This window comes from Electrophorus electricus, chromosome 2 (assembly GCF_013358815.1).
Source record: "Electrophorus electricus isolate fEleEle1 chromosome 2, fEleEle1.pri, whole genome shotgun sequence".
In the NCBI taxonomy this organism is placed as follows: domain Eukaryota; kingdom Metazoa; phylum Chordata; class Actinopteri; order Gymnotiformes; family Gymnotidae; genus Electrophorus; species Electrophorus electricus.
Window position 1 is genome coordinate 14230882 of NC_049536.1, and position 144179 is coordinate 14375060.

A 144179-nucleotide genomic window follows, 5' to 3' on the forward strand; every position below is an offset into this window, starting at 1 on the left:
CACTCATGGAGACTGGAGCATAGTCATCTTCCCATGACTCCCGAAGTTAATGATCATCTCCTTGGTCTTTGTGGTATTGAGTGACAGGTTGGTCTCTGAGCACCAGCTCACCAAGTTCTGCACATCCACTCCATAGGCTGATTCATCACCACTGGAGATCAAGCCAGTCACCATTGTGTCATCTGCAAACTTGATGATGGAGTTAGTGGTGAATGCAGGAGCACAATCCTGTGTGAAGAGAAAGTAGAGAATGAGACTCAGTACACATCTTTGTGGTGTGCCAGTACTCAGTGTAATAGTGGAAAACAGGTTGGGGCCATTCTCTCTGAAGATCTCATAGATCTTCAACACATTGTCTGTAAATGTTTTAAACATTTTTTTCAGGTTTTACCTGGCAGCACTATATGCTGTGGGGTCCATAGTTTTAAAAACATCATTGCCTGCTTTTAAAAGTTTTGTGCCTCTTTGGACATTCTTGGTTTCTGGTTTGGAATCTTTATTTTTTTGTCCACAGTGACATTATCTGCACAGCTATTGATGCAAAGAGCACCATGACTGTGTATTACTCTAGGTCTACCTAATCTCGGTTTGTATAGTCAAAGCAGTCCTGGAGCTGTGAAGTGGCTCCACTAGGCCATATTTTGACTGTCTATTGCAGGTTTCGTCTTATGGATGAGAGGTCTTTAACTGTATCAGGATCAGAGACAGATGATCAGACTGTCTCACATGAGTCCTTGATGTTTGAGTCAGAGTGTGTGTGCATCTAGTAGGGCACAAGACTTGCTGATGAAATTTATGTAGCACAGATCATAAATCAACCTTGCTAAAATCTCATGAACGCACCGTTAGGTGGGCATCTTTTTGTTTATTGATGGCAGAGTGCAACTGTTCTAGCGCTAGCTTTCAACCTGACCCAGTCTTTCAGCTTTCTCTTTTGTAACGTATAAAGGATTTTATCCCTTTCTCTTGGAGGAAGCTGCCCAGATACTTGTGCAGTCTCTTATAATCTCAAAGATAGACTACTGCAACTCACTACTTGCAGATCTTCCTCTAAGAGCCATCAGACCTCTACAACTTGTCCAGAATGCCACAGCATGACTGGTCTTTAATTTTCCGAAGTTCACACGTCACTCCGCTGCTGCATTCCCATAACTGGCTTCCAGTAGCTGATTTAATACCTTGATGCTCACCTACAAATCAAAAAATGGACCAGCCCCTCCTTTCATCATGTCAATGGTCAAAGCTCGTACCAGTATTTCGAACCGCAAGTATGGCTCGGCTTGAAACACCATGCTTCAAGTCTCATAGAAGTCAAGCATCAAGATTATTCTCCGTCCTGGCTCTCAGGTGTTGGAATGAACTTCATCTGGCTGTCCAAACAGCAGATTCCCTTGCAGTTTGCAGACTGAAGACCCATCTATTTGTGGAATATTTAAATGACTATTGATTCTGTACCTATGACTGAAACTCTAGTACTTATTGTAGGGTATTGTTTGTTATTGCACTTCTCATTGTCTGAGGTAGACCTTATACGTGTTTTGCATCTCAAAGACATCAGTATTGATCCCTGTATTTCAAAAGTATTCTAGTTCAATGGTATCTTGAACTCTAACCTACTCTACTGGCTAGGACATTCTATGAGTAAATGACAAAGCACTTTTAAAAGTCACTCTGGATAAGAGCGTCTGCCAAATGCTGTAAATGTAAATTTGCAGAGTAACATACATAACCATGGTAATAAAAAAGGCCTGTATTTAAGCAGTAGATATTCCAAGTCTGGTGAACAATATCTCTCTGCGGTGTGGTTAGTGCACCAGGCATTGATGTGGATACAGAGCCCACCACCCTTGCTCTTACCAGGGTCCTCTTTGGTTTGTATGGTGTAGCGAATGGCTCATTACCTCCACAGCTGAGTTGGGACTCAGTGCATTGAGTCATGTCTCTGTGTAAATCAGTGTGCAACAGTCCCTCAGAACATCTGTGTATTGAGCCAGTCTTACTTCATCCATCTTGTTATTAATTGACCAGACATTTGTGAGAAAAACTCTTGGTAAGGAAGATCAGTGCGGAGCACTTCATAGCCTGGTGCAGCCTCCATGCTTTTGTTTTGTCTTGCATAGCCACCTATGTCTTCTGGCCAGCATGGTGATCCATGGAAGGAGCCAGTGTTCTGTCTAGCTCTTTCAGGATGCTCTTGAAATTGTTGAAGTTGCAGAAACCTTGTAGTTCACAGCTTTGTCCAATGTTAAGTAGTTCTTCTCAACTATATATTCACACGCAATTCACACTGACAGCTACACAGTGTTAGGAAAGTAAGGATGAGTAAGCAGCATAAATAGTATCTGTTTGGAGAGCACAGAGCTGCTTTGTCTGGACACACCTCCACAATCTTGCAACATCCTAAATGTCATAATCAATGTTCAATCTCCATACAGGTACCTTCAGCAAGCTCCTCCAGTCCTAAAAGAGAGAAGAATGGCCTGTCCCTCTGCTACAGGATTCAGGTAAATGTACACTTCATTGGTAATAGGACTGATGAGGAAGGACCAGGATACAAAAATGAGGGGGATTTACTGAAATCCTAGGGCAGAAAGGAAATTAAACAGGATAGCCAGGACAAAAGAATAAGTCAAAAAGAAACTAGAAAATAAAATACCACAACTAGAAATTAACAACAGAGGGGAAATATGAAGGGAACAAAAGCCAAACATAATAAAACTAAAAGCAGACCACAGTCCAGAGAACAAGTGATATACCAGCAAACAAGCAAACAAACGAACAAACGAACAAACGAACACGCACGCACCCACCCACGCAAGATTGTGGCCAACAGAAGGGTATAAATACACTAATTGGATACACCTGGGGCAGATTACACAAGGGCAGGGTAATAAAAAATTACACACAAGTGGGAGGTTAAGAGAGGAGCAGTCAAAACCACTGTGAGCAGAATTTTAAAAATCAAAGGTGTAAACACATTCATTTCTCAGGTGACAGAAAGATGTTGTTCGTTGCAGAAATATCCTTGTACTGAAATTAAGGACTTCAGATGCATGTTAGTATACAAAGAATGAGAGACTTTCATACTTAAAACATTAAAAATATTCCATCAAAGTCTATCATTAACATATGACTTTCAGGACTTTTCACTAAAATTACGAATGATTTTACAAAATATGTGCAAAGATAAGCAATGTTTATTGTGGCCAAATCCATACTCATTATTATTAACACAATCCACAGTAACCGTTCATGTTGAGAATGAAACAAAAACACTAAAGACATGAAGGGATGCAAAAATAAATAAATAAGTAAATATGGAGAAGATCGCGAGACAGAGGGAATGCTACAAAATACAGTGTTACAAAACGAAGCGGTAAATACCGAGCACCGTGCTTTAGACACAGATGTAAGTACAAAGACAGGTATCACAGCACAGCTGCAACTAATAAGGGTGGAGATAAATCAAACAAGACACAGGAAGGAGAAAAAAACAAAAACAAAAGCACATGGTGACATCGCCATGTGAACAAAACAAAGCAATGAAAACAGAAGCACATGGTGCTAAGTGCCATGAGAACTGCAATGCCAGAGGGTTAACTGTGACAGAAGGACCACCCCCCCACCCCTGCCATTTGTGGCTCCCAAAGTGGAAAAAATAAACAACCAAACTTGAAAAAAAAAACCCAGAAACAAGAACGTGAAACAGGAGCAGGAGCAAGGGCCAAGACAAGGGGAAGGGCTGGAGGATGAAGATGGACTAGGGATTGGACAGAAGACTGGACCGGAGATCGGACAAGGAAGAGAACAATAGGCTGAACTGGACACTGCACAGGGTATTAACAACAGAAGGGGCAGGGACCGGGACAGCATAACTGAGAACTGGGCAAGAGACTGGAAAGGGGATCGAACAAGATTCTGGATGACTGGGTGGACCCGGACTGGGCAGAAAAATGGACCAGGGACTAGAGGACAGTAGACACAGGAACAGACCGTTCACAGGCATAGGCACAGACATGGAGGCAGACGCAGAGACTGAGAGGAGTACAATGACATGAACATCACTGCCGCATTATATAACATTATAGTGTAACTCTCCTTCTGGGTTTCAGCACTGACACTTCACTTGGTTCTGGCAGTCTCATGTAAGGGTGTTTCTGGACTTTAACCTATTTGCGGTAGCTAAGGATAAAGTATCAGTAGACAAATAAAGCACTTTTGTCATTCGCTCTGGATAAGAGCATCTGTTAATTGCCACAAATGTAAACGTAAAAGGGGATGAAACAAATACAATGTGAGAAGAAAACTATGGGCTAGACAGGAACAGTAGAACACAGAACTGTATGGGCAGCCAGGCATAGAAGTGTAGAGGGAAAGGAGCCATGAAGCTGAAAGGATAAAAGACTAAGGCTGACAGCGGGTCAGGCACCGGGATGGCTGGTAGGTAAGGCCTTGGGGCAGCTGGCGAGTCAGGAGGCATGTTTATTCAATAATAAGCAGTTGGAGATGTTAACGCTTCGTCTAGCAATGATACAAATAAAGCAGTTAGGTTTGCGCGTGAGGGGCAGAATGTTGGAAACCAAGCACAAGCTACAAACATTGATAGGTGGGTTGAAGCATGAGAATGGAAATTGCTAGTGGATATAAGAAAAACCACAAGGTTCCACAGTGTAACGCGTTAACCATGCTGAGCCCAGACATGGTGGTGTGCTCTGAAGGTTAACTGATAGAATTAATTACTCCATAAAATAAACTATTGGAGGGCACAGAATGAGGATGCTTTTGAAAAGAAGAAGCTGAATTCTGCAAACTTGGTTGCTGAGCTGAGACAGGTGTATATATATATATATATATATATGAATAAGTATGTTCATATACTTATATATATATAATAAATATATATATAATAAGTATATATATATATATATATATATATATATATATATATATATATATATATATATATATATATATATATATATATATATATATATATATATATATATATATATGCTCTTAGCATTACTATCTCCCCTTCCTCCTCATATGTCACACACTGTGTGTGTATTCACACACTGCAAGAAGTGAAATTATCTGCTGCTATCCAATTTAGCAGTACCATTTCACTTATTCACTTATTCAGTTGCTAAAATTACTAAAAATAATTTAGAATTATGTCATGATGTTCAAGATTCAAGATTTAACTTGAAATATTATGAAACATTATTTTTGAAGAGCAATGGGGCTCTTACACTAAATGAATAAGGATACGAATGTGGAAGTTAGAATATATACACATTCAGAGTGTGACCAGATTTGACCAGATTTATGAAGAGAGGAAAATAAGTTCATATTTGTTTAGTTGTGCCAGCAGCCTTTAATTCCATTCACATGTTGTTATTTATTTATTCTTAATTTCTTCACTTCATCTACAGAGTATTTTCAGATGTTCCCAGATATTGACTTTGACCGTGATTATGACACACCTGTTCAGGGCTTGACCTCCATTCCGACACATTTTGGCAACCTGCATGTGAGGCTCAAGGTTCACCCAGCCCACTACCTGAGGCAGCTCCAGCTGGATCTGAAGGTTATGATCACTTACCTCACAGATACCTCTGGAAAGCTCCAGAGTTACATGGAAAAATTTTGCCTCAACAACTATTTCTGAGAGTCTGACCTAGCAGCAATATGTTAAGTTTCAGAAATGCTTAAGGTATAGGAAACACACACACACACCACAGGCTGAGGTCTTGCTGTGACGGGGCTTTTTAGAAAACCCTAATACTACATATGTGTGTAACTGTCACATTCTTTTTTGGTAGGGGTAGGGGGAGTGTTAGCCCCTTCTCTTCTTCCTTATATACCATTACTTTAAAATGCATTTATATACCTTACAAATCTTTCATATGCATTTATTTTACATAAACGCGCAGGCACGTCTAAATTGTGACTTTATTAATGGCATTTGCTTTAGAAATTACATTCTCAAGTAACTTCTGATATTTTAGGTTTTGAAATATCTGAGAGCTTATATATGAACTATTCTCTTATTTGCCATTCGCGGCTGTTTTGAACTGAATACGTGTTTAATCGGGGATTTTTTTGAAGGGTCTCTACTTCCTCTGATGTTTATGTCTTCACAATACAAATGAAGTTCAACTTTTTAAACGCATTTTAATACAATAATTTAACAGAACACTAGTGTGGCTTTGTAGTCCCTGCTCGTTTATAAATTAAAAAGATTGATGAAGACAAAACAGTTTCATACTTTCTGGCTGAGAAAGACAGCATTTTCTCTTATTAAATAATACAATTAGTTCTCATTTCTCTCATTATTTTTCGACAAACAGAAATATCAGTGGGAAATAACTCATATGATGTTCGCGTATGTTAATGAAATGAATTTGCATAAACGCAGAAATAAGCGGAAAAAGCTCATGGTGTTCATTTGGTGTGTTAACTCATGGTGTTCATTTGGTGTGTTAACTCATGGTGTTCACCGTGGGTGTTCACTGTGGATGTTAATTCACCAGTGAATTCCACTGTGGTATGAAGACTGTTTAATTTTTATCCGTACTCACATTAATTGTTATTGGTAGTAGTTATAGATTTTAATTATCTAATATAAACTACAACGTGCCATTAGAGACTTATGTATAAGCGGTATATCTGAACTTCGTTAACGACAACCTGCCGTTACACAAATCCACTAGTATTCTCACCTGAATAAATCAAATCACAAATTTACTATTATGTGCAGCCAGCCAAATGTTTAACATTAAACACATACTCGAATATTATAACCCATTTGAATATTCCTTTGTCGAAGAGTCGTTCCGCACTGTGCACTTAACGTTCCTGCTAAAAGGTTTGTGGAACAGAAGGACCCCAGGTGATATGCTTCGTAACAGTTAGGTTACTTTAATAGTGTTTAAAAATCTCCTGTTATCACTGGATTGACAAAAGACCCAAATGCCTGGTTCATAAGTCGTATTCAGATCATTTGTGAGTTAGCAGCACAGGCAACGCTCTGATGACTCTGATGTCCTGTGTAGGATATGGCATTTAGTCAGCAAGCGCTGAACTGCTGATCTCATTGGCAGACTTTTATATGAGGAATCGGATACTCGGGTGCCCTTATTTGTGTTTGTATGATTTTTTAAGCAATAGATGACTATCGATTTTTACTATCAACTCATGATCCACCGCGAAAAGCGAATGATCTGTAAAGTATGTTTGTGAGGTTGCAATGGGATGCGGTTCAGTGCAGATTTGATGATTAGACCGTTACATTACGACGGCGTTTTACGGCCACTATTAAAAATTAAAATTGTAGATTTCGAGAATAAAGTCATAATATTTCGAGATACAAAGTCTTACAGTATTGGCAATTCGAAAATAAAATAGTAATATTTCAAGAATAAAGTCATATTTCCCGAATAAAATCGTAATATTTCGAGAATAAAGTAATAATATTTCGATAATAAAGTCGTACAATTACGACATTAAAGTGGCATTAGTACCAGGAAGTTGTGAGAATATAGAACTCCAAACAAATAAGACCATGGCCAAGTCATGGGATGCCCAGAGGACGCTCAAACCTGATGTTCTGCATGCCGCAGATTTATGGTGCAGAGGACAAATTCAAGTTTTTGGAACCCACTGCCCTGTAGGGTTAACCATTTCCTGCTCCAAAACACACCCTAGCCCAAGAGACTGATAATTAGCTAATGAGAAGAAGCAGGAATGCTCGAAACTGCAGGCCAGTGGGTCCTCAGAGCCGAGGTCACTTTCTTAGTGTCCTAAATAAAAGAAAAATAAATGACGTGCCTATATGCATTGGAGACCTGACAAAATAAGCATTTCAATAACTTCACATATATGGTGTCTATTTATAGGCAAAGGCTAGGTACGAATATCACATATACACAATATTTAATACTAAATTTCAAGGCAAAAATAACGGTAAATGAAAACAACAAAAGCAAGCCGTGTGCCAATTCATGGGTCTGTGTTTCTCAAAACTGACAGCCTCCCCTACAAATATCGAAGTATTGCGACTTTGTTCTTGTAAATTTACGACTTTATTCTCGAAATGGTATGACTATTTCCGAAATCTACTATTTGTATTTTTAACAGTGAAACAATAAACAAGATTTTTCGGGGAAAATAACTATTGTTCTGTGTATCATGTTTGCAATATAACACAGTATATCACAGTACACAACTCATTGCACTCATTATAAAGGACTTAAGTATGATATAAAACCGTATATAAAACAGATTATTTTATACAACAGAAGACAGACTCCCTTAATCACCGGTTCCGAGCTACGTTCAAAAAATAATTATGGTAGCCTACTGCTTCCCTCCAGACGTAAAAGAGCATATTACTTAATAACTATAGTGAAGCACGTTACTGCGCTGCTGAGCTTTGTGGGATCCTCATTATCGTGACGCGAAGAACAGGAAACATTTAAGGATGAGTAAGTTTATTTGTATTGTGTTAGAAGTTAGAATATTTTTATTGGACTTCAGATTGGTGAAATTTGGTTTCACTTAATCCGTTTTTGTTAAAAGGATGTTTTTGTGTGTGCGAGGCTTAGGCATATGTGCAGCCGACGCTCCATTGTTAATACGAAAACCTTACTTTCCGCTGATACTGATTCCGCCGTGATTTTTTAAATGAAAGTGTCCGTCCATTTAATGTTTTGCTTTTGAGTTCTTACGGCTTGCCCTTACAAAAAGAAAAGTGAGTCCTGGGTCCTGTTTTTGTAACTGCGACCTGTCAGCAGAGGGCATAATAATACCATTTTTAAATTAACATTCACTTCCTTTAGTTCACTGGTTAGGCACAGGCGAACGTTTGGCGCGTAACTAGATCACTGAGACAAAAAGCTACCTACTTGCTATAATGTGCCTTTTAAAAGTATACCAAACCGCAACATGCCAGTAATGATGGATTAAAATGGTCATGTATTTACACTAAAATAAGAAATGGGTTACTTACGTCAGTCACTTCTGGAAACGTATGAAATGCCGCACGTCGTATGTTTATTACCCATGTAGGTCCTCGTCTTTAGTTTTTGTTCTGTGAATGGGAGCAGATCACACAGTCATGTGGCACGTCTTCGTTTTTTCCAGAGAAGGCTGTTTCGAAACCAGAAATGTTTTCTCAGTTTTGTGATTCATGATGGCTCCTGGAAGATGAAAAAGAAATTCTGGCCAGTGGTACAGAGGTTTTGACAGAGGCCTGAGAGAAGATGTTAACACTGCTACTGCTAAATAAATAATTAACAGTGTGGAGTACTTATAGAAGAGAAAGAGATGCTCTTATGTGGTTTTAAAGAGTTACTAATTGTTTTTTAAAAAGACACACCCCCTGGCAAATTAAATGTAATGTGTAAAGTACATTTTTCATTAGTACGTGATTTATTTTTCTTTTTTCCCATCCCATCTCCTCTGTTGACATTATTTTTGCCATGTTTATAATAGAATGTGTGTGTGGTGGTGCCACTGCCGACTAGAGGCAAATATTCAACATGCACACTCATACAATAATACAAGCACATAGGTCAACACATATGTACATATACACTGACACATACATATAAATATGTATATAAGCCCCCTGTTCCAACAACTTGTTTGTTTCAAATAAAGTAGTTCAACGTTCATCTCTGTGAGTGGAGCATGTCTTCATACAAATACTTAGATTTCAGATAGCAAAAGTTAATATGTTTTACCTTTCCAATCCTTCATGTGCCTTTCTTTCAAACACACACACACACACACACACACACACACACACACACACACACACACACACAAACTTACATTCTTTACACATGGCTCAGCCTTCTACTTTGGCAGGCAAAAGTAGAACCTGGTGGAAATGTAAGCTTACTGGAAGTGCATCCAGCTAATACCAGATCCAAACCCTGCTCAGTCCAGCCATTCCACTCCAAACAGTAAACTCCATATAACATTATATCTTTTTAAAGGACAAGATATATGAAAGACAAGATATATGAAAGCAAATCCAAAACACATGCAGAGAGGAGAATCCTGCATCAAGGTTAGTGTCAATGCCTGATCTGACTTCAATACAAGGATAATTCAGTGATGAAAGAATAGTCTCAGTCTCAGTAGAAAAGGAGCATACATGGAAGAAAAGGAATGAGTGCCAAGTATGATATGCACCATGTGATCCAACTAAAGCCCTTTTGAACATCAAGTGTAACTTCCTATGAGTGCCACAGGATGTCAGTAAAGGCTTACTCTGCTTTTAATTACCTTGCTGTTGTCTTCTAATTCATTGATATATTGTCACTCTTTGGTTGGACCATGAAGGGAACAAGGTGGCCCATTCTAATTAACTGGAGTTCTGTGGCTGGGAGGGGCTTCTGAAAAGGTGCTACTCAAACTGACGTTTCCAGATTTGGTGTGGAAATGTCACAGTGCTTTCCTGGGTCCAGGGACTTGCTCACCTGGGTGACTTTAAGAGGAACATAAATGAAGGACCCCTGTGTCCCCTGGGTTCCTTCACACACCACACCCTACACCATGTCTCTCTAAAGAACTGGCCCATCCTGTGTCCCCCAGGTTCCGTCAGACACCCCATACCAGGTCTCTCTATAGAACTGGTCCATCCTGCTGCTATTGTTCTTCTTTGAGCAACCATTGTCCAACACTGGAGCCAGACTGTGAGGGACCAGGTCAAACTTCCTGAAGTGTGAAGGGTGTGGTGATTCGCAACTCTCTCACTCTCTCTCTCATTTTTTATTTTCTCTCACTCACTCTCTTTCTCTCTCACTTCCTCTCCAGCGTTCATATATTTATCCTGCACATTTCTTCAGTTCTTACACATCAAAAGCTTACAGTATTTAAATGTATCACCTCTGTATAGTGTATGCTTCTGTGTTTGCTATAATGTATATGAAAAGTACATTTAATAACACTAATAATACCTTTATTTAGGTAACACTTTCTGTACATGAAAATGCATATCAAAGTGTTTCAGAGTGCTTCAGAACTAAACGCATCTCAAACGGTAAAAAATAAAATAATATGATGTAAAATAATGGGAAAATAAATAAAACAACAAAAAAGAAATAAAATAAAAATGAAAACAGGGAAATAAATAAAATGTAATATCAAAATGTCAGTGCTAAGTAAAGAATAAATAAATATGTCTTTAGTATCCCTATAAAACTAGAAATGGTAACCGGCCGATGAATATTAATAGGTAATGAGTTCCAAATCTATGGTACACAATAGCAAAAAGACAAATTAAACCAAAGAATTGGAACTCAAAAAATAAAAGTTCATTTGGGTTTTTTTGTATTTGATTGTTGTTCTATTTCATAAACCTGCACTTCACAATACTAAAACCAGATTTGGGGCCTTTCAGTCACTCCAAAAATATGATTATTTATTAATGTTGTGCTACCCCATTAAGAGCTTCTAATAAAACAGGCAATCAGTGTAGTTATGTTCAGTGTTTCCTCTTTTTCATACACACAATCAGAGGATTGTGTCAGGGAATTGACTAAGAGACAGGGTGCAGTTGCAAACAATATATTTAAATCAAGTATATCAAGTATATTTAATAAGAACATATACAACCTCAAAGTCATAAAACAGGTGAGTGTTCAGGCGAACTATGTCCAATAGATCAGAGACAAAAATAAAAGGCAAGAGAACAAACCTTTCAAAAGTTCAGGAATGGAACTGAAACACAGTAGGTAGACAGCGAGTCAACACCCTTTAGAAAACCACCACCAATAAAGTGGAAATAGCCTTTCAACTCAGATAAATTTGTAAGAATGTCAATAGCAAGGTGTGACCAGCATCTGGAGGGTATGGGCAGAGAAAAGGTTTACCTGCAGGAGCTTGGTGTGGGGTTTTGGATTTGGTACATTCCATAGAGGGTCTCTCTTTACATACTGGCAACCAGCACTTCTTGGTTAGCACCAGGAACACTCCTGGATGACCAGAACCTGTGGAGGTGTGCACTCAGGACAAGAGGTCAGGCTGGTGTTGCTCCAGTGCATATGACATACAGCAGGTCTCTTGGAGGAAGACTTGGACTGCTCAAAATATGGGGGCAGCATAAGGGCGTTACAAAACAGTTTCATCTCTCAGTTGAATATCCATTTTATGGAGACAGGGCATCTACCTTAGTGTTCTTTGAATCAGTATATGTCACCAAAAAACTGGAATGGGAAGAAGAAATCCCATCTTTGTCTTGATGTGCTCAAGAATTTTAGGGTCAGTGAGGTTCTTCTAAGGATAACTTGATAACACTTCCTGACTCCCAATATCATAGTTTCTTCCTACTAGTAAAAGCCTACAGGAAAATATGCCTGGATAAAAATTTAAGGAGGTTACTTTACTGCTGCAAGAGGATGACTTACATCCATCAAACTCCACCATGATTTTTGTTTGTTTGTTTGTTTGGTTTTTTTTGGAAGGGCCTGAGTATTTGAGAAACTGTTTGAAACATTCCTTGCTGATATGATTACATCACATAAGTGCCATATCATTACACCAGCAGCTGCAGCAGCCTAAACTCTGGATAGAAGGCAAGGTTATGTCCAAGAATTCATGTTATTAACACCAAACTCGGACCTTACTATCTGCAGATTGACATTCATCAGACAGGCAACATTTTTCATATTTTAAAAGGGCAGCTTCAGTGAGCCTTTGTCCACTATAACCTCAGATTCCTGACTGCTAGGACTGGAACCCACTGTCTTCTGCTGTTGTAGACCATCTACCTCAAGGTTTGCCATGATTGTACATTTTGAGATGCTTTTCTGCTCACCACGCTTGTAAAGGGTGATTATTGAAGTGACTGTAGCCTGTCAGCTCAAACCAGTCTGGACATTCTTCTCTGTCCTCTCTCATTAACAATACGCTTCTGCCTTCATGGAGCTGCTACTCAGTGGATGTTTTTAGTTTTTTTACCGTAATGTAAAAGCTCTAGAGTCTGAGGAGATCATCAGTTTCTGAAATTCTTATTCTAACCAGTCTGACAGCAACCTCCATGCCAAGGTCAAAGTCACTCGGATCAGATTATTTCCCTATTCGAATCTTTGATGTGAACAGTAACTGAAGCTCTTGACCTGCATAGTTTTATGCATTGTAATGTTGCCATAAAAATAATTGGCTGACTGAATAATTACATGAATGAATGACCTTAAAATAAAATGAAAATAAAATCATGTGTAGTCCAGAACCCTCATACACATAAATCAAATATTCATTTCCAGAGAGACCTTCTACTAAATGTAACAAACTGCTTTAAGATGGAAAGGCCTACTCTCTAAGGGCTATCTATGACTGACACCTTAATCTAGAAGTACAGTAACTGAAACATTATTTCTTGAAACTCAGATCATTTACATAAAAGTCTAAGCTTTCATTTTTTTCTGGGATAAAAGTAACATTTATATATATATATATATATATATATATATATATATATATATATATATATATATATTACTGTAGATTAAATAAAACTGTTTCAGATTCTATTTTAATTAAGATTGCAGTTTTAGTCATAAAAAGAAATTCAGTACTTCAGTACCACTTTGAAATAAGACTTGCCTCATAAAAGGTTCACAAATTGTTTATAATTTGTTTAATAATGGTTAATAGGTATGGTATTCGGTTATAAACACCTTAGCAATAACTAATAAGCAGTAATGACACATAAATTAAACATGCAACCATAACCTGTTGACCTATAAGATGTGCAATTATTAATTTCATATGATGATGTAGGGCACATTAATACCCTGTTTATTAACAAATAAGTTAGAAACCCTCTGGTAATTCAAAAAAATACCTAAATATTACAGTTATACTGCTGACTGGTGGAAAAGACAAAGCAAGATAAGTAACCAGCAAGATCTGAGCTTTAACAGTAAAGATAAATGTGAGCTCACTATCTTGAAAGCAACAAGTCACTGTTACTTTTTTATTTATGTATCAAAATGTCAAATGTCTAATGATTTTAAGGGTATGATATGATTATGATAGAATGTATAAATTAATTTTAAACTATTCATAACTTTTTTATAATGGGAGTGTTACTGTAAAGTTTGTAAAAGACAATCTTTATATCACTCGCATATGAAACGATTGAATTATTCTTACAGACAAGCGCTCCAGTATTACATAAAGGACCATCCTGAGATTCTCTTTGAAGCTGCTCTCCTTTGGGCTCACTTAACACTAACATTAATTGCATGGGACAGTGTTCCACTTTCGAGTTTAAAATGATTTCAACTTACAGTTCACTAAAAGAGGAATCTCTCAGGCCATCTCTGCGATATAAATTCAGCTTTTCCCAAATTACGTTTAATGAGTAAAAGTCATGCCGTTGTTGTCATATCGGGCACTTATCAAATAGTTTATTGCAAACAATTTGCTGAAGCTTCACTTTCTCTCCTGGAAGTGAGCAAAAAGCCTGCTATGATGATTTTAGTTGCTTCTTGCTGTCCATTAGTGCAATTAGGTGTACCTTAAGTTCTTAAGAGCTCCTCTCTGAGTTCCTTTCATATCTAAACCATAAGGTTGTCCAACTCATTTTACACATTAGTCAAAATATGTTTGGCAACTGTCCACCAATAATCAACAACTACTCTATTTCTTTTTTTCAGACTGGAGAAATGTCAGGGTCATATTCTTGCTTTATGTAGTTCTGATTGACTTGTCTGTGAGAAAAATATATAAATACATAAACCACTGTGTCTACAGAATTTCAAACCTCAATAGCCACATCCTACCTTTAAGACTTTGTCATCTGGTCAATGCATATATTCACTACTGTATGTTGTGGAGTGACTACAGGTAAACACAGAGGCTGTAGAGATGGTTACCTTCCCAGCTTTTCTTACTGCCAGGCCTAAGAGATAATATAGTGTCCTAAACTCATAAAATCTGTTTAGTATGAAGTGTACACTTTCCACAGGGCAGTTAAATGGAAATATGCTTCACCATGTGCAAATATTGAATTAAATAATCTGAATCTAAATCAAATATATCATCTGAATTCTGTACTGTATTCTGTCAGCGTACATCCATATTTTCAGAATTCATCAAATCACCAAGACTATGTGCATCTGATCCTGAAAAAGAACCACCACACACACACGTAACTCACCCACATGAAAACATCGCACATAGATACACAAAGTCACGTGTGAGATCACACACAGTAACAGTGAGGTTTTTTACTTGCTTGTACACTGGTCGCCCACAGATATGCTCATGGGTATATTACAAATGTCTACTGACATTGGTAGAGCACACACACATGAGCAGAGTGCAAGCACCCACACATACTAATATTTAGCTTCTGCTTCAAAGCAAGTAGGGACCATACAGGGTCAGGCTGAAGATATATATCTGAGCTGGATGCTGTTCTAGAAATCTGGAGGCTTTTCCTCATATTTCAAATATACAGAGAGAGAGAAAGATACATAGGGAAATAAAGAAAGGGAGAAAGAGAGAGAGAGAGAGAGAGAGAGAGAGAGAGAGAGAGAGAGAGAGAGAGAGAGAGAGAGAGAGAGAGAGAGAGAGAGAGAGAGAGGTGGGTAATGATCAAAAGAACAGGAATTTCTTCCCAATTGCTGACTGATGTCCTGTGAGATCAAAAAAGAAAATCAAATGCAATATTAGTATTGATTCTTAATGCATGTATCCATGTATATGTATTATCTTGATTTAACATTTACAGCATTTTAGCTGACACCTTTATCCAAAGTGATTTACAATATACACAATACCATCTGTACTATGGTATTATATTTGATCATTTCAATTTCTGCTTTAGTCCGTTGGGGAAGCTTTGAATGCAGGTGCAGATAAATTACTCTATACAGTACTGAGAATACAGAGCTGTTGAGTCACTAACAATTCATTCATGTACATTTTAAGCATTTGGCAGGCACTGTAATCTTACATTTATTAGCCTTATTGTATCTACACTCCCTAGGAACTGAACCCACAACTTTGGTGTTGCCAGCATGTAACTTTACCAAGTACAGGAACACTGAACTGCACAACTACACTTATGTTAGTGACTGGCCTCTGAAACTCTTATCTTATTAGAGCATTTTACAAGTGAATAATTGATATGCTCAGAAACTGACCACTGATGAAAGGAAAGAGGCTGGCTAACACAAACTGTGCAACATGATGGGTGTTTCTGATTAAGTGGCTGGTAAGTGTATATATTGAGTGTTATTCATGCACTGTTTTTGATTGATCTGGCTGGTTCCTTGCATGTTTTTAGGACTGAGTGTAGGCCCCTTATAGCTTTAACATACTAGCATGTACTCATCGCTTGATTAAATTGTTCCTAATGAGAAATATTTAATATCAAATTGTCTAGTTGTATCTATCCAACAGCGGCCATACCAAAATCACATTAAACCTCTGCCTGTTTTTGTTGCTGTTGTTATTGTTGTTGTTTGTGGGGGTTTTTTTGTTTTGTTTTGGGGTTTTTTGTTTTTGGCCAGACAGCTCCATGCAGGGGGTAGGAAATAAAGCTTAAGGAACAGCCAGGTATTTTAGACAGTGATGCTTACATAAATAAAGAGGAGTCATTATACCCCACAGAGGTTTACATAAAAGTAAGTGATAATCAATGAAGCCTTATTCCTATATTCCGGTGCAAGTCTCAGTTTGAGTCTGCCTAGACAGATGGAATTATTTTCTGATGCTTCTCTATTGATAGTTGTAGGAGCAGAGAGCAATACACCAAAGTGAAAATGCATTCAAATATTCATCAGAAACAGCAAGTATTGTGCTGAGCCTCCATTTGTCAAGCCAAGCTTAATGATCAACAATTTTCTTTAGAGCAGGAGGTCTCAGAGACACCACTTTGTGTTGCAAATTAATGAACTCTGCAGAAGCTGATGTCTGTTGTGATTCAGCATCAGGAATACGCTGCATACATTACAATTACATTTACAGCATTTAGCTGATGCTTTTATCCAAAGCGCCTTACAATTATGACTGAGAATAACGTGAGCAACTGAGGGTTAAAGGCCTTGCTCAGGAGCCCAACAGCGGCAACTTGCCCTGTGTACCACTGCATACACCAATCTGGCAGCAGATAACTGTGTGGCATTACCTTTAACAAGGCCAGCAACACTGGAAACAAGGTTTTGTTTTCCAAGCTGAGGTGCCCTCTAGAGCTGGGAGTGCAACCTTTGTTAACCTGCATTAGGTCTTGATGCCTTGGAAGGATGGCAAAGTGGACAGTGCACTTTGCAGTAACAGCCATTTCATCCCCCTGGCTGCCTACATGGATGGAGGCTTAGCATTCTCAACTGAGTGTGATGAGTTATGCTGGTCCGAGGCAGTGTTGACCTTCTTCCTACATGCCATATACTAATGGAAGCTCTGCACTGGGAACCAGATAAAGCATTGTGAAATAAATTAAAGACTGAAGTTGTTTTAAACAATCCGCAAGTTTTTTGTCTACATAAACCTAATTAACTTTTAGTGTAAAAATAAAACAATTTTATTTATAAACCCAGTAGGACGGGTTTGAAATGTACTATTCCAGAAAGAAGATGAAGAAATAACAACATGTTGTTGTGTGTGCACTTTCTTAGACTATCCTCTGGTTAGTTAAAGTAGACATTTTATTTTTTCATTTGCCTTAGATTCAGTTAAGTTCAAGACTTCTTTTCTAGACTTACATTTTGGTATTTAGCAGATGCTGTTATGCAAGGTGACTTATAATTCTGACTGAATACATCACCCTCCACATTCCCTCGATGACTTAATTGATGAGCTTGACAACCTCTTGAGTCAATTTGCCATTGAAGGATGCACACTCTTTCTCCTCTGTTACTTCAACCTTCCATCATACAAGCGACACTCCTCTGGCATCCTGCTACTGTTGTCATTTGACCTTATCCTCAATCAGGCTCCTATGACTTAAAGAGCAGGCAATGTTCTGGACCTGATTTTCACCTAGATCACCAAAGCACCAGACATTGCAGGTACCCCTCCAACTCTCAGACCATCACTTTCTATCCTTCTCTCTCTCCCTCCCTACTCTTCACCATGTGTTTTTCTCCTGCTGACACAATCTATCTTCCATCACTCCCTCCTCCTTTGCTTCCACTATATTATCCATTCTTCTTCAACCTGACTCTCTTTCTTCTCTCTCCCTGCATACAATTGCTAATACTTTTTGTCTACATTCTGCTTGTCAATTAATCTTCTGTGCCCTCTCTCCTCCAGACCTGCAAGATGTGCCCTGCATGCCCCTTGGCTAACAGAAACAGTGTTGCCACAGGAGAGAACTAAGAACTGCAGAGAGTTGGTGGAGGAAAACTCATCTAGATTCAAACCTCAGATCATACCAGTCTCTCCTTTCTAAGTTTTCAATAGAAGTAAAATCTGCAATAGTTATTCTACTACAAAGGAAAATTTGAATCATCAGCATCTGAACTACACAAATTCTTCAGTATTATTTTTCTTCTCTCCTTAGCCCTCCCCCTGCTCCCTCATCTCTTACTCCTGAGGAATTCATCTTCTACATTTAAGAGAAGGTTGCAGCAAACCAATAGTCCTTTTCTTCTGTTCCCAATATTCCCACTGGTCTTACCCCTACGTCCAACTCTCTGGCCTCTTTTCTCCTCTCTCCTCAGACAAAATTCTTCAACTTCTGACTTCCAATCTGATCACATGCCCAGTGGATCCTATGACTTCCACTCTGTTCCAGACAATTTCAAGAGATCGCTTCCATTCATCTTTGCCATCATCAACAACTCATTATCCTCTGGACATATACCTACTAAGTTCAAGACCGCGAGTGTGGTACAAATCCTAATGAATGCACACTTAACAGCTCCAACATAAGCAATTACAGACTGGTATCACTTCTCTGTTTCCTCTCAAAAGTTCTTGAATGAGCAATCTACAATCAATCATTTATTTTCTTTACCCAGAACCAGATCCATGATCCTCATCAGTCTGGTGACATACTGGCACATTCAACAGAAACATTCATAGCAGTGACAGAGAAACTAAATGCTTACAACTTCTCAACTGTCTTGATTCTTCTGGACCTTTTGGAAGCCTTTGACACAGTAAACCAAATCTCCTCTCTTCAGCCTTGGCGTTCTCTCTTCAGCATAACTGGCTCCACATGGAAATGGTTCCCGTCCTATCCGGAGTTCCTAACAGGTAACATCCTCTTAATTCACATGCAATCCATGTAGATTCTCCAATGGTGTCCCCCATGGCTTAGTGCTAGGCCCTCTTCTCTTCTTTTTGTATACTCACTGTCTTGGTGATAAAATATCTTCTCATGGCTTCTCCTACCACTGCTATGCTGATGACACCCCAATAATGATTTCCTTCACACCTTCTGATACTCAGGTTTCCAGGTGTATCTCAGCATGCTGACTGTCATTGCATTTATGGGTGACAGCCTATCACTTGAAGCTCAACCCCAGGAAATCAGATCATCTATGCATCCCTGCAACTCTTGATCCATGCCATGACATCACAGTTTTTTTTTAGGGAACATCCTGGTATTGGCATTTGATGCTGCCCATAGCCTGGGCAGAACTTTGGACAACCAGTTGTCGTTCATAACTCATGTTTCAAGCTGGTCTGGCAGGTTTCTCCTTTGTAACATACAAAGGATTCAGCCCTTTCTCTCACAGGAAGCTACCCAGGTGCTTGTGCAGTCTCTTGTCATCTCAAAGCTAAACATTTGCAACTAACTACTTGCTGGTCTTCCTCTGTGGGCCATCAGACCTCTACAACTGATCCGGAATGCAGCAGCATGACTAGTCTTCAATCTTCCAAAGTTCACTCATCACTTCACTGTTGGGTTCCCATCACTGGCTTCCAGTAGCTCCCTGATGCCCAGCTACAAAGCCAAAAATGGACCAGCCCCTCCTTACATGAAGACAATGGTCGAAGCCCAAGCCATACCTGGAGTACTTCAAACCTCAAGTATGGCTTGGCTTGAAACACCATGTCTTAAGTCTCATGGAAAACAAGCTTTGAGACTATTCTCTGTCCTGGTTCCCAGATGATGGAATGAACTTCCACTGGCTGTCTGGACAGAAGAGTCCCTTGCAGTCTTCATACTTAGACTGAAGACTTATCTATTTGTGGTATATTTAAATGACCATTGATCCTGCATCTATGAAATGTAACTGAATTTCTGTCACGTTAGCACTTATTTTTGGTATTATTTGTTATTGCACTTATTGTCTGATATAGAGCTTATGCTTATTTTACACTTCTTCTAAATATCAGCATTGATGTCTAAAATGTAAATATAAAATGTAAATGTAAATGTGTGTGTGTGTGTGTGTGTGTGTGTGTGTGTGTGTGTGTGTGTATGCGTGTGTGTGTGTATGCGTGTGTGTGTGTGTGTGTGTGTGTGTGTGTGTGTTTGAAGTCAAATTGACTTTGAAATTCAAAGACCTCACCCAATCGAATGGGTTTGATATCTGGACATAGTGTAGCCGATCAGGAAATTACATTTCTTTGGAAGTGACTTCCTGGATTGTGTCTAAATGTGGTGAATTTCCTGGGATTATAGATGCTATATTGCTCCAGGATGTACCATATGAGTGATAATACAATAATACAATGTGTTCTTGAAATCTTTGATAGGGATCTGAAAGTCTTGTTGGCCATATGAAGTCTAGCAAAAGTCATGTGAAGAACATGACATGCTAATCTAAAGTAAAAGTGTGAGTAAAAGTACATGTCTCAGACTTATTCTCCTAGCTCTGTTTCCAATGCCCTCCATGCAGCTTCTAAGTATGAACAATCTACTCACTGAGGTGTGACCAACGCTATTGTGAGTGTGAAACCAACACTAGATTACTGATGCAAGGGCTAAATGAGGGAGAGAGAGAAAGACAGACAGAGGGAAAGAGTCACAAAGAGCGTGTGTGTACACACAAGAAAAAAAGAGAAGGAAGAGAGGACAATGCTGAAAGAGCAAAGGAGCGACATACAGGCGATATGTGTGTATGCAACATATAGACACAGAAAGAGAGAGAGAGGCAGAGCCAGTGTGTGTGGGAGAGAGAGAGAGAGAGAGAGAGAGAGAGGGAGGGAGGGAGGGAGGGAGGCACAGCCAGTGGGAGAGGGAGGGTGGGACGTAAAAAGCGCAGGACTGAAGCTCAGTTTCTCTCCCACAGGCACAGGGAGGCAGTTCTCTCCTGCAGCTGCGCACTGGACTGTGTTTATAGTGGACTCCCTAAATCCTCTCCTTCTAGGCTGGGAAAGGGTGAGTGACACATGTTGTTTTTGATCTCTGACACTTGTACAGAAGATCTAGTCATCAGGCAAGGCACGACACACAGGGGGATTTAGAAAAAGGCACAGAGAGAGAGAGAGAGAAACTCACAGTGCAGCCAACCTATATGCTCCTCTTCTCAGTATGATCAGGCAGGGTTAAATCTGCAGATAGGGGCAGGTACAGCCCATGCTGTGCAAGTACGTGTTTGTGGCTGTTAACTGCTGTCCAAGGACATCTCTATGAGATTCACGCATACTGCAGCTCATGCACCTTAATGATAGAACCCAGATAAAGATGTGTGCGTATGTGTATTAAGGCATCATATGCTTTAGCCAGAAATATTCTGCTCTACTGGTAACCATGGTGAAGGTGGCCAGTGTAGAAAGTCTGGCTCTGCAACAGAGCATTTGAAATAATCAGGTGATCTAGACGCTTCGAGTGAATGGCCAATAAAACCATTAATGTGACAGTTCATTAAGCACATTTTCACAGGCAGGAATAATTTACTCGCTTGCTGCAGTGTTTTACCGTGTTTTTCTGTGTGTGTGTGTGTGTGTGTGTGTGTGTGTGTGTGTAAGAGAGAGAGCAAGAGAGAGACAGACAGACAGACAGAGAGAGAGCGTGTGTGTGTGTGCACAAGCGCTCCAGAATAGCAAACACAGCGTGACTGGCTGATACAGCTTAGCTAAAGACTGCAGGGACGTTGTACACAAACCCAGTCACCCAATCAGCTGTCACCAATCAACAGGTTGCGCTGGGCCGTCGCAGTCCAGGTATTGACGTCAGTCAGTCGAGGATGTTCTGACAGGCATGATTGGTATCAGATCTGGCGGTGAGCCTGCGTGGGGTCCATGTAGGCACTGGTCTGTCTGTGTGATGTGACACTTCAGAGGCTAACATGAAATAAACAACATTTGCCTGTCAGTCAGTGACTGAAAGCAGCTTGTAGTACAGTTTGCTTCCTTGAATTACACAAATATGGAAATGGATAGAATGGAATGGAGAGAAAGTAGAGCCATGATCAGAGCTGAAGGGAGGCTGAGCATTGGTATCAGTAGAATTCAGTGCACTATTGTGGTACAAAGGGTTGATATGTTGGAGAAACAGAGAGACCTAGAGTAACAAGGAGCATCACAGAATCATGAAAGTATGCTTATACTTTTTGGAATCTTGCTGGCATTGATGTTTCAAGGGTTACTGTTTATCAAGTCAACTTGAGAAATGAGGTTTCAACACTACTTGCAACATACCTTGGTACCACGGCTTAAAAACACACAGAGATGTCACAGGCTTTGATTTTTGAACTACTTCTTGCAGGAGTATAAACACTGGCTGGAGCCAAACATTTTGCCAGAAAGGAAACTCATTTTTATGGTTATTTTTCCGTGGGAGGGCTAAATATTCTACTATGCCTGCATTTATGAGTTAGGGCCTGCACAAGTAGAGGCACTCACTGGACATAAATCAGCCTATTAGTATGTCATTGATTTCACACACCTCCATTCACTTACAGGGTCCTGTTAGACATAAAGTGGTGTTGTGACAAGTCAATCAATCAGCATGAGATACGCCTCAGTGCTAGAAAGTCATTTTAAACCTATAGTGGAGACCCCCTCTCCAGAACCCTCTGTCAGACTCCGTCACGTCTCCATCTCTTCTAATTGGTCTTTGTCAAAGGTTTTCCCTTTTTTATCCCTTCCATCACTGATCACCCCAAAGCTCATCAATCACTGGGGGCCAAGTCAATAATCACTGATTGATCCTCACTGTTTGGCTAACTCATTGCATTCAAAATGTAATTCAGTCCAGATGGCAAAGGCCTAAATATGCATGCTAGCAGTCTAACTGTGACCTTATGACTCGCCCTTGCAAGAGTAGGACACATCAAGCACTAAAGCCGCTGTGACAGAGATTAACATTATTTATTGTAAGAAAGAAAAACATTAGTCTAAGAAAAGTAGTGCATATTATAAACAGATGACAATTGTATGAAAGTAAGACACAAGAGAAATGTGAATTCTGTAAAAAGGAGTCTCAAGACACAAAGTGAAGGATTACAGTATAGAAGAAATTCACTTCTCTTGATCTGTTTCTTTAACACTCAAAGCACTGATTGTCTCTTACTTTCTTTCTCTCCGTGTCCTGTCAAGTAGACTCTTTTTGAATCTAGTAATCTTTTTCACTTGAGAGAGCGCATTTCATTACAGTGAGCAATCAAACTAAATGGCACTGAGAAAGAAAGACAGAAAGAGATGGAGGGAGAAGGAGAGGTAGAAATAGAGTGTGAAAGAGAAACAAGTCAATTTTACTTTAACTCATTTTATATTCCAAATTATTCCAATTCCAAAAATTCCAATTATTCCAAAAATTTATAAATATTTATTGCTACCTTTCTTGCCCACCACATAATGTAAGTTTTGCAAAAGTGCTTGATACTTCATGTTGGATTTTGAGGAATGATGAACACTGAACTATAGGAAGGTCAGGGGCTACGTGATGTTGGATTTAGAGTAATGATGAACACTGAATTATGGGGATAGTCAGGTGCTGACTCGATTCATGGGCCCCCTGCAGACATAACACACATACAGTATGCTGTATGAGTTCAACATGCTTTAAGAGCAGAAATGTCTATCCCCATCTTTTACCATCTATTACTGAATTACCTCAAAAACATTTGCTTATACTTTGTTGTTTGACTAAATGCTTAACAGCGTTAGTTGTGTTATTATTTTTTTAAAATATTCCTCACTCACTCGTCTCCGGGTGGTCTCTTTTTTCTTCAAGCTCAGGTCCTCTACTAGAGATCTGGGTGCTTGGGTGTCTTGCATATTATCTTAGATTTTCCTAGGACTGCACTCTTCAGGAGGGAGATCTCAGATGTTGTTCCAGGGATCTGCTAGAGCCACTCTCCCAGTTTGAGGATCACAGCCCCAAGTGCTCCGATTACTATTGGAGCCACTGTTGCCTTCACCTTCCACATCTTTTCCAGCTGATCTCTCAGCGCTTGGTATTTCCCGAGCTTTTTGTGTTCCTTGTTCCTGATGTTGCTATAGCTTGGGATTGCTACATCTATCATTATGGCCCTCTTCTGCTGTTTATCCATAACTACTATGTCTGGTTGGTTAGCCATTCCATTTTGACTGTCTGTATCTGCAAGTCCCACGGGATCTTATCTTGGTCATTCTCTACCAACTTCGGGGTGTGTCCCACTTTGACCTTGAAACTTCCAGCCCATACCCGGCACAGATGTTTCCGTATACTATGCTAGTCAGTTGGTTATGGCATTCCATGTGTGCTCTGCCTGCTAGCATCTTGCATCTCACTGTTATGTGCTGGATTGTCTCAGTGGCATCTTTGCACAGCCAGCATGTGGGCTCTTACCTGGTGTGGTAAATCCCAGCTGCTATTGATCTAGTGTTCAGAGCTTGTTCCTGTGCTGTCTTTCAATCCAGACTTTTCCAGCCATTGGTCAGTCACTTCCACTATTTACTGGTGGTACATACCATGCAGGGGTTTATCCTCCCATGATGGTTTCTATTTCTCCTCATTCCCATCCTCCTCAGTTTCTGCTGTCTGAGGTATTCACTAAGCACTTCATTACTTGGGGCCATCTTCCTGGTGTATTCCAGGATCTTGGTTGTTTCATCCTGGATAGTGGCTTTGATGCTCAGTAGTCTTTGGCCCCCTCCTTTATGTTAATGTACAGTGTCAGACTGCTGGATTAGGAATATATAGGATGATGGCTGGCTGGATATTTTTTTAATGGCAGACCATTACCACTACCATATCAGTCTCTCTGTCTCTCTAGCAGGTATGAGTGCATTAGCCACAGCAGTGTTGCTTGACTTTTTACATGTGCTGATGTGATGTCACTGCTGGGTCAAAAGAGTTCTTCCACCCAAACATATCCAGCTTACGAATAGAAACTGAGCACTAACGGTTGTTAAGAGCATGTGTATATATATCAACTTATCCTCATCAACATAAACAGAGGGAAAGATAGAAACAAAGTCAAAGAGAGCAATATAGGGAATACATTTGGAAATGTTTGTATAAAGATTCTCAAATTTGTCCATCTGACATTTAGCTTTGAACTGGTGTTGAGGTTCAGTGTTGTCAGATGAACACAGTGATCAGTGATCAGAAATTTGTACATTTAGACAGGCCCTTGTAAAAGGTTATTTTTGTGATGAGGAGGAGGCAGATTATACATCCATGTCGATACAGGCACAGGAGTCAAGGCTAACCATACTGACGAATCAGTGAGGCCACCAAGGGAGTTGGAGAGCGAGACAAAAGAAAAGAACAAAGGGGCCTAGAGGAGAAGTGAGGTTTAAAATGGCTGCACCTCTGTTTGCAAATTGAGCACAATCCAACGTTGTTCCTAGTGGGAGGGTTCAGTTTATCCCAGTTTAAAGAACAAATCAGTCATGTGTTTTTAAGACATGGTGGTGAGAGGGATGGAGAGGGGGAGAGAAAAGGAAAGGGGGTGGAAACAGAGAAAAGAGAGAGAGAGAGAGAGAAAAAGGATGTGGGTTGGGAGAGTTGGAAGGCTGGTCATAGCACCCAGGTTTCTGTCTAGGTTCTGAGAGAAATTCCATGGGTGCTCCACTCACTTCACTGAGGCAACAGTGTATTGCTTTGGAGCCCTAAATTACCCCATCACTCCAAGAAAGCTCCCGAATTATATACATCCCCCACCCAACCAACAAATGCACACAGACACTCCCCCATTCATACTCTTAAAGAGCGCCCTATATCTAGAGCTTCAATAGAGCATGGAACCATGTCACAATAGCAAGCAAAAGACGGTATGTGGCAGAGATCTCACTGCAAAGTTTAACATTAAATGCAACCACCACCACCCCCCCCAAAAAAAACACACCACCACACACACACACACATACACACACACACACAGAAAGATCAACTGTATTCTTCAAAACAAGGCAATAGGATAAATTTTAGATTCACTACACATAATCCATTTTCATTCCCTTAACTGGTTTTAACTTACAGGTACACCAAGTTACACAGATTTATTAATTAGTTAACACTGGTTTAAATTTGTTTTGATTACTTTAAAGTTCTGTTACCTTTTACAAATGGCTGTATAAATTGCTACAAGTTGGTATTAGGAAACGATTGTGGAAAAAAGTTGATATGTCAGTGTATTTTGTGTATCTGTCTTTTAGATCACTTTGAGACCCGATGTGCCTGGTGGGTTTCAGAATGGAGGACACAATGTGACCTGCAGACTCAGCCAGTAAAAGGCAGGCAGCATGCTTCTTCTGCACACGACACTGCTGCTTTGCTCCGCTCCCTTGTTCTTCAGCTCTGCTAACGCTGGGCCATTCAGCAGTTTCATGCCCAAGCCCACAGCAAAATCAAAGGGACTGTCAGACACACCAGGTAAATCCTACTGGAGCTGGATACCAGCAATGAAATTGCCCCTTCCACCTCTGACACTGCCCTGGAGCTCGTCAGCAGGAGCCAGGGAGGCCAAGATTACCGCATCCATGGCACAATCGACAACAGAGAGCCCACCGAGCAGCTCAGATATCACCACACAACATCACATAGTGTCTGTGGAGGCAATTACTAGCCCCACCCACCAGTTCAGCCCAACCCAGCCTGAAGACACTCCAACCACCAATGCTCATTTAGGCACTATGCATCCACAAAGGGGAAAAATACCACCCACAGATGAGGTGCTCAGGGGAGAGCCACAGACAGAGAGACCTAAACCTTTGCAGGAGCACGACCCGAACTACGACCTCGAGTTCTGGCCTGCCAACAAAGGAAGACCCACAGAGAGATTTTCATCCACAGCACTGCCTCTGAGCTCCATGCAAAAAATACCAACTGCCTCTACACAGCTAATCCAGAGGAGCAGCACACTGTCTATCAAAGTGCAAAACGCAGAGGCCAAGAGCACCACAAATGACACACCCACTGGCTCCCCAGTGTCACTGTCGCCAGTGCCCAGACTCATGACTACGCCAGCAAACGCAACGCAGCCAGTGACCATGCCACAACAGCCGGCTATTCCCACTTTAGTGACCAACGAAGGCAGAATACAGTCGCAGTCTGACCTTGGCGTTGGTCCGGAGGGTTCTGTCGGCACCAAAACTGAGTCTCCAACCACAGTCACTGCCTCATATCATGCCCTTGGGCCTGGAGACACCAACAGGGCTACCAGCACATCTCCTCGCCTACTACTGACTACAAGCATGATGGAGGGAGAAGGATTACCAGGTGTTCCAAATTTAACTCACATTCCCTTAACCACAATCTCATCATTAGGAGGTAAGCCAGTATAATCCAGCTCTGCTTGGGTTCTTATCGAGATACAGCCCCAGTGATTGACCACAGAGTCAATACAGTAATGACCCATGAAATTGTCTGTGGGCTACTGATGGAAGAATATATTGATTTCTGTTGGCTCTGAAATATGACAGTGTTTTTGTTATGGCTTATTAGTGATCTTACTGTTACTTTAAAGGACAATTTTCTTTTCAATTTTCTAGATTATTATTCTATGTTTGAAAATCTGTTGAATTACAATCATTCCTCTGTGCAGTTCCACTCAATGTTCATGACTATGTTCTGTCTGTAGTAAAGTGCACTCAACATCACCATGCATTGAGATGGCACCATGTAGATTATCATTCTCATCTGAAGCTGAGGGTCTGTACTGGTTAGAATTTCATAATTAGTTCTACCTGAAATCATGTGGGACCCATAAATAGATTTTTAAGTAAATGTAAAAAGTATTCCTCATCTTCATAGGCCCATGCAAAGCACATGTCATTTATGAGCTGTTTTGCCCCTCCCCTTTTACTCTACATACCATGTTTGAATACATAATTAATGCAAGAACACCCCTCCTACCAATCAAAGACACACAACTATACATGCCAATGTCAAAAGAGTAAGACACACATACCCCTTATATCTCAGACAGCCTTACAGGATACAGGCTCACAGTGTCAGTTTCATATCATCAATTTCCAAGCAACTGCAACAATCAGGTCTCACGTCACCTCGTGATGGTGTGAATGTATCTGAGACGACACTATTAACATTAACAAGTGTTCATGCTGGAAGGTACAGCACATTCTAGAAGTCATGTCAGCAACAGTAGCGGTGACCTGTGCATGGAATGACAATCATACCAGCACCTGTTTTTCACCTATTTCAGGTGACAGTAGTGAAGGCAGTGGTCGTCCTTCTCTATGAGTATGTGTACTATACATAGAAGTGTGAATGATCACAATAGGTCTTTGGTTTGCCTGACAGGCAATGTATTAAGGAAGCAACCAGCTAGGAGGTTTTACAGAGACTGAATCGTCCAATCACCTGTTTGTCCCTGCTTTCTCCTGTGGATCTCAGCAAAGGATTGTTATCAGTGTTCACATGGAGGTTCAGTCATACAGCAATGAATCCTGGAGGATGATCTGGTTCCCCCTGCAGCCTGTTCACAGATGCTGAACATGATCCTCTTGCCATTTAGACCCTCTTCTCCACTCACTCTCTTTATTTCTCATTCTTTCTCTCCCTTTCCCTCGCTCATTCTCTCTCGTGCCTTTATTCTCAGTCACTCTCAGTAATATCCCCTGCTTGTTGTTTAGTTAGTTTTCTTCTGTCTTTAGCTGCAATCTGCTTCGGCCCATGGTTTTGGTCTCCTTTTGGTGAATTCATTTGAATTCACAGTCTGTTCGGTGATTTTCTTCATTTCATTTCTTTTTCATCAGGCCAACCCTCTCTCTCTGCCTAATGCTATTTAATTCTCCTTCAAGAATTGGACCATGTCCAGGAAAGACTGTGTGTGTATGTGTGGGTGTATGTGTGTGTGTATAAGTGTCAGAAATTACTGTAGGCTGAGTGAGAAAGAGAAGAGCTGTTTTTTTTTCTTTTTCTGTTCTCATTAGTGTGTCTGTATGCGTACGCACGCACACAAACACAAACAAACAACACTGAAACATTGATTGACTTAATGGACTATGCAAACACTGAAAATGAGGAGCATGCAAAGTCTCAAATCATAATGCAAGAGATGTGCATTTACAACACAAAAGCAGTGATACAGCGCATTCAGCGGATGCATCTAGAACCCCCAAATAAGTAAGTGTGTGTGTGTGTCTGCAAATTACCGACTGCTGCTTGAGTCACCTTGTTCTTTGAAGGTGCAAACAGCAGCACATTGAACAGTGGCACTCCTCACTGACGCTGTGTTGGGAAAGGTCAATTACTGATGGAGGAGGAGAAGGGAGGAGCAGGCAGGGGTAAAATGGGGGTTGGAGGCGCAGGAGAGCGAGGGTCAGGAAGGGGGAGGTGTAAAAGAAGCAGACGTGATGAGGGCTGGGCAGAGGAGACAGAAGGTTATGCTGTCAGAAAGATGCCAGGGAAATGGCTCTGTTCAAATGCCCCTCCTGAGTTCTGGATCCAGTGCACTTGTATTTTAAAGAATACGGAGCCAAAAAAATAATTGAGGAAACTCACAATAACATTACTGATGACCACATCCTTTCTCTGCAGATAATCGTCTGACTGTAAGGCTAACTGGATTTTACAAACTTTTTACATTCCTTCACTGTCGATGATCAAATATCACCTGCCTGCTTTGAAGTTATCAGAATTGTTTTCTAGCAAGCTGATATGCTGGATGTAAGAAGCATTTAACAATGTGGGAGTTAGGGATACAGAGTGAATACCACAACGTTGTCATGACAACATGTGCTCAGTAGCGCATTATTCAGAGACTGAGGCTGACGACAGAGATAAGATATGCACATTATTCTTCCTTTCTTTGACTTTTCTTCCACGCTCTTCTGCATCTACACACACACACACACACACACACACACACACACACTGTAACCCGTGTAACTGCAATACTCTAATGCTCAGATTAGGATTACAGCGCTCCAGCCACGGAAAGAAGGGAAAGAGGGATGGCAGCGAATACACGGCAGCGTATTCACAGACGGAAGGCAGGGAAAGGGGTTGATGGAGAGAGAGAGAGAGGTCGGGGGAGGGGAGAAATGAATGGAGTGGGAATGACAAATGACCTCGCGAATCCCATCGCTCATTATCTAAATGGCCCTCTGCAGCTTATGGAGCTCCACCACACACAGGAAGACAACGCCTCGTATGACGGATTTCAGAGTCCTCCGTGCCATAAGAAGCTCGTAATTCTGATTTGGAAGTGACCTCAAGTTACCTAACTGGCAAACCCTGCACTGGTGTGTTACACGTTAAAGGAAATCTAGGTGCCTTACATCACACTAGTGTGATTCAGGCATAATACAATCACCAGCCAATTTATTAGGACCACCTACCTTGAGTCTACAGTCACTGACTAATTAGCATATCCATCCATCTTATAAGTACATTTTATATCTTTGTACAATTACGAACTGTAACTTATTTTGCATGTTATCATGCACAACTGTCCACCCACCCTCTACTCCTTTTATTCATTGGTTAGTCTCTAGGTCTATTACTGACTGGATATACCGCTAGGGTGGCAGACACCCAACACCAGATAAAACCAGTGAGTCGGCGGTGACAGTGGCAAGGTAGAGTGTGCTGTGCAGGCATGAGTGTGTGATGTTATAACCACCCTAACAGCAGCGCTGCTGGAGGCTTTACATGTGCCTGAGTTGCTGCTGAGCTGAGGGCAATGTTGCATCCTAAAATACCATGAGAACGAGGTAGGGTGATGCCCCGATCAATTAAAGTACACACATTATGATGCAGAATTTGCACTGGTCATTGACATCCTGGAGATACATCACAAGTCATACACTCAGATTTAATAGTTTACCACATACAATTTTTTCCTTAAGATCACTGCTTTCTGCATTACACTAGGTAATGGGTATAATTAAAATCAGTTACATTAGTCAAATATTTAACACAGACCCAAAGGGGAGAGTTCATGTTTTTGTGTCTGTCCTGGAATTGACCTTTTGCTTGAACGATGGCTATAATTTACATATAAAGAGTTTTATATGCAAAATTGTCCAAATTAAAGTAATATATTGAAATCAGATATGAACATAGGGGAGGTCAAGCACACCATCCTTTGTAACAAACCCATTCTCTCACACTGCAGTGCGAGCACAGCCAGAAATACGCACAGATGAGCCTTTTACCATCCACTTTTGTTCGACCATTCACTTCCTGTTACGAAATTTGAGCCATTGTGAGATATTCAGGAAAATGTGTTTTGCATCCATAATACTCAATATACAATATGTAAGACCTGACATGAAATGGTGGTGATAGCCATTGTATGCATGTTATTTTGGAACATGCCCTATATCCCGTTTCAAGGTTTTAGTGCAGAGATAAAGCCTTCCAAAGGCTAGCAGTGTTTGACAGGTTAGTTGCTGCATCATGGAATGAGCAAGGGAAAAACAGGGATTCATCTGCACTTGCTCGCTCGCTCGCACGCACGCATTTTCTCAGGCTTCTCCTCTCATTAGCTATCTGCCTTGGTGCAGGTGGTTACTTATGTAAATGATAGCAAATGCAGGAAGTAGAGCCTCAGCAAAGGAGAGAGCTTGATGGACCTGAGCAGATGTGTTCCGCTATTCACAGTCCATGTCAAAAATATGCTTGCACACAGAAAACCTGGCATGCATCATGACTTTATAGATGAATGGGAATGTGGTGGCTTTTTGGTGGTGTTCGTGTGTGTGTGTGTGTGTGTGTGTGTGTGTGTGTGTGTGTGTGTGTTGTATATTGCCCAGAGGAATGTGTGCATAGTGCTAAAAATAAGCCCATTATCTGTATACACTCACCAAATCATGATCTTCACATTATAGTTTACAGTATGACCAAATCATTTTACATGCTACCTGACACATTAAGCAACAGTGTGCCTATAAATTAACTGATTCAGCAATACTCTCAAGAGAATAATTTCTACTGAGGTCAGTAAGCAGCAGGGATCATGTCATGATTGTATCAGCTGTCTTGTCAGTGTGGTCACTGTGAATGAACTTGGAGCCATTTTCACTTTCCCTACAACCAAGAACTGAAGAAACCTATTCAGAAGCAATGATCCCATCTTATTTTAAAACCAAATCATGGGGGGGGGGGGGGGGGGGCAAAATGTATAAATAACATAATGAAGTTGAGAACTGATTAAAACTGGCTAAAGTCTTTGAATGTGTGAGCCAAAGTTGGAGCAGTTGCCATTTGGACCCTTTTTAAGGGGGAGAGAATGAACAAACAGTTGTGTCAGGGTGTACGTACACCTGTATTGTCAGGAGGATGTAGTATCATAGATATAATGTTTTCCTGTTAGAATGCAGAAAGACTCACAGAAACACAAACACCTAAACAGTGGCAGGAACCCTCGGTAGACATGTTTAAGTGCATTAAAGAGATTACCTTGACAGAACTTGTTTAGAAAACACCCACCGCCCCACCCCTTTTGCTCTATCTCATTATCTCACCTACCAGGCCCAATCCGTTTTAGCTTTACACACAGACAGACATTGCCGGGTGCAACAACTTGAGTCATGTATCCTCTGTGTTCCATGCAGGAACAGAAGAAGAAAACGATGATACGACTGCCGAGGAACCCACAGCCCTTACAGCAAAGGAGAGAGACAGTATAAAGAACATCCCCCCGAGCATGACAACATTGGGAACTACAGGTCAGCCAGTCTATTAAACTGAACATTTACACAGTCAACAAAGCAAATCTAAATGGCTATAGCTCGTCTATTGTAAAGTTCAGGCTGTGAATCGTCTGTTTGAAGAAACAATTAAATATTATAAAATGTAGCTACTGAAAAATATTTGCAAAAGCTGCACTGTATTAGGCTTGAAATATCATAATCACATCTTATACCTAAATACCGAACACTTAGTTATTATTTAACTCAGTTATTATTCCCAACTTTGTTAAGGACACTTTTTGTCAGAACATCACCACTGCTATATAACAAACACTCAACTCTACACACGCATTTATTTCCTTGTGGCATCACAAAGCTGCACCAATCATGACATTCTTTGGTATTTTGAGGGTAAACAATATCAACATCATATCCAATACATGAGTATTTTATATTATCAGGTTTTAAATACATCACATTTTAAATACTAAAGGCCACATTACACAGCATTGTACAATGAAGCTAGATAGCTCGGTTAGCATGCTGTTTTAGTTAAAGGAATACCTCACTGTTTTTCAATCTAATATTTATCCACTGTGTCATGCTAACCAATGAATCTAACTTTATGCTGTACCATCTAGAGCTCTCCAAATTGTATACCACTTTATTCATATCTAATTGTTATTGTCCACGGTCAAGTTACACTGACTGGCCTTTTGGTTTGTATATTTTTTTCTACACTCATGTCTTGTTACCTAGATCCATCTGACAAAGGTAAAAATCACTCTGCACCACTTCTACCTGTAATCTGCCTCTGCGATGTGGCTGACTGAATCCAATTTCGCCATTCCTTACCTAACTGTAATTGCTTCCAAAAGGAGCAGAGGCAAATATTGGGTGAGGGCTTCTTTTTGCACATCCAAGTTTCCTTAAATAACAAGCAAAGAATTACTCTAAGCACCAAGCTGAAAGGGCAGGAACGTGCAATGCAAGATTTGCTCAATGACAGAAAAGCATGAAGCACTAAGGCAGATGTGCGTGGTTTTGAAAGGCCACCTCTTGAGATGGAGCTCAGATCCAGTGACTGTAGTGGTACCTAACCCACTTTCTCACCGAGTATTCAGTAGACTAACCTCAATTCCATTAATAGACAGTCAAATGTGCCACATTTGGAATGGACTTAAGTTTTGTGGCTGTGTATGTGTTATGTGTTGCATAAAGTGTCAGAAATAGGCACAATCTTTTCTAACAAAAAGCCCTAAAAATAGTTGCAGTAGTGTCTTTTGGGTACACTACTAAGGAACCTAAGCAAGCATTATGTGTGTCCACACATTGATCTTGGTACACTAGTTATCTTGAGGGAAAGACTATGTTTGGTATTTGATGGTAGGCTGTCTCCTTCAGTGGCTCCTCTGAGCTAACAGAGCATATGCCTCCTCAATATGTATGAAGCTGCCATGCCGTCCACTCATCCTTATGGAGAGGAGGAAATTGAAAGAGAAGCTGCGCAGATAAAAACTTGACAAGCCCTTGCCTGGTGGGTAGGCACAGCAGTGTATGCCTCAGAGAGCAGAGAACTGCTGTCAGTATCACACCGGTGAGGCTGGACGACTGTTTCGTCTCCCTGTGAACCACTGATTAGTGTATGTGAGGGATTAGGTTCCTTCATTAACAATATTCTTATACAACCTAATGAAAATAAGAGCATTTGTCTTTGTAATCACCTGCCATTTATCATTTAGTTATCATTAAAATACAGCTACTCCAAGCTGAAATGAAAGCTTCCAAACCAAATTAAGCTCTTTATGAAACCTACTAAAATAGGCCAGTTAGAATGTTCATCAAAAGTATAAGGTTTGGTCAAGAACTGAGGCTATAAGAGAGTAAAAAAAGAACCCGTTACCTGGTATGAAACCCAACCTGTAATAGTTTTATGATTGTCAAACCAGAGCACCAGAACAGAACTGCAGGTCACCTCAGATCACCATGCTAGTAATTGCTAGTCAGCTGTGGGCATAGCACTGAGACTGTGTAAAAACAGAACAATATTACATTTAGGTAATGCTTTAGCTCCAATGCTGTGTTGACAGGGAGCAGACAGACCTGTAGGCAATGCTTTCGATATAAATTGCATCTAAACTTCTAAATCAAGCTCCTAAGCTTCATTCCAAGTCCAGCTCAGACTGAACATATAAAAAAAAAAGTGGGTTTAGCTCTACAACTGTGGAGTATGGAGAGCATGTTTTATTTCATAATGGAACCATTGCCTTTTAACCAGTCAAATGACCAGACACATAGAATGCTGGGATTTATGACTGAGTCATTTCATCTCCTTGGCAGGGTGTGTGGCAGGTGCACAGCTAATCCAACTGGATCCAGTCAACTTCACAGAGAAATTGTATTCAATCCAGAAAACACTGCGGAACTCCTGAGTGAACTGAATTTGTGCAGAACTCCCAATTGAATTTTTCCAGACTCTGCACCTAACACCTACCAAGAATCCGCATTTTAACCCATACCACAGCTGTTTTCTCCTCAACCACATTAAAAATGTACACTAAACGTAATCAAATAGGACGCATAGACCTACCAAGGCCAACATTAGAGAGTAAAGGCCACGTAATCCGCTGTGTATAAGGGGAGACATCCCCCACTGTTAACTTCCTGTCCACTCCCCTGTCACATCCTGTCCCAAACCGCACTGTATAGTCTCCTAATAATAACATGGGAGGGAAGGAAAACAGTTCCAAGGTATTTTGTTCTCATCTGTGTGGTGACAGTTAGTCAAACTGGTGGGTGACCAGGCCACACTCCATATAATTCACAGCCATATCCAAATAAACATGGGACAGAGGCAGGGAAGTCTGACTGACAGGCTTTAGGCTTGATGTCTGGCCTGAGCACAGAGGCTCGTCATAGTTTCCACACCTCTGAGTCTGGAGGCCATCGGAAGGCAAAGGTAAACACGGAGAGGAGCCATAACAATCCCTCTTATCAGTGGCAGGTCTGTGTGCCACCCACATCCTGTTAGTGCCTACCATTTGTTCTCAGTCCTCATTGATAACTGACATGGTGCCCTGAGTTTTAATTACTTCAGGCCTGTTAAGTAGTCATGCAGAACGAGGCAAGGCCAGTAATTATTGCGCACCAAGACAACAAAACAAAACAGCTCTCTGTATCGTGTTGTAGGATTATGATTGCCACTAGTTTAAGTTAGGCTGACTTGGTAATACGGAAGGCATAGATGTAATCAGTTATCAAATAGAGAACCATTTTCAGATAATTGTCTTTATTGTTTTTCAGATTGTAGTAGTAGCCATATTATCTGGGTAAGACAATCATTTCCAGTTGCATCCATTTAATTCCAAATCAGCACAGTGAAATAATGCTACTCCCACACAAGGAGACTGATTTAATCTTGCATGCCTACCATAAAACAACACATCAAATACAAAACACATCTCTCAGGCAGCTTCAGTAAGGACATCTCACGGGATAGAGAAGCAAGCACTTGCAATATTCTTAAAATTTACAGACCAAATAAAATGTTGGCAAAATGACTCCCATGGGCTCCGTGGTAGAGCTGAGGTTAAAGAATCTGCAGAATCAATCAAATTGTCTGAAATTCTACATTTAGTATGCCATGCTGCATATTAGATTATGAAACTAGCAGATTAAAGGGTTGCGTGGTAACCTGTATTTAACGTACTGCTAAAATGGCTAACCAGTCATTTTGAAATGAAATGTGTAGCATAATTACTCGGCCTCTTTTCGGGGTAAAGATCAGGCTTGATCTCATTTGAAAGCCCCAGATGGGGGCTAGGATCGATTCAAATTTGGCCTGCCAAGGTGCTTTCATGTCCAGCCAGTAATACTCCAAATTGAGGGGGTTATATTCTCATGTATCGGCCTCACTTGGTGCTAGAAAGTCAGCCCTATTGGAAATAGCCAGAGAAGTGTTACTTGTGCTTAAAGATTGGCCAGCCTGGGCACTTCCATTCCTGGGCAGTAGATGTCCAAGGTTGGCTGCAGATGGCATTTAATAGCATCATGCATTTCTGTCCACACAAACACACAGTGATTAACCACAGAGAGGGCAAGAGTTAATCATCTCTCCTCCTAGCATGATACAAGCCTCACACATTCTAAACAGATGCCACTTTTTACCACTGACCAAACCCACTAGTTATTTTGGGGGAAAGTGGTGGTCATCTGTAAGGAAGGCTAAAACTAGTGCAGAAATAACAAACCCACCTCTAGGAGGGACTCATTTCTCTGTGGAAGTTTCCCCTTTTAAAAGAGGGAACATCATAAAGAAAACATTAAATTTGGCTCTGGGTGTAGCAGGAAACAGTTAACTAATGAATATTTTTTTAAATAAAAATATTGTTAAATGAGATATGGTATTACTGGTGCAGAACAATTCCAGCCATTCTCCATTTTAAATCTGATTTATAATAATCAAAATGCTGTGCTGTCATTGGTTTGTCTCTGTACTGTTTTTTTCATGTTTTTTACTCTGTATTCCTTACCAGTGTTTGTCCTAAAACACAATAAGGCACCTGTCCTTTAAGTCAGCAAAAAAGCATCTGATTGGACAGTAGGGTAGCTAACTTGTTATAGATCTGCTCTTCTGTGTAAAGGAGGCAGTGGTGTCAGCCTTTGTGGGGGACAACAGCCTGCTCCCAGCACATATACTGGTGTGGAAAAGAGTATTATCCATTTAAGAAAACAAATGCAGCAAAATGGATTCTTGTGCCTAGCGTTTTTACAACTTGGAGTTGAATAGCAAAGTAAAGTGAGCAGGAGTAGATCTTACCCAACAGCAGGCTCATCAGATGAGGTAAACAGTCCCAACTATAAGCTTCTTTTAATTATGTTCATCTAAGGATTTATTTCTGGACTAAAAGTAACTCTATGAGGGCATATTTTCGGCACACTGGAACAAGCAGCTGAAAGCATTTAACACAGAGACAGGAGAGCCTGTGCTCAGGCTGGCCTGAGCCGTAATATATGTAATAGCGCTCAGCGACTGAGCCAAGCCACCAAATCCAAAACTACAACCTCTGCTTAGGCCATCCTGTGACACAAATCATACAATCACAATTACATTGATATGGAAAGAGCAGATGTTATGTCTCCGTCCATCAGTCTAAGTGATTGTGGTCTCTGTCCACAGCCTTGGTCTCTCTAGACTTTGCTCTTTGTACTACCTCATCTCTCACTGTAAACAGGCCTTTGAGGCATTTAGGACATGATAAAGACATTAGATAGCAACACATACCCTCAGTGCCTCACCTTGAATCTCAGCAAACCTCCTATTCTGATGTGGACCACTGATTCAACACTGCCCTCCAATGGTATATTATACTCTGACTCAAAGCACATTACTAATAAACAGGTTTCCTAGGTAGTGAAGATTTTATCACACTTAGCAAAGTAAAGGAATCTATTCTGAGATATATATATATATATATATATATATATATATATATATATATATATATATATATATATATATATATATATATGTATGTATGTATGTATGTATGTATGTATGTATGTATGTATGTATGTATGTATGTATGTATGTATGTGTGTGTGTGTTTTTTATAATAACAGAAAATGAAGGGTCATTTTCAGTTTGGTCCTTCTAAAATATGTCTAAAATATTTATTTGCAAGTGATTCTGCACCTTTGAGGTCCAAAAGACTATTGTGAATTCTCAATCTATGAGTCATGGCTCTTGCAGCGGTACTGTTATGACCAGTTCGTCTGATACTGAGGAACTGTTTACCAAATGCAGACAAATCCGTTTCAATCCCTGCCACATTTTTCAGTCACATCACATGAGTTCTATTGGAAAAAATTAGTCTGATATGAGAAGTGGCAGCAACATATCCAACATGTCCTTTCTTATTTACTTGACTAACTCTAAGCTCTCTTTCTGTTCCAGTGGTGCTTGCCACAGTGTCTGAAGACTGGATGGCAAATATGACCCAAGTCTCTGCTCTCCCAGACTGCAACATGGAACATTCTGGAGTCTGCAACTTCAGTGGACCTTGGGCCCCCACATACCCTACTGACTACAGCAACGGTGACAATATAAGCTTCACCTTCAGTAATCAGTCGCAGGCCCCCGTCTTGTTTCCTTCCCTGCCCATGTTTGTCTCACTCTATTCTGACTGGAACAGGGCCATGGCAGCCTGGGGTTTGGCATGGGAGGCACATGTTTACGGCCTGGGCACTGTGTTCTGTCTGATCTCTCTGGCATCTGCCCTTAACCTTCTGTGTTTGCCTCTGTGCTGCCCTTCAGGCTGTGGCTATTTCGCTCTAGTCAGCCTCTTCCTGCTAGGTGCTGGCTGCAGCAGAGCTTTTGCACTGCTCTACGATGCTTATGGCCACCAGGACCGCATTGCCTCCACCGAGGCGATGCTGCTGTTATACGAGGCCCCGTTTCCCTGCATGACTGCAGCCTTCGGACTGGTTTTCCTCCTCCTGTCCATGCGCTCCCGCATGCAGCTGTCTTACTCCGCCTTCCAGAGGCCCTGCTGCCTGGTTTGCCTGGTCCTGCTGCATTTTGCCACTGCCTTCGGACCGGTCACGCTGCTTCAGGTTGATCAGCAGGGGGCGCCGCTCTGCCTCTTCCTCTCGCTGATCTCCAGAGGTGTCTTTGTGGCTCTAGCAACTTTCTTATCTATTGCATACTTTGTGTTCTACTGCTACGTGCGTGCTGACTCCAAGCACATTTACCATCTGAACAACACCTCACCAACTCCAGCCGAGCGCTACAACCGCTGTCCCTTCGCTGAGAGTCAGGACTGGGACCGAGCTGCTGCTGTAGTGTTCCTCTCCGCTATCTTTTCTCTGGCCTGTGCTGGACTCCAGCTCTATGCCATGCTACATGCGGTGGGTCTCACTGGAGGAGCTGAGGTATTCCAGCCCTGGCCATGGTGGGCCTTCCAGCTGAGCTGCCGTGTGTGCGAGGCCTGTGTCTGCCTCACATTGGCTTTGGTGGTATCACAACCCATTTACTGTTCTGACCACCTCCCACAACCCGGCAGCTGCTGGATGGAACTCTTGGCTGCCAAATCACCCATCATTCCTGGGAGCTACCAGTGGTCCCTGAATCAGCAGGAGAAGCTGGCAATCTGTGACCCAATCGGACATGGCGAGACAGAATGCCTGCCACTTTACACACTGGTAGATGAGCATATGGGCAGCCTGAACGGACTGGACCTCTTGTACCATAGTAACCGGGCCCTTGCATACCGGGACCTGGACCTGCCTGATGCCCTTCCAAATACTAGCGCTCCCTCAGTAGGCTCCTCCTGCACCAGCGACTCCACAGCGGACCTGCGGCCCCCGTCGCCCATCAACCTGCGCCGCAGCATTGACGAGGCACTCTTCAGCGAAGCCCTTTTCCCAATGAGCCTTTTCAGCCCTATGAGACCCTTCACCTCCAGTGACCACTCCCTGGAGGGCAGGGACACAGGTTCCAGCAGTGCCCAGACCCTCAGAGACAGCCAGCCTTCTGATCCAGGCCTGTACCGGACTTCCTCTTGCGTGGAGATGCTACCTGACACCCCTCTCCCTGCTGAGACCTCACAGGATACATCTTCGCTGGGCTTCCCTGCCTCCCCGTCTCCATCTGCGTCTTCCTCTTTCTGTTCATCTCCAGAGCGCTGGAGAGGCAGTTCAAGCTCTTGTTCCCTCTACAGGTCATCTCTGGCAGGCTCTTCTCTGGTGCTGTGCTCTAGCCCAGAGGGACACAACCCTCCTCCACCTCCTCCTCCTCTCCTCAGTGGGAGCTCTGGATGCAGTCACACAACTGGCCCTCAAGCCAGCCAGCAAAGACAATACAGAACTCAAAGCTCCCAGGAAACGCTAGAGCAGCAGACGGAGTTTGATCACTCCGTGCAGGAGGAGTTCATCAGTGTGTGCAGACAGATAGATGCTCTTAGTGTCTGCAGTGAGACTATTGACCTCTAAGGAAACCCTTCCATGTCCATATATAGAGCACTAACGGTATGATGGCAATTAACTGAATGAAGAAAAGTGAAAGAATATGAGTAAGAGTCTGTATGAGCAAGTAGATTATCATCAGTAAGGTGCTAAATCTGACATTGTGTGCTCCACATCATGGCCTAAAAATGAATGCCGTCTAGAGAGATGAAAACATGCCAAATGTTTGATATGTATGAATTTATCTATAAGGGGATAAGCTACCTTTATGATGCTATTCCATTATGAATAACTAAGTGCCATCACCTGTCAAAAGCTATGAAAGGTTTTTGTAGAACGTTTCTCAAGCTTATTATTGGACATGAAAATTTGTAAGGCTTTTATGAATTCTCAAGTAAATTAAGTGGTGTTTGTACAGGTTTGGACAATATATGACTATAAATTTAATATGAATACTACTGTAAGTGAATTAAGACTACTGACTACCCTACTGTAATAATGCAATTATAGATTTTAAAATGAAAGCACTACAGAAAAATTGTCAAGTATATTTAAGATTTGAATAACCGTATGCTTAGAAATGCCTTTCCAGCTTTAGGCCTACTATTGTACAGTTTATTCAGTTTATTATCCTGAGGCAAACACCTGTGACCAAATGTGGTATGGTTTCAGTTTTAGAGGGCCAAACCTGGCCCCAGAGTATTAAGGGACATGCCACTGCCAATACAGCACCCTCTGCTGGTAGCTTTAGGTAAAACTCACATTTTGCAGCTTTTCTGTAATGTCCGGTTGACTAAGCACTTAAGTGACTGCCATCCATCTCTCAATTAAAACATTTGATATAAACTAGTTAATTTATTTATCTGTGGAGTTTCAAACCATTGCTTCCATGAATTTTAAAATAAAGGCAAATAACTTTTGGTACATCTTGTAGAGCACGTTTTGAGCAATCCTGTACCACAATGTAACTGGTTTTACTAGAAATCCTTTCAGGTGTAAAATAAAAAGACTAAATGGAAAATTTAGATTTCCACTTGAATTTAAACAATACAAGAAAAAAAGGATGGTAATTAACTGCTTCAATTTATTTATTCAAGAACGGCATAAGCAAACTGATTTGGAAATACTACAGTAAACGCATCTGACTTCAGGCGTAAGGGAAGGGTGCTACCAGTGGGCAAGTTCTTCCAGTAACTGAAGGATACTGAATTTGTCTTTGTACATCATGGTGTAAATCCTACCACCATCTTATCACTGTTTACTTGCGAATGGTTGTGTAAACAGATGGTGATTTACAATGTTCTACGAACAGAGTCAGAGACCTCCAACATTAACCAACAAAGTCCACTTAAATAGGCAAGCCCATGGTAACACGTCACAGTTGTCAAATATATCAATTCTATAGTTAAATCCCAAAAAAGGTTCCAATTAGAAAGATTCAGATTCCAGACAGCCCTACATAATACAACAAGCTTGTGGTGCTTTTTGGGTCAAGTCTTCTGATTTGGGTATTCTTCTTCATTCCTGCTTTGAGGCATGTCACTAGTTTCACCAATAGGCAAAGCTTTAGGAGAGAGACGCAGCAGAAACATACAAAGATTTCATCTGGGGCTCTAACTGAAAATGTTCTCCACTGATTATTTATTTTGCCCTTATTAAATGTTGAGGTAGCGCACCCCCCTCCCCCGAGAAAAATTTAAAAAAAAAATGAACTTGTCAGTACATAAACAGTAAAAAAGTAAGCCATTAAGACAGGCAAGTTATGGCTTTAAAAAAAATCATGCATAATAATAAAAAAACAAAAAACCCTTCTTGCAAATTTGGCACCCAATGCACATTTTATGCATTTACCCAAAAGCAACCAATTAATTTGAGTAGTTCGTATTGCAGAGGACATTCGCTGAACAGCCACTGCTCAGTAGCTGACTGCTCAAGATCAGTTCCCTCCTTTGGTTCACATTAGTCAAGTGAAATGCTAAGGGGTGTCAACAACAGGAAATGGTCTTGATTAACGTTTGGTGATATTTGAGACACCAAGACTACCATATTCACAGTTGCCAGGAGCTCTTACTGGTAGAGAAAGGGGTGCAGCAGATTCTTCACATGGTCCAAATGGTGGGACACTATTAACTGTGCAGGCATTCAGCTAATCAAAAGAAAATGTAACGTACCATTCATACTGATCCTAGAAAAAAAAAAAAAAAAAAAGGTTCTCTTTTAAAGTAACAAACTGGTCAACGACACAAAAGATTGGCTTTAGAGTTTTACAGCATTGATTGATTTGTTTGTTTTTGGAGCTCTTCGCACAGGCAGTGTGGTTGGAAATATTGGCATTGAATCCTTCAAGATGTGCCTGCTGATTGGCGGGTGCGCAGCAGCAGGAAGAGAGACAGATGACATCACAGCTGAGGCACAAAACTGACTTCGCTCCAAACACGCTAGTGCATTCCCATACCCCTCCTGCGTACATGCGCACACACACCTGCGCCCACACACACACACACAAGCATGCATGCACGCACGCCACAGGATGAGGTCTTACTGTGACAGGCCTTTTTGGTAAACCCTGATACTCCATGCGAGTGCAATGGTCACATACTTTGTGTTTGCTGTTCGTTTTTGTTGGATAGGGGCACAGGGTGTGTTAGCGCTCTCCCCTTCTTCCTCTCCTTTCTCTGTCAGAACGACAGTGCAGGATGGAAGGATGGAATCAGACTGGCAAACAGGGCATTTGAGCGGAGGTGTCCGTTAGGTTGAAGGGATTTGGTCACTGCCGAGATCAGAACATCAGGCCTCCCGATGTCCACGCTGGAACCCCTCCTTCAGTACAGCCGTTTCTCGTACCTAGGAAAATACAGTTTGCCAGATGTCTTGGTTGATTTGGCCTACAGAGCTGTACTGTATGGTCAACAAGATCAATAACATGCTTCATTCTCAATCCAGAAACCTCTTCTGTTTGCTTTTTTGTTTTTGTTGTTTTTGTTTTTGAGGAAAGCAACATGCCAACTCTTGTATAACAATTTATGAATTTAGCAATCACACTTGAGCCTTCCTTTCTAAAGAATACTTCATTACACAGAGCTGAATCGTACTACATGCACAGTAAAAAGCCTATGTAGTAAAAAACTACACAGCCTGACATAGGAAAGAGATCAAATACTACGATACTGCACACTGTAAAAGCAAATGGAGTATAAACCTTTCAGTTCAACAACAGATTTGGAATTAAAATATTCAGTGAAAGAACATTATAAAATGTGCATCAAGTTAATATGCAAACACACACCATTTATACATAGACATTATTTTGCAGGTATATGCAGATTTAGATTATATTTTTCTACAAGTTTAAAGAACCATTATATAGCAACCATAACTAAGAAACAGCACAGGACACAGCTTGAATAATACTGATAATTGATCATTTATAACTTATCAGTTAATACATTCATAAATGTTAATACTGGTTTGCTGACTTTATAATCTATATAAAACATACAGTATAGTGCAGTGGCATCCCTGTTCACTTACGAGTGAAGCCCATGCACTCCTCCCTCCACTTGGGCTGACATGGTCCTCTTCTCAAACTTCAGCTCTCCTGAGTACATCATAGAACTAAACGCACACACACACACACACACACACACACACACACACACACACACACACACACACACACACACACACACACACACACACACACACACACACACACACACACACACACACACACACACACACACACACACACACACACACACACAATAAAGGTGCCCTTACAGATCATGGCAGGAATACACCAGGTGGGTTATGAACAACTGCTCCTCAGTCAACCCCCCCCCCATGTGTCAAATTTGGAGTGATCCACTGCTGGCAGCACTCACCGGAGCACAGAGAGGCTTTTGGCTCCAATGTCCTGGCAGCCATGTTGGATTCCAGCAATGAGATAGGGCAAAAACTTATGGATGGAGCCCTTGTCCTGCACTGAGCCCGACACTCCCTGAGCCACCTTCACCTTGTCACCCTCACTGTCAACCAGCCAATCAGCACAGAGCCAGAAAAGGGGGAACAAGAAGATAAAAATTGTTCTCTCTAGGCCTTTGGTAAAATGAATGCACCATGGGAATGGTTGGCATGCATCATGTATGCACTATTGGAACGTTTTACATACACACCTACCTAAAGTAGCGTTTCTGACTGCTAGTGCTCTTCTCCATAGCATCCAGAGAGCCCATGCCCCTGTACTTCTTCAGCCGCACACCATCAGAGAAGTAGTACTCTCCAGGTGCCTCTGTGGTTGCTGCCAGTAACGACCCCATCATGACTACATAGACAAAAGGGTCAAAGGTCATCAAATGGTGGGGCATGCAACTTTACAATTCTGGAATTAGCACAAAAGTAAAATGAATCTTGCACTAAATTTTTGGCCCACATACAGTAGTGGGTATATCTACTAGCAAAGCAAACGGTGCGAGAGTGGGCCTTTAAACAGCACGGTGCAAACCTGTGGACGCTCCCAGTGACAAAGCCTTCACAATGTGGCCTACGGTCTGTATGCCTCCATCCGCGATGACGGGCACTCCGAACCTGCGGGCATACTCCGCCACCTTATACACCGCAGTGCCCTGGGGACGCCCACATGCCATGACTGCAAGCACAGAGGAAGTCAGTCACAGATCCATCACATGCAAGGAGACCATGCCCGTAAAATTTTATTAGGAAAGTACATCTTAAGCACCCATTCTTGACAAAGCTAAAACAGTTTCTGGGACTTCAAAATTACAGCATCGTGTGGGTGCGGTATGTAACAGTAAGGGGTATGAATGCAGTGTCGCGTGATTGCGGTGGGTAACGCTCAGCGAGGAGCGGAGACGCAGCATGCAACTGTGGTGTGCAACGCTCGGTGAGGAGTACGAACGCAGCATCGTGCGTGTGCGGCGTGAAAATGCGTCATCCCGACCTTCCTGAGTGATGCAGATGGAGCCGCAGCCCATGCCTACTCTCAGAGCGTCCACTCCAGCATCGATTAGGTTCTTTGCTTGGGCTGCCGTCACCACTACACCCGCACACAGACACACGCGCGCCAGCACGCACAGGTGCGCGCACCCCAACAAACATTTTGAAATAAGCAATCATGGCATTAGCAGGACCAATTATATGAACAGAAGCTAGAACAAAGAGACCCACCATTCCCTCCCACTGCCTGCAGATCAGGGTATTTCTGTTTGATGTAGTGGATCATGTTGATTTGATATACAGAGTTGCCTTGTGAGGAATCCTAGGAAAACAAAGCATGACAAATTTTCCAAACTGACCTCTGTAGGAGAAATAAGATGCACCCAATAGCACCAAGCACCAAACAAAACCACCAGTTCTATAAATAGCTCTCACAGAACCAAAGTCGTTACATAGCGTTATCTTCTTGAGGCAGACAATTTGACGTATGAAGAGAACGTGACGTATTCACAAGCTGGACATGTGAGTGTGTGAGTGAGGAGGGCAAAAGCCGATATGTCTGTAAAGCGTCCGCGAGTTTGATAAAGGCACTATATAAATTGTGACTACTACTACTACTACTACTACTACTACTGAAATTAATAATCAGACTATATAACAGGTGGCCCAAGACTGGGGGTCACTCCTGAACATTATAATTATCAGTTAGAAACCGAACGCAGATAAGTAGGGTTTTCTACGCAAGCTCAGTTCTGTAGCTCACCAGAACCACCATATCCACGCCGGCCTGCATGAGCAGGTCCAGCCGGTACTTGTCGTCCTCGCGGGTGCCGATGGCGGCACCACACAGCAGCTGCTTGCGGGAGTCTTTGGAGGCCAGGGGGTAATCTCGGTTTTTCTTAAGGTCAGTGCGGGCGATAATTGCCACCAGCTCGTCACTGTCATTGACTATGGGGAGTTTACCTAAGAGAAAACAGACACACGTGCGGCACTTCATGCATGTTAGGCGCATGCCTGTTGCTGCTATAGCAGCTCCAGTTCCATATTTGTCCACATTTGGTAAGTGCCCTGAGATTCTACTTCTGAAAGTCATAACCAGGACCTTGAGTCCCTCACCCTTCTTGCTGCGCTGCAGAATATCATTGGCCTCTTTAAGCGTGACACCTTCAGGAGTTACCACCAAGTCTCTTCTTTTCGTCATAACCTATAGGTTGGATACAAGTAGGCTTTCATTATGCTGCTCTCATAAATAAGCATACAGTGCCCCATCTCTCAATCTTACATGTTTGAGTACTTCGCCCAGAGTTTACCACCTAATTTGGCTCGCTGGCTAATACCCAAGACCTCAAAGACTCTTTCAGCAAGCATACATGTTCGAGCAGGCCTATATGAAGCCATGCGTGGCAGTGGGTCCCTTTGAGATTGCTCTGGGAGGCTACAATGAGTGCACAGGCACAGATACACACCTCCTCCAGGGTTTTGCCGTGGTCCTTTTCGGAGAGGAAGTCGATGTCTCGGGACGTGACGATGCCCACCAGCTTGCTGCCCATCTTGCCTGTCTCGGTGATGGGGATCCCAGAGAAGCCATGCCGCACCTTGGCCTCAAACACGTCTCCGACTGTGTGTTGTGGGCTCATCACAAGGGGGTCTGTGATGAAGCCCTGCTCGAACCTCTGCACATGCACGCACCCGCTTACATCAAAGGACATGCTAGAACCACTTCACAGAAAGGCAGGCATGTAGCTTAAAAGATGAATAAACAGACAAATGCACACTGCAATCAAATCAACATGCTGACCCATTCACACCCAGCTTTATCAAGATCAAATGCAGCACAATTTGGGACAATACTACATTCATACAGATGATCAACAACATTTGCACCGAGTTACTGAACAGCAGCAGCAAAAAAAAATAATGTTGGCCTTACATAAATATCAGGAAGTTGGAAAATATGAAATATTGCCCAACCCAGCAAATGTGTTACACGTACCAAAGCTACTTTGCTTACTTACTTGACAACACAACAGTTAAGTCAGTCACATTACCTTCACTTTGCGAACCTCATTGGCTTGAAACTCTGGGGTGCAGTTATGGTGAATGATGCCGATCCCACCCATAAGCTAGATAACAAATACAGGAGTTGTTGTAAATTGACAGATGTTCAATCCAATAACGTGAAGTCCTTTAAGAAGAAGGTGGAACTTACTGCCATAGCGATGGCCATTGAGGACTCTGTAACAGTATCCATAGGAGAGGAGATCAGTGGTGTCTTCAGTGTGATTTTTTTGGTAAGGGCTGAAGTCAGATCCTACAAAGTAAGTGTAATGAGCTTTAGGCTTCATGAATTACCCTATGGTATATAAATCACAGGAACAAAAATATTAGTCCAGGCCCAATACATTGGCTTCTGGATGAAATGAAATTTATATTTATGTCAAAAGGATCTCAGCATTTTCAGTCAGCATTTACATAAAAAGTGTATTTACACTGTAATAACACTTTAACCAACCTAAATTTAAAGAAAATGATAAAATATTTCCTATCGCCCACCACAACAAAGGATCTGTATTCCAAGTGCAAAACACCTGCTATAGGCATATTTTCTTAAGGGTGTTTAAGCAACCACAAGAGGGCAGTACTGAATGTTAACACCACGTTCTCTCTAAGCAAGCTGGAAGTATGCTGATCAAGGGCAAAACTTGATAAAACTTGATAGCAATCATAACGCCACCTCCTTTGAGAATATCTTTACACAAGAGAGAAAATGAGTGGGTGAGCTTGCTGACTACACTGTATGGACATAAGTACAGCCATGAAATAAATAATAGACCATGTTGTTTTGGCATACATGACAGCAGCAGATGGCAGACAGATGCCGAGATGCTCAGGAAATATTCCTCAGCAAATCTTCAACCTTAGATGATCAGACACCTGTTTAGTTTTTTTCAGCAGAAGAGTCTCAATTTTACACTCTCAATTTTAGTTCACAATAACAGTCTGCTTCCAATGAAAAAAAAAAAGCATCGGTTGCTGACCTTCAGAGAGGCAGTGTTGTAGGCATGAGAAATGTTCCCATCACTCTGATAACTCAAAAAAACAATTTTCAACATTCCTCCCGTAACTACCTGCTTGCAGCATGTTCATCCAGAGTTCTCAAAACAGCAATCTCCACCCCAATGGAGAACAGCAAGAGTTCAAAGCAGGGGGGGGGGGGGGTTCTCCCTTGTTCAAAATCTCTCTCATAGTGCACACTATTCAACTTTCAATGGTAAGCCCGTCATAAGCCTAATTAGCTAATTAATATATGGCCGCCACCATGTTTTGACAGTTATGACATCACGGAGTACTCCGATAGATGATCACCAACCAGCATCAGATGCCACAACCAGGAATTATTATGACTAATGTTAGCTAGTCGCGTTGTTCATGTTAACATTCCAGCATGCTGGCTTGTAATGTGGTATGCTCATGACAATGGACAATCCTCATGACCGAGGAGGACTTGCAATGCCAACGGGTATAAAACAAACAGGAAAGATCAGCTGCATTTCAGACACTGCACCAAATCAAACCTTATTACAACCATTGTTAGTTATTGGTCATAAACAGTTGCTAAGCACAAAGTGGACTAATATTTGGACTAATATATTGTGCTCAAAAGCAGCCACCATAGAGAGCACTCAATCTATGCCTCCTTCAGAGATTTCCAATGACGTACTTCTCTCAAATGATGTATGGATAACACCAGGATGACGAACACAATGACGGCGGTCCAGCAAGACTGTTTGCCAATGTTGCATCAGTTAAAATAAAAGGACATGGCAATCAATTTAAATTTTCAAATTAAAAGCATTTAAAACCCTCAATAAAATCTATTTTTTGCAAAAAAGGCAAATGCCCAGTACAGTTACAGTCTGACAATGTTTTTCCAGAACATCTGGTGAATAATAGATAATAGTATAAAACTGATTATACCCTACTATTTCCAGATAGATTTCCAGATAGCAGAAAGTGAAGATCAGCAGCATTATCATCAGCATAAATGCAATTTAAAATGGTTGCATTTATGCTGTTCCAATCTTTGGTAACTATACAAAATTTGGTTTTAATAAACCTCCATGATTCTAAAAAAAAACAAAAAACTGAACTTGTGGTTGATGGCCACAGGATTAGTAGTTTGCTAAAGAAGCAGATTGACAGATGTGCAATGACCCTTCTGACAGGAAGGCAGCAAAGAGAAAATATTTGCACAAATTCAAATTGGATAATGAAACTTGATAGAAGCCAGGTAAAGTTACTGACCAAATGGTGGAAACTTTCAACTGAACCTTTTCAAAGACAAGAGGACACCATTTTCATATTGGCTGAGCTGCTGACTAAATCACAAAAATGGAAGTACAGAACACTGGGATAAATAGACAGTATGAGTACAAATGCAGGGTACCCCCTGTCACTAGCTGTCTGGCTAAATGAGGGACTAACACTCAGAACTACAAACACAGCTTCTATTGAAAAATAAATAAAGTTAGTGTGTGCAGGCTTTTTTCCTGCATAGAATGATGCAGCCACCTCATCAAATTGTGGATTCAAATCCTGGCTCTGCCATATAGCCACTGTTGGTCCCTTGAGCAAGGCCCTTAACCCTCTCAGCTCCAGGGGCGCAGGATCCCAGGTTGATCCCAGCTCACAAAGAAGCTGGGATATGCAAAGAAGCATTTAATTGTACTCTGTGTGTGTGTGTGTATAGATTTGTCTCTATATCCAGCATTGCACTCATTCACAAGGCCTCAAACTGCTTTGAAGATGGACCAGGATGGTGTACTGAGGTAGGCTAATGGAGGCATTGACTAAATATAAAATCAGTAAACTGCTTCCTCTACAACATGTCTTTGCTTCATTTACTCAACAAGACAGTAAATGCTAGGCTATATTTATGTTCAATTATGCTGCGCTAGGGACCCTGTGAACTGCAAACAAAAACAATATTTTATATTTCAATTTGTTGTTTAACTGTGTAAATTAATGCATTATTTTTATGTTGTATTTAATGTTGAACAGGGCACTTTTTTGAACAAATATGCTTTAACAATGGTCATTTATTTCAATTATATAATTAGCAGAACTAAAATAGGCTTGCGTTGTAAGTGTTTGCTTGAAACAGCTGAAGGGACAGTACACATACATGCGTGTGCCCATGATCGGGATGGTACACATATGTGTGCGCCCATGATGGCGATGGTACACATATGCGTGTGCCCATGATCAGGATGCCACAACCTCTGCTTTATTGTGAGCCATGAAAAACCCTGGTGTGTGAGTGAGTGTGAGTACGCACGCACATGCGTGAAGGTTCGGTAGTACAGATCTCAATCCCATTGAGAACCTGTGGTCCATCCTCAAAAAGAGGGTGGACATACAAACACAGAAACTGAGATCAACTCCAAGAACTGTTTAGGCAAGAATGGGCTCAGTCAAAATCTTGACTGATATCCAGCATGCCAAGGCAAACTGCAAAAGTCTTTAAAAAGAAGGGTGAACACTCTAAATATTAAAGTCTTTGCTTAAACTGGATGTACATCAATAAATAGTTTAAAAAAAAAACAAAAAACGTATGAAATGCTTATAATTGTTCTACACTATACCATCTAAACATCTGACAAAAAAAAAACAAAAACCTGTCTCAAAACAGCCATGACTGTAGGTCCATAGACAAACAGCTTTCGAAACCACAGGAAGTGCACACTGAGCTAATTATGCACATGGACAAAACACAGACGGCTGTTTAATTAGGAACAGCCATAAAAAAAAGGAAGCAAGCAGTTTAGAGGAGGAGAGGGACGACGACTCACCACTTCATCCGAGGTGAAGTCAATGAAGCCAGGCAAAATCAGGAAGTCACTGGAAAAGACACAAAGACAGAGTAAGAAAAATTGAAATAAATCCCATTCACATAAGTTACAAACCTAAAAAGCTTGCATTTTTTAACCCTTTCCTCTCCCAGGGTGGGACCACTAATAAAATGCTGTACTTGTGCATCTTCATAACCAGCAGCTGATTCAAAAGTTGCGTTGAAAAAGTGGGAAGGAAATGGAGGCGCGTGTGTCCTTTCCGTTTCGCGCCTGTGTTGAGGCATTTGTACACGTTCTCAGTACACACGGTTCCATACAGGAAGAAGTTAGCTAAAGTAATAGTACATCAAACTGCATAAAATGGCATGCACCAATTATGTTCATTCTTCACTTGCTAGGAATGGTGAGCACAGCATCAAAATTTACCAGCATTTGACAGGACTGGTCACCCTTGAACTGGAATATCCATTTCATACAAGAACGACTCACCAGTCCCAAGCTGAATCACAGAAGCACTCTCAGAGTTCTAGGTTATATGGCAAATACAGCAATATTACAAATGTCACAATTAATGTGAAATAGGCAAGTCATCGCAACCCCGTGTTTAGTGTTACAGCGATGCGTCAACACAAAACATTTCCAGAGAATGAACCCACTGGCATGCCATCTATCAAAGTTCTTGAATATCATACATAAGATAATAAAATATGATGGGTCAACCAAGGACACAATAATACACACCATAAAAAGAACCCACATGATGCAACTGCTGTGATATCCTGCCCTCATCCTGAAATCCAACGAAATGCATTTGCCTGGGAAGCACACGCAGATGGGCAAGTAGCAACCCAGGGTCTTATTGTGTGACTGAGCCAACTGAATCAAGCGTGGCTCTCAAGAAAAGCATAAGACAACCAGAACAGGAATGAGGCCATATGTGAACAGCCATATCCTGGGGCTTCACTTAAAACAGGTCTGAACTGTGTGTCTACAAAGTAAAATATTTGGCGGGACATTGGGCATATTTTTACGGAAACTTTGACTGGCACATGGAGCCATACCCAACATTTATAGAGTGACAAGACATGTTTGGGTAAAATGTAAGGGATTACAGCAAAGTGTACAAGTTACTGTCCTCTCACATAACAGCCCAGATTAAATAATAAATATGCAGCTCCATAATTACTGCATATAGGCCATTTACTCACGAAAAACATTTGAGCCTAAAAAGTATTTTTGTCCGATGAGTTTCTTGATTTGTGTAGAACAGCCAATTAGCTTGTTTCCATGTACTCATATTTATTGCAGCAGATTACTATCTATAGCCTTCAAATTTGTTAGTAGTTATGGATAATTACAGAAATATTACAGAATTACAGAAATTACAGGATAATTACAGAAAATTTCAAATTCACATATTTATTTAAAAAAAAATTAAAAAGGCTAGAATGGATGCTGCATTTTCTATGGCACAATGGATATTTTGGCTTTAAAAGACTACAAACAACTGCATAAGGCATGAGCGTGACAGATTTTTAAAAATAATTTCTTGACAACTAATGAGCCGATTTAGATATCCAATAGCCATTCTCTTGGAATAATGTTTGGACTTGGACCTGGGTTTAAAGAGACAGCATGTGAAACCAGCCAATACCTGTCCACTTGGGTCTTAATGACCTTCACATTCCTGGCAGCTGGTTGTTTCCAAGTATTAGCGGCTAGGACTGGGAGATACCAGCAGTTCCGCTTGTCATAATTAAACTGATATCAGCACTTAGGATTTCTTTATACGGTGGATGAACAGGCCATCATCAAAAGTTCTATTTATGGCAACAATTAGTCTCCCAAATGGAATTAGAGGAACCTGCAGACATATTGCAATAACCCCTGCAGGTGACAGTCACTATGCCTTCAAACAGTTTATAACCTACATAGTGCATAGGAGACAACAATGACGTGCGCCCTCAGCATGAAGTGCGTCAGCGGGCTTCTAAAAGGCAGATGACATTGTCTGGATGCATCAAGTGGGAGACTACTATGCTAACTAGAAAGCCTGTGTTGGAGTGCAGGGTTTCCCCTCACCTGTCATAATTACACTCTTGTCTTTGCAAATGTTCACTTTTTTGCATCACCTTTTTCCAAGTCTGCTTCAGTACATTTGTAGAACACTACTGACTGCTGAAGCTACATGCTGCCGCTCAAACTTGGGTTTGCTGACTGTGTCAACATTGAGGCTACCAAACACTGTTTCTTGAATGAATCTCCAGCAAGTACATAAACCTCACATTCTGCAAAATACCCTTTTAGGCCTTTCGCGCTGACACCGTCGCTACTACCACACAATAATGAACGGGGCACTCCATATTAAGTATTTCTTGGGTAATCTGAATTGTATGTTTATGGGCAGTAACAGGGCAGGACATGAAGGTCATTCACCTGCACACATTTTCAAGATGATTGTGATCTGAATTCTTTTGGGTGTATACCTTTTCCGGTCATATGTGCACACAAACTTTCATTCTGGAATTAAAAGTTTTATAAATAAGGCCCCTGAATCTGCTTAGGTCAGACGTGGCTTTGGGCACAGACACACAAGACCAACCCTCCGCAGCCTGCTGAAATCTGCAGGAATGCGCAGTATAAAAACGCAGCAGACCATGGTGAGCAGGTTATGTAAACAATACGGACCGACGGCGAGGAGGAAGGGAGGGAAAACTGAGTGTGCTCTGTCCACAGACAGCCAGCTAAGCGTGGTTTGGCGGATGAGTGCAAGACGACAGTAAGGACTGAAAAGGAGCAGAGGCGTGCTTCTGTCTGGCGCGGGTGACGGGGCCCTTGCCCGCCCACCAGTCTCTCCTCCTTAACTAGTGGTTGGCCACCTGAGGCTTGAACTGAAAGCCTGTATTCCCACAGAGAAAAAGGGACGGGCATGTCTTTGCCCACGCATGCTGACCACACACTCAAACTGCGACACATGCTATGGATGTCAAGAAAAGGCCATTTAACACTGTCTGCTTTTAAGAGCACCTCTGGATCCCTCAGACATGCCACGACAACATACACTCTTGCTAATTTTAGCGAACGGCAGCTCAAAGTGATGTCCTCGGGCCTGAATGGAAGAAAATACAGAGTGCCAAAACAGACACCATCTCAGTCGTGGCAGCAGGTCCAGGAGAAAGGACCACACACACACACACACACACACACACACACACACACACACACACACGTGAAACCACTGCTGTTTAACAAAATGTCCTAAAGCCAGGATGTGCATGAGCAACAGCTTAAAAAGATGTAGCAGTTGCCTGCATATCATGAAGGAAGCATGTGCTGGCCTTCACCCTGACACACTGGTTTAAACAGAAGATATAGCATATGGAAACTAGCAGCTGGTTACAATAAATTACAAGTCGGGCAACAGAACTTTTAAATAAATAAATAGGTAAGTAAATAAATAAGCACAAGACCCACACAAAGGCAGTCATCACAACTCTGTGTTTAGTGTTACAGCAATGCTTCAACAAAGAATATTTCCAGAGAATGAACCCACGGGGATCTGTCATCTATCAAAGTAAGCAGAAACTAAGCACAGACTCCCAAAGGACCCTGTATGATTAGAGTGGAGCATGACAAAATCCTCAGCCAGTCACTCATTTGCTGTTTTTGCACCCTCACACTCCCAAATCCTTTTCATCAGCCAAAAAAAAAAAAAAAAAGAAAAAAAAAACCCCAGAAAATATGTTTACATTAGCTAGGGTGAATCTTGCAGTTGACAAATGTTCAGGTAGCACTGAGTATAATTTTTTTTTTTTAATCTAAAATCTTTCAGCACATTAATAAAAATTAAAATAAAAAAGATGACATAAAATAAAAAGATATGTAGCAAAAACACCTAAACAAAGACAGATGTAGCACTTCATGCAGAATTCCAAGCACAAAACTAAACTACATGCATACACACTCCAATGGCAAAAACCTATCACACCTTGCAGAACATTTGCTAACTATTCACAAAAGAACAAAAACTACTGATTAACAAAAGCATCACAATAAAATACATCACAGGAAATCTGAAAAGTTAAAAATGGAACCAACTAGAAAATGAAAAACTAGAATAGCTTTGCTTCCCCTCTCATCCCGTTAAAATGTGACGCTAACTTATGCTGACTTCGAGCCCTGCTATATAGCTGCATAAACTGCACCCGTATGAAACAATAAGCATGGTTACTCATCATCCACTAATGCCCAGCTGATAAACACAGACAAAACAAGGCAGTATGATCTTTTAGCTGTGAGGTGACAACTACAGTCGTTTGTTTGTGAACTCAAATCAATAAGCACCTGGTCAAGTATAAGTGTGACACTGTACAAGTGTGTGAACATGTGTTTATGTATAAAAGAACTGAAGAGCTCAGATGAAAAGTTGAGGAACAGCAGCTACCTAGCCCATTCTCTTCTTCATTACTCTCACATGACCAAGCTTAAGGAGTCGTGAGGCCCACCCTGCTTCTGCGCATGCACTTCATCAAGAACCAAGCCAAACGCATCAGCTTGGGCATTTTGTTATTCATTCATCTGTTCTTACACTGCCAACACTGTTAAAAGGCCTATCACTCACTGACTGACTGCTCAGTGTTTTTCTGCAATGCAGTACTTCTATATGACCACAGACACCACAGATCATCAATAATAATGTTATACTTAGAAGAACTGGAGACTGCTGCCTGATAAGTTACAGTTCCTTCAAATCCAGACTCCAGACAAATCCAGACAAACTCAAACTTGGATGCATTGTAAAATGCACTAGTTCTATCAGCAGGTCTTAAAGGATTAAATAAAGGGTTATTTTTAAAAACACACAATGGGGAACTCAAGCATAGGGCTGCCTTCAAACTTCAGTCTTGTTCTCCTGGTTAAGGCCACTACCAAAAGAAACTCAGATGTGTGTTATATAATAATCTGATGCACAGCCCATCCAAAATAAACCAATTTCAAGGCAAGTTTACTAAGTTTATGTTCAAGATCTGTGGACCTATCATAGAGATATTAGTTTTGCTTTCAGTAATAGCATACTTGTACATTTCATAGTTATTAAAGGAAAATCATAAAGATTACAGTAAAATAACTATGTGAAAGGTTCTGTAGGTGGTGAGATAGAAAAAAGGTATGAAACTAATGTACAACAGAGTGACAACCAATAATGTATTATAACTATTCCCATCAATAGTGACAAAACCACATTTCACAGTGCTAAAATGACTGTTCATTACCAGGCATTTGGGACAACAGCATTTTAGAAGTCAGTGAAAGCTGTGAGAAAAATATATTCAGCAAAGCTAGAACAGTATAAAATAGCTAGAATATACAATTATCAGAATGGTCAAAGACTGGAAAATGGAAAATCTTGGAAAAGCAAAAAGGCTTCACCCATTTGCAAATAGCTTTGTCCATGGCATGACTTCATGGAAATGAGACTGGCAAATGTACACTTGTCCAGTTGTAGCTTTTATATTAGATAAATGCCGTAAATGTGAATTATGATTAAAAGGAATAAGCCAATACAAAAATTGCTTCTTCGTTAAAGATCTCAAATTTCAAGCTAAATTGAGGGGATCGCCATTCTTAAGGGGAGAATCATTTGATTCCTCTGATCCCATTTAGGAAGGCGACTCAGTCAAATGAAGTGCCATTTTACTCACTTGTAAGTCATACCGTCCCCTTTAGAGCACAGCTCTTCCGCTGTGAGTCCGTCTTGGACAGACGGCAGGTCTGATGTGCTGAAAACGTAACGTTGTACCCCATTACGCACGCCGAAGCGCAACCAAAACTGGACATCCTTTAAATGCAAACGGCACTTACTTGTAGGTGAGCCCATCTCCAACCGAAAACAGCTGCTGGGCCGACATTCCGTCCTCCGGAACATAACCCGTCCCGCCGCTTATCAGGTAATCTGCCATGCTAATTTAAAACAAAGCACAGCAACAATTAAATGCAGCTGTTTTGATCGAGATCCAGATTCCAAACGAAAGCCCTTTGGCTCCCTAACAGAATAATGAATGTTTATGCCATGACCCACTGTTAATCTATTTCTACACATATCATCCTACAGTTCCCTTCATATAGCTACAGAACACAGACAAGCCAACGGAATGATCTCTCAAACACTTTTAGCCTTCGACTCCCGCAACATTTAAAAATGGAACGGAGACAAACAGCTATGTTATTAACGCAGACCCGTCCTGCATCTATTAGCCCCGTGACTTACATTTGGTAAATACTGGGAAACTCAGCCAGCTTACCCGGGTACCTTGGCTGTGCTGGAAATTGACAAACGACGACATGCGTATCAGGTTAAGCCCGATCTACGATTTCAGGTCATACATCCTCCCAAAATATGAAAAGCACAATACCCCACAAAAGCCCCAATGTAAATCTGAATCTGAACATTTTTAAATTACTGAGAATGGTAGGGTAGCTAGCGTAGTTGGCTTCCTAATTCTGGTGAGGAAAACAAAGCACCTCGGACGCATGAGGTTGAAAGATAAACGTCCACACAAATGATCGCCTGGGAACGACCACAGCCTAAATGTTCAGCTCGCGTCAAATTTCAGTCCCTAAATTTATGCATCAAATTGTATGTTCTGCTTTTGTTTGGTAGCTATCATCTGCAAGTTAATGTAATTAGCTAGCTAACCACGCATGAGAGATGTGCTTCACACACACACTAAAATGGGAAGAATGGTTTCCGTTTTTTTCTTAGCTAGCTAGCTAGCATAGCCAACTATACGCGATTGACTATGGTTAGGTACAGTTCGGTCCATCATGCTACGTGGTCTGTTATTACTTGCTACAAGACCGCTTAATGTCATATTCCACAATGTGAGTGTGATAGCAAACTTCAAACCTCTCAGGATGAGCAGTGTCCTTACACGTTTCTCTGGACCGAAGCCGTCTGGTGAGGGTCGGCGAGTAAATATAGATAGCGCTAGCTAGCTAACGTAAGAGTTCAACTAGGCTAACACAACACTACCCGAACTAGCAAGCATCCGATTTTAATCCCCCCCCTGTTGACTTTGTTCTTCTAGTTTAATATTGCACTGTGAAATCTTTTGGTTACTCTTTGCTACTGTTTCATCTTATGCAGACAGGCAATTATCCGACAGAGAAAGCGTCACATCCTCCTCCCTCACTCCAGGAGTGTAGCATCCACGTGGTGACCGAATGGTTTTAACCCTTGTCGGTCAGCTGATGTAACTGTTACTACAGATACTTTGAGTTACATTTTTATCCGGTATCACCCTAAACGTTTTCTATAGGTCTGCATCCATTGCAGAGACCCTATTTCAGTTGTTATAAATTCAGAATCGCCAAAGTGCTTCCTATTCCACCTGGTACAGTGCTTGAGCACATTCCCATTTTTATCACATTAGACCAAAGTCTATACATTACTCGGTGTCCTGCTGTAGTGAAATTGCTTTTATGTTAATCAACGGTGATTTTGAACCGTCCAAGCCTTATTGTGCACATTTCGTGAAATTTTAAAGAACGGATGTCAAGCACCAATAACTATAGAGCACTAATATCAATAACATGAAAACCAATTAACAATATCTATACACGGATTTGTTAAGGTCAGCTATATTTTTTCAGGCTGCAGTAAAAAATAGCTCACGATATGAAAAGTAGACGCGAGATTCTCGCTCGTCAGACCAGTGATGACTCCGCACAAAAGTTAACCGCAGCATCTTCTAGTAAAACTTCTTTAACTACAAAGTGCATAACCAAAACTAGATTTTTTAAAATAGCATTTTATTTTCTATATGCAAAGCCCTGTTAAGAAAACAAAATGTGTTTTATTCAATAAGCTTGTTAGCTGTCTGTATGTGGGTGGAAAACAGGACTCGTCGAGTTTATTTGCCGATAATCAGATCAAATTATTAGTCGGTGTTAATCAGCTTCTTTTTATTATGATTTGTTCTTGGCAGAAGCCGTAGCTTTGTAGTTTTCGGAAGAATGATTTCTCAGTACGAACGTCCCTCGACCCTTCTCCTATCCTATTATGTGTGAATTGTTCACGACCCGAGAGACTCGCTGACCGAACGCAGAGTCCTGAAAAATATCTAAGACCTCTTGGCGAGTCCAAATAATGTAGTGCGAAAAGTGTTGCGACCAGTTTACGACTGGTAGTGACTGCGATGTAGAGCTACATGAAATGACAACGGAATTGGGGGGGGGGACCTGGGGTAGTCGTTGTACATCGTTCACATATATGCGAAATATAGGAGGCCGACGGAGGAGCTGAGAGAGAGAGAGAGAGAGAGAGAGAGAGAGAGAGAGAGAGAGAGAGAGAGAGAGAGAGAGAGAGAGAGAGAGAATGCCAAAAATGTAACGATATTACTTTACAGAGAAAATCCATCTTGTGCTGCTAAATGCCGTAAATGTGCATAGTATCGCATCATTCTCCGTGTCATTTCTCGCGTCTTTCGTCACAAAACGTAGTTTGGAGGTTAGGCAAACTCGTCGGATGGTGAAACATGTTGTAGTGTGTTATCCCGTATGGCCGATGCCATGTATTGTGCAAAGCACTTCAGCATGCGATTACAAGACAGCGAGTTGTGTAATGTGAACAGTACCCCGATCTGGTTACTCTGGAAGCTCTAGTTAATCGAGTGCTTCAGTAGCATCTGTATATTGGAGTCAGGTGGGCTAGATTAGGGTTAGAACTCTGAAGGACGGTAAAATCTCCAGGACTGGACTTGAGCTATTTCCCTCAAATGCATTTAAGACAGCTAACTGGAGCCATTTGTCTGAAGGATAGTTTTTGTAATAACAGCTAAGTTTAATTTTCTGTAAATAGCCAGCTAGCTAGAATACCAGCTAGAAAAATACATTTGGCATTAATATAAAAGAAGTAGGCCAGGTATCTAAATCTCATGTTGCTTCTCATTGTTTAATTTAAAATCAGTCATTATCTCTGCTATGAATTTACTACATTGAGACAACATTTAAATTCCAGGTCTTAATTTTCATACTTTCATGTCCGAAGCCCTAGTAGGCAAAAAAGGCCTAATAGACTGGAGACTCAGTACAAAAAACATAGAGGAGTCCAATCTTAAAACAGCTGCACAGCCCAGAACTGCTCTGAAAGTGTTGACTCTGCCTGCCCATTTCCCAGCATGCGCAATCAATCCTGCAAGGTGAGACAGAATGCACTTGTCTTGTCTTGTACATGTAGGTCCATATATTTATGCGTTGCAGACTGCTCTTGCACATGGATCTACATTGTTCCCTTGACATTTGGACATGCCCAGGCCCTCTCCTGCCTTGGCCTACCTGTGGGGATAGCCTGTTGTGCACATCCCAAAAATTGCTCAGTGGCTTCTGAAAGGTCAATTCTGTGGTCTCAGCATTTTAAACCACTGACTAACAAGTGGAAAAATTAAGAGACCACTCCAAAATTTTATCTCCACATGTACAACAGCCATTCCATTCCAGTGTCTGTTGATTTCCAGCATTAGCACCCCTTATGCTACTTGATATGATATACAGTGTATGTATATATATATATATAAACTGATCAGGTGATCACCTGAATCAAATTTTATTTAATGGGTAACATGAAAGGTCTTTTTTAATTTTCCCCAGTTAGTTTTCTTCAAATAAATGCTCTAAATAACAATGTTTTTTATTTGAATTTTGGACAGTGTTGTCAGTAGTTTATGTAATAAAACAAAAATGTTAATTTTACACAAACACTTAAATAGTAAAACCAGAGAACCTGATCATTTTACAGTGCTCTTGATTATTTCCAGAGATGTATACACAAATTTTTCTTATCTGTTCTGTGATGATAATGTACAAACTGGCTACCAAGAGGAATATTTTGAATCACTAGTGATCACTTAATCTCAACAAGTCATGGGAATTTACCAGCAAAAGATTTCACTTGAAGGTCACTTACCCTCAGAATTTACTGGAAAAAAAGACTTCAGCCTTGAGGATCATTTACGCACATTGTATGTAAAACCATGTCCAAGGCAAAGTGGAAGGAGCTGCTAAATATAGAAAAACCTAACCGCTTGTGCAGTGATATAACTAGATATATTCCATTGGCTTTGTAGCCCACAACCCTTGACCTTTACCTGTTTGGTGGAAAGCCTGCCTGTATGCGGGTGGCCGTGTAGCGCTGGGCAACAGTCTTGTGCCAGTGCCAGCTTCCATGAGAGACTCCGCAAAGGTGATGATCCAGTGTATGTGCAAAAGACAGCTCCGTGTTGTCCTCTAATCCAGCTGTGTGAGCTGCCTGACCAAGGTCCCCTCCTGGAACCACCAAAGCCTTCTCCACATGAGTCATGTTCTGGGAGCGCACCCTTCTGCAATCCAGCCTCTCTGCACCTGTGCCTCTCTGTGCCTGCCTGGTCTCAATGCAGTGCAAATGCAAATAAAAAATGATCTGAATCTTATTCAAATCAGTGCTGTGGAAGATTCAAAATTCAGACTTGGGAAGTTCAACATTTATCCGTCACCCATTTCTCTCATGTGCAGAGAGAGGAGGCTACACAGATGAACACTAGCAACGGGTTCTCACGGGAAGCCTTCTGAGGATCTCTGCTCTGCACACCTGTTCACACAGATATGAGAGAGTTGCTGTGGAGATAGTCCCACCTCCGGGTCCCTCAAGCTGGGAGCAGAAGGCTAGGACAGTGAGATAGAGCAAGCACACTATCTCTCTCTCTCTCTCGCTTGCTCTCCCTCTCTGGCTCAGTTGTTTATGTGTTTGTCAGGCTCACACGTCACTCTCTCAAAGAGGATTGGAGAATTATTGTAAAGTGGAGGGAACCTAGAAATGGCACTGATACACTGTCACAATGTCCCCTATGTGTGTGTGTATGTTTATGTGCATGATGTGCCTGAAATCATGCCAAGCTTAGAATTCCTCTTAAAGTGCAGTAGCTTATGTCCACTTTTAAAAGTAGCAAGCAAAACATCAGTAAAATGTTCACAAATAGAGATGGTACTATGCTTGCTCCATCTCCACAGACTCCACCTGAATAGGCTCATCTGCAGGTGCCAGAGAACTGAAGTGGCTTAAGCACCTTGGCCATGGAAAATCCTCTTTAAATGTACAGAGGCTCTTACTGCCCTGCAGCTTGGTAAACAGTAATAAGAGCATTTGGACCTACTGCAACTGGACATTGAGAACAATTAAACTGTGTTTAGGGGAGAACTAAAAAGAGTTTGATTCATTGCTGTTGGTAAGCTTTACTTTTATATGCTTCATGTGGTTACAGTGAAGATGAGTCTCATGTGGAAAGCCTTTTTCTCTAAATGGCAACTGTCAGACCCAGCCACATGGCATGGATGTGCTCAGCTACTGAGTTAGTTTGGGTGGTCGTTATGTGTGGTAGTGTGCTTTGTCAGGTGACTACTGAACCAGATTTTTACAGCTAAATTAAAGCATTGCTGTTAGCCCTGCACATGCTTCTTAACTAATTAAATTTTTCCTGCACTGTTAGATTAAAAAGTTTTAATATACCATGTCTGACCTAATTACTAAATGTAAGAATTCAGTGTTTTTCCTTATTTGCAGAATGTTTTAATGGATTAAAATATATATGTTTACAGACAAATTTAACAGTGTTATGATGCAATTATTATAAGTATCAACATAATATGATAATATACCTATGAAGCAAGTGATACAGTAATACCCAGTAGATGCATAGAGTCTGCCAATGTGAAAAATGACTTTTGGTAAGTACCAAGAAAGTGAGAACTGGCTGTGACATTCAATAGAATGAAAAGCTGAAAGTGAAACTAATGTTTCGATAAAACGATGCCTGGGTTTCTGTTTACTAAAATATTATTTTCTTGCACAAATAATTATTGTAAAATGAACAATTTGCCTTTTAAAATTTTAATAATGAAAATGAGACTTCCGAGGCCATTTAGTTAAATGTTCAAAGTGTGTGACTTAACGGTTATTTTTTCAGGTTTTGGTTTGTTGTTCTCGCTTTCTCTGCATTTTCGCTGGACTACTACAAGAGAGATAAATGGAGAATTTAAACGATCATCTTTCACATGCAATAAGAAATGCTATTACTTTGCAAACTACCTCGTGTCTGCGCAGATATAGCATCGGTGGTGGAGGAATGAAGCTCTTTCCTTTTTTTTTGCAGTACATCATGTTTTCTCTCTGGTTGCCATCTTCTGTGGCATATTGCTTCATTCATTTGATCTATAGAGGGCACGAAACATTTTACAGTTTACCTGATCAAGTCATTAGTACTTAAGGACAGATGACAAATTGGCTGCTTTTTAGCGTTACCCTAAAAGTAATTAGATTAAATGCTTCTAATAGCCAATGTCTGAAAACCTTTATGTTAAGACAATACCATTAATTTTTCTCCTCTTTATTTTTTCTTTTTAAATGGCTTTTCTACTTTTTGAATGTAAAATTTGAATCACAATTATGTACACACAGTTATTAATCAAAGGTTACATGCTGGCTAAATATGGCCATTAACTGCAATATTATAACGAATAGTGCCGCGGAAATTCCCATGATTCAACAATTGATGTCATATTCCCATCCCACTTAAAATCCAGGAACTACACTGGACAGATTTTACGTTGTGCTGAATTCTGAACATCGCAGTAACCCACTTATATATTTGGGAAGGTAAGAATCTTACGTTTTATTGAACGATTTTTGTTGGTACGTGTTTTTATATTCCGTTCAAATGATGTCCTTCCGGGATTTTTGTTTCTGACTTTTAGGTAGCCTAGCTCTGCGCCGTGATCATGCCTGTGGTCTACCTGCTGGAGTGGTACTTTATTGGGACAGCACTTTCGATTTTAGCGGCGATCTACGGTATAGTTGATTCTGTTGGGGGTTTGATGTACACCAAGGCAGAGAACCAGTGGACATCAAGCGACTGCACTGCGATGGATGTCTCTGTGCCTCGGATCAGGAATAAGGCTACAAAGCACATTGGACTTAAATGAACGTTTCGGTTTGAGTTTTGGGTATAACTCTTCTGAGCTATGTGTAGCCTACGGCTTAAATATAGCCTTGCACTGGATGAACTATGTATACGACAAGAAATCCTTATGGAACTGTTACCACGTATGATTTAAAGACAAACTTGCAGAAAAGCAACAGTAGCCTGTTGACAGACTACATGTTGTTTATCAGATAGCAGCTTTTTAATTTGTGGAATTGGCCAGTTTCTGAGTTTTGTTATACCATGGACCACACTAATCTGTTAAAGATGATTCTTGCTCACATTTGTTTATGTCTCTTATTCATGTTAGTAAGATAAAGAAATATTACGCTACATTGCTGACATTTCAGTAAAATGTTTTCTTTTTTGTAGATTTTTGTAAATATAACAAATTACACACTGTAATAAATGTACACTGGTGTGTCTGTGTGTCTATGCTCAGAACATTGCCTCATTTAGATCATCTTACTATACAATATAAACATCGAAATCACTACGTTTATACCAGACCTAAGGTCTTATAGCCAGACAAGACCATGGAAAAGCATACTGTGTGAGTCTGACTCTCTGAATCTCAGGCTATTCTGCTTTTGGCCTAAAGTAGGTCTCAGCCAAGATGAACCGGCTTGACAAGTTCAACATCCAGGGCCTGATCACCGGAAACGTGTAATGCTTTACATTTCTAGCATTTCACAGACAATTTTATCCAAAGTGACTTTTCTGATTACTAGTTCAGTACCTTAACTGCTAAGCTACCTCTGCTCCTGACAGTGGTTAAACATACTCTTGGCTGGTGTATGTTTACTAACATATTATGTAATATTTAACATACTCTTTAGATTAAATCAAGAATGCGTTGACAAAAGTATAATTACTGGTATAATTAATTATTTGGTTTACATTTTTTTAATCACATTTGTTACCTCTCCTTTTCTTATTTGTCAAGTTTCAAGTTTCAAGTTTGGTTTATTTGTCACATACATAGTCATACACAGTACAACACGCAGTGAAATGGTGGAGAGTGCTCTGTCCAAACTGAGGAAGAGAACCAGGGGTGCATAGAGAAAAAAATATATATACAGATAAATATATATATACAGATAAATATATATAATATTGTCAATATTGTCAATAATGTATTTTCTTTAGATTTGAAGTAATCATCTTTAATCTGAATCTGAAAGGGCTTATATATTAAAAGTCAAGATTCCTTTTACCTCTGTTTAGCCGGCAACCTCCTACTAGAGTTGATGTTTCAGGGCAGGTGAATATTTTTCTAGCACTAGGGACCAGCATGGTCAAGTGTTATGAAAACATTAACATTCATTTGAAGGGATTCCTGAACTGATTTATTCTGTCTGAAGCATTCTGTTTCTCAGACACTTTGTGTATTCACACATTGTTATTTATAAAGTGGGAATGAGATCTGAGCAAGAGTGGGCCTGTCTGTGATCAGAAACCGAATAGCAATGAACAAAGCAGATGAATGAGTTTGCCTGACAAGCTGTAAATGATACTTGATGTTGCAAAAACTGTATTGTGTTATCCACCACTACTTCAGAGAAAGAGAGCGCGAGAAGGTCATGGCAAGGATTCCCATGATGCCTTGTGCCTGCCTGCATACTGTAATTAGTTTAAATTTAACATCTTAAATGCTAGTTACAAATGTTATGTGTATGTGTTTAATTCATTCAGTCTAGCATGTGTATTTCTGTTTAGTCTATTAACATACTTAGAAATTGTGTCTACTATCTCTATGTTGTGTGTTCTTTTTGGTTAACTTCAATTTCTTCTTTTTGTCAGTTCTGTTCTGCTTGCATACTATGTATGAGCTCTAGAATAAAGGAGCCCTTGTCAAGTACTCTTCTTCTATACTATGCTAGAAAAGGAATAAAGACACAAAACTAGTTCTAGTTTCACAGCCCATCAAATAATTCAGGAGTGGATGATGAAGAAGATACAACTTGAAAGGGGTATCCCAAAGTATAGTATATCTGCTCCCTGCCTGATGTGGGTAGTCAGATGAGAGCGAATGGTTGGCTGGGGAAGTCGGCAACGAGAGCAGCACCACGAGGCTCATCAGTGGAACCTGGCTTGCTCCATGAAAAAAGATGATGATGATGATGGCAGAGACAGCACGAATCCACCTACCATTCTACAATGGTGAAGGCACTTGGGAGCCATACTCTGCACAAACAAGACTGCATGGAGATCAGAGAAGCATGCTGGAAGAGAGGACACTGTGCCAGTCAATGCAACAAAGCTGAGCCAGTTTAGAAAAAGAGCTGCTCAGTGAGGAGCAAACAGCCTCCAGAATGAACAACCATTTACATTTTAGCTGACATTTTTATCCAAAGCAACTTACAATTATAACTAAATACACCTTGAGCAATTGAGGGTTAAGGGCCTTGCTCAGGGGCCCAACAGTGACAACTTTGCAGTGGTGGGACTTGAACTGACAACCTTCCAATTACTAGTAAAGTACCTTAACCACTGAGCTACCACTGCCACTCTCAGCGTCAACTCCACAGCTAGGAAGATCAGCTGCTACTGCAGACTTTGCAATGAGTGCAGCTTGGGCAGAAAGCAGATCACAGCAACATGCTGCTCACCAGATGTTTAAGAAGCAAAAAGTCAGGATAAATTGAGAGGGAGAAGGCAGCTTCTGGTCAAGGTGGAAGCCTGGGGCCACCTGCTGCCAAGGAGCGGGCAGTGAGCACCCCGCAGGACAACGTCTGTGGAGAGGCCGCAGCATGAGCGGTGCATGTCCGTGCACATCAGGTAATGTGTGGGGTTTATGTGGAGTGCTGACCCTTGAGGGGAGGCTATGTGGCGTCTGCCACTCACCAACAGAGATAGACAAAGATGGTTTTGTGCCTCCCTGAATAATTAATTAGATCAATTTAAATGTCTTAAATTTGAACATTTCTTAAATGTTAGTTAAACATATTATGAGTGTATGTAAGTTTAGTCTGGTCTAGCTTGTCGTTTACTGTTTATTAGCATGCTGAAAATGTGCTAATAATCTTCATGTTGTGTGATCCTTTCCCTGATTTCCCCCTTTTAGTCAGTATTTCTCAGCTTGTTTTCTGTTTGTGTGCCCTGAAGTAAAGGAGCTATTCTCAAGCAGAAGTGTCTTCTGATTCTTCTTCTGTGACAATGCTACATTATGCATATAAAATCAGTGCATATAGAAGTGGTGAGTTATTATAGGCACAAGTTATGTGTTGGGACCAAGCGGCTGGTGTGAGTATATATAAAACTTGTTTATGCACACACTGAGGGAACTAAGGTTCCATATGAGGTCAAAAACATGTTCATACTTTAATGTAAAGGCTATGTTTTAAGAAGATCATTGGGGATATTTGTCACACATGATTGAATATGAAATCCAAACCTATGATAGTCATTAGGCTCAGCGAGAACCACGGAAAGGAGACCCAGTATCCATCTCAAATTTGGGGACGTGGCAAGTCGTACCCAATCAGATATTATACGACGAACACTCGCAAAGCTAAAAAGATGTAAACGGTCTATTAATCGATGTCTACTTTTGGGTTTTGATTGGCCGCATTAAAAAGATTGACCAATCAAAACTTAGTACGTAAAGTTTGTGTTGCAATGAACTTCCGATGTTGGTTGCAGAAGTGAACCAATGAGCGAATTGAAACACTCTGTTTGGGCTATGATTGGATCCCTGACTTTTTTTTAACCCCTATATAGGAGTCAGGGGCTTCTGTGGTCGGGTATCCTTTTAAATGCCCACGTAGGTGGTTAGCTATATACTGTCGCTCGGTTTACTTCGTGAGTAATTAACCTAACTATCCTTAGCTACAGTTACAGTGTAATATGATTTTGGTATTTGAAGAACAAATTGTTAGCTAGTTTTTATTAACTAGATAGCTACCTACCCTATCAAATGTTAAAATATCCGTTTAACTAACGGTATGCTAGCTAGCTGTTCTTACTCTTAGCTATTGCATTAGCGTTCTTGCTAGCTAACACTACATATCTGATCAGGCACATTTAGAGAATGTCTTTTCTTTAGCTACTCGTCCTGTCCTTCATTCTGCATGTTTTTCTTTTGAAAAATATTACATGTTCAGAGACTGTAGGCGCCTGTCTAGTTAATTTACTAGCTATCTAGCGTTAGCGAATCTAGCTAAGTTACCATATATTTTAGATTGAAGCCAGTTTGGTTATTAGATATGTAGATAATCCACTGTCCTGCTCTCGTTTGTTAGACATTTAGCCAGTGGTGCCTGGCTAGCTATCTTAGCTGTTTCTATTAGATTGTGGACTGCCGTTTTATATTTGGTAACTTTGACCTCTCTGTAAACACTTGAAAACATGCAGAACATTGTAGACATGATGGGCATAACCTTTGGGAGGTCGTGATGTATACTGCTGCAAGTTAGCTGAGGCTCTTGTAATTACTGTCAAATTTGTTTTGCAAGCGATGTATGTAAACTGTTAGAAAACCGTTAAGCTACTTACTTACCCTTTTATTACAAATGGCATGTTACCATTACATAGAACTTGGGTGCTGCGCTCTACTGAATATTGAAAACTTATTTATTTTATCCCATTTTACACAATTATTACTCAAGACACTAGCTAGTTAAGTAGACTGCTATGCCCTTTTTGGGAAATGTGAGGTTACAAATGAAATTAAGCCTAATGGTATTTAAACCTGACAGTAAAAAACGTTTAAATACCATCAGGTTTAAAAATTACCTTGATTCAAAATGGATGGGGTAAAGTAGGTACCAGTTTTGATACCTGTTTTTCAACCACAGCTGGGCTGTTTCACTCACCACAAATCTAGATACCTGTCACTAGAAAATTACATTAAGTGTATGAATTTATGGAGTTGAGACCTTGGTGGTCAGACTGTCCAGAGCTAAGTTAGCAATTAGTTCATCACTGCACAGATACCCATGGAAGACTGTTTGTCATTTTATCTATGGTTAAACCTATATGTCTGCTTGCTGAATTTTGTCATGCCACAGAGCTCCGGTGTCAAAGATGGAGATCCGCCCTCTGCTGATGTGTTTTGCACTGTGTGTGGTCTACGGCTCCAGCAAGCCCACAGAGAAGAAGGAGCGTGTGCACCACGATATGCCACTCAGCAGCAAGGAGCACAATGACGCTGAGAACTTTGACTACGACCATGGTGCCTTCCTTGGCGAGGAGACGGCAAAGTCCTTCGATGACCTGACCCCGGAGGAGAGCAAGGACAGGCTTGGGTGAGGACTGTCAAGGTAGCCGATCGCCTGTGAGAAGCTGCGATCATCTTTCTGTGAGATAGAATCTGAATAAATCTGGGCTTAGGTGAGAGGGAGCTTGTTCCTCTGCACAGCATGTCACCATCTTCCTCTTTCCATTCCTCAGCAAAATCGTGGATAAGATAGATGACAATCAGGATGGCTTTGTCACAGAGACAGAGCTAAAGGTGTGGATTAAAAAAGCTCAGAAGAAGTACATCTATGACAACGTGGAGAGGCAGTGGAAGGATTTTGACATGAATAATAATGGCGTGATCTCCTGGGATGAGTACAAAAATGTCACATATGGGTCCTACCTAGGTGTGTTTAAGAATGTGTAGCATTTTATTATTAAGAATGTTATAGCATTGTAATAATTGTAGAATGTTATTGCTGTCCAACTGTGAGTGGGCACACAATCATTTTTGAATAGTGTTTGGCTAAAGTAAGTGCCATTTTAGTGGATGCGAATTATATGTGCCCTATTAGATGATCCTGAGCCAGATGATGGCTACAACTACAAGCAGATGATGACCAGAGATGAGCGCCGCTTCAAGATGGCGGACAGAAACGAAGACCATATTGCAGATAAGGAGGAGTTTACTGCCTTCCTTCACCCGGAGGAATATGAACACATGAAGGAAATTGTAGTGCTGGTAGGTTTAACAAAATCTTTCAGAGTCTTTGAATGTATTGGTTTTATTATATAAGGTTCTAAATCAAAAAGTTTCTTTGAGGTAATTGGAATGCAGAAGAGTAGCTCTTAATCTAAGGGTGGTTGGAGTGCTAAAATATCTTCATTTGTGTTTTCCTGATGTCACTTTCACCAGTGTCTGTCTTACCTTTGTTCCTATTAGGAGACCATAGAGGACATTGATAAAAATGGGGATGGTTTTATTGACCTGGATGAATATATTGGTAAGTGGTGAGACAAGATTAACTAAATAATAAAACAGGCAACTTTATTGTCTGGGATGGTCAAAACTGCATTAAAACCAGGAGCAAATTTCTAGGAATCCAGATTTCACCCCAATACATTTCATTGACATTGAAAAACAGGAAGGTAAAAGCAGGAATGTTTTAAGATGGGAGCCCAGTTTTAGTCACAGCTTTGTGTTTGTGTCTGAATGACAGGTGACATGTACAACCATGAAGATGAGATGGACGAACCAGAATGGGTAGCTACAGAGCGTGAGCAGTTCTCCGAATTCCGAGACAAAAATAAGGACGGGAAGATGGACAAAGAGGAGACAATGGACTGGATACTGCCCTCAGACTATGACCATGCAGAGGCTGAGGCTAAGCACTTGTTCTATGAGTCAGATGCCAACAAGGTGGGTTAGGACAGGTGCAGTAAGAAGTTCATCAGGGTTAAGTAAAAAGATTGAAGACTTAAACTTAAACCTGAAAAACAGTGATCTAGTAATTAAACAGTAGAGGTGGTTTGTCAAAGGTCCAGCCATATTTTTAAATAAGGAACATGGAAAAACTGTTCTAAGCTCTCTTCCTAAATCCATTTCTATTCATTTAGTTTCTTGAAGCACAAGAAAAAAACTTGTTGCTATGCTTTACAGAAGCATGTTTCCTTTTAATGTGTTGGGTTTGGTAACTATAATTTAATTAATGCTATCCTTTCTTTCAGGATGGCAAACTGACCAAAGAGGAAATACTCAACAAGTATGACTTGTTTGTGGGAAGTCAAGCAACTGACTTTGGAGAAGCATTAGTACGACATGACGAATTTTAATTTTTCTAGTTCAATAGCTAAGAACTTTTTTAAAACCTGATACAGTAAGTAATATAATTTATTTTATATGCCATAATTTTTGACACTAAAGTATCAGAGAGTAATGGACTCTGCTTTGTTTTACACTCACAGTTCTACTTCCTTTTACATTGTTTTGTTTTGTACTGTTTGGGGTTTTTTTGGATTTTTGAGGGATCTTTTGCTTTAATCTTTGATTCATTGCCTCACATTCCAAAAATTCCATTGTATTAGTATTACAAAGATGAGTGCTTTAGAATTTAATGTGTATTGATTTAAACTGGCTTAAATATAAAAATCAGTTCACTGCAACTGTTTGCTGTTGTGTTTTGAAAACAGCCTGTTAATATTTTGGATCAGTGTAATATAGTGCAGTATACCCTGTGCTAATACACATATTAGGATTTCTATAAAATCTGCATTTCTGTAGCTGAGGTTGCACCAGGTGTGCTGCTTCAAAGAAACTTGAGTTGAATCCAAAGATGATTTTGTTCAGATGGACTCAAGGCTACCATCGAGCTGAGGTCATCCTCCCTGTCTTGCTTGAAGAATGCAAAGTCCTCCATCCACACACACACGCACGCACACACGCACCATCTGATTGGCCAAGGGGCCATGAGGATGGGCTGCTGCTTTCATATTCATTGCTGCTTGTCTTATTCTTGCCCTGATGAGTGTAGTTGCAACACTTTGACTTCACTTTTTGCATTCTATTATGGCCATGCATTTAGGGGTTTTATGTGTCATGTGTATAGTCATTAAGGGCTTTTTAATTTTGTTTGTTTTGCTTTGATCTGACAATGTATGAGCACCTAAATATTTCAAATTGTCAATTTCTCATTAAAAATAAATGAGTACACTGACTCATTTTTGATTGTTTAACTTTACTGTCTTCTATCATCTGCCTTTTACAGTCATTCATAACAGAAATATAATGTTATTTGTTTTTCTGCTGGCTTTGCCTTTCATCTTAGGGCAGTGATTTCTATGAAATGCAAATTGCAATGTGGTCAGTCTGACTGGAGAACCAAAATAAACACACGGCAGTGTTTTGTTTTTGTTTTGGGTTTGGTTTTGTTTTTTGCATTTGATAAAACCTACTCCCTGTTTCTCTAATGGTGGTCCTGTCAATCATGTCAAGGACTAGCCCTAATGTTTAAGGAAGAAAAATTACCTAATCACACTGTCCTGTGGTGGGTTTATGTCCCTCTGAAATATGAAAACAGCTGGAGTTTTATAGAGGGAAATAAATTCTGAATAAGATTTTGTATTAGATGTACTTATTGCCAGGTTCTTCTCTTGTCTTGTTTTGAACACACCTTTTAGCTGGTTTCAACCATGCATCAGAAAAGGAACGATGTCTGTGTTTATTGACCATTGTGTTCTTTAAAAAAAATAAAAAATTTTAATTGATTTTCAGCATTTCGTACGTATTTAGACTACATGGTTTGTGTATGTGGAAGGCCTAAATGTATGCTTGGTTTTATTCAGGACAAAAGTAACTACTCAGTAGTTCATTAAACTTAATGACATAACTGACGTTTGGCGCCAATTTTCTATAAATATTTATTTTCCGGCCTGAGTTTGTAAGTGGGAATTGTCAGTAAATTAGATTGTTAATGCAACAGTTTGCTTTGATGTTTCCGCTTGGCTCCTACGAAAAGGAAGCATGAGAAATCTGTAGGACCTGGACCTCAATAGCTTTGGATTGAATGATTATTACTATAGTGTTTATTTATCTAGGCAGGGACAAAGCAGAGTTCACTTTGTATTTAAAACGTAAAGAATTTAGAGTTTGGCTCTGCGTACATGGGACTCACTCACCGTCTGCGGCAGCCTACTGAATGAGGTGTGAGCTCAGTGTAAGACGCAACTTCGCCAACCTCCCGTTGCCACATCTATGTTCAGTGTGGTGGATAACACACAGCCATTGGCTCATTATCAAAAATAACCTTGACGTTAACCTGATGCCATTTATTTTGCTATGATTATTAACTTTATACTCCTAAGGAATAAATGACACCATATAGCTAATGGTTTTGATAATATATTTTTATTATTGGAATTGACTTTTACAGAGATCCATAAATAAGAGGGTAGCTAGCTATCAGTGATCACAAAAAAAGGTCAGGAGGTCAGTGCCTCTGTCCTAGAAGCAGAAGCTCCATTGAGCACCAGGAAGGGGAATCATATTAAATGCCATCATTAACTTATTCTTATAACAATTTTTTATTTCTTTACATAATAAAAAACATTTGTGATTAAATTAGATCCATGAACCAACTGTTTTTAATGGTAACCATAAATAGTCCACTTGTTGATATTAAAAAGCCTACTTTTTTATCGGAAATACTAGTTTTTGAAGTGATTCTGTTGGAGAAAAAATTCCCAACACACACACACACACACACACCACACCACACCACACCACACCTTGGTGTCTATAATATGCTTCATGTTGACATTAATTGATATATATATAATGTCTTAATACAGAATCAAGTATTTGTTATATGGAAAATATCTGAATGCATATTATAAACTTATTTTGTTATCCTGTGTCAAAAGGTCAGCAAATTAATTCTACCTGAAAACTACATAGGCCTAGGCTATTATATAAGGGGTAGCTCCTAACTATTAACGTTATTTGATGAGGAAGGTTGTATTCATTTTCCTTTATGAAAGCAAAGGGAAAACTGAAAAACGTGTACATGTTAAAAAGGAAGCAGTCAGTCAGGATCCATTAATTTATTTGTCTGGATTAACTACACAAGCAAACGTATCAAGTTCGTCTGATTCGTAGTAAGGCCGCCACCTAGAGGAATTAGTGGCTGTGTCTTGGAGTACTACAAAGTATATGGTGCAAAATTGTGAATTTTTTCTTATATTTAAGAACATTTATTGTATATCAGATTTTATGAAAATCTACTTTTGGGAGCGAGTCTGTGGAAGAGTAAACAGCCAACAGCAAATTTTGTATAGTTAATTTGAATAACTCGTTCCTACACTTGGTTTCCACACGGATAGTTTTGTTGAGCACACAGGTAACCCTGTGTGTGTTTGAGATGGCGGTCAGAACGGAGACCACAAGGGCCGAATGAGTATCGCCTATATGTCCATCAACCTTTAAGGAATACAAGCCCATAGTATTGTTTTTACCAATATAAATTCTTTAGGGAGACAGAGCAAAGATATGGATGGTGGGAAACCCTCCTTACCTCTGGTGTATCAGGCCGTGCAGGCACTTTACCACGATCCGGACCCTGCCGGCAAGGAGCGAGCGTCGGTGTGGCTCGGAGAACTGCAGAGATCGGTAGGTAAACGCAGTAGGGTATGGCTGCGAAAATGGGCCTGCACCTCGGCAGCAATTTTAATTCATTTCACCACAGCATTGCATCCGCAACGCCAAAACTGGCATTGCCAAAGCAGTGGCTCAAGATTGTTAGCTAGCTAGCTAGCTAACTAAGCTAGCTAGCTATGTAAAACCCAATTCTATTGTGACTGAAGGTGCCGAAGGTACATGTGGCTTACTGGTGTAAATAAGTGTCACGTATTGTTCACTGGAAACGGATGGATTCAAAGTAAACTGCGTCGAGCAACGTAAACACTTAACTTGGGGCAATGCACTGTCTTAGCAGCTATAGGCGAGTGTTGTTTGGCTAATAAGTACGCTAGCTAGCGACAGCACACTTGTACTATACTGCTGGGCTTGTTGGTCCGACCAGCTACTAGCCTGTAAGCAGTTTCGCTCAGTAAGCATGCAATAGCGACAGAGTGAAACTCGGTAGTGTTTAGTCGTCAAATACTTTTGGGGCGCGTCCGTTCAAGCGATATTACTGACATGTCATTTTGATAACGTCGAAGGGACTTGTGGTGGGCCATGGCATTTTCAAATATTTAGTGTCTACTTTAAAAAAAAAAGGCCTCAAGTAAGTTGCTTAAGATCGCCCTCAGTGAATGACACGGCTAATGCGGTTTCCGCATCGTAGTTAGTTGTCAAATTACTTCGCTTAAATATGATTTTCTTGTCATCTTTGAATACTGTGAGTATGAAGGGCAGCGATCTGCTATGCAAGTTTATTGTGTATTAGATGTGCGAGTTAGCAGAAGTAAAAAGCAGCCCAAGTTAAATTAAGCAAAAATTATGCTTGCAGTAATCAAGGCACGTAATTCTGCATGTTCTTCGATACACTGTAATGGTGGCTTTGTTTGTAATGAAATCCATAATCATCTCAATTCATCCTGCACTTCAAAACGAATGACAGTTATATTATGATTGTCAAAAATATAAAATAATCGATTTATATGTTCTCAGTTTTTAATTTTAAAGTTATTCGTGCTCATAAAAAGTAAGTAGAAGGGCTGGCGAAACTACGCGTTTCGATGACTGGTAATGATTTGAAAGTCGATTTGAAAGTCAATTAGAAAGAACGAGCTGATCACATCAAGTACCCTGTTTTAACTGTCAGGCAACTTGCAAAACAAAATCATGTAGATTACATGTCCCTCTAGATGTATTTATCTCCATGTGATGCAACAGGCCTTTTGTTTCAGTTTCTGTGAAATGCAAATTTCAGCGTGTTCTGTCTGACTAAAGAACCAGTATGTCACAATTACACAGGACATGTTTTCTGCATGTGATAAAGCCTACTCCCTGTTTCTCTAATGGTCGTTCTCAAAACTTACGTCAAGTAATCTGCATCTTGAGGAGTGATGATGACCCATTCTCACCTTCCTGGGGACATTTCTTTGTGTTTGGAGAGGAACAAATCTGAATAACATTTTGTAGAGTAGCTGCCAATGTCCTCCCTTGTCTCACTGTTTTGGCCGTATCCCCCCAGTTTTCAATGGTGCACAGGGAAAATGAATAATGTCTCTTGCTGTCTGGACTGTTCATTAGGTTGGTCTCATCTTCTTTGCTTCCTCTCCCTCATGCAGATGCATGCATGGGAGATCTCAGATCAGCTCCTGCAGCTGAAGCAGGACGTGGAGTCATGTTACTTTGCGGCTCAGACCATGAAGATGAAGATCCAGACATCATTCTATGAGCTTCCACAGGAGACGCACATCGCACTGCGCGACTCTCTCCTCTCACACATCCAGAATCTCAAAGATTTATCACCAATTATAGTCACACAGGTAATAATGGTGGTACTGGCCAGGGGTTTCCCCTCCTTCATCCAGAAGATGAAGAGATCAAAGGCCCCACTGACATGGCATAAAATATAAAATGCTTGTATGATATTAAACCTCAGTGTTATGTTTAGGGTCCAGCAACATTTGAATGAAACAAGATAGAATATTATAAAGCACTGTGTGAATATACTCATCACACCTGTTTACAAAGTATTCTGTTGTGGTCCTGTTATTCTAATGAGCCTGCTTGATTGACATCCTTCTGCCCTAAGATCCTGCCTGCTACTCGACTCAATCAGAATTAAATATAATGGTACAAGAGGGGTGAATCAGCACTGTTTAGCCCTGCGTGTACTGAGCAACCAATGCTGATTTGGAGAATTATCACAGTAGGCTGTTCTTGCTAGATTAGCTTTCACTTCCAAGGCTGTTCATACTAGAAGTGACATGTATGATAAAAATGAATGATGGGCAGGTCAAATGACATCAGTCTTGTGACATGCTTTATTCCTGATTAGGATTGCCCAGTTTCCTCAGAAAGGAGAGGTTTTAGTGAAATACACGTGTGTGTGTGTGTGTGTGTGTGTGTGTGTGTGTGTGTGTGTGTGTGTGTGTATTATATATTTATATATATATATATATATTTATTACACACACTTTATACCCACAAGAACAGAATTGACCTAATTGGAAAGCAATTATGGAGTTAGGTTCACAGTGGTCTTAGATTCACTGGAAGAGCTACTTCACATTTAGAGTAATGAAAGCCTGGGTTTTGGTGTATGTCTTGTATTGGCTGATTTGTGATGGAAGTTACCTTTCTGATCCATCACTTTCCATCACTTACTTAGTAGTGACTATGTGCCCATTTTAGCAACAAAGCAGCAAAATGTTAGTTCCTCTTCTGCTACTTCCTCTCAGACTTAGTGTTCCCTTTCTCCCAGCTTGCCCTGGCAATCGCTGATCTTGCCCTTCAGATGGCCTCATGGAAGGGCTGTGTCCACACACTCATAGAAAAGTAAGATTCCTCTCTTTGTTAATCTTAAAAAAAACTTGCAAAGTGGTGGATTGTCATTTTCACAGTTTGACGTGTTTGAGCAGACAAAACATAGAAGATAGAAGGATGTGGTTATGATGATGTGCGGTTTGTGGCTGGCTTTCCTAATTTACATTCCAAAATTATCCAATACCGCTCCCTGTTTCACCCTCCTCCAGGTATAGTAACGACGTGACCTCAATGCCTTTCCTGATCGAGATCCTCACTGTGCTCCCAGAGGAGGTGCACAGCCGCTCTCTGAGGATCGGTTCGAATCGGCGGACGGAGATCATAGAGGACCTGGCCTTCTACTCTACCACTGTGGTCACGCTGCTAGTGAGTCTGTCTTTCTCTCTCTCTCTCTCTCTCTCTCATATATATATATATATATATATATATATATATATATATATATATATATATATATATTCCTGTTCTGCAATGTTATGTTAAACTTAAAGTCAAGAGTGGCAGATGGATGCAATTTCACCTCCTCAGCCACTTGAGTTAGACATGACACTTAGTTATAAGTCATTTAAATACCTACTAGTTATTACTTTTTATAATTATTTTCGGTGCTTTTTCAGTGCAGGGGTAGAGGCGGAGTCAGCAAAGAATTACTTAATTCGTTTGTAGTTCTGGAGATTAAGAAGGCTTTTGGAAAATACAAAAAAAGTTTGTTCTTAAAGTTGTTCGTAACTCACTAAGATGAATTGTTATTGGGAAAACACCCAATTGGTAGCCATCAATAAGCGTTAAAAAGAACTGCATGTGTTTATGATGCTATTGCTTGTTTTTTTGCCCTTTGCATTTTTTGTAATAATTATCCATGGTTTATGTGCATTTTAAAACCCATAGAGATTGAGATTGAAATCCTTAAAGCTTCTGAGTTTTTGCCAAGGCTGTAACAAATAGGAGTTATGTCCATCACTATGTAAAGTTTTCGGTGGGTGTGTGAGCGATTGATGCACCCTTCAAAACAAGTAAACTCTGAGTTAGGACCCAGTCATCAGATTTATATTGTTATTATTATTATTATTATTATTATTGATAGTGTTTCGCATTTCCTAGTCCCTCAGGTTCAGATTTTCAGGCACTGCTTTGAATCAGGCATGATGAAACAGACCATCGGTTGTTTCAAACCTTTCGGTTTGTGAACCCAGGAAGCAGACACAGCTGTGCCTTGACCTTTTCCATTTTCCCCAACCAGATGACATGTGTGGAGAAGTCAGGGAGTGACGAGAAGATGCTGATTAAGGTGTTCCGCTGCCTGGGCAGCTGGTTTAACCTGGGCGTTCTTGATAGCAACTTCATGGCCAACAATCAGCTGCTCATGGTGCTCTTCCAAGTGCTGGTGAGTTCTGCTTCCTGTACCTGCAGCCAGAATTATTAGGACATTGCCTGAAAATGGTGGTAATATGCATGTGCTAATCTCTCTGTCTGTCCATCCGTGCCCATATTTTAACCTAATTTTTAGTTGTGGAGGGAACGGGGGGGGGGGGGGGGAGGGGGGGGGGGGGGGGGGGGGGGGGGGGGGGGGGGAGGGGGGGGGGGGGGGGGGGGGGGGGGGGGGGGGGGGGGGGGGGGGGGGGGGGGGGGGGCAGCAGAATGGCATGCTAAGGAACATGGGGGAACATTCTGTGCGTACATATTGTTTGAAAACTAAGTAACACATGTAAACCAGGGTCAGGTGAATGTTTAAGCCTATGATTTTCTGGATGTGCACATGAGCACCAGATACAGTTTCCACAACATGGCACTCCCATCATGGCATTTTTTATTTGCTTGTGAACAGACAAGCAACTCTGGCAGAAATTATAGCCAGGTTCAATGCAGGAGGCATATCCTGCAGGTCAGTGCAGCAATCTTTAGCTTCCATGGCATATGGGAGCAGAAGATCCACCAGAGTGCCTCTGTTAACACTGGACACAGTGCCTCACCTGAGTTTGTGAAGTTGCTAACTGGACCCTAGAAGACTGGCAAACATGTGGCGTGGTCTGATGAGTCACGGTACCAATTGTTTCAGTCTGATGGTAGGGTTTGTGTATGGGACAGAACCCATGAAGCCATGGATCCGAGATGTTAACAATGTACTGTGCAGGCTGGTGGTGATTCCATACTGGTGTGGGATGTGTTCTCCTGGCATGGGTTAGGTCCACTTGTCTGCCCAAACACATCATTGATGTGTTTGCAGCCGTTTATGGACTTGTACCCACATAATGATGGGATATTCCAGTAGGTTAATGCACCCTGCCATCAGACCCAAGTTGTCCAGAATTGGTTCGAGGAGCATCCTGGAGAGTTCTGACGAATGGTGTGGCATGCATGTTTCGCTTGACAAGAGGCCAATCTAGATTTATTGGATGTGGTGGAAAGGGCCATTTGCACCCGAGATCTTGCAACTACTAATACCACGAAGCTGTGGGTGGCTATCCAGACCGCATGGCTTAACAATCTTCCAGATGTCTTCCGTCCACTTGTGGAATCAAGGCCACATCGATTTGCTGCACTTCGCTGGATTAGAGGGGGTCCTACACTATACTAGTTCCTGTCCCATGACTTTTGGCACTCCAGTGAAATGTAAATACATAAATATACACAGTGTGCTCTGAGTAAGAGCATCATAAAAATGTAAAATGCAAATTATTTCTTTTTGGCCATGGTCTTTATAATGCGTGCCCAAGTTTGACTCATCTTGTATGCTCATAGTAGTTGCTGAGCAATAAAGAAGCAAGCTGTGGCAAGTGGTGAATTGAAACGGTCTTGTTGAGCCAGGGCACAAAGGCTGGCAACAGGCTCACTCCTATTAGCAGGTAGACGTTATACTGGGCCTATAATAAGGAATGGATTCGATTGGTCCACCTTATTCCTCCTCATCAACATGACAACGAAGAGAAAATAAGTCTTTAAAATTTCCTAGTCACTAATCCTATCCTAATCTCCCCTGTGATTTTGGCAGCAAATAAGAAAAAAAAGTGACTTGAGTTTCTTTCTGACTTAAACTTTTGCAAAAAATCTTGCAGCTGAATGAGTCCCAGCACTACTCATGCGTGTCTGCACTGTTTCTCCAGAAAAGGTGGCCATGCATGCAAATTTGTCATTTTACCAACAGAGAGCAGAAGTTACCTTACCTGTTGGGTTTCTAGCTCATTCCATTCTGGCATTCTCTCTTGTGCTTTAAGGCACACGGCCTCCTGGAGAAAGAAGTGTGGCTTACATATGCTAGGATCATTTATTTATTTTTCATGTTCTAGGATCATTTTTTTTCTTTTTCGTGTTCTAACTGATACAGATACAGCTGGGCGTTGGTCCTAGATCAGCATATATGCATTGCCCGGGCAGCATAAACACATTCCTTAAGACATTCTATCATCCTACTGTTCTGCAACAGATTGCAGTCTTTTGACCGATTAAGTAGCATCTTTTCTTCTCTGACGGCAGCAAAGGGACGAGACCCCCACAAACCTGCACGAGGCCGCGTCTGACTGCGTGTGCTCTGCGCTCTATGCCATCGAGAACGTGGACACGCACATGCCACTGGCCATCCAGCTCTTCCAGGGCGTGCTGACGCTCGAGGCGGCCTACCACATGGCCGTGGCCCGCGAGGACCTCGATAAGTAAGTCAACGGGCACACTGCTGCCCCCTGCTGGGCTTTTCCAACTTCATTCACAGCCACATCATTCTTGTATGCCTGGGACATGTGCTGTGTTTTTGTTGATGTAACTAAAAACATTTGTGTAATCTCCCCACCCCCCGTCCAGGGTGCTGAACTACTGCCGGATCTTCACTGAGCTGTGTGAGACATTTATGGAGATTACAGTACGGACGCCTGGGCAAGGTTTGGGAGACCTACGCATCCTGGAGCTGCTGCTAATTTGTGCTGGTCATCCCCAGTATGAGGTTAGTATTCTGCCCGCCTCTCTTTCACTCACGCCTGCACACGCAGGCATTAACTGTTCTGTTTATGACCTGCCATGCAAAAACAGGCCAGACATACAAACGGTCACAGCAGTGAGACTCTTTCTCTGCTTGATGTCATTGTCTTTTCTCTAATTTTGCAAATAAGGTGGTGGAGATCTCCTTCAACTTCTGGTACCGGCTGGGCGAGCACCTGTTCAAGATGAGCGACCCAGGACTGCATAACGTCTTCAGGCCGTACATCCAGAGACTGCTGCACAGCCTGGCGCGTCACTGCCAGCTTGACCCTGACCACGTGAGCCACACTCCCCCTTACACCGGTGGTCATGAAAACACAGGGTTTCGGGAGCAGGCTTTTCTAAGCCCGTTACTGCACAATCTCGCTGTGCCTGCTGCAATCACATCAGGGCAAAACCCTCTACCATACCAGTATCGTCCACTATCATGTCAGTGTTCCTGCTGTGTTGAAAATGGTCCACCTCTCAGAAATGGCCAGTCTGTAGTATTGGTCAGAAAGTGACCAGTTATGAATGGGGTAGAGTGTGACTAATAAATATTCATACCAGTCGCTATGTCTAGATGTACACCAGGGATTTTCAATTTTTTTTAATCAAAGACAAGAGTCTCAGGTGAAGCTGTCTTGTTACCTTTTTAGTTTATATTAGGAGAGTATGGTGCTCTGGTTCAGGGTGGGACATCATTAATTGTGTATATATTCCAACATTACAGGAGGGAATCCCAGAAGACACGGACGACTTTGGGGAATTTAGGATGAGGGTCTCCGACCTCGTTAAGGATGTGATCTTTCTCGTGGGCTCGGCAGAATGTTTCTCCCAGGTGTGGACTTTTCTAATGAAAGTTGCCATATTCTGTAACCAAGTCATTCTTGTAAGCAGTAGTCTTCTCTAAATGGTGACATTTGAGGATATCAGCTGATAGAAACTCGCAGCCCATTGGAAACGCTGAAAGCATTGCAGGGTATTCCTAATGTAGCTCATTCATTTAGATGATTTTTAAATGAAAAATTTTAATGTGTGTGTCTCTGCCAGTTGTACTCAACTCTGAAAGAGGGGAACCCACCCTGGGAAGTGACCGAGGCTGTACTCTTCATCATGGCCTCCATCGCCAAGAGTGTAGATCCGTGAGTGAGATTTTCGGCGTGGACACGTTAATACATGCAATTATATTAGTCAAATACAATTACAGGAATATTCTCATTGTAGGGCTATCCACATAAGTGTTGGTATATAAATAATAATGCTTCAATTTTGTCATTAATTTTTTTTATAACTTTCTAACTTTAGAATTTTCGTGTGTGTGTGTGCGTGTGTGTGTGTGTGTGTGTGTGTGTAGTGAGAATAACCCCACCCTCACAGAAGTACTAGAGCAGGTGGTGCTTCTTCCCCAGACGGTGCACCTCGCAGTGCGCTACACCAGCATTGAGCTCGTGGGAGAGATGAGTGAACTGGTGGACCGCCACCCGCGCTTCTTGGGTGAGCACCACTGCCATACCAGCCTGCAGCAGAGTTGGCCTTAGCTTAAAGGTCACCCGGGTCGGTCGTTAAAGTCAGCTCCACAGGTTAGGACAGGCATGTCACAAAAGGTTGATGCTTAGAAGAAAGGGAGAATTGGAGATACCGAGGTTGGTTTGGTGTTACTGTCGAATTTGTGTGGGATAAGATTTTCAGATATGATTTTCTTTCTTTTTTAAAATGTTATTTTACCTCTTGTTTATGTAATTAACTATTTTGTTTTTTTTAAATCATAATCTTAATTCAAAGATAAATCTTGATTCTGAAATGTTAACATCTATCTTAAAACAAAACAACATAAAAAAAAAGAGAAATCATGATCAGCTATGTTAATGAATGCTGCTTGTAGCATTATTGTTTCACGTGTGTGTGTGTGTGTGTGTGTGTGTGTGCGTATGCGTGCGCGTGCGTCTATGCGTGTGTGTGCGGCCACTCAGATCCCGTGCTGCACTACCTCATGAAGGGACTGCGGGAGAAGCCACTGGCGTCGGTGGCTGCTAAGGCCATCCACAACATCTGCTCCGTTTGCAGGGATCACATGGCGCAGCACTTCCAGGGCCTGCTCGACATCGCCCGCTCCCTCGACTCCTTCGCCCTGTCCACCGATGCCGCCATCGGCCTGCTCAAAGGTACCGTCAGCAGAATCTCCCCCCGAGACCCGGGACTGACCTGGCTTAACACAGCGGTAGTCTTAACACAGCAGAGACTCTGAAGTGGCTTTGACTGGTCCCTGGAGTTTTTACACCTCACCTGTCACTGCTGGTTTCAAAGGGCATTCCACGCCATGTCAAGAGATTGGCTGTAGTCTCCACATCTCCACAGCGTGTCTAATGGGGCGGATGGTGACTGTGGTTTTGCATAGTATGAAGACTTCATTTGGTTATGATAATGACGGTTACCCGATGAAGGCTATTTGGATGCGCTTATGTTTTTTTTGCATAGTCTGGGCATGTTAAAGTGGCATCTGTGCGTCTGTGTTGGATGAGGAGCTTTACTTTTTGCCTGCCATGTCCTGTCCATGGGGACTGTGGATAACGTAGTTTACTGGGCTTCATTCAGGCACTGCTCTGGTTCTGGCTCGTCTCCCGCTGGAGAAGATAGCCGAGTGTCTGAGTGACCTGTGCTCCGTCCAAGTCATGGCTCTGGAGAAGGTCTGTGTTCGTATCTTATGTCTTTTCTTTGTGTACGTGCTAAAAAGAGAAACATTTGTCCTTATTTGACTGTTGGATATTGTTAAATGAATTACCAGTATTCTAGTTTGTTTATGTGCGTGCATGTTTCGTGTGTATGCATGCATGTATGTGTGTGTGCGCATATTCTTTTTTTGCAGCTGCTGTCTCAGGACTCCAGTAATGGAAAATCGTCAGATCCCACAGTGTGGCTGGACAGATTAGCAGTCATCTTCAGGTCAGGCTGCACCCCCCCACCTCTGGCTAACCTGTGTGTGGTTTCACTTCCTATATCAGTCATGCCATTCGAGAGCTAGTTTTATCATTTGGATGGGCAAACATGTCTACAGGTTAATCTTAACTCGTCTCGTACCCTTCACCTTTTACCTGCTCCCTGTAGACACACAAATCCCATTGTAGAAAACGGGCAGACCCACCCCTGTCAAAAAGTCATCCAGCAGGTAAAGCCCTCTACCTTCTCCCTGGTCTTTGCTTGTGGTTGTTACAGTCTTCACTGCATCGTGTCCTGCCTGTGCAGTTCCATTGTTTGGTGTAATTTGGCCATTGTGGGTGTGTCCCCAGATCTGGCCCGTGCTGTCGGAGACGTTGAATGCCCACCAGGCAGATAACCGCATCGTGGAGCGCTGCTGCCGCTGCCTGAGGTTCGCTGTGCGCTGCGTGGGCAAGGGCTCGGCCTCCCTGCTGCAGCCACTCGTCACACAGGTGCGTGCGTGTGGACCTGTGCCTGCCTGCATGTGTAGGGGGTGCGGATTGGGGCGTGGCCTGGACGGGTGTGTGTGGCTGTGTGTGGCGGCTACCTGTGTCTGGCTGTGTGGCTGCCTGTGTGCGTGTGTCTGTGTAGGGGAGATATGGGTGCAACTAGGATGATCTTTGTGGTGTGTGGGTGGTAACAGGTGAATTTAAGGGTGAAATGAGAGACATTTTCAGGTTAGGTATGATTTTTGATTTTGAGGTACAGATTTGGTTTGATTTGACATTTTATATGTTAAATATAACACATTTTGCTAGTTAAAAATGTGTTTATTCTAATTTTAAATGAAATGATAATTACCTATACTAGTGTCTTCATAATATCTGGAATCTTCTGAGAATTAACATTGAACATAGAACACCAGTTTATAACCTGGTGAATTGCTGAAAATGGCGAGAGCTGCAAAAGGTGTAAGGCAGAAAACAAATAAGGTTTAGTAAAGAATGCACACATTATTCGGCCTGGGCAGCATCTCTTATAGCTAACAGCAATACCCCCAGTAAGATTCAGATACAAGATTTTTGCTGAAATCCTTTACTGAAGCATTTATTGTAAGTCCACGAAAAAAACTTCAGAATATGCTATAAATGCATATTGCTGATCTGGTATGTCAAAATTGACTGCAAAAAAAAAAAGGTTTTCAGTATTAAGCATTGCTATGTAATGAATCATGTTTTGACAATGTCATAAGGCTGTACTAGCAGACATACAGTGGTTTTGAGAGACTTGAGTGAAAGCTAAGGATCTATATTTTGGAGTTGATATAGGACAGACCAAATGAATACATCACGTTTTATTTACCTTCCTCCGTATACTTAGTGTAGGTGGTTTAACACAGCAGTACAGCAGCACAAAGTGTAAGGAGAGTGAATAAGAAGCAGGAAATACAATCAATTCCAGAATAATCATACATATGCAAGAAAGTTGCATAGGTGTTTGGGGGTGGGGTAGTGTGTTCAGTAGTTATGAGGAAGCTGTTGTGGAGTCTGCCAGTGGTGGCATAGATGTCCCCGTATGAGCAGATGGCAGGAAGTTAAGGAGACTCCCAGAGGGGTGGGATGCTGGTGGCCTTGTGGATGCAGTGCTTGTGCTAGAAGGTGTTGGGTGGAGAAACCAGGATGCTCCTCTCAGCTGTTCTCACAATACGCTGTAGGGATATGCTGCCTGTTTGCACTCATGCTGCATTGGAAGTGATGGCACTGCTATGTTCTCTTGGCCAGGCAGGTGGTGGTGAGGTCCTCTGATGAGCACTCCAAGAAACCTGGAGCCTTTGGCTTTTTCCACAGGTGCACCATTGATGTACAGGAGGGTGTGCTCACCACAGGTCCTCCTAATCAATTATAACCTAATTATAAACCAAGTTTTTGTCAAGAAGCTGCAACATGCCTGGCCTCCTTCCTGCACATTGTCTCACCTGTTGACGCCCAGCACTGTAGTGTCATCAGCAAATAAGATGTGATGTGAGCTGTGCTCTGCAGAGCAATTATGGAGCGGCAATACGAGAAGCAATAGACTGAGCACGTATCCCTGAGGGACTCCTGTGTTTAGTGGTGGTACTGAAGGTGACGCTTCCGATCCTGACAGACTGAGGTCTCCCGTGCAGGAAGCTTCCAGTTGCAGAGTGTTCATCCTCATCTTTTTAGTGTGATGTGGGATGACTGTGTTGAATTTTGAACTGAAATCTATGAACAGCATTCACACACAAGTTTTCTTTTTATCCAAGTGGGTCATTGGCAGGATGACACAGGATAGGGCATATGCGTAAATCACAAGTTATTTCAACCAGATCTAATTGTCATTTCCCTGAAAGACGGTAGATGGGATGCCCTCGGATGAGATAGTCGGGAGCATTAACAGTACAGTTTAAAACCAATGGTGTTTAATTGATATTTTTTACTTGGTTTTTTGTTACCCCGCCAACATCTTTTTGCGTGCTGATGTGCGCATGTTTGTGTTTTGACACTCTTCTCTCTGCTCCAGATGGTGAATGTGTACCAGGTTTATCCTCACTCCTGCTTCCTGTACCTGGGCAGCATCCTGGTGGATGAATATGGGATGGAGGAGGGCTGCAGACAAGGCCTACTGGACATGCTACAGGTGACCCATCTGTGTGCTCCTGTGTGCCTCTTACTCTTTCCTCCTGTCCTTCAATCACCCCCCCAGCACACCCTCACTTGAGTGCGCACAACTTCCTTTTTCTACCAGAAGTGTTTCTTAGCTTTTTGTGAGTTTTTGTCAGTTCTAATGGCCTCCCTAAGTGCTGAGCTGTGACACATCATCCCTCATGCCCCTGCAGGCCTTGTGCATGCCCACCTTCCAGCTGCTGGAGCAACCCAATGGCTTGCGCAACCATCCTGACACCGTCGACGACCTGTTCAGACTTGCTACTAGGTACCAGTTTTGTGTGTCATTGGTGGCCAGACTTCCCTACATTTTCCCTACAACTGGTGACATTAAGAACCAGTGAATCATGCTGACTGCATTTTTGTGGTTGCCGTCAACGAGCACTGCCTGAATCGGATTCCAAAACCAGTTGTTGCGCTTTTCAGTAAGATTGCTTAGTGAATGACAGCGCTGTGCACAGCTCTGGCAACCTGAGATGTTTTCATAGTGCATATACTCTGATCTCAAGAGCTCTTGACATTGTTACACAAGGCTCTACCAGCCATTTGAATATGTGCATACTGTTCAGTTTTTCCAGGATTCAATACCCAATAAGGCATATAGAATTGGCACTTATTTCAACAATGAGTATTCGGTTAATAGTGTGACTGATATACAGTGGAAGTACTGGACAAAATGCCTTTTTGGAAGCATTTCAGTTTCCTCCACCTCCCTTTTAGGTTTGTCCAGCGCAGTCCTGTAACGTTGCTAAGCAGTAGCATCATCATCCACATCATCCAGTGTGCCATCGCAGCGACGACCCTGGACCACCGGGATGCCAACTGCAGTGTCATGAAGTTTGTCAGAGATCTCATTCACACGGGTGTCTCAAACGATGTGGGTGGCTGAGCATTCATTGAAGCTTGACCCTTATTTGCTATTGTAACATTTTTGTTTTTAAAGAGGTTTGTAGTCGTTTGCAGTGAGTGTTAAATTTATTCTTCTCTCTCTCATGTGCGCACTCTCAGCATGAGGATGACTTTGAGGTGCGGAAGCGTCTGATTGGCCAGGCCATGGGGCAGCATGGTCAGCAGCTGGTCACGCAACTCATCCACACTTGCTGCTTCTGTCTACCCTCATACACACTGCCCGACGTCGCCGAAGTGCTCTGGGAGATCATGGTCTTCGACCGGCCGGTATGTCCCTTACCAAAGGCCCTCAGGCTTGTTGTTGACAAATAGGTGGTTGGGGTTGTGGTGGGTGGTGGTTTTTAATGCGACGCACCTTATGGATCAAGTATGCCATAAGGGAAGGCAGCTGGCACTCAAGTTAGGGATCAAAGGAAAAGTTGTGATGCAGTGCTTCACATCTGTGTCACTTGCACTCATTTGATGAATTTCTTTTAGTTTAATTTCCCCCCAAAATAACTAAAGAGAAAAAGATTATACAACCACTAGAGGGCACTGAAGATTATTTATTTTTTCAAATTTTTGTTTGCTTTTCTGCCTTCGCAAGTTTCCAGCCCCAAAGTGAGTTCACAGTCAGTGTTGGAATATTTCTTTCTCTCACTCTCTCATGTAGACCTTTTGCCGGTGGCTGGAGTCCGCACTGAAGGGATTGCCCAAGGAGATGTCGGGAGGGGCTGTAACAGTCACTCATAAGCAACTCACAGACTTTCACAAGCAGGTCACAAGGTGAGTTAAATTTTAGTGTCATTTAAACATGCATGTGCAGAAGCCACATCAGATCGGTAACCTGCGCCTCTCCGTTTCCGAAGTGTAGCATCCACGTGACGGCAGGCAGTCAGGTTTTAAAGTGCATAAATAGTCCGTTCTTGGATTGCACCTCAAATATGTGTAAATAGGCGTGTCGCTCGTTTGGCCCTGGGCTCATGACGCCGTCCCATCCCGACAGACATCAGGCCTTGAGCCAGTCGCGTTTTGCAAGAGCCTTATTCAGCTGAGCACACACAGGGCAGGCCTGGACAGGCAGAGAGGCACACTCCTCTCTGAAGCAGCGTTCCACCCCACGTCTCCTCCCATACCCCTCCCCCCCCTTCGGGCAAGTCGCAACCATGGCCGAAGGCACGATTCCGGCCCTGACGCACGGCACGGTTATACTGGAGGCCACGCGTGCAGTGACAGAGCACCTGTGACTCAGATTTAATGAGGGGAAAAGCGTATGATGGTCAAAGCCATACGCGAGCCTGCCATGCCCTGAGTACCTTTTGAGAATGCTTATTGCTTTAAGCTTTTTGTGCAACACGGCTTTTATTGGAGCCTGGTGGCATCAGCTTATTTAACAGTATGAATGACTGTTTGCCATCTACTCTCCCTTGGCAACATCTGCAGTGCGGAGGAGTGTAAGCAGGTGTGCTGGGCAGTGCGAGAGTTCACCAGACTTTACCGATAGCTGTGTTCACCCTACCACACTGCAGCGCCAGGTAAGACTGTAAAGCCTTAAATCTTGTCCAGCAGTGCTTGTGTGTTGAAATACTTGATTTGTTAAATGTGGTATGTATTTTAACTTAAGCAAAATGGTCACTAACTCTCCTAACTACCTCTGTCTCTATCACCCCACCTCCTCCCCCAACCCTCCCTGCCCTCGCCTGTTTGCAGGTCAAATCTTTTGTTTGCAAACATTCAGAGGTGACGACCAGGGGGGTCAGAAATGTCTGTTTTGAGAAACTAAAGAGAACTCCTGTATGAAGGATGGGTGGGACTTGGCACCGTTGGAAGCCCAGTGAGAAGCATCGCAGCTTTGGAGTGATGGGGGGGGCCCAGGAAAACGCCTCGAGGGTGCGAAAGGACGAACCCACCCCTCCCCTTACCCCCTCGCTAAGCACACCGGTGCCATGGCTACAGCAAGGAGTGGCAAGCTTCTTGTTGGGGGAAGAGTGTGGGAACACTTACACCCATCTTCTGAAAGACCATAAAATGGAAAAAGAAAAAAAATAAGGACGTGCCTGGTTGCCAATCGTAACGCATTGTAGACAAAAAAAGACTTGTACAGTTTTAAAAAGAAATGGAGAGATTTATTTTCATGGACGTGTGTTTAGGATTTGGAACTTGCCATTGCTGTCATGCCATCAGAAAGGAAGAGGAAAAGTAGGTGTGCTTGCACATGACAGCAGCTTGTGGCAACCGCAGATGGCAGCAGAAGGGGAATGCTGGGAGATTTGGTGTCACCTTTGACCTTTTTAAAGCTGGCGGAAGTTTTACCATTATGAATTGCCAGGTGAAGGTAACGTGAGATAAACTGGCAGTCAGATTTATATATATATATATTTTTTTTGTTCTTCCACCTTTTTGGCATTGCCTGTCTCTGAGAGGAGCCAATTTCCTCTGACAGCGTGTAGCCATCTCTAGAACAATAAAAGCTAAACCGCAGTGAGGAGCAAAGGCGGCTGTGTCTGAGCATCATTTAGGACGTTGTCCATAACTGCTCCTTCCTCTCTTTCACCCCCACCCCCCTTCTGCTCTCCTCCCCCTCTGCCTCACTCTCTCAACCTGTATGACCAGATTTCGGCAGAGCAAATCTGGTCACAGGCCTCGTCACACACATGGTACATGGTGGAAGTGGGAGTGTTAACCATGCCAAAACTCGCATGTTTTACAGATTTTGTGGTAGTAACAGCCTTCATGTAGAAATGATTGTAACTAACACCCTTATTTATGAAACTGTAAATAGGTATATTAAACCTTGTACACTACATGTGATATACAGGGGCACAATACTTTTTTTTTCCTCAAATCTCGAATTCGAATCTGTTTTTAGAATTTTTGTCAAACAGGACTTTGTGACTGACAGAGCAGTTAAAATATTACAATAAGTATGAAACAATGCTTTGAATACACTTGTGTATAAATTTACTTATAAAACATACAGGTATACAGCTTTGGCTTATAGGTGGCCTTAAACATCCCTCTTTGTTGTCCCGATGCAATCTGCCACCATAGAGGGGCTCTATTGTCTTGCTTCCACTTTTCTGTACTGTATATAATGATATGCAACTAAACTAGAATTGTGGATGATGGGAGAAATTCCTAAGTCCATACCTGACCATATCAGGCACAACTTTCTTTAGGCCTAAATGGACAAGGTCCTCTTTTCTACTCGAGATAAGCATTCTACTGTCTGTCCAAAGTGTATTGTTAGTTAGCACACCTCACTCCCGCTCTACTTTGAATGTTACGTACATAGCCATGTATGTTAATGTAGATTCTGGAACCTCACCACTGTAGGTCCTTTGTCGCCTGCCAATTTCATGCTGATGTAGCAGGTAAGGTTAAAAAAAACTGCAAGCAGAAGGTCAAATGGGACTTTTTTTCATGTTTGTTGCATGTTTTCTTTAGTCTTGGGGTAAAAATCCTTTTATGCATAAACACTCCCCATTTTCCCAAAGTGATCATTACAGGCACTGGAACACAAAGGCACAACTGAATCATCAGGGAGCATCAGGTGATACCTGCTCTCAAACACTGGTGTTGTATTTATTGAAATACAAACAATGGTAAAAGAGATTTGGACACACAAAGTATTTACACTTCAAGTCAGCATAATCAAAGGTTTTTTTTTCCTTTTTGTAGTATGTAGCATACTTAAATACATGGACCCAGTCATTTAAATAACCTGATTGTTACATACTTTTAACCATAGTGCATTATGGGGTCTCTCTCATCCATAAATACACGTCTAGGTGGTGGTTCTTCTGTGCAACTGACAGACTTGGGACAATGAGAGAGAAACTTCCTCATTCCTTTACACCTTTTATATTCAGTGAGAAACAGCACCTCCCCTAAATGTTAAAATATCCAGGGATAACAAGGAAGTATTACAAAGAAATATTCATTATGGATCCATCAAGTAAACACATGTATAAAACTGACTGGAGCATTGTGTCATCTGCTGCTCCTGTAGCTAAGGATGAATGAAAATTCCCCATGCAGAGTGGTCTGGCAATGTTTCTCAACCTAGTGCTCAGGACCAGTGAGAGCCCACATGTCTGCCTGATCACAGAGCAGGCATTTTGGGAGCTGTGTTGTAACAAAAATGTGAACCATCTAGTGGGATCCAAGGACTGGGTTGAGACTGATGTGTCAAGATCAAGTTGTTACACCTTTACCCAAACTGAGGGGAGGAGGTATTAAGACAAGCCAACTCTCACAACGACAGCTCCAGCAGTCAGCTGTAAAAGGTGTTAATATAATACGTTTATTGAAACAGTTACTGTCATTTTATATTCTATATGGCTTTGAGTCCACATACTACATGAGACTAAGCTTATTTCAGACCTGCAGAAGTGTGATAATAGTGTATGTCCAGGCTACGTTCCTTGAAGAGGAACGTATTCACTGAGGGGGAAAAGCACTGGAAACAAAAGGAACAACTGAATTACCAAGGAGCATCAAGTGCCCACACTAAGAATACTGCTATGGTATTTATTGAAATACAATGTTAAAAGAAACAAATCAAGGAACACAAAGCAAAGTATTTACATTTCAAGTCAGGATAATCAAAGATTCGTTTTTTTTCTTTTTGCAGGTGCGCACAACAGGTGGGAGAGCAGTGATACATAATGTCATATATTGGTCAAGTTACCCGATAAAGAATAAACCTAGTGCTTAAACCTAGAGATATTTTTAGAGTGGGAAGCAACTCAGACTGGACTCAGGCTAAGATTAGTCCCAAAGGAAATGTTAGTGATGTGTTTGTTTTAGTAATTCAGCGCTGGAACACATTTTGGGGCGTCTTTCCCAACCAGTGTAATATATGCAGACCACACTGTTGCAGGTGTCAGTTTACCTACCTTTCACACTGCAAGAATTACAGGTTTTTGCTTATGTAAGCCTTTCATTTAGTGCATTACACCACTGTGAGATCAAAGCATTTCAACTTTACTCCCTAACCAGGGTCTGGTGGATTTTACTTAGAAAAATCCAAAAGATAATTTAAGCATGATTGGGTATCTAAGGAGAACTGAGTATATTTTTCTGGCCAAATATGAACCATTTTAGTCAAACTAAACCATAAATAAAAGTGTATGTTGATCTCCAGTGTGTAGCTTAGTCCACAAATGAGGCTAGTACAGAGTAATGCACAAAATGCACCTCAGCCCCTAAGCACTTTGATCTAAGGGCAGGGCAGCCAGTTCCTGGACGGTTGAAAATTGCCATGGCAGTGACCCAAGTGAGTGTCCCAGGAGTGTTACTGGAGGCTCTGAGCCCATGTGCCCTGAGCATGCTGATTCTGCAGCAGCCGGTGGAGCTCCTTAAATTGCTCCACGGTTTGGTCTTTCAGATCAGGGTTGGAAATTTGCAGGCGGATGCTGTCCGTCGACCACGAGAGCTCACCAGAAAACATCTCAGTGAGGATCCTCGCCACCACAGGCACCACCTAAATGCAGCAACCAGTGCAGTATTGTGAAAAGCACACACAATGCAGGTTTGTCAGAGATGGATGACACTGTAGTGTCAATGCTGAACCACTATTAGAAATTATTTTTAGCCTAGGCTTGTGTTTAATCTGAGGGCATATTTCCCAGACCCAGAGTCTACCTTTCTCAAATCAGTTCCCTCACCACTGTGGGGTTTTTAGATAGGCAAATGGTTTATACCCTAAAAATCAAATATCAATAACAAGGTAGAATTTTTCATCATTAGCCAAGCTACCCCCCCCCCCCCCCCCCCCCAATTGCAACTTGTGAAAATCATACCGGGAGGCAAGAGTTGGTCTGAAGTAACAACAGACACTGAAAATTTTAAGTACTATATTCCACATGTTACACTAGGCATACATTTATTATGGACAGTATTTCAAAACTTATGCCTACAACCACCAACAATGCAAGAGATCCATTTTCCTGAGGCCTTCATAACCATTTGAAAATTAGAGCCACTCTATCAGAAGTGAAATTAAACTCTTTAGAGTGGTAAATTAGGATGATGGTAGCTCCACAGGTTAGGGTGGAAAGAAATTCATCACAAATGACTAACTAACATTACCCAGCAAACTGATGTATTGTAATTAGCACAGTCCCAGAAACTACACTATGGAAATTGCACAATGCAGTGTCCACATTCCAATACGTAACTGGTCTGCTGCAATTAAAAAACAAACAAACAAAACGTACTATTCCCATAAGCTCTGCCTGCTTTTCTTGTTAAATTCTATCAGTGTTCTAATGATTCACAACCATTAAATTGCCCCAACAAAAAGTTCTGTCACAATCATTGCAAATGGTAATCAGCACAATATGTAGAGTACTTGCAGCATATTTTAGATTTTATGAAGTGGGAATGCTTAAGACACATGTTTTTGTGAATGAATTGAGCTTTGCACACCTGGACAATAATGAGCTTCTTCTCTTTGGGCTTATGGTCAGGCCAGTCCTCCCCGAAGCAGAAGTATATTTCAAAAGGTGGCGGGGTCGGCGCCTCCCCTTTCTGGTACAGGATGAGTCCTGTCAGAACCACAAGCCATTTTTTTTGTGACCCACTGATCACAGACATACTGTGTAATGTTTTAATATTTAACATTTTTCAAAAATATGTTATTGCTATAATATAGAGTTAATTTATTCAGGACTTTGTTTACATCTACTTTGCGAGTATCTAAAAGCTTAAATTATTTTTATTTTCATTTCATCATTTTTCACTATTGGCTTTATGGTCATTTAATTTCTAGTGCACAAATTTGAAAGTGGGCAGTGGTTTTTCCAAACGGGCCTCAGACATGGCCTATTGATCACACAATGAGAATAAGAATAAAACATAGGAGATCCAAAAATATATACTTCCATTTTTTCCCCCTCACTCTACTAAATATATAAAATCTGAAACCTCAGTGAAGGAGCTTCACTAACCATGCAGGAAGCTGTTGAGGCTGAACACATTGATCTTGCGCTCCCTCTCCATGGGGTTGGGTGGGCCGTTCTCAGGCACACCTGGCCCAGACCAGAACACCTTGCACTGGCACAAGCGTATGGCATAGATGTCCTGCCCGCGGATCTCCAGGATCAGGCCTCTGTCCATCACATCCAGCAGGTGGTCTGTGTAGAACCTCTGCTTTTCATTCTGGATGTCAGTACTGCCAGGGAATAGCACTTGGTGGAGTGTGACCGGCCCAAATAGCTCCACCTGCTCCGGCGTTGGGGCAAGGTTACCATAATAGAGCCGACAGCCCTGGGGGTTGCTTACAGTCAGAGAGCCAACTGGGCGGCCCCTGTACTGGAATTTGATGTCAAGGTCAGTTACTAGACCAGAAAGAAGAAATGGAGGGAAAAAGCAAAATGGTACCGTTTGACACTGTTGTTTGTTGTGTACAACATATAGTGTTAATGTGTAGCAAGTATTATTTGTTAATTGTTAATATCAACACAGTTTTATTTCCAGAACAGCTTTGGCTTTTCCAATATGCTGTCAAATCGTTGCTACCAGAATCACAGACCCACTGCAAAAAGCTCTGCAAAATCGTATGAGCAAGAGACACGAGATGCTTCATGCAGTCAAACTAAACAGCTAACCTATAAGAAGTCCAACAAGTTAATTAGTGTAATGTTTTCCAAGTCTGAAACACTTCACCTGTGAACAAACACTAGCATGTGCACTTGGTTAAAGTATTAGGCTAAGGGCCTGCTGTGAAGGATGTTCACATTGCACATGAGATGCATGCATCAGCATGCATATTCTACAAGTGCTTTAATAAAATTTGACATTAACCCCAATGATATTATAAAGTAAAGTAATCTAAAGATGCATTGCTTACAGGGCAGCATGTGGGGACTGCTCAGCAGGTCAGAGATGCAGGGCTGCACATGGCTCTCTGCTTGGGCTTGCACCTCTTGCATGGGACTGTCCACAATAGCTCCTGGACCGCTGACAGCATGTGGGACAGTGGATGGTGGTATAACCCCTGTACCTATGCCAAGTCCATTCGGAAGGCCTTCACCGAGTATAAAATCCTCCTGCTTCACAGTGGCAACCATGTGGCCTTGGCCAGTGAAATCAGGGGCTATGACAGGCACCAGGAATGGATCAACTGTACTGCGGGGAAATGCTTGGTAGTTTGCAGGTTCAGCAATTCGAGAGTCTGACAGAGAAAATATAAAAGTTTCATGTGTCAAAATACAAAAAACAAATAAAGGTGTGACCTTCACAATCATATTTCCTCAAAAAGCTCAAATGAAGCTTATGCACGAAATTATATATACTACCTACAGAAAAAAACAAACAAACAAAAAAACAAAACAAAACAACAACTTACTGATAGAAAGGTGCTCAAAGTTAGGCAGCTACAAGAAAGACAAAGGGGAACATAGTGAAAGCAAAAGCATGTTATTTTGACCAATGAGTACATAGCAAAATCAACTCTATTTCTGAGTGCGCTAATGCCATCTTGGCAGCATGCAACATGGCCTCATGCTTTCATCCACTCCACCTGCAAAGCTCACCTCCTCCTCCTCCTCCTCGACTCCATCTAAAAGGGCATGAAAGACACGGAATTAATGACACCTCCACCTTCACTTCCAGTTGTACCCCAAGCACCTCCTGCCACTACGGTTTACCTCCGTTCAAAGGCTGGTCGCAAACCTCGTAGATCTTGTAAGGCTGCACAGGGGTCTCCTTGGTGCCGTCATATTTCAGAGTAAACTCACGGCTCTTGTTCAGGGCACAGCGCAGATTGGCCTTCCACTTGGCTGGGTCTGGTTCATCCACACCCTCCTGGTACTTCCCTGTCTCCAAGGCCCAAGCCTGTACAGTGTGGAATGGATAGAATTAGCACTAGTAGGGTTGTTAGGAATCTGAATCAACTTGGACAGTGCTTCTCCAACTGCTTGAGGTTAGCAGATGTTCTAGAAAGGCCTTTTGATTTTGGGGCCTCAGGACTTCCTCTTATGACCAATTGCTGCAGTACACAGCATGGAGGGAATCGAAACTCTCACCACTTTTAGTTCTGCAAAGCTATTTTTGAGAATATGACTGAAAAGCGACTCAGCCATCAGATAGAATAAGCAGGAAAGCAAGTTGCAAGCGCATAAGATATGGCTGTGAAAGGCAAATCACTTGAGGTGGTTTCCACACTACCCATTACAAAACCTAAACCTAGAGCAAAAAAGAGTATGTCTGCATGCCTATTTGTGAGGATCACCAGGAACTTGGTGAATCATAAAAATGGTAATTGATGGTTGTTCTTTGGAGTCAATGAACATTGCTACAAAAATGTTTATTCTGTGATGGGTGAGGTTGAGCACCTGTCAAAAATACATATTAGTAAAAATACTGAAAATATTGGACTGCAATTAAATAAAAAGTATTCTTGCTAAATGCTTACAAGTGCTCGATTTTGCCTTGTCTTTTTCCCCCCTTTACCAAAAAGCATACTTATATATAAGCTAAATACTTCTATATTAGATAATACATTGAAAAATAAAAGATGTATATTAAGAGAAAGCAAAAAAAAAAAAAAATCACCTGATTTTCTCTTTTTCTTCTTCTTTTTCTTCTGAACTGATTGACCGCAGAGCAGGCTGGAGTAAGCAGCCATAATACAAACTACCTTTGGTGCACCCCCTATATCTGTACAATGTCTCTAAATTAAGATGTACTATAAACTAAGATCTACTAAAGGAGACAAGTTAAAGTTCTCACTCTCTCATTTGGACAAAATCCTAGTAAGCCCTTGTTGAAATAAGTAAAGTTGTTTTACTATAAAAGTCATGTTCATGACAGCAAGACAAAACAAAAACAAAACAAAAAAAGGAATTCTGAAAAATAAAAAAGTTATTACTGAGTGATTGTATAGATGACATCATTTAATACTAGGGTGATCCTGTTGCGCTGTGTTCCACTTATAGCTCACTGCTATTGCTGGAATATTTTCTTAGCACACCCATCCATGATCTCAAGGGGATTCACTGGTATTAGGCAGGTAGGATTCAGGCACTGCATCAATTATTTCAACATAAGAGTCTGCCTTCTATCTGCCTTTAAATGTTCAAATAAATAAACACATGGATGAAGCTGATCATTTAACATCAAGATGCTTAGTATGTAAGGAAACTGTGGATACAGTTTGTGTATAAATCTCTTATACTAACTACAATAGCATGCATATAACAAATTCAGAGGTGTATGCAAAACAGACAAGCATCACAGCCAAGCAGCACTTACCTTGAATATAGTGTTTTCTTCTTCCAGTGTGGGAAGGTGGCGTGTGGCATGTCTCCAGGGGATTTGAAACAAACGGCGATCCTTGTTGAGCCAGTGGAGGCCTGGGTATTTCCCACTGTTCACCTGGGGGAATGAAAATTAATATAGGTTTAGAAAGAAACAATGTCACAGTGATGTCCTGAAGGGATAGACCACAGTTGAGTATTTAGAGAGGTCTGGTGCACCTAGTTTAACTGGTAAAGGGGCCTGGTAATCAGCTAATAAGCAATCAGGAAAATACTAAAACTCTGCAGTGCAATGTTTATCCAGCACAAAAGATTTTTTTTTTTTAATGCACAGCAAATATGAGCCCATATTTTTCAAACAATATTTTTCACCAATTGTTTGACTTTTCACCTGTTCCTACATCCTAACAGTTTTTAGTAGTAATATAAACACTAGACTATAATTAAAATGTATTCATTTGCGAAATACCTGTAGTGCTGTTACATGACACTACCACATTTTAGCAAACCTCAGAATAATTAATATGCATCATGAAAAGTGTGAGGCTCTGTTCTCGCCATCCCTAGTCAAGACTATTTTTTGCCCTTTTATATGAGGAAACATCACACTCAGAACAAAACAGAGTTCACTGCTCACACTGCTCACAGTACCTAGTTTACTACTCACCTGAGCCAGCAGCCACGGCTTAAGACGAATTCTCCTGGGCTGGACACTCATGGTGCCAGATGGGGAGGCCAGCTGCCCTTTAAGGGTGTGAACAGTCTGCCCACTTGGTCTGACCTATGGATACCTTTGTAGGAGGGGGCAACACAGTGCCTGCAGAATTAGTTGAAATGTACTAAGCACAATATACTGAGACAGCTTCAAAACAACAGGCTAAGGTGGCAAAATATGGATTTTGGCAACAATGCTACAATCACAAACTGACAGGTGACAATATAGGATACAGCAAATTAAACTTTGCAACAGTTAAAATACAAAAGCAGTGTGATCCAAACATTTGCAAAAGGCATTCACCTCATTTCCATCTTTTACTAAATGAAGGGTCAGATTACAGTCCCAACTGCAACAAACTACAACTAAGCAAAGGCATATTTGCAGGATTCACCATTACTGTAATACCACATTTTGCTCAGACTTTCAATGATGTCTTCTACATGACCTAAATTCACAAACACTTGAACAGTTTAGATGTAGCACCTTTATCAGAATGATAAAAAGATGGTGTTAAATTGGCAAGAAGAGATGTCACTGAGATAGGTGTGTAACAGCCAAAAAGCAGAGATGGAATCAATGTGATCCATTACTAAGTAACAGGCTTGAAGTTGGGATGGGGCCTAATAATAAGCACAACAGGTGGGGCAATATTGCCTAAAACAAGATAATTACATGAACATAGTGCTTCCTTCAAGTATTAGAACACAAGTTAAAATCATTTATTTACTTACATGCTTGCTTGCTTATTTACTGAAGAGGCACAAATCAATCCCCCAATGAACGCTGACTAAGACTTGATGAATACAGCAAACAGAAAACAGAGTAACCATTTGCATATCTGCCAAAGTAAATACACTATTTATAAGTTCTAAACACGAGATGCCGTGCCACAAGCACACCAAGGCCAACAAAAGACCCAGACACATCCATATTCTTCCTAGTATACTTCCCTAAATGCTTTCAGAGAAATCCATGTGAAAATAACATTTACAGACACACACACACACACATTATATATATATATATATATATATATATATATATATATATATAAATAAATATATACACATACATATTATATATACATATTATATATATTATATATACACACATACACACATACATACATACATACATACATATTAAAAACACACAAATTTGCGTAACTGCTAGGAACTGAGAGTTGTGAAATACCCTTTTCTGTCCAAGTTTAGTTTGAAATTGCATTACTAGGGTTTTTATATATAATATTATGCAATTTCAAACAACTGAGCTTGGACAGAAAAGGGTATTTCACAACTCTCAGCTTCTAGCAGTTACACAAATTTATGTTTAGCAGCATACATTCTTAAAAAAAAAAATCTATGAATGCAAAAGAAAGGAAGTTAGTAATCACTAACTTTCACTTCAGTGGTCTGCTATAAAAATGGAACAAAGCAATATGACCCATAATTAATGTGCAATATGTAAGTGTCAAAATTGGAGATTTGCACAACTTTGGACATTGCAACACTTTTAGTGCATTTCCTCTGCTCTTACAAGGTGCAGTTTATATAATGCAGGCCTTTACCTTTTGGCAAGTTATTTTAAATCTAATATAATATTAGCTTGTGTAATGGAATTGTAAAATAAACACTTATAAGAGTAAATCATTAAGTATTTTATTAATTCACGGTTTGAAATCCACTCACCACAGAAGCAACATGGTGCAAAAACCAAGCCTGTGACCTTAAGAAACATGTTTTGAAGCTGAATCAAAAATAAAGTTCTTCTGCAAGACACTTAGTAAACTTTCCAAAAAGTACCAGGTACTATCCACAGCTTTTCCCAATGGACAACCAAAAAAAGGCGAGAGGAGTAGAGTCTAGCCGAGCCGGTACCCTGCCGTGGAAACGCACCATAAATGCGCACAGTTCAAGACTATGCTTTGACAGCTTGTATCAGTAGAATGTTGTTAAGGAAATAAATTGATCTCATCGAACACAAACAAACATTTTGACATTAAGATCTCAAGGTGCAAATCCACATCGAGTTGGCTAACCGGTAACCTAAGTATCCGATCTTGACAATTCATATACAGAGATTTGCCTTTCTACAGGCTACCGGACATTATTGGGCTTCTACAGAAATATAACATGATTTGTCTTAATGTTCATATTTAATCACGAAAAGGTTTCCTATTAACTCGATAACAACAAACACCAAACATTTTAAATGGCTATATATCTATTCAAGTCCATTCAATGACAGATAGCCAAATTATCTTTCAAAACTGCAGATCCCGAATACCGATTTCTGGTACAAATCTAAATTGCAGCCACAATGAGAGATATACTATATTCTACGCGATCTCAGCTACTTCCCTTTTTTAGCTATCGTGCAAGTAACCTGATAGCAACAAAGTTAAGCGTATAGCTCCGAAAAGCAAGAACATAATTTGTCAATTTAGAACTGCACTGAAAACTGTTCCGAACACGTCCGCGTCATAGAACGTGCATGTGGGGCAAATAAAACAAACTTTAAACAGCTTGCCTTCGTAGCGTTTAAACTCGATTGGCCCAAACGCATTTGCCCATTTTGAAGACAGTGAGTGCAGCATCACCAAAAAAATAATAATAATTACGTAAGTGAATTACAAATTACCTGCACAACAAATATTCCGTCGTTAGACTCCAGAGATTAACTTTTGAAGTAATCCTGGCTCGGTCAAACACGCACCACACAGATGGTAGCTGTTTGCACGCATGGATCCAGGTGTACGGCTCTAAATATCTTAAATTAAAAAAGAAAACGGATATCCATGAAGCTGCGACAGTTTTGTACTCACAGCACTTCAAAAAACGTAATCAGTGCTAAGAGAGATACTGTCGTAAATGTCATACGAAACAGGAGCTATGAGGTTATTTGCAGAACTTACACAGGTACCACCCTTCCGGATGATATGCATAGTAAACGGAAGCAGTACATTTTCATGTACAAACGGTGCATCACCCTCAATCTGAATTAACCCAACTAATCCTGTTATAAGAGAACATTTCATATTCAAATAACAATGAAAGAAACCCAGTAAATCTGACTGAAACTTTACCAAATTAACTCTAAATAAAATAATTAAAATACTATATATATATATATATATATATATATATATATATATATATATATATATATATATAATGTGCCATCTGCATTTAATTGGATAATTGAATACATATGTATGTATACACACACACACACACACACACACACACACACACACACGTTATAACAGGGGTTTCGTGTTCAAACTCAAGCACTAACATTTGAAGAGCAGTTCAGGTCTGAGGTCGCTAGGTGGGTGTCTATATTCGTGATGATGATTACCATAGACTCATATCAGTTTCATGGTTCCCACGATCCCAGTACTTTACATTAGTGTTTTCTTCATGTTTTACCAGTAGTGCTCTATTTCTTATGACAATTGAGCCCTTTTTAATTGACACATTTTTTTTGTTTATTTTACAGTTCATAGATTTCCATTTTTATATATTATTTATTTTGAATAGGTGATAAGTAGTATTCTACTCTCTAGTGACATGTGAATGATTAGAATGGAGCATTCATTTAAACTATACTTGGATTTGCAAAACCACCCTGAATCTACCCTCCCAGATGGGGAGTGGATAACACACGTACAAGCCTTTTAATTATAGCAAATCAAGGTGGAGTTTAAAGCATCATTTTTTTCTGTGCAGTATGCACCATCACACTTGCTCTCTTCAATTCACCTGTAAACCTGCACTGAATCTAGACAACAAAGACACCAAAGAATTCTTAAGCCTTGCTGGAGTACCTCACTCCAGAAATGCTAGTGCCTAGAGAAGTGCCAGAGTGAAGCTCAGGCCTGCAGCCCTAAACGTGCCACTTGACGAGAGGTGGCTGATCCAACCACGGTAAAACAATTTTGGCCCAGAATGCTCATTTACAAGGAATACTTGGGGGCTCCGTTTTGCTATTGAAGCACTTCTGAGGACCATTATTAGTTTTAGAAATTTTATTGGTTAAAAAATGTACTTGAAAATGTTTTATTTTTAAAAAGGTTTCTGCACTTCATTGGCATAGCAACAACAGAGGACGCAGACACACGTCATTAATGCAGTGTCCACTAGTACTAAAGTGCTTTACTACTGGACATGACAAATTCTTAATTCTGAAGGTCCAAAAACGTTCAACGAAATGATCAGTAAACGTTGTTTTGGTTTCTCCAGTGAAATTGATTACATCTCTTTGCAAGAAATACAAAAATTAACACATGCAGTGATGCATATGAGGAATTGTTATTAACAGTTGATCTTTTATGGCTGGTTATTTTAATGGCTGTGTTAATATATTTACATGTAATACATCTAGAGTTGGCTACACTATCACAACAGAGTTAAATTTGGAGAAGGAAGAAATAATATTACATTTATTGAAATGACGACCTGACATTTGGCAAAACATAATTTCTTCTGTTGGTCAAACTTGTCACTCTGCAACTAGCTTCACCTTAAAATGACAGCACTTGCTGAGACTGTGACCTAACATCTCTCAGAATACACAGCATGGAGCTGCAGGTTTCTTATCTGTAGCTAATGTCCTTACACCTGGACCCCATGGTTGTGTTGATTTAGCCTTCTTACTCTCACTTGTATAGAGTACGTTTGAGTGCATTAACGGATGTAATTGGATTACACATGACATTGGAATCTCTTGTGAGGAACTTAACGAGGGCTGAAACTAGGAAACGTTTGTAATGTAAATTTAAATGGCTTCCCTTACTGGCCCACTTACATGTTTTTGAAGATACTAACATTTCTCAGTGATTAAAAAAATAATAATCTATTAGAGTCTGAAAACAATCCTTCCGATCATTGAAGTTGTGTGGTTCACAAGTAAATATAGCTGGCTCTGGAATGGTGAGGCAACTCATGCTGATATATTGTGCAATTATCCTTCACAAGGGCTGCAGCGCTATCCTGCTGTTTGTCAAAGTCTGCTGTGGAGAAGCATGCTGAAAGAAATGAGCACTGTATTCAATGATCTGTGTCCTGCGTCTTGCACAAAGCCATAGGGCAAACAACAAACAAGGTATGAGTGGTGAAAAATCCCTCCCAGCAAAACCCCACTGAAAAGATGGTGAAAAGACAATTTTGTCAGCTATCTTAACAGCAGTGAGATCTGACTGTAAAGTGGAAAAAACCAAAACCCCAGACTTTATCATGATCATGAAAAGATATCTATAAGACATCCCTCTACACAATTTGGTTGCATAGTTAAAGTTGACAACATTTCCAGACTGTTTCAACAACTTGAACGTAACATAATTTCAACCTCAATAATTCATGAGTATGCATCACTTTATATAGCTAGCAGTTTGTTTGCTGGTTCAAGGCAAGGCATGCTACCTAGCATGGTGGCTAATGACTTGAACACATATCCAGAATGGACACCCTTGATTGCCAGAATGGATAGCAGATTATATTGAGAAGATTAATAGCTAATTATACAAAAAATAATTTATAAGGGTGGGAGTAAATAAATAATAACCTCACATCCAAACAACGTCCATAAAAATCTGCTCCACTTGACAAAACATAGCTAGCTAGTTGACGCTAGCTAGCTATCACAGGCTTCACGGATTATGGCTGTAGTTGTCGGAATCTGCTATGCTAGCTAATGCACCTAAAACTGACAAGCTAACAGACAAGCTAGCATTAGCTTCTAATGGAAACCTAGCGTCTTCATCTTAACTTGCCACATAGGCAAACAGCATGTGTTGTATCTATACCTTCCAAGTCTCACAAGCTACGTACGAAATCGCATACTTCTACTAAAGTAGTATGCCAAAATAGTAATTCCGTGATTGATAGTGTGTCCAAAACACACTATCCATCCAAGCTCACAGCTGTATTCACTGCTGTTAGTAAAAATGAAAATTTGAAGTGTGCAAATATGAGGGGCCGTTGAGGGCGAAAGCAGTGTAACACTTGCTCACACTCGCACTGCATAACTATGAAGCACTTGTGCATACAGATGAAATAACTGCGCATACATATGAAACATTTTCACATAAATGACTTACTACTTACACTTGCGTATGATATCTTACACTTGCATATACACGCACATTAATTCACTGGTACATAAACAGCCTCACTGTGCTTGCATGTATGTGTGTGGCTGCCACGTGAAATGTAGATTATATTTGGTTTTTACCATTGAAAATAAATGTTTGTGTTGGTCATGAAGCTTAAGTTCGTGTTTTAGTTATATTTCCCGGACCACCTTAAATGGTATATCAAAAGAACAAGAAAAACGAGATTTAAGGTGGAACAGAAAATTTGAATAAGAAGACAACTACAGCCTTCAAGAATTCAGAACTGTGCTTCAGAATTGGTAGAGAAAGAGCTGGTGAATATTTGAAATTATATATATATATATATAAAATCAAAACCAAAAAGTATCTGTTTTCCTTTTCTTTTGGTCTGCAATGATTTTCAGAGCATTTATATAGCTGTAGTATATGACCAACTAGGCACAATCACACTATAAGCAGCTGGCAGCTGCATGAACACATTAAAACATTCAAATAAATATTTTCTGCAATTTTCTGCAAATCCTTGTTTCTTCCCAGTTCTCCACCCATAACATTGTGTCTCCACCCTTCTTATACGTCTCTCTTCCCCTTCCTCTTTCTGAAGTATTCCCACCTAATGTTGTATACTGAGCAGGTTTTTCTGCCTGATGCCCTTTGTACTGACTTGTGTTCCCCTTCCAATCCTCATCCTGGACTCAGCCTTCCTGTTTTGATCTTGGATCAGAACAATTTCAGCAACCTCAGCCTCACGCTCTGGACACTCTGAATCATGCTCAATGCATTAGTAGCCTGCTTGTCTTCAAAATAAAACTTATTACAATTGGGTCCTTTTTTGTCCTTTTGAGTGCTTGCTATCATTGCAGAATACTTGGCCTAACTATGGATCCAGAAGAGGTGCAACACAGTCTCGCCAAACAAGAAGCAACTGTCACAGAGCTACAAGAAACTATTCAAAGGCTCACTACAGTTCTGTCTTCTCGCTCTGTACCAACTGCTTTCACTGTTTTTGACTGTTTTTGAAAGGTAGTTACTGTGGCTCTCCAGATCTTTGCAAGAATGTTTTAATGCACTGTGTACTGTATTTCACCTACTGTTTCCCACTGTCTTGTGTTGGCTTTACTGACCTGTGAGGCGGGTGCCTGGGAGACTGCCTCATGAGACAGCCAAGACCCAGCACTGTGCTCTGAATCAGTTTTATAACCTGTTTAAGTCAGGTTTTTGACCATCCGGCAGCAGGCAGGGATCCATGTTCCCAGTTATGAGATCCACCAGGGTAGACTCACAGCCCCTACCTATGCCCAAGATTTTTGCACCATAACAGTGGGAAGCAGTTGCAGTTAACCCCCTCCCAGAACTGTGTTACACTAGGGTCTGTCTGCAGAACTACATCTCGTCCTCATCATCTACATCTTGTCCTCAATGTGTGTCCTCAACCTTGTCAGAACTTATTCAGATTGCTGGCACAGTGGACAATCGAAGGAACACCCATCAGCCTTTGTTGAGCAGCTGATCATCTTCATCTGTAAGAACAGCACCTCTTACCTCCCAGGAATGGGCCCGGCATTATTCCAGGGGCATATGCCTGTATTGCGGAGCTAAAGGACACTTCTGTGAACGTTGTCCTATATGAGCTCACAGAACTGAGGAGAGGGAGGTATCTCCTGCAACCAAAGTAAGAATGTCCTCTCTCATTTCTTCCATTTCATGGTCAAGAGAGTCAGTCTGTGCATCCTGCAAACACAGGGAGACATTATCAACATTTGTGCAAGTAAGTAATGATCACATTGGTAATCACCAGCAAACTTTGTTCTCACCTGCTTTTGACATGATTTTGGAGTCACAGCAATCCTGTAAAGGATTTACACTGTTCTACCTGCTTTCTTGGTGTAAAACCAGCATTTGCTTGGTAAGCCCCACTCTGGTAAGCCTGACTCCATTTTGGTGATGAACAATATTTTTTCCGGCATGACAGAGCACCATGTCACAAGGCAAAAGTGATAACCAAGTTAAGAACAAAACATTGGAATTTTGGGTCCATGGCCAGGAATCTCATTGAGAGCCTGTGGTCAATCCTCAAAAAGAGGGTGAACAAACAAAAACACAGAAACTGTGATCAAATCCAAGCACTGATCAGGCAAGAATCAGTCAAGATTTTGCCCAGAAGCTGATATCCAGCATGCCAAGGCGAATTGCAGAAGTCTTTAAAAAAGAAGGGTGAACACTGTAAAAATTAAGCCTTTGATTAAACTGTATGTATTTGTCAATAAAAAGGTTTGAAAATTTATGAAATAAACAAACAAAGAAACAAATAAATAAATACCATTCGGAGCCTCCATATATATTGGATAACTCCACTGGAACCTTCACCTAGGCCTTTCTCCACAACTGGACATTTTATTGTGTATATCCTATTGAAATGACATAAATTGAAAGGAGCTGTGTAATATTTGAGAGAGAACTAAGAGCTTAAATCTGTTTTTGTGCATTCATTTTTCACATTAAAATGTATTGTTACATTTATTAACTATGTTTGAAATGACACTTTGTGTGTCTGACAGTCAGAACTTAACTAGTATATATGTTTTCAAAGCATTAGACATTAGACAAACAAGGGAGTTTCGATCAGACTAAATACACTGTGAATTTAACAAAAATAACTTTCATCCTACAGAGGCCTGGAGATTTTGCTTGAATATAAATGGCACACAATTGCATGTATTATTGGTAAATATCAGCACCTGCTGTCTACGTTGGGAACTACAGGATGAAATTACAGATAAGACAGGGTAAGGAGGTTAAATGTCCCCATTGGGCATTAAAGGGTATCATGAAGTTAATTGCACCAGGGAAAAGACAGTGTTTACATTTAGTTGCTTAATGCATCTTGAGTATCAGGAGTATATCCGGAGAGAGACGGATTATTTTCCTATTATTATATGCAATTATATGATTTTACATTTCATAGTGCTCATTTAGAAGTGGTGTCTCAAACTGCCAACACATTTGTTGTTTAAAATTTTTATTTCATATTAATATATCTATCATGTTATTCCCAGTTGCAGTGAACTCTTGAAAAGGCCAAAGGCAAACTACATAGATGGGTATATTTATTTATGTGCAGTGTTTTTATGCCTTAATTATCTGCTCTGAAGATTATCTAATATAAACCTGATCACAAACACATTTTAGAAGTTAATGTTTTAACTTAGAATGTTATTATATTCTATAAGATATTGTAAAGGGCTGGGTTTCTGAAGAGTAACACAAAGTTCATTTTTAAATGTTAAACTGAGTGTTACAGTGAACATTCGCTCTAATATTTAAGATGATGTTAACGTTATGATGTTTTGAGAAATGGGGCACAGTTCTTTACTTCAGAAGTCCAAAAACAAGCGTACACCTGAAACCTTGAACAAGTATCCACCACCCAATTAAAGCAAAGAAAACAACCCCATTACATGATAACATAGCAGGGGAGCATTCTGTGACAGATAGATGCAATCTGAAACAATTACAGTGACTAAGGTAATATATTGCTCCCCTGCTGTAGGAGTTCTTCGTTTCATTTGTAACCACGCCCATGTTTGCACACACCTGCACATGGTTTACCGTGTGATGTCTATATGTATTTAAACTGCTGTGGGAGTGTGCATCAATGTTGGTCCTTGTTCCTGTTTATGTTCATGGTAGTGGTGCACATTATGTTTGTAAGCTGTTGCCTGTGTTCACCTTACCTGTTTCATGTGCGTGCCAATGTGTTAGCTATTTGTGTGTGTTTAGTAAACATCTGTCTTTGTTGAGAGAGCCTGTGTGTCCTACTCCTCACCCTGTGGCACTCGGGCTGTTACAGAATGACTGACCACCACAGGACACTTACTCTCTCAACGGCAAACGAACGTCCTACAGGGATGTGCTTAGGGACATCCCAAGCTGCTTCCTGGATCCCTGGATATTGGGGAGAGGACAGTGACCGGTATTTGCGGCCACACCAGAGTACAAGAGGAATGGCCCCTGGAATTTCTTGGGGCTACTGAGCCAGGACTTCTGAGAGCTGAGGGGTTCCACAGGGACTGCAGTGTAGGCGGTTTGGTGGAGCTGGTTAGTGAGTATATAGCCTGTGTTCTGAGTACTGGACAGGTCTGCCCAAAGCCCAGGAGGTGGACTGCCTCTGGGGCTCCCCTTGGCCAGCTAGCGACAGGAGGACCCCTCTGCATGTCCAGTATGGCCAAGGACACAGCCCCAGCACCTGTGCTTTCTGCGGGTTCTGTGTCTAAGTGCCTTCTGTGTGTGTCTACAAGCACATCTGTTTTTTGTTGTGTGCACCCACGGTGCATGTGGGTGCGATGTGCTGTACATACAAGCAGAGTCCCTCCGAGGAGGTTGCCGACGCTCAACGTCGTAGCCGCACCTTCGGAGCTGGTGGACCTGCCACGGAGCATACCGAACTACCCTGGGAGAGGCAGAGACTCTGCCTGTCCCCTTCATGTATTGAGAGACCTCCTTTGTTGGTGGCTCCTAGCCCACCTTGTGTTGGGTGAGCACCAGGTATTGCCTTCTGTTGTATGTTTTTTGTGTATATGTACACACGGCGGCCTGGGGTTTGCAGTCCCGGGAAGGACGTGTTGGGATCCGTGCTCCTTGGGGGGGGGGTGTTCTGTCACAGACTGCTCCCTTCCCACTGGTCACGTGGTTTGGCCCGCTGCATGCAGTGGGAGTTCATTGTCTGTCTTGTTTGTAACCACACCACTGTTATCAGCACACACCTGCACATGCTTTAGTGTTGTAATGTTTGTGTGTATTTAAACCGCGGCTGGTGTGTGCATCTTGGTCGGTCATTGTCGTTACCGTTTGTCATTCTTGTTGCCTTTGTTTGTACCTTTTTGTGCTTGTGTTCACATTGTTCGTTAGCCGTAGTTGTGTTAGCGTTCACTGCTTATGTTGCACGTGAGTGCCGTTGTCTTTCACATGTGTAAATAAATGTCTATCGCCGTTGAGGAGGTCTGTACGTCCTGCTCCTCGTCCTATGGTGCCCAGGTCATTACACTAACAAGGACAAGCAATTGTTAAGGACCATCATTACCTGTTAAAAAAAATCAGGCAGTTGGTATGAATTTGGTTGAGGTACAGTGCAGACCAGCAGTGACAGCAAGCTTCCATCAAATAAAAACATATTTTCAATAGCACACGGTACCAGAGATTTTCTAATGAAAGTGGAGGTCCACTGCTATTTAGTATTGAGGGGGGGGGGGGGGGCTTAATGCCCTCACAGCTATTAAAATAAGACCATGTAAATATTTGACCAGTCAAATCAGACTGTGACACCACATTATTTAAAAAGTATCCTTCCCCTAGGAATATATTCTGGTACAGTCTGAGACAATACTAGAAAACCTGAGACTGTGCTGTAATTATACTTAACTATTACAACATTCCCTATGTGTCATTCATCTTAAAGTAAGTTCTTTCAGAATAGATACATCACTGCACTATACAGAATGGGCTTGTTATGATGAACATGTTGAAGATTAGTGGCATATTTATTATCTGACTATCTATGTTAAAACTGGAGTTTGTTCTGGGTTCTCTGGCATTTTGTTCATTTACTCTTATTCAGTCAGTTGAACATCTGAGATGAAATGACTGAGATGCCTTGGTCATAAAATGATGACCACTCACCCTTCTCATCCTGTCAAAAGAACCCTGTTCAGAGTGTTTGGGTGCCTGTTTCTTTATATAATCATTTGCCTCTTCCTAGGGGTGTGCTAATGCTAGAACTGCTTCATTATAACATCCCAACTACTTAGAATTAACCCTGGGAGAAAATGGGTTTTTTTTGCCAATGAATAATGTGTGCATGTAGCCCAACAGTTCCAGTTTGTAACCTAAATCCAAGACTAAAGTAGTATGTGGCTATAGCCACATTGCAAGTTGCCATTGATTTAGTTGAAATACAGTCAAAATGCACTGGTCTGTCATGAAAATCAATGTAGCTTGCTACTTAACACTGTATGGGCAGAGTCCACCACCCGGGCAGAATTTTGATCTTTAAGCATGCCTTGCTCCCATTCACCATCCTTATTGAAAGCCTCATTCTCTATTAACTTTTTTCAAAGTAAGGAAAGCAAAGCAATTTCCTTTTCCTGTTTGCCTAATTTGAGGTCTGGCAACTTTGGCATGGACAAAATTTGGGTCATGTCATTATTATTGTCATATAGAAAGATGGACAAAGAAGAGAATACAGAGTTAGATATACAAGAAAATAAATACACTCCTGACCATTAAAAATTGAAACAATAGGAAACAAGTCCCTTGGTTCCATAATGAAGAAGGGCAGTGCTTGAAGACATATGGCACAAAACATTCTACAATTCCTTGCTGGATAACCACCACACTCTTCAATGGTCTGCACAGTTTTGCATACATCTGGGATTATACAGATCAGGAACTGACCAAGGATATAAGCAGCTGTAATAACAAAACATACAATAAATATGCAATTTAAGTGTTTAAGTGTTGCTCATACCTCAAGAAAGTTAAAGTTGCTACAGGCAAGCAATTTACATGTCTAATTGTCATAACGCCAGATCCCAATGTAGACTCCAGTACCCAGCAGTCCATTCGTCACACAGTCAACAACGTGAACAATCGGAGGCGTCCAATCAGATCTGTGTCGCCAGAGTGTTGAACTCACCTTTATGTCTTGATTATAAATGTATATAAGAATGTTTCAGACTCACAGTCTTTGCGAAGTATTGCCGATAGTTTATCTTAAAGCATACCAAGCGTTCTTTTTGGATAGCCTTTCTGTGTATCGTACCCTGTTCTCGTATTTCTGGTTTTTGTCTTTTTGCCTACCCCTGTCGGATTTTCTGCCTGGTACTTTTTGTCATTGCTCTTTTCGTTTCGGACTTGGACTGGTTATTTCTCTATGTTTTGGATTGCCCCTTTATGTACCTTGGATTATTCCCCTATCTCTGTACAATTAACCAATCACCTCCCTTTTCATATCCACAAGCGTCTGGTTTTGCCCGACAACTGACTAACTAAATGTATTGTGGTCCTAAGAGCAAATGCTGATGTAGCTTGCTAGGAGAATGTTTCCAGAGCATGGGCCAAATTTTCAATATTAGGTGATGGTCTTCACCTCATCAATAATTTCCTTATGCCCTTCAAATAGTCTGTTTCATTGGGGGTGCTGCTGTAGTAGCATTCCATTAGATCCATGTTGCACAGCCTTTTCTATCGATGGTTCATTGCAGTAGCCTAACAAAATGAGCATTCTGCAGGATGGCATTACTCCAGATTCTGTAATGACTTAAAGATTACTTAAAGATATACATTGTGTAGGAAAGTGTTTTTCAAGAATATAGTGGTGTGATTTGATAACAATTTGATTTGCTGATTTTAAAGAGATTCAAAAAGTGATATATACGTAATGGGAAGAAATGAAAGGGCTGTAGATGGTGGGTGAACCATCAGTCACCAGGACCTGACAGCACTGCAGCTAACAGAGTGCCAGTAGGATCCAGCGATATTGGTAATGCTTATGTCAGATCACTGTTTCTGCTGCTTTCTTATTATGCTCACCTTTGGCTTGTTTGAGGGGTTTTTTTTTATGTCATGGGAAAAATGTCATTCTTTTTTTTTTGGCCTGCATGCATGGAATTGGAGGTAAACTCCATTTCGTAAGGTTTGCAGTTGTTCAAACCAGTATCCTTTCCATCAAGGCAGCTGAAGCCAGAGGTTAATAAGCAACTGCGTGCTTGTGCTGTGTACTTTTTGTGAATGGAGTGTTCTTATTGGTCCATTTGAACGTACGTATAGGCATTCTTGTGTTGGTGTTGGGAAACCTTGATTCCGTCCTTGCCACAAAGCCATATGTAAATCCATAAATTCCCATGGATTCTACTATGTTATGACAGCGAACTTACACAATTACTTTCTTTATATATATATTGGTGCTGTGCTAATTTTAGGACCTTCATGACTGTTAAATGTGATCTTGGGATTTGGGTGTCCAGATGGTAAATAGCTGCTGTCAACATAGAGGCAGTTAATCCTACATGTATGGGATGCAATTATACAGTAGCGTTGTAGGCAGTTGCCTAAGGGTGTTAAATGCATGGAGGTTCTAATAGTTCTCCTCTCTCCCTTTATACAGGAGTGTAGCACTAGCTACTATGTTGCAATACTGTTTTCTGTTTAGCAGTTTTCATGTTATTAAGGCCTGCTATTAAAAATGTTGACGTGCACTTCAAAAAGTACACTGACGAAAAGGAATAATTCACTCGACATGGATTTCAACTTCTGAACTGGGAAATGTAAAATGCTATTTTGTTGTACCTCTGCTATCTGATCATTTAAATGAACAAATCTTATGGGGGTGGGACTAAATGTTAGTGTTAATAACTCTTTCTTGTTTATAATCGATAGGTACAGTCAGATATTTTAAGCTTCAATGGGGAAGAGGTAGTAGGGAGGTAGGGAGTGGTGAGCTGTTTGGGTTGGTGGGTTGGTCAGCTGGTATTAGTGGAACTTAATGGATACTATAGTGAACAGATTAGTCATTTGCACAGTTTTGCTATGTTCTCACAGTAAAAACGTAAGGAGGTTTTATGAGTAGCTAAGAATGTAATCTTCATAAATACAGTGGATTAAATGGAAACTAAATTGATTTTAACAGAGAAGATTTGAATGTCCAACATATTTAAAACTTTTCTACATACATTTTAACTTTTAATACATTCTCTCTTTTTTTGTCTTTTGACATTTTCTGCTACATTCAGGACCAATTGGATCTTATTTAGGGATTTACTGGAAGCTAGAAGAGCATTATAGTAGTCCAACCTAGAGATTATGAAGGCATGGACGAGTGTCTCAGCATCTTTAAGGGATATCTCTTGCAGACTGGCAATATTACATAGGTAGAAAAAAGCTGTTCTACATATGTGCATCAAATGAGAGATGAAAAAGATCAGGCCTAGGTTTTTCACACATGGATGGATTAATGTACTTTGTCTAACAGAAACCTGGATCAAGCCAAATGAGTACATAGCTTTAAATGAAGTGTGTCCTTCTGGCTACAGCTATGTTTACCACCCTCATCTAACTGGCCATGGAGGAGGCATTGCAATTATTTAGACTGACATGTTAGCCATAAACCAGAAAGTTGGTTATGATTTTGAGTCCTTTGACATTATTTTTACTAGGATAAATGATATACTCAGTGATAAGAAGCCCACCCAGCCTCTTCCACTAATTGGCATCTACAGGCCACCAGCACCCTATTAAGGATTTATTAATGAGTTTGCAGATTTCCTCTCTAATCTAGTCACTCTAGTAGAAAGATCCATTATTGTTGGTGATTTCAATATTCACTTTGATAGTGCCCACTGAGATCTGAGACCCTCTCAAACTGGCCTTTAGTTCTATATTTAGAATTAATTGGTTTTACCCAATGTTTAAGAACCCACACACTCTGGAGGACGTTTGATTTAGTACTGACATTTGGTGTAGACATAGAGAACGTAGTCATAGTACCCCAGTCTGATGCCATCTCGGACCATTCTCTCCTTTCATTTGAATTACATATGAGCCACAATACAGTAACCTCGCCTCACTACCACACCAGACACACGATCACATCAGCCACTGCATCTAGATTTATTGTGAATCTCCCAGATCTACCATTTGTGACTAGGATACCATCAAACCCCATGGAACTTGATCAAAGAATCAATGCTTAGAATCAGTATTTCGCTGCACACTGAATGATGTTGCTCCATGTAAGAATAAAAAATTAAAATAAGTACCTTGGTATGATGATCATATTTGCAATTTAAAACAGAACATTAAAAAAATAGAACATAAATGGCGCCACACTAAACTTGTAGTCTTCCGGTTCGCATGGAAGGAGAGCCTTCTCAAGTACAGAAAGGCACTTAGAACTGCTTGAACAGCTCATCTCTCCACCCTAACAGAAAATAACAAAAATAATCATAGATTTCTATTTAGTACAATTGCATATCTAACTAGGAACAAAACTGACACCAGTGCTCAGATTACAACTTCACAGAGTAGTAATGAGGTCGTCAAAGTTTGATCAAAAGTATTTAAAAACCAGGTGCCATGTGCTATTGAATGTACCCCCTTTTCTGTCTTTGACGTAAGCTTGTGTTGTGCATTCCTGTGAGTACTGCCACCTGCTGGTCTGTATGGTACCTACAGGATTAATAAGTGACACATAACAAGAGGGCGCTGGATAGACCTTAGACAAAGTCTGCGAGTGACATGTACACCCAGGTGAACATTCAGTCATGATTCCCTGTGCTGTAAATTGTAGGGCCATGCTGGTGATCCACCTGTGCTTTCTGTTGCTGGAGCATAACTTCCAATCTCTGGTGCGCTTTCTCTCAGACTTGCTTGCTAGCTTCCATCCAGTTGTTCACCACAGATATGTCACATATGCAGAACATTTGAAAGGGGAGGACAAGGGAATAATGAAATTCTTGGCCATTGCAGCCCAGGGGAAGTAGACTTGGCTTACTGTTCCTTACAGCCAAAGAAAAAAGTTAAACAGATAGCTAATTCTAGTTTCTCGAAAAACTAGAGTGGGGGAGTTCTGTCATGGAATGATCCCCTTCCCACTGTTCGGCCCGCCGTACACGTATTTAGTTATATGAGTTTTAGGTTGAAATACGTTGATCAATCAGTTTATTCAGATGAATTTCTCATGCTCAAAAAAGGTCCAGATGTGACAAATCATATATATCTTCATTAAGATCAGGGATTTACTACAATAATTTGATTAGAGTATTACTACTATTTTAACTGTACACAATTCCCACATCTTCTGCAAGAATAGAGGGCATGTTGCACATTGCACAAAGTTAAGTAAGGAAAGCTTACTTTTGCATTTGCAAAGCATTTCAGTTTCAACAAGTCTTGTAGTCATGCAATGTTTAAATTAGTTCATGACTATCCTGAAGGTGCACTATTCTCTATGTTGGTGGATATGTCTCTCCAGTCAGTCTGTATTCCTCTCAGTCCAAGTCATGTGAAAACAATAAGTTCAATTTGACCCTTGAGGTAAAACAAGCAAGCATGACAGGGGTTTAAATAGGGATTTAAACTGACGGGGGTTTAAATAGACTAACAAACACTAACAATTAACGCCATACAGGTGCGTGACCTCACGGGGGTGTGGCCACAAACAAGCGTAAACCCCCCTGCACGCGGCAGGCCTTACCATGTGACTGGTGGGGGGGGGGAGCCTCCCGTGACAGAACCCTCTCCCAAGGGGCTCAGCTCCTGGCAGCTCCTCTCCAGGACTGCGAGCCCCAGGCTACCGTATACACACAGACAATACGGCTTTGCCTGGTGCCCACCCTACATGAGGTGGGCTAGGAACCGCAAGCCGAGGAGACTCCTTAAATGGAGTAAGGATGCAGAATCCCTGCCCCCTCAGGGCAGTCTGGTGCGCTCCTTGAAACTCTGCATCTAGACACACGTAAAAGGCACAAATTAACACAAACACAAGCGCCCACACAAAAACACTTTGGGCGCTGTGGTGCAGTGCCTGCTGTAAATGTGTCCCCGACCTCAACAATGAACCACAGCTCAGGAGCCTATACACCTTTTCAGTAAAGGGGTGTTTATCCTAACTGTTAATCCTGTCAGTTGAATGGATTACTAGGTTCACTGTTAGAGGTATACTCAGAGTGATTGAGTTTTGTTCTGTGACATCCATAGCAGAACATTACTGAAGTGTGCTTTGGCAGCAATAGTTGACCCTTTGCTACTCTGATAGTACCCTATAGAAGTAGCCTTGTGATTTTTTTTAATCTTTTCTTTTACTAACAGCAGGTGGAAGGTTCAGTGAGTGCAGGGAAATGTTTCAGATTTAGATACGTTGTTCTGCATTAGCTTTCCAGCATTTTGGAGTGGGTAAGTAAAATGCAATAGACTAACAAAGGATTTATTATTCTCACCACACAGCCTTGCATTGCATTCTGTTTTATCCAGTACAAATAGTGGCTGCCATGCAACAAAACAGTGCTCCCTTAAAATAAGGTTTAAGCTTAATATAATAGAGTACTGTTTAGTGTAGTGTATGCAACTGACAGGTTTTTATGTCTAAACTGACTTATAGTTATTGTGTGTATGTAAATATATTTGACCTCTTAAGACCTGCCTGTTCTATTGCAGATAATGTTAAACTTTTCTGCAAGTCTCACGAGTTCCAATCCTAGAGGGCAGTATTGCAAAAGAAATACAAGAAAGTGAATATTTGGGATTGACTGTTTAATACAATGTAATTGCTCTATTTTTTACATACCATTTATAGTGCTTAAAGCGGATTATTTTAGGACAGTTCTCCAGTTCCTCACTCCTCGTGCTTTATTTTGTTCGCTCCCTCCCATGTATAAACTAACGCGCTCCAGAGCCAAGACAGCACTTCCCTTTTGTTTACTTCACTTTCCTAATGGTCTGTTTCTTCACATGACATGATTTTGTTCAGTGACTGTTCTGCTATCTGCTAATCCACTGACCTTTACACAGGACTGGCAGTGCAGTTAAAAAAAAAGACACACACACAAACGCACGCACACACATACACACACACATATGAGAAACAGAACATGTTGGACAGAGGTCCTTTGTTCGAATTGTTTCCCATACATATATATGGGAAAGAGAGCCAGAGAGATTCCGAATTGTAGTAAAGTACTAAGAGTTTCCGGAGAAACGAATTCGAACAAAGGACCTCTATCCAAAGTGTTCTGTTTCTCATATGTGTGTGTGTGTGTGTGTGTGTGTGTGTGTTTGTGAGTGTGAGTGTGTGTGTTCATTCATCTACATAATCTAAAAGAGTCCAACTGCTTGTTTTCAAGATCCTCGTGGTTTAATTATTTATTATGAATAAAAGCAGATTATATTACAAGCAATTTCTGCAATAAGAATCTTAAGATTCTTCACACTAATATTTCTATTACATTTTCTTGTTGCATATAGTAAGATTGGTATATCTGGTAATGTTCTCCATGTTGGGAATTTTCACCACTTCCTACTTTAAGACATTTTATCAACATCTTTTTATTAGAACTGAGACACTTTATTAACAATCCAGAAATAGCACTGTAAATGTGTGAAAACGTGAGGCTTTGATAGAAAAAAAGACTGATATTGAACCACCTAAATAAGCGGATACCATTATAATGGTATGTGACACCATAAAAGTAGTTAGGCTTCTTTGTATGCTTGAGAATCACAAAGTTTAAGAATTGCAGTCATAGCTAGAATATACAATTATAGCACTAAATGCGATATCCCTTCCTTTTGATGTTTGCTTCACTTGGAACCAGCACATCTATTACCACTGCTGTTTTCTGTGCCTTGTCTGCTATCACGATGTCTTGTTGGTTTGCCACTACTTGTTTATTTTTCCGGATCCGGATATCCCATAGGTTCTTAACCTTGTTGTTCTCCAAAACTCTCTGTGGTTCCTCCCATTTGGACTACAGGGTGTCCTGCTCATATGCATTGCAAATGTTCCAGTATGTCATCCCTGCCACTTGCTTTTCTCTCAGTGGATGTTTTCCCTTCCAGCATCTTGCATCCCATTGCTCCATTTCACAGTCAACATCTTAATTGACCTAATACTTAGTGCTTGATCTTGTCCTGCCATGATTAGTGTCTCTATGCTGTCCTCAGGTCATACATTTTCCAGCGATGGATATGATTGTCTAATGTCCACCACCTCTGCTATCTTTCAGTGGTACATTCCATGGGGCGGGGGGGGGGGGGGGTGATCCTGCCATGGCACTTCTTTTGCTTCCATGGTAACCATGTCCTCCATCTGACTGAGGCAGTCCCTCCTTAGCTCATCCTTGGGGGCCATTGCTTGGACATATTCATGGATGTTTCGTGTATCACTCTGGACAGTGGATCTCACACTTTGTAGGTGCCTTCCCCCTCTTTCTGGTTGGAGTACAGCCTTTGGATGTTGAATCTGCCACATTGTGAGGAGTGTTCTGGTTTTTATGTCAGCAAACAAAGGAATATGGGAAGTTGGAAAAAGAAAAAAAAGACTGAAAGAAGAAACAGTGAGAATGTGGACAGAATATTTCCCAGTGCTGATAGGGGTACTGGGGGTAATGAGTCTAAGATACAGGAGTCGAGCCAACAAAACCCCGCAATGACAACATCAATCTCAGTCGAGAAGAATGCAACCCCAGGAACATATGTGCTCTCCAACTCCCAGGCCTCTGGTACAATGCCAGAGTGTGTGGAAAAAGGATATGATCACCAACTGGATTTTTAGCCCATAAAGGGCAATAATACAGAAGTCGAATCTAGAAATCGTAAACACATGAATAAAGTTAATATTGAGAAAATGGGGAAGAAATAATCTGGTAATATTCTGGAAAGGAAAGTATACTGTTTTAGTGATATTTCTAATGTAACTATCAAAAAGGACAAAGAAGTGTAAGCGCGGGGTGGCCGATTTTCGTCAGGTTGAGTGGGGATGCAAATAGTTTGGATTGAGATTTATCATTATTTTATTTTAGGAAATGTTTAGCCACCAAATCTTTATATTGGTCAGGCGGTTAATTGAAGGAAAGGTGGCAATCTATTTGAGGGTTTAGTGTGTATGTAGATTTTTGCTACAACAGCATATTAATGAACCTGGAGGCCATGATATCTAATGATATTGTCAAAGGGAAGCATGTACATAATGAAATGCAATGTGCCAAGAACTTAATGCTGAGGAACACTATGGAAAAGAAAGCTTGGTCAAATAGAAACCGTTAAAGACAAACTATTGTCTGCCTTTGAGAGAAAATCCTCATGCTGAGTGCATTTTCATTAATGTCAATCAAATTCTCAAGTCTGCATAGCAACACATCATGAGTTTTGAGTTAGTGAAAGAAACATCAAATTGTTCAACATAAACACTGATACAACATGAAGAGAAACAAACGATGTGGGGTCAACTGATTATGACAAATTCATAGCCCTATCTGCTCATTTGCCCATATTAGTGTTTGCTCTCTTACATTCACTTACATGTTGACTCCCTTGCTGTTCTGCTCTTTCATTTGTGGTTCAGTTGTAATCTATTCCAGATCAGAGAGAGACACAGTCCTGCTGTATTTTGTTATCTGAATGGTTTTATTTGTTAGGAGCAACAAAGTCTGCAATGTAAATAAAGAATAAATAAATAATCCTTTAGAAATTGGATTTTGCTACAGACATGAAAGTTTGACAATATGAAATAACACGCCAAAGTTATTATGCTGTAGGACAAAAATGTTTGTAATAAAGACATTAATAAATAACAAATAGATGGGCAGTAGTCCGTAACACACAAAGAGGCTTTGAATTCATAAACTGCTTCACAGTTACAGTTGGTTTTTCAGAATGACCATAGATATAAAAGAAAAAAAACTTATAGACTTAGTGAAAAAAACTAAGGTATTATCTGCATCTCCTGAGTAAGAGCCTGTGCAAATGAATAAGTGTAAAATGTAAAAATTGGGTTAGATGTGGCTTGTAAAACAGGATGAAGCAATATTATTAAAAAGTGAGTGAATACTGCTACAGTTCCACTTTTACACTACTATTACAATTATACTGCAGTTAAGTCTGGTGTTGAAAACCTTGTCTTGTGATTGCTATTAGACAGCCATTTGCAACTGACATCTTGCTAATATTTGACCATAAGCCACACCACCACCCTTAGGCTAAGATAGTCAGTCATGTGTAAGTAATATAAATGATAAATGTTTTTAAAGTGTAACAGAAGACTAAAAGGATGGAATCAGAGTAATTTGCCCTATGAAGAGTAGCATTTTCTAGGATTGCAAAATAATAACTTCAGTAACAAATGAAATGATTTTTTTTTTTCCATGTTGGGGAAGGATGGGGGTGGGAGTCAAAGTAAAATTGTGAGTTCCATGTAAATGAGGCTGCACAAGGCCACGTAGCACTGCAATAACCTGAATAAATTCAGTCCAGTTATGTGATAATTCTGTGATTCCACCAGCAGGTGCAAATAAGCGGTGTGCTAGAAACGTACAGCAATTACAGTGTGTAACAATAACCTCCTTGATGCTCATAATTATGATACTCTATGGCGGTTTTAGATGGATATGATTACAGCATGCCACCTATTATCTATAATTCTTTTCTTCAAATATTTAGTTAGAGCCTGAACAAAAGTACCAGAAACTGTGAACCTAAGCATTTCTGGTCATTCTGTAACCGAAAAACAGGTAGTTGCATCATCACATCCTCCATCTCCATTTGGTTCAGTTCTGCATCTTAGACCAAGCACAAGCTGCAACGAATGGTGTGAGGGACAGAGGAAATCATGAGCTGTCGGCTCCTCGCCCTCAAAGACCTTACACAGCTGGAAGGTGGATGAAGGCAGGAAAAATCATGGCTGACCCCCTCACACCCCGGTCACTTTCTTCTAGCGGTTTCTGTCACAGTGGAGACCAAGAATGAGAGCCTTAAAAAACTTTTTTCACCAGGCCATCTAACCTACCTCCTAAACAAGGACCCCTCTCACATCCCTCTGATTTAAACTGCTTATGTACTTTATTACATACACTGTAATGTACATAATCACTGTTTAAACCATAACATAATCCTTCTGAATAAGAACCCTTTTCCTTTACATTGTTTATATTTATTTTGTCACTTATTCTCTTATCATTCATACTATATATGTACCTCTGCAGTACTTGGTATTATCTGTACTTATCTCGCACTGTGCGAACTTTTACTTGCCGTTGTTTGTATACTTGTCTTTTATGCTTAAATATAGTTTATGTATATTTTATATATAGTTATGTATATACAAGTTATATATAGTATATATAGTTTTATATAGTCTTCAGATATATAGTATGTAGTATATTTTATATATGCTGGTCAGCCAGTTGGTCAGCCAGTTAGCAGGGGAGACACACCCACCCCTGCTAGGGACTACTCATCGCACCTGCCCCATTCACAATCCCCTGATTTCTAATTGCTTTCACCTATTACATTCACTCCCTGCTCTATTTTAATCCCCAGATCTGAGGAGATAGAGCTGCACATTAGCGGTCCTATTGCGTCGAGCCGAACCACGCATCATTGATTGTCTAGACGAAGACTAGCTCCTCTACACCTTGTATTTGAGATCCCGTATTCCCATCGTGGATTACCGATGGAGAATAAAGATCGCCTCTCGCTTCCATTCACCCGCCGCTGTCAATATATAGTATGTCTTTCTCTATTTATTTTACTGTACTTAATTAATATGTTGACACCTTCACCAAGAGAAGTACACTTTGTACTTGGCAAATCAAATATTCTGATTCTGATTACAAAATAAGGCAGAAAATCACAGCCTGTGGTAATAAAGCAATATTCTTGGTATCTTTTTGACCTTCAGTGTAAGCGATAACCTGGTGATGAGCATCCGCCTCCTACAAAAGGGGCTAGGTCACAATGAGCACGTTATCAACAGGTGTGACTATGTATGCTGCAGTAGTATTTAATTATGTCAACCCTCATATCCTATATACAATCAAATTGGCTCATGCCTTACCAAATTAGCGATGAGCTGTCATTATAACATTAGACTAGGAAAATAAAAATTTGATGTCCTTAATTTCAAAATAATACATTGTTTATTAAAGCAAAACATTTTTAACATCTGACCACTTCCCAAGTTTGTCACGGAACGCTCGCCTCTCGCAAGTCATGTGGTTTGGCCTGTCACGTGCAGTGGGAGGGTTGTTTTGTTTGTAACCACACCTGCATGCAACTGCACCACAATAGATAAATAAATGAGTCTCTGCAATTCTTCTTTGATTAACCGCCACGTCTTGCAATATAGGTATATTCCACTTCAAACCCTTTGCACATAGCAAGCATGCATCCACCTTTGCTCATGTAAAAATAGCAAGGTCATTAAGATTGCTTGGTAAAGATAGGGCCCTCAGTGAGGTTTATGGTTATACTCATGGAGGAAAGTGGAAATAAGACGAAAATTGTCCAGGCTTTGTGTTTCATACTGTGTATGAAAAGAGCTCTACCCACCTTTGGATGAAAAACTGAGAAGGCTTGAGAGAGTGGAATGAAATCCCTGGAAAGGAGTTGGCTAAAAATTGAAAGAGAATGCTGAAAAGAGAGTGAGGGACAGCTGTAAAGAGATGAACTTGTTTGTTTTTTTGGTTTTTTTACATTTCTTAGAATATTATCAAACTGCGATGGCAGAAAGGGTTGAAGTGAGTCTTTACACAAAAGTCATTATGACATTACTGAGTAAGTCATATGGCCTTTGAAGATTTCTTATGTGATATTTTTGTGCACGGCATACATAGGAAATGTCCTAAAAGAATGCAAAAAAAGAAGAAAAAAAGCAGTTTTCAATGTCACGCATGCTTGCACTTTGTGCATATGGAGTGCATATGTTGTAGCTCTGAGGACAAACATTCCCTGCCCCCCTCTCCACCTCAACCCAGTGCACGCACACATACGGACTGCATGTCCAAGTGTGTCATCACGCCAATGTAAAATAGCACTAAATTGTCAAAGGGACGAACTGTCAGAAAGCAGAACAGTTCTGGGGTTAAATGTCGAAAGGAAGGACACAAAAATGCCAAAAACATATTTTCAATCTGTGTAAATTAGGTTTATAGAAACCTGATTTATTTCTCTGCCTCTCTCCCTTTCTCTCTCTCTCTCTCAAAAAAAAAATACAATACACATTTCCATTTCCATTAAACTGTATAATCAACTTTGTTTTATGCAAAGCTGGACACATTTCAGTGGTTATTCTTATTATAACAGACATAACCAACTCCTTTTATGTAAACCTGGGGACATTTCAATTCATCCTCAAATATACATGTTCTTCTTCAGGAACTACAATGGATCTGCATTGTTACCAGCAGTGAAAAAGATACTTTAAGCAGATACACTAGTCCCTGTGAGACAGAGATACATCTGGTACCTACTTGGCGATAAGCTGGTAGCCTTGTACCTGAGATTTCCACCAATCCAAAGGCTCATCTCTCAGTAGTAGAGGTGGAGCATCTTGGTGTTGTCTGATCTCCTTTCAGCTATGGAAGTAGCCAACACGAAGGGGGCTCTGGTGTTCTTGAACATCTGCTCAAGAAGGTCAGCAAGTGCCGATGTCCTCTTTGGAGTGTGTTCAGTAGAAAGATCAGCCTATTCTTATTGATAAGCCATTCAGCAGCACTTTTCTCCGTGCTTCCTTCCTGTCAGTAGTACTTTCATGAGAATCATTTTCGATTTCCAAGTCTGCATCCTTTTGTAAGGAAATGCACAGTAGCCTTTCACATTTTTATTTAAAAAATATGTTCACATAGCCATTTCTATAGAACTAAAATTTTCTCACATTACTTTTTGCATATGGATTGGAAATATTTGGAGGATGGCATCTCAAGCAGTAGTCTGATGATTTAAAGGCACATCGACACAAAACTGAAATTAAGAATTCATATTCTGACCCACTTCTCTTTGTAAGATGTACACACCTTCAGTGCAGCAACCTTTGACCCTTTGGTCTACATCTACTACATATCTTCTGGCAGCAGGAAGAGCAGAGATTTAAACCTGGGGTCTAATGACAAGTGAATGACAAGTAAAGGTAGTTGTTTTCCTGTGTAGAGTCATATCTCTTTGATAGGTCTCGATGGTTGGTGCTCTTCATCGTTCTGACGAGAATCCTCAAGCGTACCAACTGCGTCATTCAGAAGAGGAGCAATGAAAGAAACTGGTGGGCTCTTCTCATCACACATGGTGTTCGTTGCCTCCAGCATTGGCTTGACACTTAGTGACACTCTTTCTCACCTTTAATGAAAGGACAGCGCAGTATGGAATTTTCATTAAAACATTAATTTAATGCATATTTTGTAAATGATATCACCTAAAATATGAATTAATTTTAAAAATAATGAATTAATTAATTTAAAAAACCCTTAAAAAACGATTCTGCTGTGTTCTTGCATTAAAGTTTAGGTAAGTTAAATGTTAGAAATGACTAGTAATTTTAATAATTTTCACGGTGCCACCCTCCTCCTGCTGACAGCTACTAGCACTTGGTGTCCACCATGGACTTTATTTATGTTATTCTTTGTTTGCTTTATCACATTTTGTTTATGTTCATCCATACCCCCCTCAGATGTGCCACACCAACTGTGGGTTATTATGTCATTACGTTTAGCATTATTTGATTCTGTTTAGTTTCCATTATCACTACTGGTTGTTATGCTAGCACTTTTGTTTGTGTAAGTGTACTTTTATGCTTAATTTTGTTTTGTTAAACGCTTTAGACACACATTTGCTTGCTAATTATTTTGAGCAATACACTGCCTGGCCTAAGCAAATAGGTAAGAGCCTCCCATTGGATAATTACTGCATGGTTGATTATATTTCAGCTGACAACAAGTTATTTAACCCTAACTGATGCAGTGAGTAGCTTCTCATATGATAAACAACCATGTCGAAAGACATGTCCTGTGGTCATGGAAAATATGTTAATCTTTTTCAGAAGGGTCAAATTATTGGCACGCATCAAGCAGAGAAAACATCTAAGGATATTGCTGAAACTACTAAAATCAGGTTAAGAACTGTCCAACGCATTATTAAAAAGTGTAAGGACAGTGGGGAAGCATTATCTCTGAGGAAGGAACGTGGTCAGAAAAATATCTTGAATGATCATGATCGGCGATCATTTAAATGTGTGGTGAAGTCAAATAGTAGAAAAACAACAGTAGAACTCAGGGATATGTTTAATAGTGAAAGTAAGAGCATTTCCACACACACACAATGTGAAGGGAACTCAAGGGATTGGGACTAAACGGCTGTGTAGCTTTAAGAAAACCACTTGTCAGTGAGGCTAACCGGCAAAAATGGCTTCAATTTGCTATTGAGCATAAACATTGGACTCTGGAGCAATGGAAGAAGATCATGTGGTCTGATGAGTCCAGATTTACCCTGTTCAGAGTGATGGGCACATCAGGTTAAGAAGAGGGGCAGCTGAAGTGATGCACCCATCATGCCTAGTGCCTACCGTACAAGCCTGTGGGGGCAGTGCTATGATCTGCGGTTGCTGCAGTTGGTCAGGACTAAGTTCAGCAACGTTATGTGCCCAAAGAATGAGGTCAGCTGACTACCTGAATATACTGAATGACCAGGTTATTCCATTAATGGATTTTTTCTTCCTTGATGGCACAAGTATATTCCAAGATGACAATGTCAGGATTCATTGGGCTCAAATTGTGAAAGAGTGGTTCAGTGAGCATGAGACATCATTTTCACACATGGATTGGCCACCACAAAGTCCAGACCTGAACCCCATTCCATTGAGAATCTTTGGGATGTACTGGAGAAGACTTTGCGCAGTGGTCCAAATTTGCCTTCATCAATACAAGATCTTGGGAAAAAAATAATGCAACTCTGGACAGAAATAAATGTTGTGACATTGCAGAAGCTTGTGGAAATGATGCCACAATGAATGCGTGCCGCAATCAAAGCCAAAGGTGGTTCAACGAAATTTTAGAGTGTGTGACCTTTTTTTGGCCAGGCAGTATAAAATATCAATAGCAATATAAAATTAATTTAATTCACAACCTCAATAAAATGTAACCTATATATTTCAATAACAATGTACAATCAATAAATTATCAGGAGATAAGACATTTTTGACTACACTATATGGGCAAACGTACTTACAAATAAACCAGTGATAGACTTAACAATATGTGTAGCCCTCAGGGATGTAAAAGGAAGCTTTTCTTGAAACACTACTAATTATACGGTGACTTCCAGTTGTGGTAACCTTAGCTGTTTTTTTCCATAACAATATCCAGATAATGAACAAGATGCTTATGCATGTTCTTTGTGTTGCCCATATACTTTACTTTCATGAGACAGTTCTGTCAGATTTCTTGCCTTTATCAATTTAGTTTGTAGGATCAGTGTTGTAAAAGCCAAAGCGGGCCCAGATGTTTGACTCGAAAGGTGACAGTGCCTCTCCAATTTGCCTTCCCCTATGAATTAGGTTCAGGGGGGGATCTTTTGAAATAATCAAATTATGTTTCCACAGCTCCGCCATTATCAGGTGTGTCATGTGTGGGCAGAAAGTCAAATCTGTGGCATAGCATAAGCCACTATTCCAGTTATCCCGTGCCTATTTGAGTGCTTTATGAACACAGAACCATACCTGTTTCAATAAACACCAGTGCCTTTCTTCTCGCTGTCTGTGCATGTGAAAGACAGCCATGTTACGCTCCATCTAAGGAAGGTCAAAACTGCCCTTCAGGAACTTCAGGGAAATGGAACTCTATGTTATGTAGAGAAGCAATTGAGCATTTTGGGTACTTGTGACTACCCTCCTTTAGGGATGCACACCAAAAAGGTGAGGAAATTGAGTTTCTTTTGGGATAACCTTCCAAAATAGACACTACTTCAGCCCAATAGTGAGGTCACCTGTGCACAGAGACATTTATAACTCTGACAGCACAAATACACTCTAAAAATAATATACTGGATCTACTTTTTTTTTTAAATGAGGTAACACTTTGCAATTTGCAATCTTCTCATCTAGATTTCATCTAGAAGTAAAAGCTATGAGCCTTTTATTGTTAAACTAACTCAAGTATATACTACCAATCTTTTTTGTGTTAGTAAGATCAATTTAGTTAGAGCAAATAAAGAAACTCACCTTTTATTTCTTGTTTAAACTTTGTGTATAATATTTTTGCACAAAAATAAATGCATTTTCATAGTATAAAGTAAATTCTCTAATTTTCTTTAACATTCCTAGTTTTAATTATGTCTTTTTTTCCCCAAACTGGTTGGAGGGTGCCTTTGCCATAAAGCAAGAGACTACCAAATAAAGGTTATCACTGCAAGCTATTAGTAACAACTTCACCAGGAAATGCATTTTAATTCTTCACATCTTTTGTGTTTCAATGTATCTTGAGATCCAGATAAGCAACTATTATAGGAAGTGTGAATGGAGCTTTCCGTTGCACTTGTGCAGGAGCAGTCCACAGGCGACCATGGTGGAATTCTTAAAATATGAACCACCTGAACCACCTTGTGTTTTTGTCATTGATGTTGCATTAGAGAAGAATATTCTCCAAAATCAGCATCCTGAAAGTATGTTAACATTAATTAACACCATAGAAAAAAAATCTTAAACAGTATTCTTGTGATATTTATCTTTTTTGCTAGATGAGTCCTGAATCACCTAACACTACATATTGCAAGTTTTATTCAGCTTCACAAGTTAGCAAAACCATCTACTGCACATTTGCTAGCTAGCCAGCATGATTAAAATAGATGTGATAGTCAAACCTTTCTTAATGCATTAGTACTGTAAAATTTGCAAATTTAAAACGTCATATAAGATGGACCTTTTTAAAGCATTATAGACTAATGGCAAAGTGAACAGATTATTGTTCATTTAAAACATGGGGCAGCCTTAGAACATGGGTCTCTATATTCAATAAATTGGGAGCTTTTGCTTTTTAGTACTTTGCATATTCTACATTTACAAAGAAATATATATTGATATTCATTAATTAGGTATGTGGTAACTGAGCAGTGAGAATAATAATGACCCAAAATGTAGTGAAGCAGTAATACTCCTTGACATGCAACACAGTAGTAGGGGGTTGTTTTAAACAAATTTTCCATCAGTGCACTATAAATGTGATTTCAATGTATAACTAGCCTATTAATATGAATACATTATCACAAGATAAAGTGTTTCATAATTTATTCACTGCTGACCACAATTTGATAGGCTTCTCAAAATTCACCATGCACAGTTCTCTAGCCTGTCGACTTCTGGCTAATGGTTGTGTCAGGGCTTTCAACTAGATCCTCAAATGGATGCTTATAGACCAGGACATGTTTAACTAGGATGTCAATCCTAGTTTTGCCAGATGCTTTACTCTGTTTGAAACGCTGTTCAAAGGATGACCTACTCTGGCCGACGCGATGTTCCAGACACTTTGAAAGAGCCGAACGGAATCGCTGCAGGGATGGAAGTACAGGCATGTGGCTGTAGGGTATCAGAAGTGCTCAGAGAGTAATGACAGTCTAGCTGGATTCTGTCATAGAGCCTGTGAGACTAGTGGAAGAGTCAGCTGGGTTCACCCACGCTCTCATTCTTCTCCTTTTTGAGGCTGCTGTGTTGATCGATCTCTGAGCACCTGCATAAGCGCATGTGACTATCTTCAGCCAAACCTTCTACCTCCCTCTTTGTGTGGAGGCTATAATATTGTGCTCAAAAATCATACATGCTGCATGATCTACTTGCTGTCTGACTATTACTTGGATATGCTTAAAATCAAGGGTATTTAATTTTGAGGCTTTGCATATTACATTCTCATTTACAAATCACCAAACGGTTATCAGCCATTTGAGTTAAAATACATCAAGATGATCATGTGAGTAGACCTTTGTAAGAGATATACACCATATTGACCATGTTTGACACTTAAGATTGGCTATGGTGAGCATTATAGCTGTAATGTAAAGATGGTGTCGGGTAGCAGGGCCGCAACACTTGTCTACTTAACGTGTGCCCTACATGACCTCACTGTGCCTCATTTATATTGTAAATCAGAGGTTATCATGGCTTTCACTAAGATCTTTAACCTAGTTTTGTGCACTGAGAATATGGGCACACTGTATGCCATTGCATGAACCGATCTATGTTCTGGATTCATAGAGGTACCAAATTACCCATGTAACTCATCACTGACTCTGACAGCTGTGGTTTTTTAGCTGTGTGGAGGTGGTTCAATTATCAGTCAACTGAAGCATCCATTTGGAGATGGAATCACATGCTTGCTGTAGCATGACAAATCATACTCCTCAACATGCATTTCCACATGTCATTTGTTTTCCTTTCTCTCCTAGATGATAGCAGACATAGCATGTGATGTGCAGTTCTTTGAGAATTTTGTTTTGTACCATCTTGACTTTGTTTATAAATTACAGGAAGGAGGCCATGTTAACAGTAGTTCCCTAACTGGGAGTGTTGCGGAAAATGTTTTGACGTTTTTTGTCTAAATCTGGATTAAGACTGCTCTTAATGACAGTTGGAAGTTGACATTTATTATGAATAGTTAAATAGTTACATGTGTACAGCTTGAGTGGAACCAAACCTTTGGATAAAGCAGCACATATTTCCCTTTGTTATGTTGAGCAGAACGCTTTCCACTATAGCTTCTTCACAGAATATCAGCACAGCTATTTGTTAATCATATGAGCAAAAACTTGATTTTGATAACAGCCATGACCTTCAAAGTTACTACACAAGCCAGCATGGAGGCTCACTACAAATACATATTCCACAGCCTGGATATCTTAGTGAATTTAATGAGTGAGAATTGTACACTGGGATTAAAAAAGCCACTGGGTTAACTTGTCCTATATACAGGCCATTGATCCTCACTCATTAAAACAGGTCTGAGTTAGATCTTTCCAAGTTAAACAGACAAAGCTTCAGAAGTGAAGTTGCTACGTTTTCTCTCAAGACTTCCCAGTGGAGTTAGATTATATCTTCAATCTAAAACTTTTATAATGTCAAGATGAGGCATCTTGTAAGTTTAAAAAGTGTTCATTCTTATGTTCTTTTAAAAGCTGCTTGTCAGATCTTTATAGAAAGTATCTGTATATAAGTAATGAGATAATTGACATTTGTGAAATGAACATAAATTAGTGTCTATTAAGGTCCATTTGGACCCCCAACCTGTCCACATGTTTGCGATACCACACCTCCCAGCTACTGACATACCTGAGCCATGCAATCAAGATCCTTGGTGCCTGCTACAGTTGTGCTCAGAGCTGGGGCAGAGCAAAACTGTGGACTATATGGGAGCCTCTGAAGGCTGTGGTGGAGACCGACACAGATAACTATCACATATTAGTCACACACAACTGTCATTTCAAATGCACACATTTTCACATATTTTATGCCTCTGGGCTATAATAGTAGTCAGTAATCTATTTTAATTAAGCAACAATTTTACAAGAAAAAGTCTCATCAGTTTTGTCAACTAAGGCCTCAGTAATGTTTCCTTATCACAAACTCCTGTGTTCAGTCTTGTTCTCTGAAACTTGTAGTAATCAGGCAGTAATTCATTATGAGAGATGAATCAGTCTCCCAAAAGTGCCATAGCACTGCAAGGAGTGATCAGGTGGACGGTATCAAGGCATTCTCTAAAAGCTTCACAGATATTTATCTTCATTTTGGATCATGACCAAGGAACACCATGCATTCGACCTGTGTGATATGGCCAGTATGCGTAGAGCTAGTCTCCTGAGTGACAGCACAGGAGTTTGTGAAAGACATTCCTGAATTCAGCGTTGAAGGCAGTGTAGATGATGGGGTTGACAGCACTGTTGACATAACCAAGCCATGTGACCACACTGATCAGTGTTGGTCCAATGTCACATGACTCACATAGTACATTTGTCACATGCACTACGAAGAAGGGCGTCCAACATGCCAGGAACACACCTAGTGGAGAAAAAATGTCCAGGTTAGGGGATATTAAAACCATAGCTATTTTTTGAATATACATTCAGTAGTTTCAGGCTCCTAAAGTTAAAACCCGTCTCAAGATTTAGTTCCAATCTCATTGACTTTCCTAATTAGCTGATGGTATCAGGTAGAATTAATGTGATAAAAACTCACAGCAGAACCTTTTGAACCTGGACCTGAACCTGAACCTCAGCCACTACAATAAAAACACCTGCTTTGTAGGTACATCTTTTAGGTGTACAATTACAATCAGTGCTCCATCTGTTGCCATGCATTATCCCTTTAACAATGGTCAGTTTTTCACCACAGGCTTTATTGTGGCTGGACATACGTAAGGTTATAGACTGCTCTTGACCTTGAAGTCATGTTGACACATCTCCATTGACAGCAACCTTCATGTGCCTGATACACTTGTACCCACTCAAGCCCACAACCATGACTCTACCGAGTAAGTGTGAAGGCTCTGTCAACAATGGGAATGATACCCAATTAATACTGTCAGCACTGGTCCTGTATCTTAAAATTGACCAATGATAAATAGGGTAAATGATGGCTAACGAATTCTCTCATATCATGGGCCACAGTCTATAAATGAACAGTTGAATGGTGCACCTGGAAGTGGCCAGTGAGTGTAGGAGATGAAAGAAGTGTTTCTAATAAAGCAGCTGCTGAGTATAGATTCAGATTATGTTTAACAGACTTCTTGCTTGTGCCAGTAGTGTAACCTGAATATATGGTATGTTCAGTTTGGCCCAACATAAAATAACATGTTAAACTGGGAATGGATGGTGTGGGTTGACTGGGAGGAATCTATAGGGTGTTGGGCAAAGGCACTTTGTTGCACCAGTGCATTAACACAATGCACTTTATATGTAACCGATTCAGATTTAAAAGGGGAAAGAAAAAAATGTATTGGACCCCAAAGGGGTGGTGTTGGTGTTGTCAAGTATTTTTGGGATGGGATTAGCAAAAAATAATTAAACAAATAATGTGTTAAATTAACCCCTCTATATACAATTTTTTTTTAAATGTCTGATACATACAGTGGATTCAGAAAGTGTTCAGATGTCTTTAATTGATGCACACTTTAATCTATTGTGGTTTTGATTTTGAATGGATATAATTGCCATTGTACCCTTCAATAAACCCATAATGACAAAGTGAAAACACATTTTTAAAGAGTTTTGAATGTTAATTAAAAATCAAAAAGTGAAATTATTCACAAAATCATTAAAGACATTTTTATTCAAATCTTTGAAGAAGCCCCTTTTGCAGCAATTACAGCTGCAAGTCTTCTTGGATGTTTCTACAAGCTTTGTCTAAATAGTTGCAGATGCTGATGTTTTTATTTTTCCTTAAGTTTGAAACTGTCACTGACATTGTCTACAAATACTACTGTACAGGGAGGCTTAAACAAGGATTCAGGTCCAGTCAGATTTACCTTAGTTAAGTATTCTTGCTTATATTCAAGATTATTCAAAACTCTGGCTCTGAGACTTTTCATCTTGAAGGTTGTTTATAAATGTATAATTGTTGGTAAATTATTTTCCAAAAGCATTCAGTTGAAATAATTTGACCAAAGACCTTTTTCTTTGGAAGCCTGAACACTTCAAACAGACTGAAGGCTTGTGGCTTATGACCATTTGGTGTTTACATATAATCACACACACAGAGATACAGTCAGCTGAGACGATCTTACCCACAACGATGGGCAGCACCTTCATGGCTTTACGTTCTCGCCCGCTTACTCTGCTACTCTTGCTATGGCGACGCCCTCTCCGCACCTCCTGGTTCTTCACCAGCCCGTTTTCCCGCACACTCCCGCTCTCAGTAGCCTTCTCTACGTTCTCCACTTCTGATGCGCTGTCCATCTGCATGGTCATCGGGTCATTCTTGGCCGCCGGGGTCTGTCCGTCTCCCTGCTCGTCCATGGTTGCGGTTGCCAGGTTGGCGGGCGACAGCGGGCTAGCTGGTGTGGTGGGGAAGAAGGCGGGGCTGAGGCCACCTGGCATGAGATACTCCACTTTCTCCCTGCTGCGGCCTTTCTCCCTCTGCAGTGCATCCCCCAGGCGCAGGGACAGGCTGTGGCGCCCTCTAGGGACCCGGTTCAGGTGTGAGCGGCTGCGGCCGGAGCTCCAGCGCTTCAAGCCACGAAACATCCAGTAGTAGAGCAGGAGCATGACAGGGCAGGGCACGAAGAATGAGCACACCGAGGAGTACACCACAAACTTGTCGTCCTCCAGTTTGCATATGTCCTTGTTTCTGTTGGGCACCTGGTTCAGGCTGAATATTGGACTCGCCACACCCAGGGACAGCACCCATGTGGCTGTGATCAAGGCCAGCTGACGAACACTAAACTGGTTCCTGTTGTATTTCAGAGGCACTACTACTGCTATGTACCTGCAACACAAAGATCACTCTACTTGTCCAATTGGATCTCAATGTGTTGGTTCAAGTTCAAGGTTCTATTTGCCACATACACTGTAATACTATAGTACAAAAACTACATAAAGTACAAAAAAAAGTTTTTTTCCAATATGAATTGTTGAGAATTTATTTAAAATATTTTGTTGCATTATGTATTTCTGCCTAACAAAGTACCATTCTTTAATAAAAATTGACATATTTTTCTGCCTGTCAAAAAAAATGCTGGTGGTATTGATTTCATTGTACATTTTTCAGTCAAGATACATTGTCTATGATGACATGGACAGCACCAACAAAAATCCTAAGCATACTGAGGTTTATCGAAGGCTTATACACGGCTTTTGTATAGTCATGTATTATGAGTGTTAGTTCAATTTCTGGTTAGGACAAGGTGTTGTTTTGGTACCATGGGAATAGAACCAAATATGCAAGTAAAGTGTCACGGTATGGCCTCTCCCCCCAAACATCTCCCTGTGTGTGTGTGTGTGTGTGTGTGTGTGTGTTCGTCGGTATGGCCACACCCTCCACCTGCTCCTCACTGTGTTGTGTTAGCGTGCATGTATATAAGTCTTGTGTTTGATTCTGGATGGGTTAATGTTTGAACCCAATAGCCTGCGTGTTATGTTTGTGTTGAAGTGTCTAAATAAACGCATGTGTTTGTCCTACGAACTCGTCCCTGCATCCTGCTCAGCCTCCTCGTCACAGAAACATCGACTGCCGAAGGACGCCGGGAAAGAAAAGCAAGAAGGGAAAGAAGGCGCAAAACCATTCCTCCCCAGCCCTTACGGAGAAACCCGCCATATGCCTGGACACTCTCGGTATTGCAACGACAGGGGAGAGTGCGCCTGGAACATTCTGGGTGTAGTTCAGGGGAGGACTCTGCAGAGTCCTACAGGCCCCTGACAGACTATGAAAACCGGTACAAGGGAGACCAGTATCCAGGTCCAGACTCCGCGGGGTCCCATTACACTACTGGGACTACTGGGAGAGCTACGGGGAGTATGAACAAAGTGGGGGCTATATGGACATCAGCCTCCAATCGGATTGTACTGACGTCATCTTCCGATCGGACTCCGCTATCCATCAGGTGGAGAATCCGGCAGTGGAGGTGGAGGAGGCCCTTCATAGGGATTCTCTCTCACAGATGAATACTGTTTCGGCAGATTCTGAGAGCGAAGAGCCTCCGTCACCTAAGGTACCACCTAAGCCTCTGCCCAGGAGGCGCCGACCCGGAATAAGTAGGCTACCCAATGAGGCTTGCAGGGAGGCGTCGTCTTCCGATGTGGACACTCCTCCCGCAAAGGCTCGCAGCCCCAGAGCTCAGGCGCCTACGCCGAAGCCTCGTAAAGACAAGAAGGCGCCATCACCAGAGCCCGCCCCCAAGATGGCCCAATCAGCTGGTGCGCCTCCAGATGCACACGCCGAAGACGGAGCAGCTGCCGCCACACAAGCCGGCGAGGCAGACTCCAACCCAGCCATCACGTGGAGGACTGGCTGGGGCACATGCTACCTTCCCAGGACTGTTTAGTAGTGCTTTATGTAGTCATGTTCTCGTACCCGTCCTGATCACCATACCCATCCCTGTCTTGCTCACTCTACTGGTTGCTTTGTCCCCCTTTATGTCTGTGCCTGTGCCCGTCAGTGTGTCCGTCCCTGTGTCTGTTCTGGTCCTGGTCCCTGTCTCCCTCCCGTCTATCCTGCTCGCACTGGCCCGTGTCGGGTCGCTCGGTTCCCCAGCCTCGCCATTCGGCGTGGGTTTCAGGGCCGTGGCCCAATAGGCTGGCACTTAGGGAGCTGTGCCATTGGGGAGGGGCTCTGTTATGGTACAGCCCCTCCCCCCAAACGTCTCCCTGTGTGTGTGTGTGTGTGTGTGTGTGTGTGTGTGTGTGTGTGTGTGTGTGTGTGTGTGTGTGTGCACGTTCGTCTGTATGGCCACGCCCTCCTTGTGTTTCACACCTGCTCCGCATTGTGTTTCATTGGCGTACGTGTATATAAGTCTTGTGTTTGAGTCTGGGTGGGTTAATGTTTGAACCCAATAGCCTGCGTGCTATGCTCATGTTGAAGTGTCTAAATAAACGTATGTGTTTGTCTTACGAACTCGTCCCCACATCCTGCTCAGCCTCCTCGTCACATAAAGGTATTGTGTTTTGACTTCTCTTTAAAATAGCCTTTATCAACAGACCTTTTCAATTTACATGTATCATTAATTAAATTGTTCGCCTGTTTATCTGCATAACAAGAGAGTTTTGGTGTTTCGTTCCAGAAAGCAGAGAATATTACATATTATTAAACATCCAGCAAAGCTAGTTTTTGTATGGTCTCCTTAAAGCATTTAAAGCTGTAAAATGGTGTTTACTCTTTGTAGAGAGACTACTTTGATTGGGGGTCAAGTCAATTTAAGGAATCTAATCCCATGTTATACTCAGGCAGGAGTCCCACTGAGCAGCAGAGCCATTTAATCACCGAATTCCAATTCATGTACACATATACACATATAAATATTTTTCACTGTTTTTAGGATCTCAAGTGTGTTGAGTAAGTGTGTATAAGGATGCATGTAAAAAAGTTTTTTGGATGGATATTGCAGTGCATTCTTTCTTAGTGCCAGTGGGTTTTGAACACTGATCCCAGTTTAAGCATAAGAGGAAATTTATTGTGCTAGAGCTCTAAAGATAACAACAGATTAAATCAAATATTGAAAAATTACCATAATTACCTATTGTAACAGATGGGAGGGAAAATGAAAGGGTACAGTAAGAGAACAATGGTGTGCAGGGTTATGTGTGTCAGCAGGTGCCTTACCTGTCGATGCTGATAGCACATAGATTTAGTATTGAAGCAGTGCAGAGCATCACATCCATGGTCATCAGTGCATCACAAATGTACATACTTAGAGTCCACTTTCCACCAAGGAACTGAAACACATACAGAGACCCTTTTTTACCGATTCACTGAAAGTTGTGCTGTTCTTGCAATCCTACAGAACTCAGTTTGTAGCTCACTTCACAGTTTGTTTCTCTTCAAACAGAAAAAAGTCAGTAAAAGCTATTAACGAAGATCAAAAATGAATGAAAGCCTTTCTCTTTGTCTTTATAAAGAAGATGAAAAAGCAGACCAGTCCTCCAGAATGCTTTTTGTTTTTGTCTTTTTCTTGGGGAACTTTTAACGGTATCTGCAAACAACCTATTTTTAAAAATGAGGATTCGAAAACATATTAACAAGGGCGAGCGATTACACCGCATGACTGTCAGCAAACAATATACAGTCTCCTGTCACCCCTACTCAACCCCAAACATGAATTCCCAGTTGTGTTCCCGTGTGTAGCAGGTGCTCCCCACTGCCGAGCTCACCTCTGAGTATACGTAGAGTGGCAGCACCAGCACAGCCAGCAAAAGGTCAGCCACCGCCAGGCTGACAATGAAGTAGTTCGTGGCAGTCTTGAGCGAACGCTCAGTCAGCACACTCAGACACACCAGCACGTTGCCCAGGATGATGATGAGGATGAGGGGGATTCCGCACGCCAGCGCCAGGTAGTTGTAGTGCTCAGCGTCTTCCCCTGGGCCTTTGTCGCTACCACTGTTCCTGCTGCCGCTGGCAGGTGTCACATTACCCACCATGGTGCCCCCGGGTTCTGCAGCCGGCCTGCAGTCAGCATCTGCGGAGAATAGAAATGCGTTTGCGCAGGTACAGAGCTGTGAGACACAAGGGAGAGGGTTTGTCCTCAAGTGCTGATGGTCATACATGGGTTGCTGTGTGACTAGATGTGTGTGGACACGTGTGTGTTTATTTGTTCGTATTTCTCTCGGTCTTCCCATGCGTGACATGTACCTTGCAAAAGGCCTATCAAGTCCTGCACTGAATGGGACGTGACGGCTGACGTCAGTGTGTGTAGCGCTCGTATTCTGGCACTGTGTATGATGCATCCGTGACTCTTCATCAGCGCAAACATTCACGGCCATGTTCGTCAAGGTCTCACTTTATTTCTGGAGGCAGACACACTTGCCAAAAGAGAGCAGGGGTGCTAATTGCAATTTGACAAATCTGCATCATGGGCCACTGTTAACGCAAGTGAAAAAGCTATAAAAGACCTGAGAAGAGCACATATGGTCCAGTGACTGTTTTTGGAGAAGTTTGATTTTACTTTACTCAGAGTTTCTAGTTTGGTATGACAGAGATGCTGTGAGTGTTGTCAGTGCTCAGAGAAGAAAAACAGTGTGTGTAATCAGGGAAAGTACTGAGTCACTAACCCAGAATCAAATCTCCAAGAAAAGAGCATTTAATATTATGCTATTCTTTGATGTTATAATACAATATTGGTAACAATTAATGTTCCTTTATTGTATTTAATTAATTACCATAAGATTAAACTTTTCCTATAGACAGATAAATAGATAGACAGACAGGTTTTCCAGGAATTAGCAGCAAGGTTATAAGGATTCACTGAAATTGCTCCGTATATGCTGTGAGCCAGGATTAAGCGTGGGATCTGAAGATGCACATCATTTGAAATTCTCCACTCTTTCGACAACAGGTGAGGGTTGCCATGACACCCATCGGTGTGCGTAGCAGCGTAAAAAGAGAGCCACTTGTCAACATGCACATAAATAAAAAAAAAAGCAGTCGCATCATTTCTCTCCACTTCACCTCCAGAGCTCTGTCTGCTTCTCCTAATCAAAACGTATTTTTTCCCCTGCCATCATTTACAAATAATATGATTATCCCCCCTGTCATGCTCTCTCTGTCTCTCCCTCTCTCCCCACTCAGATACTGAAATGTCAGTTGATTTGTTGTGGTAATGATATTATGATAGGTTATGATTTTCGCTGTATGTTTTAAATTCCTGTGTCAAGCACTGTTTTGAGAACGACAGCGTTGTGAGAACTGTTTTCATTTCTCATCTCATCTCCTAAATGTTTCACTGTGTAGGTTTTAAATGAAATTTAAACGGTTTCCTGTGAAGAATCCTCTGCTGTACAAGCACTCATACACAAACATACAAGCATGCAAGAACAGACAAACACACACACACACAAACACACAACCGCCCCCACTTCCTCCACTGATGTGCGTCCCTGGCACTCGTCAGTTGGGTAATCCATGAATGGCTCTTGTACCCTGCGTTCTGCTGTAAATGTCATCCCAAGGATCAAAGCATAACGACGGCGGTAGGATGAAGACAATGTACAAGAACGGTGGAGAAAAAAACAAAACAACAAAAGCACTCATGAGCCCTTGTGAGTGTTTTGTCAGAACAGAATGTTTGAAATTGCTTGTACATAGCTAATAATCACAATTCACAATTCACTTTTCTTGGCAGTAAAAAAGGCAACCAAGGCCCTCCCTGTATGTGCGGTTTGCAGGGAAATATGCACATGGTCACATTAATAAACTCTGAAATACAACAGCGCTCACGTATGGTCATATGGTCGCATATGATGACTTAAAAAAAAATCCCCAAAACTTCAACTTATTACCCTCTACCTTCACGCAAGAGAGGGTTTTCACTGTGTCCACTCGAACATCCAGAGGCTGATTAGAGACACTCTAATAGTCTCGCACGCTGATGGGGAACTTCATGGGAGCTTGACGAGGTCTTCTCCAGAGGCTTTAGAGGTACACAGCATTTCAACATGGAGTTTGTGTGGTTGTAGGTGTGTGTTTGTGTTAGTTCCATTATTGCAAGCTTGCAAGCCTTTCCATCTCTTCTTGAATTGATTCTCTTCCATTGAAGTCCTGGAGCCCCTCACCACACCACATCACACTCACCCCAGCCTGCCCCACACCACACCACACCACACTCTCCCCAGCCTGCCCCACACCACACCATACCACACTCATTCCAGCCTGCCCCTCACCACACCACGCTCGCCTGGCCTGCCCCTCACCACACCACACTCACCCCAGCCTGCCCCTCACCACACCACGCTCGCCTGGCCTGCCCCTCACCACACCACACTCACCTCAACCTGCCCGTCATCGTGCAATTTGCCACTTAAAGGGAGCCAGGCTGCAGAAAGTGGCAGAACAGACGCATACCCCTACAACAAGAACAATAGGAACAACAGGTAGTAATCAAGGTAATTGCAGGCCTCTGTCTGTCCCTTGTTACCGATATTTATAATTACAGCTCTCCTGTCTTTTATTACCAGGTTTCCAATCAAAGCACAGCGGACCGTAGGCGGACCCAAGGTGCATGCGGCACTTTACATTCAGAAAAATTTAGTACAGTTCCATTCATCGCTGCATATCAAAGGAACAGCAAACAAAAGTGGCAGAAGTTACTGAAGGGTTCTATTCAAACGAGAGGCGTTGCTGTCAACTCCTGAGAGAAGGGCTTTGCAAGTTAACCGAAAAAGATGCTGGAGAAAACATAACAGCTGGCGCCACAGGCATTGAATTTTTCTCAAGACAGTGGGAGGCTGTGCAGCAGAAAGTGTTTTTCACCATTAGTGGTTTGATTTATGAGGAGGTGTTGGAGATATTCGACCGGCCGGTGGACTGTGACATTTCCTTTGTATGTTTGAATGTCTCTTTTTGAAGATTTATAACAAACAGGATATTGAGCGCTGGGACTCTGACCAGCAAATAGGTGGAGACATTAAGGAGAAGACAGCCACTGTAAGGAGATACCATCAGTGTTATGGATCTTTGGGGGAAGAAGGGGGGGGCTACATGCATGTGAGAGTTTGTGTGCATGAAATAGATTTTCGCACTGTGTGGAGTGTGTTTGTGTGTTTAAGAGGCAGGGAAAAGGTAGTGTTGTCGTGTTGCTGAAGGCTCACTGGCCTTTTCATTTGCATGGTTCTCTCATCAATAATTTTGATGGTCTGTGGGGGGATGCAGAAATAAGATTATGAATGTGTGTGTGTGTGTGTGTGGCATATGTACATCGATTTTTTTCACTTAACCTTTTTAATGTGTGTACTTGTATGTATATGCAGTATGTTTTTATGTTGTATGCTGAATTATGTATTACTGTGTGTATGTGTAATGGTATGTATGTCATGTATGTGTTGTTTGCTGTCCATTTGCTGTATGTTTAGTGTTGTTTGCTTAGTTTTGAGATCCTTTCAGTTCTGGGTTAAAGGTTAATGAAAGGCTTTCTTAGCATGATCTGGTAAAGATTGTCTGTCAGAGGCTGACGCCTGTGCCAAATGGATGTCAAATTTAAAACCAAACCATACTAAGAATTCACGTCCGCAGACTCTCATCCTCATCCGCCAGCACAAACTAACATCAATAAGATCTATGCTTAACTTGTTTACTATCACTCAATCAAAGAGAGCTGCAATGAGATGTTTCACATTGATCACGGGAGCTGAAAGATCTTTCTTGTCAAGATCAGCTATTGGCTTCTTCGCACCACCTTCTTTCTCAGCTCGTTATTTTAGTATCCAGAACACACATACTCATGATAAACACTTTTTGATAAATGGAATTAATGCAGTTATAACTACTTTTATAAAGGCTGTCTTGTGCATGGAGACATCGCTGTGCCATTGGGAGTATCTGTTCTGTTTTGTCGCCGTGTGTGAACCGCAGGTTCACCAATATAGACAATGTAATGAGATTTTGAAGAGGTGTGGGCTGGTACCCATGAAACCAAATATCATTAGTGGATTGAGAGGCATAAACTCAGTCATGGACTTGGCAAGGCAGCACTGCCTCCAGATGCCTCACTGTCAGCAATTAGTAAATCAACGAGGAAAAATCGAGAAGAAATGGGGAGAGGAGCCAAAGCCAACCTTGAGAGATGGTGACGATAGACACAGTGAGGTGATTTGAGATATCAGCTAATAGAGTGAACTCAGCCTAAAACAGCAATTTCAAGTGTGTGCATGTGTGTGGTGGCAAGTATATGTGGCCCTTAGTATTCTCTCAGGGTACTTGTGTTTATATTTACATCTTACTCTGTTTGAAGCCTTTTGGGGCATTTAGTGTTTACACTGGTAGCTGGTAGTGTTTAGACTGCATAGTCATATGGTCTCTCTCTCTCTCGCTCTCTCTCTCTCTATGCATTAATCTCTATTTCTTCTTCTCCCTGAGCTTTATATGGTGCCTGAAACAAGAGTACTGGCTGTTAGCCTGTTAGCATTATCCATCTGATTGCCCTTTAGACCCTTAGCAAGTTAGATCTCTATCGGCCATGTGTGTGTATATATACACAGTATATATCACACAGGGCAGACTTATCCCCAAAGGGCCAGTTATTAAATACAGCCAGTTACTGAATGCAGTCCCCAGTGTGATCAGTTATATAGCTGAGAGCTCTTCCATACATCTCAGGCATTACATCTGCCAGTCCATGTTGCCTCTGAGCTCTGATGTGGCAAGGCACATGCGGCTTTTGAATTTTGAATAAACCCATGAGCCCCTAGTCTTCCGACCAGGGAAGTCTGTGATTATAACACTAAGTGTAGGTGTAAACCATTTTGACATGCTTGCTTTCCTCTGTTTTTCTCTACTCTTCGTTGTTATCTGCTTTTGCCGACAGTCTGCTAGGGGTGCAGCAATCTTCCATCTCTGCATGGGTGTGTCAGAGGGGGTGACAGATTGAATCCTGTGGGCCAATCACATTCCTGGAACAGTGTGCCCACTAAGCTATGAGACCTCTGCAGTTTACAAGATGTGAAGTAATTGTCCGCGTAACACCAAGTGGCAGAAAGTGGCTGGGGAGGGCGTGTGCCCACCATGGGTCTGGAAACCATAGCAACCAACCTGTGGGTTGTGTTGGCAGATGGCCGTGAGGCTTAACGGATGTGTTTCTCAGCCGCTGCAGCAGGAGGGCTGTGATTGCGCAGCATGGCGGCATAAGAGGGGAAAATTAATGTCCCATGACGCCTCATAATGGCACGAGAGGTCACTGCCAAAAGGGCTTTCAGGAGCCAGAAGCAATAGATGATGGCCATTGGCTGTAGTGGGTTTGTTTTTGGTTTCTTTCTTTCTGTTTTTGTTTATGGTACTTAGTATTTGTTGATTTTAAAACTTTTTGGTGATTTTGTTTCTTAGTTACCGCAAAGCCATTTAATACTACCCGTCACATCTGCAGCACAAGTGTATGGTTTTGAAAGCATGTTGCATGGTGGAAAGAGGATTGGGCTGTGCTGCTGCTCCTCCCATTTACAAATATGAAGGTCTCCTTCTGAGCACAGCTCTGCATTTGCCACACCTCACTCTTATACCGAGTGGGACACTCAAGAACATGTTCATCAGTAATTATTAGCAATATTAATTTCTCAGCCTCACTAATGTGCGGTGTCAAGACAAAAGACACCACAGAGGGGTTTGTTAATTATAGATCTAATTAGCTACATGGTGATGGAATCTCAGTGTCACATTTATATTTCATCAGTGATGAAACTCAATATCATATTTATATGTTATCACTGATGGACTGGTGGCACTTTCAAGCGGGAGCTGCTCTCGCCTACAATGGAACAGCTGCCGTCCTTTTCTCCTACCAGCATAAACCTGCCTGGACTCCAGAAACACCTGCCTGGACTCCAGGCACAAGTGAGATCTGGTGTTTCAGTTTTTTGGAGTTCAAAGAAAGAGCATCAAAATGACTAGGAGATTAAATAGCTGTAAACTAAGCCACCAAGTTGGCTGTGAACAGATGTGACATTAGCTGCTTGTTCAAATAAGGCTTACATAAGTGTTAAACGATCCGTGTTAGTGTGTGTGCCATGGTCAAGGTTCTT

The 144179-nt window shown here is 41.1% G+C and overlaps 6 protein-coding genes across 15 annotated transcripts in view; 3 read left to right on the forward strand and 3 right to left on the reverse strand.

Moving 5' to 3' along the window:
* Positions 1 to 21198: 21198 nt before the first annotated feature.
* Positions 21199 to 42728, forward strand: LOC113579983 (proline rich transmembrane protein 4). Its single transcript, XM_027014254.2, has 4 exons — positions 21199 to 21307; positions 26518 to 27631; positions 32887 to 33000; positions 38921 to 42728. The coding sequence occupies exons 2-4, from the start codon at positions 26605 to 26607 to the stop codon at positions 40954 to 40956; spliced, it is 3177 nt and encodes a 1058-aa protein (XP_026870055.2). The 5' UTR covers positions 21199 to 21307; positions 26518 to 26604; the 3' UTR covers positions 40957 to 42728.
* Positions 41994 to 58929, reverse strand: impdh1b (IMP (inosine 5'-monophosphate) dehydrogenase 1b). 4 transcript variants are annotated; one of them, XM_027014257.2, is made up of 16 exons: positions 58670 to 58929; positions 57600 to 57698; positions 57440 to 57517; positions 51738 to 51786; positions 48095 to 48196; positions 47934 to 48008; positions 47352 to 47558; positions 47002 to 47089; positions 46649 to 46848; positions 46117 to 46207; positions 45890 to 45985; positions 45434 to 45577; positions 45109 to 45253; positions 44814 to 44957; positions 44461 to 44544; positions 41994 to 43773 (listed from the first exon to the last, which is right to left on the reverse strand). In XM_027014257.2, exons 2-16 carry the CDS (start codon positions 57695 to 57697, stop codon positions 43752 to 43754), a joined length of 1623 nt encoding a protein of 540 aa, XP_026870058.2. In that variant the 5' UTR covers position 57698; positions 58670 to 58929; the 3' UTR covers positions 41994 to 43751. The 4 variants fall into 4 exon arrangements, with proteins under 4 accessions (XP_026870058.2, XP_026870056.2, XP_026870057.2 ...); XM_027014255.2 differs by having other exon boundaries at positions 58645 to 58929; XM_027014256.2 differs by lacking the exon at positions 58670 to 58929 and adding an exon at positions 58040 to 58166.
* A 9543-nt stretch (positions 58930 to 68472) lies between these two features.
* calua (calumenin a) lies at positions 68473 to 73193 on the forward strand. Of its 3 annotated transcripts, none has more exons than XM_027014274.2 (7): positions 68473 to 68551; positions 69760 to 69996; positions 70142 to 70335; positions 70504 to 70670; positions 70872 to 70932; positions 71149 to 71348; positions 71657 to 73193. In XM_027014274.2, the coding sequence occupies exons 2-7, from the start codon at positions 69776 to 69778 to the stop codon at positions 71759 to 71761; spliced, it is 948 nt and encodes a 315-aa protein (XP_026870075.1). In that variant the 5' UTR covers positions 68473 to 68551; positions 69760 to 69775; the 3' UTR covers positions 71762 to 73193. The 3 variants fall into 3 exon arrangements, with proteins under 3 accessions (XP_026870075.1, XP_035379639.1, XP_026870076.1); XM_035523746.1 differs by having other exon boundaries at positions 68496 to 68513; XM_027014275.2 differs by lacking the exon at positions 68473 to 68551 and adding an exon at positions 68559 to 68692.
* A 1631-nt stretch (positions 73194 to 74824) lies between these two features.
* On the forward strand, positions 74825 to 90847 carry tnpo3 (transportin 3). Of its 2 annotated transcripts, none has more exons than XM_027014276.2 (23): positions 74825 to 75092; positions 76718 to 76918; positions 77860 to 77933; positions 78131 to 78287; positions 79162 to 79305; positions 81393 to 81568; positions 81714 to 81852; positions 82019 to 82165; positions 82600 to 82707; positions 82920 to 83011; positions 83224 to 83363; positions 83840 to 84031; positions 84462 to 84553; positions 84733 to 84809; positions 84972 to 85032; positions 85154 to 85294; positions 87324 to 87440; positions 87640 to 87734; positions 88187 to 88343; positions 88475 to 88642; positions 89028 to 89140; positions 89798 to 89889; positions 90065 to 90847. In XM_027014276.2, exons 1-22 carry the CDS (start codon positions 74973 to 74975, stop codon positions 89856 to 89858), a joined length of 2772 nt encoding a protein of 923 aa, XP_026870077.2. In that variant the 5' UTR covers positions 74825 to 74972; the 3' UTR covers positions 89859 to 89889; positions 90065 to 90847. The 2 variants fall into 2 exon arrangements, with proteins under 2 accessions (XP_026870077.2, XP_035379621.1); XM_035523728.1 differs by having other exon boundaries at positions 84745 to 84809.
* Positions 90848 to 91890: 1043 nt separating this feature from the next.
* irf5 (interferon regulatory factor 5) lies at positions 91891 to 102256 on the reverse strand. 3 transcript variants are annotated; one of them, XM_027014272.2, is made up of 12 exons: positions 101984 to 102256; positions 101032 to 101221; positions 100072 to 100133; positions 99290 to 99413; positions 98618 to 98740; positions 97012 to 97198; positions 96898 to 96923; positions 96711 to 96738; positions 96213 to 96536; positions 95311 to 95700; positions 94790 to 94908; positions 91891 to 93842 (listed from the first exon to the last, which is right to left on the reverse strand). In XM_027014272.2, the coding sequence occupies exons 4-12, from the start codon at positions 99338 to 99340 to the stop codon at positions 93654 to 93656; spliced, it is 1437 nt and encodes a 478-aa protein (XP_026870073.2). In that variant the 5' UTR covers positions 99341 to 99413; positions 100072 to 100133; positions 101032 to 101221; positions 101984 to 102256; the 3' UTR covers positions 91891 to 93653. The 3 variants fall into 3 exon arrangements, with proteins under 3 accessions (XP_026870073.2, XP_026870072.2, XP_026870071.2); XM_027014271.2 differs by lacking the exon at positions 101032 to 101221; XM_027014270.2 differs by lacking the exons at positions 100072 to 100133; positions 101032 to 101221.
* Positions 102257 to 130599: 28343 nt separating this feature from the next.
* The window catches only part of drd4-rs (dopamine receptor D4 related sequence), a 14787-nt gene continuing 1207 nt past the window's right edge, over positions 130600 to 144179 (reverse strand). The window contains exons 2-7 of one of the 2 annotated variants that reach the window (XM_035535761.1): positions 140439 to 140516; positions 138307 to 138476; positions 137829 to 138133; positions 137281 to 137393; positions 133751 to 134451; positions 130600 to 132027 (exon numbers count right to left, since the gene is read on the reverse strand). In XM_035535761.1, coding sequence (XP_035391654.1) covers positions 131819 to 132027; positions 133751 to 134451; positions 137281 to 137393; positions 137829 to 138133; positions 138307 to 138427 — 1449 coding nt within the window. In that variant the 5' untranslated portion in view covers positions 138428 to 138476; positions 140439 to 140516 and the 3' untranslated portion in view covers positions 130600 to 131818. The remainder of the gene's footprint in view (positions 132028 to 133750; positions 134452 to 137280; positions 137394 to 137828; positions 138134 to 138306; positions 138477 to 140438; positions 140517 to 144179) is intronic. The other variant, XM_027014253.2, reaches the window with a different exon arrangement.

What these genes read in the sequence shown, in the direction of transcription:
- calua (XM_035523746.1), top strand. An exon ending in TGAAGGAAATTGTAGTGCTG is followed by an intron (nt 70,671 to 70,871) that starts GTAGGTTTAACA and finishes TGTTCCTATTAG; the next exon opens with GAGACCATAGAGGACATTGA. An exon ending in TGACCTGGATGAATATATTG is followed by an intron (nt 70,933 to 71,148) that starts GTAAGTGGTGAG and finishes TCTGAATGACAG; the next exon opens with GTGACATGTACAACCATGAA.
- LOC113579983 (XM_027014254.2), top strand. Translation starts at nt 26,605, where the DNA reads ATGCTTCTTCTGCACACGACACTGCTGCTTTGCTCCGCTCCCTTGTTC. An exon ending in CACAATCTCATCATTAGGAG is followed by an intron (nt 27,632 to 32,886) that starts GTAAGCCAGTAT and finishes TGTTCCATGCAG; the next exon opens with GAACAGAAGAAGAAAACGAT. An exon ending in GACAACATTGGGAACTACAG is followed by an intron (nt 33,001 to 38,920) that starts GTCAGCCAGTCT and finishes TTTCTGTTCCAG; the next exon opens with TGGTGCTTGCCACAGTGTCT.
- tnpo3 (XM_027014276.2), top strand. Translation starts at nt 74,973, where the DNA reads ATGGATGGTGGGAAACCCTCCTTACCTCTGGTGTATCAGGCCGTGCAG. An exon ending in ATCGCCAAGAGTGTAGATCC is followed by an intron (nt 83,012 to 83,223) that starts GTGAGTGAGATT and finishes GTGTGTGTGTAG; the next exon opens with TGAGAATAACCCCACCCTCA. An exon ending in TGCAGCCACTCGTCACACAG is followed by an intron (nt 85,295 to 87,323) that starts GTGCGTGCGTGT and finishes TCTCTGCTCCAG; the next exon opens with ATGGTGAATGTGTACCAGGT.
- irf5 (XM_027014270.2), bottom strand. Translation starts at nt 99,340, where the DNA reads ATGAGTGTCCAGCCCAGGAGAATTCGTCTTAAGCCGTGGCTGCTGGCT. An exon ending in CAGTCCCCACATGCTGCCCT is followed by an intron (nt 95,701 to 96,212) that starts GTAAGCAATGCA and finishes TTTCTGGTCTAG; the next exon opens with TAACTGACCTTGACATCAAA. An exon ending in AGAAGCTCATTATTGTCCAG is followed by an intron (nt 93,843 to 94,789) that starts GTGTGCAAAGCT and finishes TGCTGCATTTAG; the next exon opens with GTGGTGCCTGTGGTGGCGAG.
- impdh1b (XM_027014257.2), bottom strand. Translation starts at nt 57,697, where the DNA reads ATGGCAGATTACCTGATAAGCGGCGGGACGGGTTATGTTCCGGAGGAC. An exon ending in ACGGCAAAACCCTGGAGGAG is followed by an intron (nt 47,090 to 47,351) that starts GTGTGTATCTGT and finishes TCCAACCTATAG; the next exon opens with GTTATGACGAAAAGAAGAGA. An exon ending in AGTCAGAAACGCTACTTTAG is followed by an intron (nt 44,958 to 45,108) that starts GTAGGTGTGTAT and finishes GCTGGTTGACAG; the next exon opens with TGAGGGTGACAAGGTGAAGG.